The 144,179-nt window shown below is 35.7% G+C and overlaps 1 protein-coding gene and 1 non-coding gene across 2 annotated transcripts; both read right to left on the bottom strand.

Moving 5' to 3' along the window:
• Positions 1 to 35,119: 35,119 nt before the first annotated feature.
• Positions 35,120 to 109,368, bottom strand: EMB1873 (porphyromonas-type peptidyl-arginine deiminase family protein). The gene is made up of 11 exons (XM_089832135.1): positions 109,206 to 109,368; positions 91,043 to 91,159; positions 65,406 to 65,519; positions 65,134 to 65,223; positions 64,931 to 65,009; positions 64,661 to 64,716; positions 64,428 to 64,506; positions 63,953 to 64,087; positions 56,692 to 56,921; positions 35,607 to 35,765; positions 35,120 to 35,505 (listed from the first exon to the last, which is right to left on the bottom strand). The coding sequence occupies exons 2-11, from the start codon at positions 91,127 to 91,129 to the stop codon at positions 35,416 to 35,418; spliced, it is 1,119 nt and encodes a 372-aa protein (XP_089688261.1). The 5' UTR covers positions 91,130 to 91,159; positions 109,206 to 109,368; the 3' UTR covers positions 35,120 to 35,415.
• Positions 109,369 to 140,396: 31,028 nt separating this feature from the next.
• On the bottom strand, positions 140,397 to 140,484 carry LOC149557482 (small nucleolar RNA snoR126). The gene has a single exon (XR_016352523.1). It is a non-coding gene; the product is annotated as a small nucleolar RNA snoR126 (small nucleolar RNA).
• Between the last annotated feature and the right edge of the window lie 3,695 nt (positions 140,485 to 144,179).

The raw sequence follows: 144,179 nt of genomic DNA, 5'->3' as shown, positions 1-144,179 counted from the left end.
AGTGAATGGGTCTTTTTGATCCAATCTATGCTTTTTATACATTTTTTAGCCTTTTGGGGCGAAGTAACAGACAACCACCCTCGTAGTAATCTGATTCTCTGTTATTTTAATCCAAATATACTGCTTGTTTACATCTTCTTTCTCTAAGTTTACAAATCTGCTCCAAGTTTCTTTTATTAGAATGGTGATACCTCCATGCCCCTTACCATTATCTATCTTCTCATTCCACAGTGATACCTTCTTATACCCTTCAAAATTTGGAACCCTGCATCCATCATGCTCATGTGTCTTGGTAAGCATAATGATGTCATTATCTTTAGCTATCAGCCCTAACCCAGGTCCTCTTCTCCAAGGATAACCTCTACAGTTCCAACTAACTATAGTTAAATGTTCATGGGTGGGCCCGAGTTCCTATTTATTGCGTGTGATTTTGTCGCTAATTTGGGCTTTGCCATTTTGTAGCCACGCCCACTTGTCATTTTCTCTCGCTGTTTTCACTTTTTTCCATTCCTTCCTCCTTTCTTCTTGCTGAGTTACGGTGAGGTCATCATCAAGATATATGTGTGTGCCTCTAAGAAACTTCCTCTTCTTAAAAATGCTATTTTTATCTCCTGTATTCTTCATTGTCACTCTAACATGTCTGTCTTTGCCTCCTCTAATCCATTTTCAGATTCTTTGTGCTTGTATGGTTGTTCCATGCCAGTCTAATTGGTCTTTAAAGAAGTCTTTAACTAAATCCGTTGTTTTCTCCTGTTCTCCATAGTCTCGTAGTCCTTTGATGATAATATTTGCTGCTTTCTTTTTCCTCTCTAATCTGTCTCCGAACTTGCTTTTCTATGTTGTCAATAGGAGTATTTGCTAGTCCCTTTACTATGTTAACCCATGATCTAACTTCTTCAATTTGTTCTCTAAGTTGATTCTCTTTTATTTCCATATTGGCCATGGCATCTTGTATATTTTTCATTTGCGGAGTTTTATCTCTTTCCGTAGCCTCTCCTTCTCTCGTAGTACTTGTTGTTGTCCTCTTTTCTCCTACTTCTTTCTTTAACAACATTAATTCATACTCTCCTTTTTCCATATTAAATTGCAATTTTTGAATTTGTTCTCTAAGTGACTTGACCTCCGCTGTCAATTTCCAGTTATCCTCAGTAACTCTTTTCATTGTGATACTTTCTATCTGGCTCCTCTCTTCAAGTGCCCACACCCTCTCCTTCATAGCTACCAAATCGTTTACAAAGATGTCTGGATACCACATCATAGGTGTCCTTGTGGGGCTGTAATTATTTGGCAACCCATCTTCCACTGTGTCTATCACCGGAGAATTATTTGTCTTCTCTTTACCGTTAATATCTCTGATATTATCAAACCGCTTAATTGTTTCAGAGATTTCAGTCAGCCTCAGATTTATTTCTGCCTCCCTTGAGTTGTCTGAGGTATGTGGAATCGGTTTCGGAAGTAAAGCTACTAACTTCTCTCTTTTTGCATTTTTAAACTTCTGTATCTTTCTCCGCCTAATTATTCTTTTATATTGCTTGGCATTCACATAGGTGTAGTTTCCTCCTGTGGGTGGTCCACTGGCTTGTGAGAAGCTCAAAGTGTTTATGGGTAAATTACCATTTGTCCCTTCAAGATTGAATGAACTCGCGTGTCCGGCTGAGGGTCCTGGAAGAATGAGGAAGCTCCCTTGATTCCACTTGATGATGCTGCTGTGCATTAAACTATCCCCGTATGTCAGGACCAAGCCATTGTTACCAGAGATATCATTGTGTTTCGTAGCTTCTCCCAGATTAGTTTGTTGTTCTATTGTTACAGGTGCCCTGACTATCAGATTCTCTGCCACCCTGTTACTGACAGATCCTGTGTTTTGCAAGGTGGACCCACCAAGTTCTAGTTGTGTCTCTATTATCTTTGGTTGATCAATCAATGATACTTGTACAAGTATCTTCTCTGCAGGTGTTTCTATGATTTCCTCATTTGTTCCTTCCATGAGGGCACACTGGTGTCTTGATATAGATTCTTTATGTTGTTTTACCGTTGTAAATTTACCAAAGCCAGGAGCAATAATAAAGGAAGCCCAAACAGGTGTACACTGAAATGCAAGAGGTAAGAATAAGGGAAAAGGCGCACCTGGGATCTACCTGTGGAAGCCCGCAAATATAGACCCACTAGTAATAACAAAGCCTTTAGCACTGGATGAATGGGCCCACTGGTTGGCAAGACTGCCGACCAAACCAAATCTGCCCCTGCATCGATTGCCGTTGTCATCGGCCTTACCTTGAGAGAAGAAACCTTTGATACATGCGCTAACTATGTAATGTGATCCTGCCTACGTAATGTGCCTGTTTTATCCGCTTCAAATGGCACACAATATGATATATCCTCTCAGAACATTTATTTGGGTGTTCGCTAAATATACCTCCGGTCTCCGTTCATCTCCATTATATATTAAACAAAAAAAAATTCCAATAGATTCAAGTGCCTTAAGGACACTTTTCAAGAATATTGAAACTAAGCAATTTTAATGGAACTGATACCTTAGTTAATCGCTCTTAAAATGGTCCACCAAAACTTTGAAGTTCGCTATAATAAAACTGATTAGGGTTTGAGCTTACAAGGGAATATTTGAAAGTCTAGTATCAAATCAAGAAAATCAATCAAAGATATCAAGAAAATGAAGAAATTTTTAGTTTTTCTCTTCCTCGTTGCTTATAAAATGAGAAGATCGAATAAAGCTAGCAAATAGTTTCAATAGATTGGTTCATTTGGGTACAGGCTAGAGAAGAAAATGGAGAAAATAGTTGAAGAAATCATTCTCAGAAATTTGACAGGAGCAGAGAAAATTGAGAGTAATATGAATGGTGATTGGAAGATTGTTCTACCACGCCCTGTTAAAGAGATGGAATCATGTGATGCATTGAAAAAAGCGTTGAGAGAGTCCCCTGCAAGACCCACCTTGTTTAAAATGTCACTCTCAGAATACAATGTTCAGATATTTTAATAACATCTCATCCCAATCTTTGCAGGCGAGGTATTCAATCTTTGAATGCCATTCGCTGAATATGCTTGTGTGGACATTAAACGCCTGGAGATGTTCAACAATGGATAACTAAATATTCTCAGGTACTAATATTCACTCATTAAACTAAATATCCAAATTTTGCGTGGAATAGAATTAATTCCCCGAAATAATTGAACCTGGTGTCTATGCTCCGGAACTGCTCCAAGCAATATTCCCGGCCCTGGATTCAACCCAGATTCCCCGGATTCAATTCAATTTTTTATTGCTATTCACACGTTCCTCTTGTTCGTCGCAGGTGTGAAAGTAAATTTGAAAACCATGTGTACTACTGTTTACTAATCACTTTTTCCCGCTTTAATTGCTCTAGGATTGCACCTTCAAACGATGAGAATTCAAACCAAATAGCTTGTATTCGTAACAAAGATTAGAATGATCTAATTCGTTTTCCTTTTCGATTTATTCAGGCCAAGCACTAAGAAGGAAAACCACTGGTGTGACATGAACTCTGATACAGAGGCTCTGTTTTTACTCCTTGTGTCAAGTGAATCCCTGGATCTCCCATTTCTGAAGTCCATGAAGAATGGAAACTTTCTCATGTTATTTGATTGCTAAATTAAGAGGGCAACAGTAATAGGCCTAGATATATTGTCTTCTCTCATTCAAACCAAGAGAATGTAAGGTTATCAGCATTACCAAGCATAGAATAAATTCCCCCACTGGGATGCTTGACCTATCACCTTCAGCTAAACAGCATAAATACAAACAGCAGTGACACAGTTTAGTTAGTATAGCAGTCTACATCAATACTTGTTGACAGTTCTCGAAAACTTATACTTTGCAGGATCGAACTGATTTCTAATACGTTGCTTTATTTCGTCCTTTTTTAACAATTGAGTTTAATAGCAACTTATGTGTTTTTTCTCTACTCATCGCTATGCACTTTCAGCGTTATTTCATTTCGTCTAATCGATCATATTTCCATCCACAATAGATACTGGCTAAGAAATTCTCTTAATTATGTGTATTTTATGTTTGAAGGTGTCCGTAGTTAAAATGTTTTGCTTCCCCTTGGTAATGATACAGACCCAACAGTGGATCAAAACCTCTACATAGCTTTTTTAAGTTGGCTACATTCTCAGGTAAAACTTAATTTAAAGTAAAATAAGTCATTTTTTTACTTCATAATAATAAAAACACATTTCAAATGCTCTTACTGGTACAGTTTTCCCCTTCAACCTTTTGTTTTAGATTTTAGATATATTCTGACTGACAAATTTAATAAGAGACTCAATGCGCCAATAGTATGCTACATTTAAAATTCAGAATTCACGGAACTATTATGATTGAATTGTATAAATACTATATTTTATTTGACACAAATAATATTATCTTAATAATTCTCAATTACAATTTATTTAAACTAAAGTTTACAATATTGCTAAATTCATTGCATCACATGTGTTAATGCAAGGTTCATTTGTTATCAATCTACTTTCAATTTGTTAATCTATTGTTCATTCTACTTTATTTCTCTATTTATACTATTCAATTTGGTATTAGTTTTGCATGTATATAGTAAATAATTTTTTTATAAATAAATCTTTGTTAAGTTTATATATTGAATTATTTATATATGTGCATTTAAATGTGTAAGAGTAGACAACTATATAGATGATATATAAATGTAATCTAAATAAATGCACTATATTTCTCTATTTATACTATTCAATTTGGTATTAGTTTTGCATGTATATAGTAAATAATTTTTTTATAAATAAATCTTTGTTAAGTTTATATATTGAATTATTTATATATGTGCATTTAAATGTGTAAGAGTAGACAACTATATAGATGATATATAAATGTAATCTAAATAAATGCACTACTCAAATTTTATGAGATATCCTACAAGTAATAGCCATACAAATACATTGTACTGTCACATTTATCACACTTACTTTTACTTACAAACAATGCTTCTATCAAATATCATGCATGTTTCAAATGGCAGTTTGCAATTATATTATTAACTACTATTTAGGTCCACACATACATTTCTTAGTAAACATTTGTATCAAACATTATGCATGTTTCAAATAACAATTTTCAATTTTATTGTATACTACTCTTCTGCTTCTAAAATACCATTGTTGTTATGCACTATTGGACCACACTAAACATCATACTTTCTTGATTAATAATATTATATATCATTAGGAAAGTTATGTTTAACCCTTACTATACTATGCAAATTCATACAATGATAATTTTCTATAATTACGCTATCGGCTTATCCCATGAACCTCTCACAAGTACAAGTGCTAGTAATATATAATGTATAATTAGTCGATAGGGTATTTTGTATTGACTTTTCACGAATACATGTCTCACACCCGAAATTAACTGGAAATCTAAGTGGTGGTAAGTTGGTCGGTGGTTTTCAATTGTCAAAAAGTATTTTAAGTTACCAAGAAAATAAATCAAATCAAATCAAATCTTCCTGCAGTCAAATAATATTTTACCATCAAATTAAGCAAGGTGATCAGATCACGGCAAAAGAAGCTAAGAGAAATAGAGTAGAATGTCTACACAACCAAATGCAAAGATTCGAACTTGAGCCACTCTAATCGTATGCCATTCTCCATCTAGCATTGTATGCTCTAAATACATGGCTCGATATGATGGGAATTGTCTCAATCTCGTGGTTTCCTTCTATGATCATCCATGGCATGCAGCTCGCCAAAGGCTCAACCAAGTCATCGAAAGAGTCCCACAGAGGCTGGTGTGTATCTGCATACGAAAGGTCTCCTAGCATGTGGAAAACATCATGCTTTGTATTTCTAACATGGCCCAAGGTGGACTTTGTATAATCTTTTTTCCCCGGATCACCTAAGTACAAATTCTCCCAAGCAAATCATGGAATGTTTAGAAAAGGAAAATCAAAGTTGCTTAGGGCCCTGGCTCGTGGATATGAGCTGGAATTAGAATACAAAATTTTGAAGAATCTCATATCCATCATTTGGGTCTGCCGAATGGGAATGAGAATTGCAAAAAAGTGGGATCTTGTATGCTTATTTACCCCCAAAACAAGGATTTGGGCTTCCACCAAAATAGGTGGAATTGCCCAAAATCTCATTTTAATTCCCATTTTATAAAAGCATGCTTACAAATTATTGCATCGACTATAATATGTCGGGTCCATTGCATTGAGTATTTGGCGCTTGTTTTGGTGGCTTGGCTCATTGTCGCCTCTGCATCTCCACAAGCATCTGCTGGTTCTGCTAGTTCATGCCTTGCTCCTTCCTGCCTTGCTTGTCTCAGCCTCTACTTGTTCTCCGGAGGTATGGCCCTTTTGTTTGTTTGTATGCAATTTTTTGGGTCGTATGGAAAACCCTAGTGTGGTCGACATTGCATCAATTCCAAGCAGATTGCACACAACCTTCGGGTATGCTGTCGTTTAAAACGTCGATGAGATTGTTCATGGGTTTTTCAATGAAGATTGTTCAATGGGATTGTTCATGGGTTTTTCAATGAACAATCTTCGTGGGTTTTTTAAAGAGCAGCACACCCAGAAGCATCCTCCAGGAGCAACTGTTTTAATGAACAATCTCCACGATGGTTTAAAAATTGTTATGAGCCAGAAGCATCCTACAATAATTCATAACCCTTGTTGAGAAAAATGAGTTATGCAGTTACCTGCTCTCTTGCAGTTTCTGATATGCCCTATCATGTGTTTTTCTCTTGAAGATTGTTCAATGGGATTGTTCATTGAAAAACCCATGTTCAACCCATTGAAGATTGTTGATGGGTTTTTCAATCCCATGGGTTTTTCTCCACGATGCTTTTGGGTTTTTCTCCACGATGCTTCTGGAGCATAAATTTGCTGCTCTTTAAAACATCGTGCAAATTGTTCATTGAAACAGTTGCTCTTCATTTTGTTTGATTCCATTTATGAAAAAATTCCCTCTATAAAACATCATGCAGATTGTTCATTGAAACAGTTGCTCTTCATTTTGTTTGATTCCATTTGTGAAAGAATGCCCTCTAGAGCACACATGACCACGACCTATAGGTCCTCTACACCAACTAAAGCTGTGTATGCCATTTTCCCCCGTCCCTATGGGCTCTGAAGATGCATGACACCTTTCAAAGGTTTAATATAACATATCCCTTACCTTCAGTTCCTTCACGGAAACTGAAATAAAAAAGACATTATATTTTTAAAAAATAGATATACACAGTGAGTATCTTCAAGAAAACCTACAATATAAATTTTAAATATCTTGTTAATGGAGCAAATAGGCAGTGTCTTCACAGAAACTAAAATACCGAAGACATTATATAAATTCTTTGAGTATCTACATTGGCATATATACAGATAATAAATATCTTTACAGAAATTGAAATACCTAAAACATTATATATAACTTTTTAATATCTGCATCAACCTCTACACACATAATGAAATATCTTCACAGAAACTGAAATACATGAGAAGCATTAATATACACAAAATTTAAATTATGAATACGCTGTCATTAACATATATACACGGTGAATATCTTCACTAAAGCCGATGATTTCCCTTTCTATCTATTGTTTAGTTTGGCAACTGATTAACTAGACAGTATTATTATAGTTCGCTTCACCAATGAGATGAACCGCCATTATCTACATAACATGTCTTATTCCTTATCCTACCACCTACCCCCTGCATGCATACCCCTACGAGGCCAGGGCAACGGGTGGGAACTATATAGGTTGAGGTCATTTATGTGGTCATTTAATGCGATAGTGTAGTCTCAAGTCGAATTCTTCACAAGATGATCAAAAGTGGAAAGTGAAAATTTTAAGTTGTGCTTCTTAATCTTGATTTCTACCTTGTTTGATCTTAAAAAGGTTGTATTGATCTAATGATCCAATTCTTAAGAGGGGCATCTAATTTAGCATTCTATTTTGTGACTTTTGATATTGATTTCTAATGTGTGTACTCCTAAGAAACTTCATTGATCTCATATGGGATCTAATTTATCATTCTATTGTGTGACTTTTGATTCTAATTTCTAATTTGTGTACTCCTAAGAAACTTCTTTGGTCTCCCATCTCTTGTAACTTTCAATTCTAAAATAAAGCTTCACAGGTAAATATCTCACATTTTTGGACTGCAGATGCAAATGTTATGCATTACAACCTGACCCACCATGTTATATTGTGATATTTTGTTATTGTATTACAAATTTCTTGTTTAGTTATAACTGGATTTTAGATTGCAATGCAGTTGACTTACATTGATGAAGACATTTTTCTTTACATTTTTGCTAATGTCGTTCTTTTTGCAGATTCTTGCTGAAAGTTGTGACTCTACCAAAACCATAAAATTAAAAAAAATTCTACTGTAAGAAAGGCAAGTGTAACTTCTTATTCTTGTTTCTCCATTTATTTAATTTTATCTAGCTTTACTATTTTTTAAAATAATTGCTATGAGCAAAAAGTCTCTGAAAAGAAAAATATGTGCTTATTTTGTCCTTCACAATTTCAAAACAAGGTTCTGAATTTTCTACCCTCCTAAATTCAATATGCTTTGCCCACGATTTTCAATGTTTAAGCTTCTTTTATATGTGAAGCTTCAATCTCTTTGTTTCTTTAAAATGCTCTTATTTCTAAGGTATAGTTAAGGTAATATTTAAAATATTTAATATTATATGGTAATATTAAGGAATCATATTTCTTCATATTTCCTTAAAGAACTTTATTCATACATTCAAATTAACCTTTGCTTTGTTATTCTCTACATAAGACAGGGACTTAGCCAACAACTTCATAAATATTGATAAAATAAGTAAGGATGGTGATCTAACCCTCTATCTGGTTGTATTGATTTTAAAGGATGGTGATCTAGCCCTCTCTCTATTTGTATTGATTTTTTACCTTTCTATGTTTATATTTGTTCCTATTTTCGTACTTTTTATAATCAAATTTTTCTTTCCAAACAAGCTTTATTTTGTTACTATTGCTACTTTATTTTATTACTAATGCTAATAGAGGAATCTCATATATACACTCCTAAAACACAAACAATTAAGAGCAATTTAGAAGATTAAAATGTTTTTATGTGGTCACATATTAATATGTGATCTTTGTATTATTTAATGTTTCTCATTGAAGCCTTATGACACTTTATTATAATTATAATATATATAGTTTTCTTTTGGTTTTTATATTAACCCTCATTCAACATTTGTGCCAATGACTTATTTTCTATGTGCATTTATCTAAGTCAATGATCTCCATAGTGTTTCAAATAGATGTACTTAATAAAGTTAACAAAATGTTTGAAGCATTAAAACCCAATACTTAAATAAAGAAATTTTCCATGGACATGTGATTTTGATTAACCAAATATTGTTAAGCATTCTTCTATTGCTTAAGTTCCAATTTGAAAAGAAAACTATCAACAAAAAATATTTTGACCAAACTATCCTTCTATATTTTATTTATAAATTTGAATGGACCTCTCAAAGAGGCATGCAATCTTGATAAGTTTTAATCCTTCAATTGTGAGATCTTGCATAGGTATTAGGTATAACCCAGTATTTGTGGTAGATTGAATCTTCTATTCACAAACATCATGTTCTCATTGTTTGCATGATGTAATTTTTAAGATGAGCTCTTGGGTTTCAACTAAGGGTTTCAACTCTTCTTCTTTTTTCATGTTCTTGTCATATGTTTTTTTCCCTTTATGTGTATGACATGCATCATCTCTTTTATATCATTGAAGAATCCTTCCTGTGCATTGTTGTTTGTATATTTCTACATCCACCAGATGGTTTAAATTTTATCCTATTTAGGTTCAGGCTCTCTAGTTATGGTTGGATGTTAGAGTTTAGTTACCTCTCAGTACCCAGGGCTCCTCTCATTATTGTATTTTATTTTTTCTAAAGTTGTGGATTTCGATAGCAATGACCTAGAGTTGTTTGGGTATATTGAGATTCAAATGTCAATAGCTATCTGCTCCAATAGCTATCAATTTTTGAGATTCAAATATCTATTGACAATTAAACTAGAATGATGATATGACTAATTTCTTTGGTCCTATAAATATGAATAGTCAGTCCTTACTCATGACAACACTAGTCTAATAGGAAAGCGACACTTTTCATTATTATTAGTCTAATAGTCCTATAAATATGTTTAAATTTTGTCAACCAAAGATTGGGTGGTTAATTATTTCCACTTTGGTTATGGTACAATTTTCTCCCACCATTAATCATTTCTTAACATAGGATTAGTTGTATTTTAGTAATTCCATGGATCTAATAAAAAGTTTCTCTACATTGGTTTTAGGGTGTTGATGGATGTACTCAAAGACAAACATATTCTAGGGCACGTTGCCAAGAAGAGACGAGTCATTTGTGCTCTTGTAGTTAGTCTTGCAGCCTTTGCCACATCAATAGCAGCAGTTGCAGAAGAAGGTAGAAGATCAATATGCAAGCGCAAAAGAGGCGAGATTCCTTTTTATAAACATATTGTCTATTCAAATGAGACTAATTGTCATGATCAAATTCGAATGAGTAGACGAGCCTTCTTTCGTCTACCAGATATTCTCAGGCAAAAAGGAAGCATCACAAATACCATGCACTTAACTCTAGAAAAACAACTAGTGATGTTTCTCCATACTCTTGGCCATAATCTAAGGAATCGTAAGATTGCTCACAACTTTGGTCACTCAGGAGAGACAATCAACTGATATTTCCACAAGGTTTTGATGGCAGTGTTGGCACTCCATGAAAATTATCTTTTGCCACCTGGTCCACACACTCCTCCAGAAATTAGCAGGAAAGACAGTTTTAATCCGTACTTCAAGGTACATACCCTATTGGTACATTATTTTTTCCTTGACTCTAAATTCTATTATTGCATGTCCTTTTGATTATAAATTTTCCTAATGTAGGATTGTGTGGGAGCGATCAATGGAACTCATATTCTAGTCATTGTTGATGTCAACATGCAAGCTCCATATCGCGACAGAAAAGGAAACTTGTCACAAAATGTTATGGGTGTGTCTTCATTCAATTATAAGTTTCAATACGTCCTTGTTGCATGGGAAGGGTTAGCTGTAGATAGTCGTGTTCTAGCTTCGGCCTTGTCAAGATCCGATCCATTGGTAGTCCCCCCTGGTATGTCAAATATATTTATATACTGATGCATATGACATTTTTTAATAAAATATATTAATATACCTCATTTTATGTAGGAAAATATTATTTAGTGGATGTTGTATATCCCAATGTACCTGTATTTTTGGCACCTTATCATTGTACACGTTACTACCTAAAAGAGTTCTCAAGGGCAAACCCAATAAACACTCCACTAGAGTTGTTTAACCATCGAAACTCATCTCTCAGGAATGAAATAGAGTGCACATTTGGCATTTTGAAGCAGCACTTTCCTATCCTAATACATGTGACGTCATATCAAATCAGGACCCAAACAAAGATTATTTTGGCATGTTGCATACTGCACAACTTTATCACCATAGAAGATGGCATTAATTTTGAAGTTGACATTGAAGAGGAAGATGATCGTGAGGGGATAGATGTACCAATACTTGAGACATATGGGATGACTCAACGTGATAGAGATGATTGGGGGAGGTTTCAAGATGAAATAGCAAAAAGGATGTGGGATGATTACAGAGCTCCATCTTAGTTGTGAAAGCGTAGTATTTAGTACTAGTTGTAAACTCCATTTTTTGTTCGTGCATCTTGTTACAACTATCAAGACAATCTTATTGTAGCTCTAAATTTGAAAAATCATTTTGAACCATTCCTTCTTTTTTCACAAATTACATTTGCTAGTAATTAGCAAATAGAACTTAGAGAAATTCTTGTGTTGAGGATTTTGATAATTTCTCATCAAATTAAAACATGATAAAATTGCACTACATTTATCTTTAGATCTCCAAATCAGGTGAACTAAACCCAAGGATTTGATATAACCAAGATGACAGGGTGTGCACAACTGGTTTGCACCATTTCCTTATTTGACTGTACTTGATGCATTAAACTCAAGCATGTCAAAGTCCAACTTTTTTTTTTGGGGTGCAACCAATGGTTTAGAGGAGCTTTAGGAGGAACTTTAGCATGAAGAAAAAATGTAAAATGTTTTATAGATTTTAATTTTTCTCAATATGGATAAAATCTTAGGATATTAATAATAAGTTATTCTAATTATAATATCATAATTCATACGCTTCTCTCAATCAGTTTGACTTCAAAAGTTGATTAGTAACCCTAATATTAATAGTATATTCTAATACAGTGGAAATACTGCTGATACAGTGGATATGGATCATTAAATTAAAAATGGCGTCCCTAATGTCGCCTTATGCCATATATCCTTCATGTTGCCTTATGGATTGCATGGATGAAAGAAGAGACACTAATGATGCTCAATTTTTTATTGATATTCTCTTTTTTTTTTATGTTGGTCTAATGTATTAAGATGATTAAATCTCAACATGCCCAAATCCAAGTTGAACCTGCTTTTTATTTTTTATTCAATAATATTGTGATGTTAAATGTTCATTTCTCTATATCGCTGCCCTTTGCAAATTAATAAATGTTATAGTTATTAATGACTACTTTATACTTAATCCCTGCCATAAGTAATATTTAACTGATATTTCTTTGTTGTCTTGGTTTTATATCGAATCAGTGTAAATTGTATGCATTACACAATAGTTGATGTCATATACAGCACTTCAAATGAGCGTGGATAACAATGACGTTCAAGTTGCTGAAACACCACCTTCTACAAAAAAAGGTATTTTGGAAACCTTGTATGAAACGTAAGCTTTTGAACTTGCTACATGAACAAGTTACGCTTGGAAGGAAAGGAGAGGGAGGCTTCAACAAAGAAGCTTGGACAGCTATTGAAAGAAATTTTAATGCAGATATGAACATGAGCTTGTCTAAGGACAATTTCAAAAATAAACTAAAAACTTGGAAACAAGGTTACAGAATAATGAAGGAGCTGAAAAATACTAGTGGTTTTGCATGGAATGAGTCTACGCTGATGAAACTGTTTGGGATGAGTTGCTTAAGGTAACATGTCCATTTGAATATTTTAATGTTATTTAATGATTGATTAAGTTATTATTGATAATCAAATGAATAATTCAATATCTTTGACAACATGCAGAGGAAGGAATTTAAAAGTGTGAAAGTGTTTAAAATGAAATCTTTCCAATACTATAATGACCTTGCCTTGATTGTGGGCAATGATATCGCTGAGGGTGTCATTTTCAGCACTGCACAAGAAGCAGAAGAAGGACACAATATGGATGAGACAATATATCTTAATGATGATTACGAAAAAATTCATACACCTATTGGGGCTACTGTTGATCTGGATGCAGAAGATACAAGTACTCCAACATCCAATCAGTTTAGTACAGCAACTGGGAAACATACTCGTTCAACATCATCCTTAAGGAGGCTGAAGAGGATGAAGGCTAGTATGGCTAATTCTATGGATGGGATGTCTCATTCAATCGATAAACTAAATGAGACCCTCCTCAAGTCCCCAGTTATTGAATTGAGTAAAGAACGTAAGACAAAAGATTTGGAAAGGGTCTATGCTACACTAAAAGCCACTAGTGAACTTAGTATGGGTACTTTGATTACAACGTTTAACACCTTTGTGGTTGATTCTGATAGAGCCAAAGAGTTCTTGATTATGAATGATGATGAGAGAGCAGAATATGTTCGAATGAAGTTTTGAGGGCTTTAGTTACTATGTTTGACATAGTTATGACAATCGTTTTATAATAGTTGGATGTTGCTTTATTTTGGTGGTTCACATCACATTCGATGGATGTGACCAAGGGTTTACAGATTTTTGGCAAAATTTTTCAATGCAAATCTTGTTTCCCTATCCTTTCATTTTTTATGGATGAAATATCATTTCCTGCTTAAATTTTTCATAAGGTTGAATACAATGATTGTTATTGTCTCTTACCATGTACTTTTCAATTAACTTAATCTGATGTCTTTTGATTTTCTACAATGTTTAATATCTTTCCAAATTGAGTCCAGAAATAACATTCTCTTTTTATCATAGATTGTGGAACTTGATTAAGGGATTATGACTTGAATTAACTTCAGATTGGGAAAGACAGTGACACTGATTAGGTATATTGAAATTGAACTTATCAGAATGAATGCATTCATCACTGTTAAATAGCTTGTAGTTTTGTGGAACAAATCCAGAGCTTTCATGAAAAATCCCCTGTTTGTGGGGTTTGTGAAGGTGGCTCAACTGCTGGACACTCTGCTGGCAAAGAGCTTCAGACTTGTAAAATGGTATTTTTACTTTTTCAGTTCTCTCTTCCTTAACCAATTTTTTTTCCCACTTTTCAGTAGGCTAGTCAAGTTGGAAGACATCATTCTACAAATGAGAATGTATGCCATTACTTATGGCTAGGACCAAGGTGTTAGATTAACTGTTTCGTTATTTGGGAGTTACTCCTATAGAGTGTCATTCTGGGTCTAAGTGAATATGTGACATTTGCAATAGAAAATGTAGAAAGAATACTAAATAGTAAACTTTCTGGTTTTTTTGTCTACTATGGGGATTTCTACTCAAAGTTGTTGGCAGGGCTTTAGATCTTTGTGTGAAGAAATTTGTACGCCAGATCACAATGTGTAGTTTGATATAAGTTGTTAGAGAGTAATGCTTCATCTTTGGTGAAAGATTTTATCGGTCAAGGAAGCTTCTTCATTATTATCATTGTTTTTATTTGTATAAAAAGGCACAAAAACCATTTTTTTCATTCACTTTTTTGTACTTGATTGAAATTTTATAGTAACTATTGTTGAGCATGCTTAAAAGATAAGTATTTTTTGAAGTATATATTATTTAATTGAAATTATTTTGGTATAATCAGTTGCAACCTTTTTGTAGATGGGCAAACAAACAATGGGAATATATTCTATATATTAATTTGAAAGCTATGCTCATTATCTGGGTCTGATTTAGCAGCATTTTATGATATTGTTATCAAAATTCAATTGAAGAGTTTCCTAATTAAATTTAGTGATTCATATTGTATTGATAGTAGTTCACACAAACTTATGTCTCATGAAAATGAATTGTGCACTTAGCACCCATGGCATCTACAAATGTTCATAAGAGTGAAGCATCAAGATTAGCATATGTGGCACCTCAACATGTTGTTGCATATATAACTGGTCCACTTGCATCTCCAAGTCTTAAAAGGTGTGGGATTTTCTTACCGCATCACTGATATGTATTATGGACCTGGTAGCTATAATTGAATGGTACAGAGTTTCTTCTCAAAGGTGAGTAATTGTCATATATTCCTCTGTCTTCTCTACTCTTACTATAGGCAGTACCTTTTTTACCCCAAGAAGTTCATATATTCTCTTGGAAGTTATCATGTTCAAATCTTATCCTGGTCTATTTAGGTTAACATGGAGTATCAGTATGGTGTGCATTGTTCATCTATAGTTTAGTTAGTGGAATGTGTTATATTAGCAATCATAGTGTGTCTCTGCTGTTGAGTTTTACTATGGCAGTTTTTGCGGCTAGCTTGTAACAATGATGTTGAAAATCAAATATTAATGTGTTTCTATCTATTCTCCAAACCTGCTTATTGATTATCCAGTTAATGTTGGCTGTTGGCATTGACGTGCATATCAAATATCGAGCTTTCAATTTTGACTCATTTCAAAGGCTTATGTTCATTTTGCACATCCATGTTGGAATTTTAATCCTTTTGTGCATAATGATTTGTGAAAGTGTGACATGTACATATGTAACTCTCTATAGACTTGATGCATATGGAGTTGTCTTGTTTACAGGGGGCATGAAAGCCCAAAAGTTGCGAGTTAACATTTAATATTAGGAAATGTAGAATGTACATGTGTTATTGAATTGAGATTAAATTGCTTGATTCAATTTTAAAATGTTGGTTTTAATATCATATTTCTAGCTATCATGTTGATGTATCCTAGAAATGCTGGAGTTGTTGAACTTCTACACCTACATACAGTTTGGGACCCATATATACAACAGCAAATCTATATTCATAATTTAGCATTTGTTATTGGAAATTTTTGCTAATCAAGGAGGACATTTGTAATGTTGGAAGCCTGCAAATTAAATGCACTTGGCTATACAAATTTCCCACAATAAAACCCACTTAAGAATAGGCTTGAAAAAAATGGTACTCCCGCTGAGACTTGTTCCATTTGCCTCTATGACTTTATGTGAACAGTCCAAACCATGAATTTATCTTTGGCATTTGTTTTCAGTAGCTTGTAATCAACAAGTCATTAAACCAGATATTCTAATTACCCAACTTTTTTGTATTGATTATACCCATTTAATTATTAAGTATACAAATTGGCGACTAATGCTCCTACCAGTATCATACTTTGCAATTCTTAGTCTTACTCCCTACGTGAGTAGAAATTATTCTATGTTTAGGTAATATTTGAAGGCTGGTTACGTGTTACTTTTTAATTTTGGCGCTAACAATGGCCTCTGTCATTCACTTCCATTTCTCTTGCAACAGCAAGATGGTAAGAGCTTTTTATTGTCATTATATCATGATTTATTAGGATTCAACTAAGGAACTTTGATAAATCTCGCAGGTTGATTCCACTAAATCATCATGAGTCAATGATACCTTCTAATTCTCTTTACATAGAGTTTTGAGAAATCTTTTTGTTGTTGCTGTGTTGTGACTAGCATTGCTATCTGGAGCGCCTGACTGCGTAATGTAATCTGCTTACTGTTTTAATTTTTTCTTAAGTTTTAACTAGTTGGAATTATTTATGGCTAAACTGTGAAATTTTATAGCATATATCTGAACTATTTATGATTAAATTGTGAGATTTCATTGCATATTTCTTACTTTCAACAGGCCAATGCAGCTTTTTCCAAAGAGGACATACCAACCCAGAAACATTTAGACAGAAGAGAAATCACAGTTTCCTTGCAAGGTAATACTAATATCCACATTTGAAAACAAGTAGAGGATTTTGATGTGTATTCTTGCGACATGTAATTTCTTCAAATAGTTATCTAAGAACCTACCATAGATCAAATTGTTTTTTGATACAGAATTCATGGATTCAAAAGTTGTGCCCATTTATAATTGCCCATGTGGTGCTGGGGCATGCATATTAAAAGTGTCGCGCACAAGCAAAAATCCTGGGCGCGAATTTTGGTGCTGTCTTGAGAGTAAAAAGGTTATTAATTATGACATGTTATGTATTGTATGTTTCAAATTATGTTATTAATTATGACATGTTATGTATTGTATGTTTCAAATTATGTTATTAATTATGACTTGTTATGTATTGTAAGGGAGCGGAGGTTGTGGACATTTCAAGTGGTTCAACTCTACAACTACTGTTAATGAAAAAAACCAAGGGAAAATGTGTAAGGCACGAGAGGTGGCCAGGGCTAACATTGGTTCAATGAAAAAAGATGAAATGTGTAAAAATTTTAAAGCACGAGAGGCTGAAATAGTCTTTTTACGCTACCTTCTATATGTAATTATTGGCCTCTTATGTGTAATTATTGGCCTCTTATTTGGCCTTGTATTTTGGGCCCTTTTTTGACAATGAGCTTAATAGAGATAGAACTTTATTACATGTTTTGCGTTGCCTTTTGGCCTCTTACTCGGCCTTATATTGAAACTTGGCCTTATATTGAAACCTTATGCAAGAACAATTAAATAAAGATAGAACTTTGTTATATGTTTTATAAGTTTGTAAATTTAATTTAGTTCCTAGTTTTAATTTTGAAATTATTAGACTTTCTTTTCCGAAATTAACAATCTCAAGACAATTATATGAAAATTTGAAATATGAGAAATTATAAATAATGTTGTGTCAAAAATATTTGAAAAATATAGATAATATAAAATGTTCAGCAATTCTTATATATTCTAACTCATTTTAAATATTATTTTGTTTAAATATTGCACAATATTTTTTATATTTGTTTCTTACTACTTAAATTGTTCTAGTTAAATTAAAGGATATTTTATATTTCACAAATGTTATATTATATTTATATCTATTTTTTTGAACCTTACATTTTATATATTTGTATTATTAGAAGCATAGTTGCGTTTTCTACTTTATATTAAATTTTACAATACAAAATTTAGATAAAGTCTAAGATTTCATTGGTTTTAGATTGTACAATTTTCTTCAAAATAATTAGTTATAATTATTAAAAATTAGTAGTATTATTTATATTTAGCACTAAATTCACATATTATATAAACTAAGAAAAATTTTACTTTTGCATTTTACATATAAGTTAAAATTATCCATTTTAAATTAAATATTATCAATGCAAATTACATTATTTACACTTGGCAATATTTGTTGTGCAATGACAAGAACTACTTTTTTTGAGACGTGAATTGTTAACACCTTTTGGTGGACTAAGTATTTTTCACAATTTTGATGACAATAAATATATTAAATGACTTTAAAATCATATAATGTGTAATCACGTTAAAATGATGTATTAAAAATATATTTCATTCATCTTTAAAAAAATAACTTGTTCATGTCGGTATTCCAATTCCAATTCCTAAATGTGCAACCAATTGGAGGAAATGCGTATTCTCATATTGAACTCTTGGTGAACCAAACGGGCCCAAATCGAATTTCCAAAACCGAAATCTGGATTTCAAGTTCCCGAATCCCAAATCAAAGATTCCGGATACCAATTCTGGAATCATATTCCTCCAACCACACGGGCCCTTATTGTAATTATTATTCCTCTCGTGAATCTGGGCAAAAACTACTCACCCACAATTGCAAAAGTAAAGGGAGTGTTTGATGGAGGGGTTATGAAATTATACTGTCACAATTCCACCGCAACAGTAATAGTAGACTGTATTTTCTTCCAAAGGCCCAATTACAGTATAACGAATTGTACTTGATCAATATAATAAAAAGGAGTAGGAAGTGCTTTCCCCTATTTCAAAGGATGTATATTGTCTTGAAGATGTTCGGTACTTAACCAGAAAAAGGCACATCAAAATCATTTGTAATCCATGAAATTGTCATACGATCACTTCCTACCAGAGAAGTAGAAGGGATAATGTCTTCACAAATCATGTAAGTGCATTACAATTTTTGCTACAGGATATGCCCGCATTTGTTGTTGCCCCTGTGTGATTCTAAATCTACGTATTCTCGCGTTTCTAAGAATCCCCTGTGCGGTTACCACAATTATTCCTCAAAAAATATAGGTAGTGGGAACATTGTTGTTTTCCCAGAAATAGGATTCACAGAAATCATTGATAGAAATCATATCTTTGCGAAATCAAATCTCCCCCTGATATTTGCAAAATCAAATCTTGTAGCGATGAAAATCAAATGTAGATCAGATTAAAAAATTACAAAAGGAAGAGCTGGCAATGGCGTTTCCATTCCCAAAGGCTGGGTAATTTACAACTTCACATTTGGGAACCCGGATTTGATTTTCATAGAGGCAAACATTGTCATGAATCATCACCAGCAGAATTTGGTTACCATTACAGAGTTCTAGGCTTTGCTCTTTTTTCGCAATTGTATACTAGAGAAGGGGGAAGGGGCTTTGCAGGATAATTTATCCATTTTCATCATGAAAATCATGGTGGTTACAGAGAAGAAGAGAAAACTCATTAGAGTCACATTCAAACCCAATTTCCCTGCTGCCAAGGCATTGGTAGAACAGATGTTGAGAAGCTCCTAATGGAACGTATCAAGGCGACTGGGTGTTGGGTGCCTTAAATGGACCTTTCTTTCTTAAGAAATCAGTTATGGCGCCCCTGGTGAAGCAGTTGGATGAAAGATAACCCTCTGTGTGTAATTGCTCTAACAAAATTTGGGTGAAAAGAGAATTGTGTGTATGGAACGTTGTAATTCAGTCATAGAGGTTGTCGTAGCTCCATTCTTGATCCATCTCTAGTGTTTCAGTTTCTTAGATTCTTTCATTCTTCTCTATTACTTGGCTCTCCATGTTGGAGATAGTGAGGGAGGCCATCTCTTCCCTTCAATGAACATCTAACCAGGCCTATTTAGTGCAAGATCCTAGACTAAATAGACTTCCTTCAGAAGCTAAAGGTCGCCTACAGCTTTATCAGTCACTAAAAACTGCTTCTTTCTTCATCTTTATACAGTGCAAAAAAATGTAATTACTAGAGCCTTTCATCATAGAGTATATTATAGATTTCTACTTCTTCCCTATCTTTTTTTGAAGAGACAAAAATATCCGCAAGCCTTGTGCTACTTAATTTTTCCCCAACTGCAGGATAGATTGATAGCTTGTCTAGTTGATAGTAATGAACGATTAAAAGATTTGCCTTCTGAAATTCCAAAGAAAGAGAAAGAGAAAGACAATAGAATCCAAAAAAACATACAATTTTAATGGTTGTTTTACAATTTTCTAATAAAATTTTTAAACTATATGATGTTTCATAAGAAATATTTCATTTCAATTCAATCAATTTTAACTCTCAGATTTTGGCATCCATAGTACATCAAGATTTTCTATACTACATATTCGTTCATCTCAATTCAATAAATTTTAGGACTTGGATTTTGTCATCCTTAGCACAGCAAGCATTCTTAGAAGTATGCAATAATTCTTAGGGTTTCTAGTTTCTTACATTCTTGAATTTGAGTGGCATAATATTTGAAGTAAAATAGTGATGGTTTTACTAAAGTTAAAAAAATCTTAAAGGGAGTTAATCATGGTAGTTTATAAATTATACTAGAGTTGGATTATGAGTTTGACACGAATCACTGGGCTCTAATTAGGAAGTGTTCAAAGATACAAATGCATCAAACCTTCAACATGAGAGGCTCACAAATTACCATTGTGTTGTACTCTCTTGTTTGTGTTTGAATATGCATAATTATGTAAAGTTGTGTCTCTTCTTAATAACGTGAAAAAGTTATAACTTAAGTTATGAAAAATATTGTATTCATTGTTCAAATGAGAGGAAGTAGAAGTGGAATGAACCTACTAGGGTTAAGTCTTTGTGAGTGGCAAATTTGAGAGAGACTCTCAATTGCCAAGAACTTTTTAATAGGTATATTGAGCTATTTAATGAATTTATTTACAAGTAATTCTAATCTTGTCAAAAAAAATTAAAATTATATATATAAGTATTTGAAAAATAAAAATTATATTTTTATTCTATTTGTTATATATCTGTTATTTGAAAATCTATGTAAGAAATTCTAAGAGTTTACCTTGCGTAGGTTACCATTTTAAGTTTATTTAGAATAATAACTACATTTAAGTTTGGATTTGAGTAATTATATGAAAAGAAAAAATTAATAGTTGAGATTTATTTTTTTAATAATTAATCATTTGTGTTTCAATATTCCAATTATCCTAGTCCTATTTTATTCATAACTTCAAGCATTATCATGATAGGATTGTAATCCTTAATTAATTCTAATAGGTTGTTTTGTATGTCTAATATTTTTATAAGCCTTCATAGAATATTATTTAACATGCATTCAAATAGATTTAAATCATTAGATCTAGCTAGTTAAGAAATTCAAAATGAAAGCGTTAATAGTAGTCTATTATGGATCTCTAATTGCAAAGGTTTGAGGTATGCTCTGAGTTTTTTCTTTCTTATGCTCAATCAATTTTACAATCATATACTCCTAAGAAAATCATCGTTTTCATTTGATATTGTTATTACTTACCAACCCAATGCCATTAAACTAGTGTTTTTATTCTTGTTTGACATTAATACTTCTTTAGGCTACCTTCGTATCATTGGAGGCTCCACCAATTATCTTTTTACTTCGTTGAATTGTAAATCATTTAAATTTATCTATTTTTGAAACTTTTTAGGATTATTTAAATTAATGAAAAAAAAATATGAAGAACAAAAAATTATCTAAATAACCTCATAAAATTGACCAAATAAGGGGTACACATACAAGCATCCCACTGGGTAGACCACCCTATGTTGGATGTCCAAGATGCTTACCACTTGTGGCCATGACGACAAGTCTCCATGATTAGAGAGTCATAGAATACTATAGTCATTCAAAAAAAGGACTGGCTAGGGTTAGGAAAGATAAACAATAATTTATTCTTACGACCAACTAAAATATAAGAATTTTATTATCAACATTACTTCTAAAAGTAGGGAGTTGACTAGAATTAGAGGAGATTAATCAAAATCCATTTATGGGCTGACTTAGTTTGTTTCAATTTATTTACAAGTTTATTAAATTTAATGGAAGGTCAAGAGGTAGGCAATGAAGAGTTGTATAGGGTCACTCCAACTCATTACATTAAGAAGAGAAAAGGATGGTAAGGAGAAATTCATTGACCTCAAGAATTAATGGCCATAGAATGATCATAAAAATAAGACGACTTCACCATTGAGTCTCTATCGGTGTAACTCTTGCATCTTCTTTGGATGCAAGTGCTAGTATATATAATATACATTATATTATATATAAGATATTTATCTTAAAGATGATTTACCATCAACAAGGTACCTCATGATAAAATCAATCCGATAGAAGCAACAACCTTAACAAGGCAAACAGTTGGATACAAGAATAATGCCCTTTTTTTATAAAGTTATATTTCCTCTCCTAAAATTACAAACCATTATCCCTCAAAAACTGAATCATCCTCTCATAAGGATGTTTTCTAACACTACTCATTAGTGGTTACCAATTGATTGACAGATACCAATCAAATTCCATCTCAAGATCACATAAAAAAATTGTGTCAGAACATGTCTAAGATTGCTTCTACTAATAGTTGTAATAGGAAATTTAATAAAGAGTCATCGAAACTATAAGGCACCATGGTCATGATCATTGCACGTGTATTATGATGTCATTGAACTAATAACTAGCAATTGCACATTGGTTTGCAATGGGTCCGTCAAAATGTATGTAAGGATAAGAGGGTAAATTTTCCTCTTTTTTTATACATTTGTGTGGTATGGTGAAAATATAAACATTTAGTAAATATTATTGTTTATTCAATAAAAGATTTAATAGAGAAGAGGTATTTTTAAATCAACTATTCATCTATTTACCTAGATCCAAACATGTGTGGAACATAAACTTTGAATGAAAGACATAGTCCTAAACCATTATCAATAAGGATAGAGTGAGATAGGGGACATATAGGAAAGCAAGTGGGACAAATAGAGAGGGAAGAAGTAAGAGAGAGGGCTAAGGAGATAGAAGTAGAGGTAGAGGTGGAGAAGAAGAAGTATAGAAATTGTTAAAGTTGTAGCTTCAATTGGATTGATTTGATCTGATATACATTATTGTTATTGGTAAATCATCATTTTCTATATATACTTATCCATGTTAAATAACATATATGTATATGTATATGTATATGTATATGTATATGTATATGTATATGTATATGTATATGTATGTAGGTATGTATGTATGTATTATTATGTTAATATAATATTATTAAGTGATGATTACGCCATAGAGACATGTCTCCTCCTCTCATATTTATATGAGATTCAAGTTTGCATTTGGAACATATCAATCACAATGGCCATGTTAGTACATTTTCAAAATATATCCATGTTACTCAACATGGTATCAAAGCCAACTACAAATGTATAAACAAAGATAATATAGAATGCATAGACTTATTTGTGGAGAAATCAATAAGATACATTATGATCCATGACAGAACGTCATGCTAGCAAAATAAAGATTTCAATACTACGATGAATATGAATAGAATGCTAAAGTAATATATTTACTGATTCAATCTAAAACATTAACATTGATCACTCCATCTTCTTGATGTTTTGTGGGTTCCATACGTTCCAGACTAGGCTTTGGTGTTTTCTGAAACAAAATGAAAAGAAATTGCCAACTAGAGAAGATGAAACAATATTATGGCACGTACCTTCAGAAAGGAAGTAATTTCTAGCACATCATCTCAAGTTAGGAATTTTGGAGGACATATCAAGGCTACATAATTTGAATGAAAATCCATTGGAAGGTTAAGCCTAATAGAAAGCCACATTAGCAAATAGTTACAATGAACAAAGTATATGGATGAAATTCTTAGAAAGGTGATAGAGCAATATATGAACTTTGAAGTGTTTAAAAGGAGTTTTTTATCAAGTGAAATATCTTGTAAAGCATGAGGTGATTGGATGCAGAGCATTATCGATATTTCTTATGATCTGAATATCAATTCGGACTCTTATAGCTTTCAAACATGCAAATAAAGGGATGTGTTTCTATTTCTTGAGGCATGAATTCTATATCATGGTATGGATCTTAAAATCTGAAGGAAGATAATCACATTGAAATCAAGATAAGGTGAGAGACGAGTATTTTCAAATTATTATATTTTGCAAACTACCGTATTTATTTGTGTAGTATCTCTTTTATTCATATTTCTATATGTACTATAAGAGTTATTTTCCTTGATCTTTTCTTCTTAGAATGTTACTGTAGTAGGAGGGAGATTGAGAGGGAGAGTTACATGTTATTAGAGGCAACCTTGAAAGAGAGGGAGAAGACTGAGGATGTTATTCAATTAACCTTCAGTGATCTCAGTCTTATTGATTGAGAAGGAGTAATTGATAGCATAATTTTAGTGATAAGAAAGGAAGTATGAAATGGGAATGTTGATTCAACGAATAAGAATGTACATTTATTGTCAAAATAAGATATTCATATTAACTACCAGCTTAAACAAATCAAGAGCAAAAACTTTATTTCATTTAATACAAAAGGTGCTAGGCATCGTGGGCCTACCTTTTGAGAGAAAACTTACTAAGGAGAGGGTCATCATAGTGGTAGCTGAGATAGGAAATATGTGATTCAGTGGAGCAATGTTTTGTCAATAGGGTGTATATACATTGAGATCACAAATAGATTACAAGCTTACTCCTAAAGAAAATTGGTAGAAATTTTTCCAACTCCATAAAATGAAAAGAATGGAGATTATACATTGTAGGGGGAATAATAATAATAATCAATGTTTCATTCCCAAAGTGAATACTTTTTATGATGATTACGAGGGAGTCTGACACTTCTTCAAAGGCAATATAAGAGTTTAGAAGATTGATATTCAAAGGGAGTCTAAAAATACATGGTGTGATTGCATGATTTTAAAATGGGCCTACCCATGTATACATCATGAGGAAGTAACAACTTTTCACCAGAAAGTCGAAAGATTGATATCAGATTTAGAGGGAGTTCGACATACATCCTTAGGCAAAGAGAGCTCTAAGGGAGTAACTAGAGGACGTGACTTTCCAGGATCATTGTTCAGAGGGAGAATTTTGAGGTGCAATCCTTTGTAAATGATATCTTCTATATGAGAAGTTCTTGAAATTCCTTATAATGCATTCTTCTCTGTGAGAGAGAATTGAGGTGAAAGCTTTTGTACCACCCTCTAACTTGGTTCATGGTGGTTACTATTTCGCATATGATATGTAATGAAAGGTGACGATCTTTCATGTGTGTAAGGTCACTATTGTAAGGTGACAACCTTATCAATAGTTTGACCTATCTCCTAGATACGCTACATTAACTTGTAGCACCTAAATGTGTTGGATGTCTAGGAGCAAGTATTATCATGGTTCTTTGGGCTGGATTTCGTCGAACACCATGATAACCAACTCATCATGGTTCTTTGGGCCGAATTTTGCTAGACACCATGATAACCAACTTGTTATGGTTCTTTGGGTTGGATCTTGCTAGACACCATGACATAGTTACTATTATAGACCACAGTTAAGGTGGTGTTTAAGCTTATATTAAAACTATGGAAATTGCTTCAATTGTTATGAAAGGTGAGAAATTTAGCCTCATAGATATCATACTGAGATGATATCTCTTCATATACTTGAGAGCATAATGTGTTCTATAAATCCTCCCTAGCTAAGAGAGAGTGTTAAAGTTGTAGCTTCAGTCAAATTGATTCAATATGATATACATTATTGTTATTGGTAAATCATCATTTTCTATATATACTTATCCATGTTAAATAATATATATTATTGTATATAATACATACATACATACATATATGTTAATATAGTATTATTAAGTGATGATTTCATCATAGAGACATGTCTCTTCATGAGACATGTTTCCTCCTCTCATATTTATATGAGATACAAATCTACATTTGGAACATATCAATCACAATGGAAATGTTAGTACATTTGCAGAAAATATCCATGTTACTCAACAAAAACATTTGTTTACTAGTCATTACACAAAAGCATTTTAAACACAAGAGTTTGTTTAATTATAATTTCTTTACATGGTGGATACCCATGCTTCATTCCAATGTTCTCAAGCATTTTTACCAATGTATTTTCTATCGAAATTATTGACATATACCTTATTCTAAAGATCCCATTTTTCACAGAGACCTAGAGTATGTGCAATAAATGTGTGTTGAAAACCTATTTGATGTGTATGGGGGTAATAGATGTACACACAAAAGAAAATGGTTATGAAATATTTAAAATTGAAATGGGATTGATAGTTGATAAGAACAATGTGTGAAAAACAACGAATGGGATGGAGCGAAGGGACACACACCGACAACCGAAGTGATCAACAATTCAGATTTTTTTGGTTAATCCAAGGCTCTTTTTGTTGCCTTTCCTTTCTTCTACTCTTACAATGCATGAGACAGAGATTGATAATCTATTTGACAAAATGATAACATTTTTTAAAGGAAAAGAGATTTTTAGAAAGATACGACTATGAAAGTTATTAAATTATTCACAAAATATCAATGACCAATTTTTCAACGATTCACTCTCTCTTTTTTTCTTTTTTTCATACATATGTCCCAATAGGTGCCATTACCTTTGACAAAACTCCCAGGCTAGGAGGATGTTGGCATTTGGTCAGAAGTTTATAAAGCCTTTGCAACAAACCTTTTTTTTTGTTAATATCCTAAAATCAAGTCAATCATTAGAAGACATTTATTTGAGGCACTTTGTTTCACAATTCAGGTGCCATCCAATCATCGCACTCTATCTGAAAATTCTTGAAGGCATTCTGGAAAGTTCACACCCCTTGCCTATGTTTCCATATTTTGCATACATTTACAAGGGCAATTGTAGCTAAAACACCTCACAAGAGTCATATTTCCCTCGTCTCAGATGTCAAAACCCCCATTTGAATGCTCCCATATTGGCCCAAGTATGAAGGATGCCAAAGATTGTCAAAGTTGGATTTACACCTGATAATTACATATTGATAATTACATAGAATAGAGTTTTTTAAAATCCTTCCCAAATCCATAGTTATACATCGAACACAAGAAAAATTATTACTATTTCCGTTAAGACTATAGTAATTATTGCTTTCAACAGCCCATCTAAGATCCCAAGCAAAAATAATAGCGGAACCTTTTGTAGGGCTCCTCTGAGCTCCCTGAGCTTCTGCTCAATCTCCTCCCTTCTCAGCATACTATGGACAAAAGACAAAATTGAGGATCCAAAAGTTGCACCCCTTGAGTGAATAAGGAATATTTCCTCTCTCTACCTAACGCCTAGTGTCCCTGACTAATTTTTTTTCTCACAGAACAGTCTCCTACAATTACACTATTCATCATCCTACGTTTCTTCCCCACCAAAAACTCAAAAATGCATTCTGCGTCCTCATTTCTCAAACTTGTATGACTAAAACACATGGGTTTTTTAATCCTTGAACTACTACTAAAACTAAGAATACTAGTGTAAAGCATATTACACCCCATTTCAAACACCATGGGCATCAAACTCCTAGATCTCAACATTCATGGAAAGAATCTTGCAAGGCTTAGGAGATTGCTTTATCGACTGTTTTAGAGAACTTCTCTCTAAATTAAATATGGTGTTAACTGCAGCATTTGACGCGACTTCATCGTCTCCCATTGGAGTTTCGACTTTGTATCCTCCCAAATATGTCGGAAGGCTATCGTTTCAATATTTGAGTATCAAGATCAATTTTGAAACCCCGCAGGCATTAGTGTCTCCATTGAATTCTACTTCTCCTTAAGGGAAAATTGAAAACATTTTTCTCACAGACCGAGAATTAGAAACAATTCCTTTGCATTTCAAGAGAGTTTGGGAACACCCATTAACACAATAGCCATCGAGCAATTTCGATTGGCTTCTCCCCGAAGACCCACTTTATTGCTTCAAACAAGAATTGTCATGTTTTTTCATAAAGAAGCAATCTTTCAAGACCTCTGACAAATGTTAATGTCGAATCTTCTATCACAACTCATGAAAAAAATTGGATTTGATGGCACAAATATTAATGGTGCAAGTGGATTTATGGAAGCAAATGGGTTGAAATCAAATCGGCCTCGAACACTACAAATATCACGCTTGCACATCTCTTTAATGCCTTTTTTGAAAGGGAAAACTCGACAGAGGAGTTGGAAAAGGAAAAGAATGTTCAAGGTTGTAACTACCATGTTGCCTACAAAAAGAGCCTCTAAGAGGTATTGGAAGACACAAGGCAATTCTTAACATTTCCAAGGAATCCAGGTAGGTCAGTAATTATTTAATTCAGCATATCATCTCTATCATCTCTAATGACGATAGGGTATGAAGAAACATCAACATACCCAAATCTAGTAATAAGAAGAAAAAAAATCAAATTTTCATTTTTTTCTGAAATGCATCTTGAAGCAACTGTTGCATCAAAAGCTTGTGAAGAACCCATGAGACCTTTGTTTCGATTTGAAATAGCATATGCCTGAATATGTATTTTCAGGCTTTCTTCGATGTGCTTGAGATGGGCATGGCAGCCGCATGGTTTTGAATTTTGTAGCAGAGAGATTGGGCCAAAACATTGCAGATGCAATCATGGGAAGGGGAAAAGATGAGTGCCACTTTCACATGGAAGAGAACATGAAATACAGTCGATGATATGTCACTTCTCCCTCCTCCACAAACAACAGTAAATACTTGTTTAACATTATATAATAGTACATATATATTAATTTTTTAAAACTAAAATAACTTTTTTAGGCTCTATGACAAGATTTTGTGAGTTTGAATTATATCTATTAATTTATTTTGTATTTTTTATTTATTTTTAAATTATATTTTTTTATTTATTTTTAAATTATATTTTTTATTTATTTTTAAATTATAGTTTAGATTTCATAAAGATGTTAATAAAATTAAGGATAATAATAAACGAGATGAGGATAAGAATAAGGAAAAGTAGGAAGAGGGGGAGAAGAAAAAGGAAAAAAAGGAGGAAGAGAACGAGAAGAAGAGAGAGGGATGCAAAAGAAGGAGAAGATTGCGAAGGAGAACGCAAAAGAGGGGAGGAGGAAAACACGAAGAAGAAAGAGAAGTGCAAGACAAAGTGGAAGAAAAGAAGAACCAAAATTATAAGGAGGAGAAGGGGAAGAAGAAAATGGAGAAGTGGAGGAAGAAGGACAAGGAGAAAGAGGAGGATGAGAAGAAGAAATAGGAGGAAGAGAAAAAGAAGAAAGAGGATGTAATGTCCCTACTTTTCGATTAGGTTCGAATGTTGTAACCTACAACCATTTGTCAGTACAATATCGGAAATTGTATGTAAAACATATTAGCAATATTGGATTGAGTAAATACTAATATAAATACTACCCAAGCTACCTTTCCTAATCCTTCACAAGAGGTTCTTTCTCCAATCACCTAATCCTCTTGTGAGAATTTTATTTCGATTAGATAATTATCATAGAAAGAGCTTCTCCTTAAGGCCTCTTTGGGATCTCTAGTAACACTACTTGATAGAGATCCCACCTCTAATCAAGTCTCTTATCTCATCTCTTACATATGCATATGTTTGACCACTACAATATATATTGTCTCTAAGAGATTCTCTACAAATCTCTCTCTAGCACTCTAATCCCGACATTCATTTCTAAATGTCCTCTAATCTTTGAGTTCCCCCTAAAGAAACTCGACATCACACGATGGGATGTCCTCTACCAAGATCACTGGGTCTCTTACAAACTATAAAACTCTTGGTCCACTATGATTTATAACATAAACATTATAAAATAAATGTATCCCTCTATAGTGCTCCTAATATTTCCTTTGATCTTACTTCGATTTTTGACTCATCTTATATGTCTCTATATTGTCTTCTTAATTATGGAATTCAACAGAATACTGAACTATCGTATATAATGACCAATCATCTTTGTTCACTATTTTGGTGCTTGTATTGTAACTCTGCTCATAAGTGTTGAGAATGATTCTTATTCCTATCCCTATTGACTTTCCTTTATATGTGGTCGTTGCTTGCCTAGTGGTCATTGTTTGTTCTACATGGCTCTCAAATATATTCCTACATGTGGTTTCTGGGTAGGCTTGTATTATCGTCCTGTTGGCTCTCGTTTATCTTTGAATGGAATGCTTGTTTCCTTCATTGTCACGAAGGATATTAAATGCCTTTCTTGTTTTTATATGTGTCCTCACTCACGACACTCAAGTTACTCGAACATATGTATGCGGCTAAGAGATGGACTTTGTTGTATGTAGGGAGCAATTTGTAGTTTTCATATGTCTCTGACTCTTCTTACTTCCATGTCAATAGTGGGGAATGTTTCTAACTCTAATTCCCAAGGCCTCGATGATAATGAATTGTATTTTATATGCTTTTAATTCTCTCCTCTATAAAGATCGGAATGCCTATCGTTGTCTTCGATTGTAATCTTCTACTATAATTTTATTTTGTTTCTATCCTTATATTATGTATCTCTCTTCTTACTTACTTATGAAAGACCCTTAGTCCTTACCTTGTCTTTCTTTCTTCTTGTTGCTTGTTCCTTTTCAGTCACCGTTTGGTGCCTTTGCTTGGCTGGCTCTTCTGTTTGTATGCTCAGTCCCATAAACCGTTTTGGTTTTTCGTGAACATTAATAATTTTATCTTATCTTATCTTATCTCCTCGAATACAAGTTATCATCGATGCTAGCAGGAATTATATTGTTCTTATCCTATTGTTTACATTTGTGCCAAAGGGTTTCTTTTGTTGGTCAATATCTAATGTATCTAGAATGGAGTCTCTTGAAAGAGATGTGACCCATGCTCCTTAACTCTTGTCTAATTATGGTAAATAGTTTTTGGCTCCTTATAGTTATTATTTCTCTTCTCAATGTTAGAGAGATGAGCTATTGTGAGTGACATCATCTTTATCACATATGCAATCCTCTATTATCAATGACATTATTTGAGTGCTACTATTTTATACTAAGCAAAATAGGTTTTGAAGGGTGCCTAAAACCCTTTACACAACAAAAAAATTCAATGGAGCCCGAAACCAAAAGATACAACAGGCTAAAAGTGAAACAGGTCACCAACCAAAAAAAGGTGACCAGGGTAGCCTCACAGATAACACAATACACTTATGCCACCAAATACAACTCAAAAAAATTCAATTAAGACTCTCTACTCCCAAAAGAGTGAGATCTAAGAAGACGATCAGAGGATTGTTGGGAACATTTGTATTTTTTACCTTTAACCTTTGTCCAACCTTCCTCCACCCGAGAAGCCTCCTTCTCCCAAACCAAAGCTTCACCATCTAACCCAACAGAAGAACCAGGCAAGAACACACCTGAAACGTTGTCCACCGGAACCCAACCTGTAGAGGGAGAGGCAACCGTAGCAGCCATATGCAACAACGGAACAAAATATGGATCAAATGGTGCAAAGCTATTGGCACCATCAGCAGTCACAGACAGGGGGGAATCCTTAAGAGCGATGTCTTTAAGGACAGAGTAATGCTGAACCAAAGCCCCAGACCACCAAGAAGGTCTTTTCTTTGATTTGTGTACTTCCGCAGGATAGCTCGCAGCAATATGTCCAATCTCATAGCAGACCCTACAACAGAAAGGAATTCCTTCATAGTCTAAAGTATGAATCTAGGAACCATTAGGGACCTCAAGTTTGATCTTCTCATGAAGGCCCTTCAACGTATCAATCACCACTAGGATGCGAGCATTAGTATGCAAGATATCAGATGGCTTAGAATCCACCATTTGGAAGTCACCAATGGCATCTCCCACAGCTTCAAGGACCGAATCCAACCACAAGTGAAGGGGAAGATTTGGGAGCCTAACCCAAAGAGGCATATGAGAAAAAGATTATGATGCAGGATTGAAGCCCTCATGCCAGGGTTTGGCCAACAGAGGGTATTTGAGTGCTACTGTTACTCATAATTAAAATTGATTATTGTAATTTGCATGTGTCTATATATGATCAATGGTTATAATTAGTATACTTACTAATTGTTTCCCAATTGTCATCATATAATTATTGACATATACTTTTACTTAATATTTTGTATGTTGATTAAAGATTCTAATATGACTTCATAATGATGAGAAATATAAGCCTCGGCTTCATTGTCTCTTTCTCTCTATGAGATGATATAGATCAATGATCACAGCTTCACAATATTATATGATTCCACAATGGATTGATTGCCCATCTATTACATTTGATATAAGTTGATTGTATCTGCCACTTCTATTTTATCATATGATTAGGAATCAATATAACTAAGAATTGATTTTATTCTATTTTTATTGGTACTTACAATATCATCTTATTATTACTAAATACTATAATCAGGGTTTCATATAGGGGATATGATAGGAGAGGAGAAAAAGGAGGGGGATGAGGATCAAGAGAAGTAAGAGGGAGGAGGAGGAGAAACAAGAAGAAGAAGAAAGGAGAAGACAAAGAAGAAAGGGAAGAAGAAGGCGATGAAGGAGGAGAAGAAGGTTAATGAGAAGATCAAGAATTAGAACAAGGGTAAGAAGAAGAAAACACAAAACAAAGATTAAAAAATAAGGAAAATAAGGAGGCAAAGAAGAAGATGAAGAAGATGAAGAAGGAGAAGGGGTAGAAGAAGGGGATTGCACTTGGTTTTCCCTCCAAAACCTTACTATATTAAATATAAATCTTATATACCTTCTCTAAACTTTAACAAAATTTTGGTTATTAAAGAACCTTTTGTTTTTTATTAAGAAAAACAAGTTTTGAAGGGTACCTGAAACCCTGTACAAAGTTAAAGATATTCAATAAGCACTATCTCAAAAGAAACAACGGACCTAGGTGAAACAGATCACCAACCTAGCAGAGGGGCAACCCCAGTGACAAAAAAGACAATCACCAACCAACTCAAAACTTTAAAAAGCCTATCACAACAAGGGAGCATACGATTTACTCTTTGATTTAGAGCCTCCCTTGCAGGACCTGAGATTCATATCTAGAGAAGGAATAGAGGACTTAGATTTCTTTCTTTTTACAGCAGTCCATTCATCCTCCACCTTTGCGGCCTGTAGTTGCCAAAGCCCTGAAGACACTGAAGAGACAGAAGGAGCAGAAGCAACCATCACAGCTTTCTCATTTGGAGAAACCGAATTAAGTAGGCCCACAACAAGAGCAGAAGGAACAGTAGAGTCACGGACAGGAGAAAGGACAAGATCCTGACTGGCAATGAGGACAAGATCCATACCAACAGTCCGGACATCCACAGCAGCCTCAAGCAACAAAGCAGCAAAAATGATAGAATCCTAACAAGCAAAAAGGACATGATCTTGACCAGAAGACTAGACATCCTCAGCAGCCACAAAAGTGGCCGCAAGAGAAGAGCCCCCCACTGGCCCCTAAACCACATCCTGAGACTTATGCATCGTGTAGTGCTCAAAAGAGGCCCCTAACCACCAAGAAGGTGATCGCTTCGAAACATGATCATGTAGTGCTCGGAAGAGGCCCCTAACCACCAAGAAGGTGATCGCTTCAAAACATTCTTAATAGAGCATTGAGCTACCAAGTGACTTGAAATGTGACATTCCCTGCAGCGGAAGGGGATTCCTTCATAATCCAAAATTTGTGTCCAAGAGCCCCACGAAGAAGACAAGCAAATCTTCTCAAGAAGACCCTTTGAGACATCCAACTCCACAAGGATCCACGCATAAGTCGAATGGAGAATATCAAAAGTAGCTAAGTCCACAAACAGAAAATCTCCAATATTAAAGAACCTCTTGTAACAACATTGCAAAGTAAGAGTGTATATATATATATATATATGAGGAGAAAAAGTATTAAAAAACATAAAAGATGTATGATAAAACCAAAAAAAACTATGTCAAGCATCAAATCACTAAAAGAATCCTTGCATTCAACCAATGCTCCCCTTTACTCCAAAATGTAAGGGAAATAATGAGAATGGCCAACACTATTTGTGGTGTGTGTTTTGTAAAAATAATATAATAGCACTAATATATTTTGCTATCGGCATAAACATTACACCTCTTATTAGGTGCAACTGCTAGTTTAAATCAAAGTAGACATCATATCCCATCAAAATGAGAAGCACAGCAAAATGAAAACATGAAGGTGCATTACATGAAATCGACATTAACATGATTTAAAATACAATTGTATTATATTAATTTAACATAGATAATTAGGCAAGAGCCTACAACGCATTGGTAAATTGCGAGCCTCTCATCGGGGAGGTCTTGGGTTCGAAACAACTCGCGATTAACACATAATAATAATTAATCTTAATAATAATAATAAATAACCTAGGCTTCGGCCATTTACCTATCAAAAAAAAAAAATTTAACATAGATAATTGCACCTTACTATAAACTCTTGGCATAAAATAACTAAATAAATAATGATATATATTTCCATTAAATGTGTAAGTCATATTATTATATCCCAAAAAAAAAAAACAATTATTTAAATCAAAATAGACATCATATCCCATCAGAGTGAGAAGCAGCACACCAAAACAAAAACATGAAGGTGCAAATCCATGAAATCAACATAGAAATGATTTAAAATATAATCAAGTTACAATTATATTATATTAATTTAACATATATAATTGCACCTTACTATAAACTCTTGGCAGGTGAATAAATAAATAATTATATATAACACTTATCAATCTGGGTCAGAATTGAATTTGGTAAACAAGCCCCATGACAAGACAGCAAGATGCACAAGAAGACAAAGCATCAAAACATGGTAGACAAAAATTAGATATTTAATTAGAGCCCAAAATCATAACACAATACACAAAAACTGACAAGGGATTAATGGTGGGCACTACCTTCCAGTTGATGGAAATCCAAGTAAAAGGTTCAATCTTCTACTGCTTAGATGACCTGATATACAGGTGCTGTTCTAAGAAAAAATTATAGCTCAAGAAAACCCAATCATCATAAAGGCTTCTTTCTCAACATATGGAGGCACATTTCTGAGAAAGATACTACAGCATAAATAAGTCTTAGCCTTCCCATATGCCCCTTTCATGTGTTTGTGTTAAACCAAGCCAACTGGGTGTTGTTGTGTTATACAATGTATATTACCACCGGAAAGAGCAATTTCCCTTGCACCTGGTATCATTACAACCTGCACCAAATATTATACAACTATTGACATCAGTAACAATAGTTGTTCAATGCATTCACCTTCCAATCTCATGACATTAAGATTTTAACGTAAGAGCATACTTCGTGATCAGGAAAAGCTTCAGAAAGAACGCAGAAGGCATCCTTATCTCTTTCCTCATCTCCAAATGATGGAGCAACAATCCCTTTGTTTGCAATGTAGAAGTTTATATATGAAGCTGCAAGTCTGGTTCCAGAAATCCTACATTTTCCATCAAGGGCCTGGCAAAGCCACAATAAGTTAACTTTGCATTAAGAACCTGCCGCAGCTGCATTGAACTTCAATCTACCACTACACTAGAACAAAGATCATATTTCCAATTTTGCAGCACAAAATGCAATAGCATTTGAAATTTAATACTTACAGACAATAAAGATTCTATGCTAAACTTTGCATTAAGAACCTGCCACAGCTGCATTGAAATTAAATCTACCACTACACTAGAACAAAGATCATATTTCCAATTTTGCAGCACAAAATGCAATAGCATTTGAAATTAAATACTTACAGACAGTAAAGATTCTATGCTAAAAAGATAACGATACAAATAGAAGAGAGAAAGTATTAAAGTGGAATCAAAATACTTTGTAGGGATATGCCATACGTAGGTCAGTATTTTATAATATTAAATAGTGACATACAGGATCACAAGTTGAGGGAATCAAAATGAAAACTAAGGGTTTGCAAATTATAGCTTGATTATAGAAACAGAAGATTTTTGGTCCGTGAAATGTTTTGTACACTTTCCTTCACTCATATATATTATCAATTTATCAATATAGGATCATAAATGCTACCTTGGCTATGAAAGAGAGGAGATATCAACATGCAGTAAAATTCCACCTTAGGGGCATGGCACATGTAAATCAATATCTTATAAAATATAATATATTGGAATGAAACATTCAGTTAACCATATCAAGAAATCAGAAATTAGTAGATTGTCATGACCACGACCTGATTCAATTACATCTCTGTTAGAAATTGTCTCATGGCAGTAAGACTTCACAATTTCTTTCATATCCCTGCTCAGAAACTTAAGAAAGCATGAGTCAATATCGATTTGATAAGTTTTGATTAAAGATTAAAACTTCTACACGTCCAACAATACCAGCCACGTAGACAATGACCTGGTAGAACCCAATAGTAACTAAAGGCCACATGCAGATCCTAAAAAGTGACTTGTTGAGATTTCATAAGATGACTCATTAGATATCACCATCGGAATATAACATCTACGGAGATTGAGGGAACCAAACATTATCTGAAGGCCCGTCAATATTAACGAAGATAGATAGAATTACAGAAAGGTCAATGAGCAACCATCAATAATAGTTATATACTATCAAATACAATATGTTGTTGATAACATTCGAATGAGTACACAATATTCAAATAGCTCTTTATCCGATTGCTGTCAAGAGTGGATGTTTCTACTAAAGAAGGCAATCGACTCTCACCGGAGAGAGTTGAATCTGATATTACAGTATCAATGGGCCAGTTACACAGTAGAAGTGAATAAAGCATTGACTGGAAGAGTCTGTAATGGGCACCCCTGAATGTCCCAAAAACTAAACCAAATTGCTGAAAGGAATTATGTCAAACAGTTTGCATTCAACTTCTTAAAACCCTTTATAACTCTGGAAATCAAATATTTATTTGTTTGTTGTGTTTCGTGCATGGAATTGGTATCATACAACATAAACAAGAAAGAAACTACAACAATATGCAAAGTGGAAATGAACTGCTGCTAATAAAATGTTATTTTCAGAATTCATAAAACCAAATACATGGCAGATTTATCAACTCACTAATTACTTCAGCAATATTGTCATAATACTCCAGCCCATGCTTACGAACTTGCTGCTACAATACTTTGTCCTCCAATCAGTCCACTACCTTCATAATACCATTCCCTCCAAGCGGCATAAGCGTCGGACAAGTAGTGAAGAAGATATGAGCAAAATATCAAATCTACTTGTAGCCGGAAATGCAACTAAACTACCTAATAATGAAGCCAATAAGAAAGAATTCCAAAGGCCAAACCCCAAGGGAATGACGTCTAGAATGTTACAAGAGAGGATAAACGTCCTCAAATGCCAAGAACAAAGCTGCAACTCACACACCAATTTCTTCTCATATTCAACCTGTCTAATGAAGCTACAAATGCTTCCTTTTATTCTATTCCCACGGGTCCGTTCAACTCATACGGGCAATGTGGGATAAAGATGTGTAATATAAAACATATATTAAAATACCCCTTATGTCTCCTTTGGGTACACATCACCATAAAATAAATATTAAAGTAACACTTTAATATTTTACAATTAAATTAGACGTTACTTTAATAAAACTTCAGGCATTAAAATGTATTAGCAATCGGACTCCGAATAATGCGAGTGATAGCTCATCGGAAAGCTCTCACCGAGGAGTATCGAATCCAATCACCAAAATTGACCTGCACTGTGTCCTGTCGACTTACTAAAAATAGTAAGTATGCCTGAAACTGAGTAAATCAACTTCGTTTTGGCCCAAACTGGAAATGACTAGGCCAAAACACTCCAAGATCCCATTAAACCCTTCGTTAGCCCTCGGGACCATGTAAAACAAGGCTAACGCACACACACTTGGTCAACTGCTAAAATGGGGACATTACAGTCCGCCCCCCTTGAAATTGCTTGTCCTCAAGCAATCTCAGTCCAGCCTACTGAATAACCTGCTCACTCTCCCATGTAGAATCTTCCTCCGGCAGATCTTTCCATCTGACCAAATACTCCTTCACTATCCTATTTCTAAGCTTCCTCTCTCTGGTATCCAAAATAGCCTTAGGTACTAACACAAGCTTCCCCTCCTCATCCAAAGGGGGTAAAACTGCAGAAGGCACTACACTCTGACCAATGGCTTTCTTAAGCCTAGACACATGAAACACATTGTGCACTCGATTGCCCTCTGGAAGCTCAAGCTCATAGGCGACTTTGCCCACTTTGCGAATCACCCTGTAGGGACCATAGAATCTAGGTTTCAAATTTTCAGCTCCGCTCTTCTTGAGCGATGACTGTCTATATGGTTGTAGCCTCAAGTAAACCATATCCCCTACCTCGAAACTGCGCTCTATTCGGTGCTGATCAGCATACAATTTCTGTTGATTCTGGGCCTGTTGTATATTCTCTTTGAGCACTTTCAGGATGTCTTGACTATCCTGCAATAAGTTTTTGGCTTTGGGCACTCTACTGTCCCCCAAAACTAAATCCATGAAGCTAGGTGCTTCATAACCATAGAGTGCCATGAAAGGAGTCATCTTGATGGACATATGATAAGTGGTGTTATAACAATACTCTCCCATATGCAACCATCTGATCCAAGCCTTTTGTTGTGTAGTTACATAGTTCCTCAAATATCCTTCCACCCATTTATTCACAATCTCTGTTTGCCCATCTGTTTGCGGATGATAACTAGTGCTAGATGTAAGATCTGTACCACACAACCTAAACAACTCTTGCCAAAAAACACTCATAAACTTACTATCCCGGTCGCTGACAATGAATCTGGGCAACCCATGTAACCTGAATATCTCTTTAAAGAAAACATCTGCCACCTGTGTTGCTGTGTAAGTGGACGGAATAGCAATGAAGTGAGCAAACTTCGTCAAGCGGTCCACCACCACATAGATGCAATCCCTTCCCTGCACTCATGGTAAACCAGTGATGAAGTCCATCGAAATACTTTCCCATTTCCTATCAGGAATGGGCAAGGGCTGTAATAAACCTGCAGGAAATGTGTGTTCTCCCTTATTCTGTTGACAAACCACACACTCCTTGACATACCTCTGAACATCATCCTTGAGCCCTTTCCATGAAAACCGCTCTCGGATCTGCCTGTAGGTCTTGAAGACCCCCGGATGTCCAGCTGTGGGTGCATCATGAAATGCCTTCAGTATCGCCTCTCTCAAATGTGATGACGGAATCAAATAAACCCTGTCCTGAACTCTGATCAATCCATCTATCACCTCATAGCGATCATCCTGTATGGTACTTGAAATCAATCCAGAAGCCCAAGCATCTCCGACATACTCTTCTATAATCCGATCTCTCCAATCTCCTGAAATCTCTGCCAAAGCACATAAGTGAGGTCTCCGAGATAAGGCATCAGCCACCACATTTTTCTTACCTTTGACAAACTCTATGTCAAAGTCATAAGCCTGCAATTTAGTCACCCATTTTTGTTGCCGGTCATTAAGATCACGCTGGCTCATGAAGTATTTAATACTGTTGTGATCAGTCTTGATCACAAAACGTCCACCTACCAAATATGATCGAAATTTGGCCAATGCATGCATTATGGCCAACATCTCCCGGTCATAGACAGAATAACTTTTCTCAACTCCTCGGAGCTTCCTACTCTCAAATGCAATGGGATGCTTCTCCTGCATCAATACTGCTCCAATCCCATCACTTGATGCATCACAATGAAGCTCAAAAGGCTTCGTGAAATCCGGTAGAGCTAGAACTGGACATGAAGACATTACCTGCTTGAAATGCTCAAAACACCTCTGTGCTGCCCCTGTCCACACGAAGGCTCCTTTCTTGGTAAGATCTGTCAAGGGTGTAGCAATCTGTGAGAATCACATAAACCAAAGAATCCCTTAAGCTGTGTAAGGTTTGTGGGAGTAGGCCATTCTACAATAGCTCTAATCTTTTCGGGATCAACCCGAACGCCATCTGCACTAATGATATGCCCCAGGTAAAGGAGCTCAGTCATGCCAAACTCACATTTAGATCCCTTGGCATACAATGACTCTCTCTCCAGAATAGATAACACCTCCTCTAGATGATGTAAGTGCTCCTCCCAGGTCTTACTGAAGACCAAGATGTCATCAAAGAAGATCAACACAAATCTCCTCAGCTGCTTCCTGAATACCTGGTTCATACAACTTTGAAATGTAGCAGGTGCATTGGTTAGACCAAATGGCATAACCATGAACTCAAAGTGGCCATAGTGACATCGGAAGGCTATTTTCTCAATGTCCTTTGCTCTCATCCTGATCTGATGGTATCCGGATCGCAAATCAATTTTGGTGAAGAAGCATGCCCCATGCAACTCATCAATCAGCTCATCAATCCTAGGAATGGGATACCTGTTTTTAATTGTTTTCTTATTCAGTGCCCTATAATCGATGCACATGCGCATCGTCCCATCCTTCTTCTTTACCAATACTACTGCTGAAGCAAAAGGGCTCTTACTGGGCCTGATATGCCCCATCTCCAACAAATCCTTAATTGCCTTCTCTATCTCATCCTTGTGTTTCTTAGGATGACGATAGGGAGTAATCATAACTGGATTGGCTCCCTCCTCGAGCTCAATAACATGTTCCATCCCTCTGTCAGGAGGAACCCCATGAGGAATATCGCCAAATACTTTAGCGTGTCTATCAAGTATCTTCTGGACATCTAGTGGATGACTCTTTTCTTGTGGCTCTGGTGAAGTTGGCATAATGTGGCACTCTGCCGCCCACTCTATGTCATCATGACGAAAAAGTCTCTGCATTCTCCTCAAGGACACTACTCTGCAACCTCCATCTGAAAGCCCTCTAAGTACCACAGTTCTGCCCTCATGCTGGAATCTCATCTCCAATTTCGCTAGATTGAGTGTGAACTCAACTAGTGAAGCCATCCATGTCATGCCGAGGATGACATCATAATCTCCCATGTCCACAACATAGAACTCATCCTCCAACTCGTAGCCATCTCCAAACCTGATGCGAAGATTAGATATCTTCTGAGTGCATAATAACTTATCACCGTTAGCCACCATGACTCTAAACCCATCATGCTCCTCTGTCTGTAACCCTCTCCTGGCTACCAACTGTGCATCTATGAAGTTATGTGTAGCCCCAGTGTCAATAAGAGATATCACTTTCTACCCCTGGATAGTACCCCTGGCCTTAAATGTGATTGCCTTTTGGGCCCCTGTCAAGCGTGCCAACGATCTATCATCCTTTGGAATGTTGCTCTCCTCTATAGTGTTACCCTCATCTGAATCGGAGTGTTGATCCTCCCCTTCTGACTCTGACTCTTCTGCTGAAAAATACTCCGTTTGATTTGCCTTAGCCTTGAGAGAACATTTATGAGATAAGTCCCAAGGCTCTCTACAATGGAAGCACAGCTTCTTCTTTCGAAGTTCATTCAAGGTTCATTATCTAGTCCTTTTGATCCTTCTTTGGGTTTGCTATACTCTTTCTGAAATGATTTCTTGTCTTTGTCCTTGCGGTAGGAAGAATCTGTTGAATGGTTTTTTCCTTTGTATACCGAAGGGGCTAAATCTCGTGCCTTTTTAGTTGCTTCAGCTAACGTGAGTGGATCATGTCCCTTCACCCAACCTCGTAATGGATCAGCAAGACCATCACAAAATAACACCACCAATCTCTTAGGAGAGATATCAGTAACAAGTACAGACAAGCGCTGAAACTCGGCAATGTAAGCATCCACAGAACCTGACTGTTTTAACTGTGCTAGCTCCTTGAAATGTAACTCGGGATCCTTAGTGTCAAATCTCCCAATCAATGTTTCGGTGAATTCCTCATAGGATGTAATCTGATTATGCCCCAAAGTCACCATGCCATGATGCCACCATTCATGTGCAACGCCATCCAAGTGCATAGCCGCATACTTGATAGCCTCCTCCTCAGGCATAGGATTTAGCTGCAAGTATGTATCTACCTTCTGCACCCAAGCTCGTGCAGTCATCTTCCCTGAAGCATCATAATAAGGTAAAGAAAGTTTTCCAACTTTCTTCCTCAGCTCAAAGTTTTGATTCCTCCCTCCTGCTTTAGGCATGTGTCTCATCCTCAAGTCCATATAATCTCTAAGAGAAATATCCGCCTGAAACTCTGGTCCACTAGCCTCCCAGTCCCTCCTGAACTGATCCTGTAACTCGGTAATCTGCGGTTCGTTTACTGGTTGAACCGGATCTCTGGGTGGAAACGTGGGTAGAAGAGGTCTTGAGCTCGTAGTCCGTGCTGGGCGTGCAACGTGCCTAAAGTTATTTGCCTCATTCCCATTGTTGCCATGTCCATTATTACCATTAATGTTATTCTCAGGACCATTGTTGTTGCCTTGGCCTTCATGGTTATTGTTTCCCCCGTTGTTATTGTTTCTCTCGTTGTTATTGTTTCTATTGTTGGCATCATCTGGATTAATATTGACACCCATCTGTCTAGCCATGAGCTGCAACATCATGTCCATTCGCCTATTCTGCTCCTGCTGCATACGCTGCCCCTGCTCTAATGTATCCAGTAACTGTCGGAACAGTACCTCCCCCTGATCTGGACCAGCATTTCTGCCTCCGCCTAATCCTGTATTCCTGTCATCTCGATCACCCATATTATTGTCCTGATCACAGAATATCTCCTCTGTGTCTATATGGTTGAATTCAATGTCCCCCTGCACGGATGTACTAGACTGTTTGCTTTGCAAGTCTGAAATCCTATTTTGTCTTGCTCTGGTATCGCGGAAATTATAAGACCCCTGTCGCATGCTCAAACATAAATGCTTAGCCTGTGTTTTTTACTTACTTTTTCCCTCTATCCGGCTGTTCCAAATTCCCTATAAGACCTCCACAGGATGGCAGGACTTATAGCTCTGATACCACTGTAATGGGCACCCCTGAATGTCCCAAAAACTAAACCAAATTGCTGAAAGGAATTATGTCAAACAGTTTGCATTCAACTTCTTAAAACCCCTTATAACTCTGGAAATCAAACGTTTATTTGTTTGTTGTGTTTCGTGCATGGAATTGGTATCATACAACATAAACAAGAAAGAAACTACAACAATATGCAAAGTGGAAATGAACTGCTGCTAATAAAATGTTATTTTCAGAAATCATAAAACCAAATACATGGCAGATTTATCAACTCACTAATTACTTCAGCAATATTGTCATAATACTCCAGCCCATGCTTACAAACTTGCTGCTACAATACTTTGTCCTCCAATCAGTCCACTACCTTCATAATACCATTCCCTCCAAGCGGCATAAGCGTCGGACAAGTAGTGAAGAAGATATGAGCAAAATATCAAATCTGCCTGTAGCCGAAAATGCAACTAAACTGCCTGATAATGAAGCCAATAAGAAAGAATTCCAAAGGCCAAACCCCAAGGGAATGACGTCTAGAATGTTACAAGAGAGGATAGACGTCCTCAAATGCCAAGAACAAAGCTGCAACTCACACACCAATTTCTTCTCATATTCAACCTGTCTAATGAAGCTACAAATGCTTCCTTTTATTCTATTCCCACGGGTCCGTTCAACTCATATGGGCAATGTGGGATAAAGATGTGTAATATAAAACATATATTAAAATACTCCTTATGTCTCCCTTGGGTACACATCACCATAAAATAAATATTAAAGTAACACTTTAATATTTTACAATTAAATTAGACGTTACTTTAATAAAACTTCAGGCATTAAAATGTATTAGCAATCGGACTCCGAATAATGCGAGTGATAGCTCATCAGAAAGCTCTCACCGAGGAGTATCGAATCCAATCACCAAAATTGACCTGCACTGTGTCCTGCCGACTTACTAAAAATAGTATGCCTGAAACTGAGTAAATCAACTTCGTTTTGGCCCAAACTGGAAATGACTAGGCCAAAACACTCCAAGATCCCATTAAACCCTTCGTTAGCCCTCGGGACCATGTAGAACAAGGCTAACGCACACACACTTGGTCAACTGCTAAAATGGGGACATTACAGAGTCGACAGGGATAGGCTACAAGAGGAATCAATAGAAGGCTAAACCAAATTGGTTATTAAGTGTTACAATGTTATTTAAACAAATACCAAGGTTATAAAATAGTCATTAATTATGGAAGGATCTAAACCACTTTCTGTTAGTTTTGAATAAGAGCGACTAGAGACAGATACATCTCTTAACATCAAGAGGTAACCATTCAGTTCTCCAAGATATATATTGATCAATACCATTCTCTCAAACAGCACTAAATAAGGAATATTGACAAGTGTCGATAGGACGAAGACTTACTTCAGAACATTCATATATCCCAAAATCTATATTAGTACATTTATATATATAAATATACTCAGCAGTATCTGGTACTGAGCAACTTACTAGTATTTACAACACACTGAGTCTCCATGTCTTCTTAATACTGAAATATATTTGTGCAGTTTAATTGCAAATAACTGCTCATGTTACATACAGCAATATGTTTCAGAGGTTAAATATGTCACTGTTAATTGTTTTAGCATTGACGATGCATACCCAACCAAAATAGGTTTTTCACCAATCAAAAATATCTCAGGGATATAAGGACGGGCCGAAAACATCCCTGAAAATCCCTAAACAACCAAAAATTTGAAATATATCATATTTTGCTGGAAATTAGTAATACTTGAAAATTCTTCAATTGTCCTAGGGGGCGTGCCCTAGACACCACCATTTTAAAGTTGCATTTCTTCAAGAAAAACAGTAATAAAAATAAATGCAGCTGCCCACACCCCTTGGAGAAAACCTAAACCTAAAAACAATATTAAGATATTCAAAATGACAAAAACAGCTCGTTCATGTCAACATGCAAATTGTGAATAGTTGGAGCTGGGGGTCTGGCTCCACTAGTGAGAGCATCCTGTGGTAAAGCATGAGGTCACAATGTCCAATCTCTCACCAGCCTACGAGGTGCCAAAGGGAGTGTTGCATCAGCATCATCGGTTATGTCAAAAGGTTTACCCAATGCATTGCAGTTTATAAGGAGACTACCCGATTCCTGCAGTCTAAAAAGATTGTGAACAGGTGAAGGAAGACCACAACTAAATGAAAACCAAGTTAAAGAAGGAAAGAGAAGTGAGCAAAGAGTAAATGAAGACCAAGTCTCTATCAGTTGAGGTTATGTTAGTTCATTATTTTTAACAAATTCTTTTGTATTGTTTTTTGTTTTGTCAAAATTTCAAACATGTAAGGGAGTTGTTTTGTTTGTTTGTGTTCTATGTTTTCACTTGAAACAATCATTTACATCCCAACCATAAAAAAAACATTTGCAATTGTCACTTACAATTCAACAAAGTAGACACAAAGAGCAGTAGTAGGAATGAAGGTAGTGAGGGTGAAGAAATTGAATTTAAACAAACATGGTATGGAAGTTCTTCAAGGAGTGTGGGTGTTTCAGGGACAAATAGTTCAGAAAATTCATTTAAATGCCCAATTGAACTCTTGAAAAAAATGCAAAGGAGCCATTTAACCCAAAAAACCCCACTTTTATAGTATGCAACAGCCATAGACACTAGAGGAAAAAAATCAAGCAGGCTCTAGAGTATGTTGTGTCATATTTGTGAGGAATAGAGGGGCAGCTACACAAGAGATTACTCCCATCTTATAGGCATAACTTGCGAAGGAGTAAAAATATGCAAAACCATAACATTAAATGAGACGGCCAAGGTGACTAGTTTACACATGGAGTGTGACACTCAAAAAAAGGAATGCCAAGGAGTCTATGCAGTCATTGTCTAGTGTGAATGCTACTACTATTGAATCTAGAAATGTTGAGCCTAGAAGTCAACGAGGGAAAAAAGGACCATCATTGTTGCAGGCATGTTTAACGTGTATTGCCATTTTTTCTATGTTAATGCTATACTATTTCATGTGGCACACTTTCCTTTTTTAAAACATATGTTCAGAGATGAACTTGTTATTGGTCCTTCATATGTTCTTGAAATATCCCTAACCGGATATTTACTAGATTTCACATTTTAACAGTATATTCAGGACTGAATATTTCAGATATATTTCGAACACAATCGAAACTAATAGAAATCGCCACAAATATTTGACTAGCTTCTTCTTGAATATTACATTCAAACTCAAATATAGGCAAATGTAATACAATAAAACCAGAAGATTCTCCACAAGATAATAACCCGTTATTTCCAAAATAACATTCAAGATTCAAGCATATAACAATGCATTACAAACCAGTAATATAAAAACCAGCAAGCTCTTATAACTTGTAAAAACCCTCAATAGGCTATATCCTTAACAAACATCAATTTGCTTTTGCTAATTAACAGTTTGATATATTGTCAAACATTTGGCAGGCAAATTATTATCACTCAATAAATAATGCTTTAAATTCACAGCCAAGCTGCTCACAATTTTAATAAATTAAGTTTTTAGCAATTTGAACAAATGAACACAACTAAACAATTCAGAAGTAATTCTATAATTGATGGCAATGTTACTAATATCCAATTTAAAATTTGACTTCTGGAAATTTACAAGAATGCACTAATGAACCTGGAAATTGACCTCTAACAAATGAAATATGGATTGCAGCTCTCAAGAAATAATCCAATTTACTCGCAAGTTCAGAAATACATGCTCCTTGCTTATAATCACAGGTGCTCTAAAACTTGATTGCTACCCTCCAATAATTGATTGCAACCTTCCACAAAGTCTGAAATTGCTGCCAAATACAAAGATGACAGCCACAGTACATTCCTCTTTAACCACGCCAAACAGTAGACAATAATGGCATTCCAAATCATAAATTCTCCAGCCACAATGAAATTCCCAGGTATAGTACGTAACAGTCAAGAAATACTATAATTTAATTAAGACAATTCTCATAATTAATTCACAATACCTCAATTGTGAATTACCAGGCACTTCTTAATTCCAAACCCTTATACTTCAGCAAGGGCAAAGAAATCGACAAACTAAAAAACTCTTCACAGGCAACAAAAAAAAATAATCAATTAGATGCTTTACTCATCAAATGTGCTCATATTTATAATCTTCAAATGGCACAAAGTTTCCCAAATGAACTTCACTTAAGAAGTTTTCCACACACAACATTAAAACATAATAAAGTGCCATTATAAACTAATTTATTAATTGCTTTTGGCTCCGACAATGACCTTTTCCACCATAGCTTCAAATCCTGACATGTAAGGCCATTGTTTCTTCTTCCCATGATTTAAAACTTTTCGTCCTAGTGCCAACAAGCTATGATACTGAGGTGACCAACCAACAACACTAACAAAAATAGCAACCTCAGCATATTTAGATGAATAATAATAATAATTCACCCGTCTAGCAAAAACAATTGAAGAAGCATCAGAATCAAAATCTAACAACATCAAAGTGATCCTGATGATGAAAGACGATGAATGAACCTAACGAGGTGACTTACTATAAATAGACACTCCCTCCAAGATTCTTGGAGCCCAAACCAAAAGCCCGAAATAAAAACTGAGAGCATCCTCCAACTCCTCTGACTCAACTCAGCTCATCGGAACCAACAAATTGACTTACTATAAATAGTAAGTCCCTCAAACGAAGCCAAAACACACCATAGGTTGTTGGCAAGCCTATAACCACACAACTAATACCCTCAAATCCTACTGTCAGCTCACGAGGGTCGCAATGGTGAACTGACCTGGCCAACTACAGGAACCTGCTAAAAATGGGGACATTACATAACTCCTAAAAATGTGTTATTGCATTATACAACAGCAATACAATAACCAGCAATAATAAATCAAATCTTAAATACAGTTTAACAGTCAGATCGGAATACTAGAATAAGAACCTGTAAGCACATATGAAACACCTGAACCGGTGTCTCCCCGGACAATGGGTTTGCGTCCACTGTCTACTGGCACGAAGGGCTATGTCCTCAAACTGGCTGAAAGATGAAGCTTTCTAAAAAACTCTCACAATAGAGAAAACTGAACTGAATCGTAAAATGAAGCATACCCAGCAATGAGCCTCTTTCTCTTTTTAATACACAAATTAAGACTCTTCGACTCCCCTCTGGCTTTCGTCCTATTCCCTTGTGACTCTTCAACTTCCCTTTGGCATTTCGTCTTATTCCTCCTTGACCTTTTGCCCTCTTTATAACATTAATTGACCTTTTAATAATTTGAGTCTACACTCTCATAGTCAATTTTAACATTATATAAAATAAGACTTCAATATTTCTAATGTCCCAAAAAGGGGACATTACAGTTCTCCTTGGAAACCATAAGCTATATACCTCCCTCCTTGATATGGAGTATTCCAAGTATAATGTTGGAAAAGTTGATACAAGTTTGGACAAGGTATGATTTCTCTATCGTGATGAATGGATGGATCAATATTAGACATTGGTCACTGTAATTTTCTTGAAGTTGCTGATTTTTGGGGAAGAGGAAGGATGCAAGCTTCCAATTCCAGACTTTGAAGGATGTCATATAAGAGGTTCGACCCTCTAATGTTGTATATGTAGTGATTGATTCAGCCCATGTATACAAATTAGTTGGCTTAATGGTATAGGATGCTTCCAAGCACCTTTTTTGGACTCCCAATTGTGTTCATCCATTGAAAGACATAGGAAAAATGGATTGGGTGAAGGAAGTGGTGTCAAAAGTTATAAGCGTTGATATTGTCATTTGTAATCATCATAAATCACTTGTTTTGTTAGGACTCTTTCAAGGGAGGAATTTCTCAAACCAATGGATATTGGATATGCCAGCTACTTTAGTTTGTTGGAGAGGATGATTGAGGCACAAAAGCCTCTACAATTAATGGTGGTTAATTCAAAGTGGGGTAGATGAGCTCGGGCAAACACAGTAGGAAAAAATGTGAAATAAAAAAATTTCAACAATGATTGGTGGTCCATAATAAGATAAAATTGTTGCTTTTTGTTTTAATGAATTGCTTATTTTTAGTATTAAATTTCTGATTTTATGAATAAGTAATACATTGCTGATTTTAGTATTGATATTAAGTTAATAAATTGTTGATTTTATTACTAATTTCTGGTTTTTATAATTTTTATTGTTTCTAAGTTTCTATCGTGTGAACTTTCTAAATTATTTTCATTCTTTGTAGATATATTTGTCCCATTATCTCACCTATTGTGCAGGTGATAAGATATGTTGATACAGACTCTCCTGCCTTGGAGAAATTTATGAGACATCTGACAACATTCTTGGACAAATGAGGCAAGCAAAATCATGGTAGAGACACTAATTTAGTAGTTTTTAAGCACATTATGATTAGGCCCATTGTGACATGCATGTGACACACAATGAACACCCCACTCAATATGAGAACCTGCACTCCAAATCCCAAATAGCATGGCTACAAGACCTGGGATATTATTACAAGGTAATTGGTAAATACTTGCTTATTAATAACAGAGACCGAAAGGTCAATTTATACAAAAGGAAGAGACGATGTTTCCTTAGGAAACGATCGTAAAGAATAGAAACATTCTATTCCAGAGAAAGCAAAAAACGAAAGCAAACTAAAGCTAAAGATATATACAAGATAACCATTAACTAATAATAGACGTCTTATCTATTATTGTAATACCCTCCCTTAATGGTTAATCTATCTAACACACCAAGCTGTCCTCTGAATTTGACAAACTTATCAGGACCAAGAGGCTTGGTGAGAATGTCTGCAGTCTGATCTGAGGTAGGAACATACTGCAGATCTATAGTCCCGTCTTCAACCAGCTGTCGTATGTAATGACAATGAACATCCACATGCTTGGTTCGTTCATGGAAGACTGGATTCCGTGCTAACTTGATAACGCCTTCGTTATCAACAAATAGAGTAGTCGGTCCTGCTGGTGACATCTGCATATCCCCAAGCATCCGACGAAGCCAGACAGCTTCACATCCTGCCTTAACAGTCCCTCTGTATTCAGCCTCTGTAGAAGAGAGAGAAGCTGCCTGCTGCTTCTTGCTGGTCCATGTGACTGCACCGGATCCCAAACTGAACACATATCCAGATGTTGACTTTTTATCATCAACAGAGCCTGCCCAATCTGAATCTGTGAACCCACTGAGTTTAGGATTAGAACTCCGAGAATATAGAAGTCCATATTCAGAAGTGCCCTTCACATAACAAAGCACACGCTTTGCTGCCATCCAATGATCAGCCTTAGGAGCTGTCATAAAGCGTGAAATATAGCTAACTGCGAAGCTGATATCAGGCCTAATAGCAGATAGGTAGATGAGGCTGCCTACTAGTTGCCTATACGTAGTATCATCAACGGAAGGAGAATCAGACTTGGCTGATAACTTGAGACCTTTCTCCATAGGTGTAGATGCAGGTTTGCAATCCTGCATTCGGAATTTGTCTAACAAGGCTCTGGCATATTTGGACTGAGAGATGAATATACCAAAAGACTGTTGCCAAACTTCAACACCTAAGCAATAATGCATGAGCCCAAGGTCAGTCATATCAAAAGACTGGCATAAGTGTTGTTTGATTCCCTGAATCAAAGATGCCGAACTGCCAGTGATGATCAGATCATCCACATAGATAACCAGAAGGATGATGTCACTGTCAGTAGTCTTGATGTACAGATTTGAGTCTGAAGAACTCCTCTTGAAGCCTTGATCATTGAGGTACGTATCAATCTTGATGTACCATGCCCGAGGGGCCTGCTTCAAACCATAGAGAGCTTTTACCAATCTGAGAACCTGATGGTCTTTACCAGCAACCTTGAAACCAGGAGGCTGCGTCATGTAGACCTCTTCATGGAGATCACCATTCAGGAAAGCACTCTTTACGTCCATCTGATGGACCTTCCAGCCAAATTGTGCTACCATGGCTAAGACTAATCTGATGGTGCTCATCTTTGCAGTAGGAGCAAAGGTCTCCTCATAATCAATGCCCTGACGCTGAGAAGAGCCCTTTGCCACTAAACGAGCTTTGTACTTATCCAAAGTACCATCTGATTTGTATTTGATTTTGTAGACCCATTTGCAGCTAATGGGTTTCTTCCCTGGGGGAAGATCAGAAAGGACCCAAGTGTTGTTCTTCAGCAGGCTCTGGTGTTCAGATTGCATGGCCTGTTCCCACTCTGGAATTCCTTTAGCCTCGGAATATGTTTGAGGTTCAAACACACTGTGAATGTTGGCCATAAGAGAAAAGTTAACAGAATCTATAGTTTTGCTCTTTTTTCGAGTAGTTCTCCCATCAATGAGCTCATCATCATAAAGATCAGCAAGTGTCTTAGCCCACCACTTAGGCCGGAGAGGAGAATGACCAACAGTAGTACTAGGAGATGCTTGATCAGCAGGATCCTGATCAGAAGAATCTGGATCAAACTTAGGTGAAGCATCTTCAAAACGAGGTGATCCTGCAAGAGAAGCCGGAGGTGGCTATACAGGTATCACTGGCAGGACTGGAGCTGTAGGAGCTACTGGAGCCCTCTCATCAGGTGGACCTAATGGAAGCCGAACTCCCAAATCATGAACCTGCATAGGCTAGTCTGCTGGATCAGGAACAGGAGAAACAGGCATGAATGGTCCTCGCTGCTCATCAAAGACTACATCACGGCTGTATATGAGACGAGATGTCTCAACATCAATAAGGCGGTAGGCTTTGTGAAGACTGCTATATCCAGCAAGCATCAGTTTCTGACTCTTGGCATCCAACTTGGTGCGTGAAGCACCAGGGATCCAAACAAAAGCAAGAGAGCCAAAAACCTTCATGTGACTGATTCTGGGCTTGCGACCTGACCAGGCCTCTTCCGGAGTTTTACCTTTGACCGCCACTGTGGGTGACCGGTTCAACAGATAAACTGCAGTGTTAACTGCTTCTGCCCAAAAACGCTTCGGAACATGTCTGTGTTCGAGCATGGAACGAGCCATCTCGGTGATTGTCCTGTTCCGACGTTCAACTACACTGTTCTGTTGTGGCGTGTGGGGTGTGGTGAACTGGCGTTGGATGCCATGTGTATCCAAGAAGCTGGAGAAAACATTAGAACAAAATTCCCCCCCATTGTCTGATCTAAGAGTAATAATAGATTTCCCAGACTCTTTTTCAACTAAGGGTTTAAACTTCTGAAATACAATAAATGCATCGGATTTCTTTTTAAGGAAATACACCCACATTTTTCTACTGAAATCATCTACAAACAACAGAAAATACTTGTACCCAAGAACAGAAGGAGTGGCCATAGGGCCGCAAATATCAGCATGAACAAGCTGAAGTACTTGAGAAGCTCGCCAAGAATCGCCACTGGGGAAAGGTGTGCGATGTTGCTTCCCAGCCTGACATGCGTCACAAACTCCAAGGTGTTGGGTTTGAATCTCTGGCAAACCAAGAACAAGCTCATCCCGAGCAAGTTGTGAGAGATAATGCACATTTAAGTGCCCATATCACTGATGCCAAAGTGTGCTGATGGAAGATCGCCGAGCAGCCATAGCTAAGTCCTGAGAATCACCAGAATCAGTAAGTCTGAAAAGACCATGATCCTCAAGACCAACTGCAATAGTAGACTTAGTCGCCCGATCAGTGATGGTGCACTGATGTGAACTGAAGGTGACTGCCAAGTGTGGAGAATGTCGCAGCAACTGACTGACCGAGAGTAGATTTAGTTCCATCCCTGGAACGTAGTACACATCAAGGAATATGAGCTTCCTCCCAACAGACTGAATTTGAATGTTGCCTTTACCAACAACCGTGTACTCTTCTCCACCACCAAAGATAACAGAATCTGAATAAGGCTGGTAGTCAGTAAACCAGTCTCTGCGGTGAGTGAAATGTCGAGAGGCACCTGAATCAATGTACCAGGCAGATGACTGTACATGATCTGCGGGTCTTTTAGCCATGAAGGCATAAAAGGCAAATTCCACCTGCTCAGTGTGCTCTGCACTGTTCGCTTTGGGTTGCGAACCTAATTGCTTAGACTGGGCAGCTAAGCGTTTCTGACATGCAACCTTCATGTGACCATACTTGTGGCAATAGTTGCATTGAATGTTCTTCTTTTTGGTACCATCGGATGCTGGAGCAGAAGACTTCTGCTGAGATGGTTGCTGAAACTTGCCCTTATCGTTCTGAAAGGATTTCGCAGCAAAGGCTTGCTCAGTGGAGGTGGAACTGGAGCTGCTACCGAACTATTGTTTCCACCGATCTTGCTGAAGTAGCAGGGTGCAGAGATCAGTGAACTTTAGATCAACACCAGTAGATGTGATGTTGAGAGTCTCGATAAAATGCTCATAGGAATTTGGTAAACTCCGAAGAATGATTACCACAATATCCTCTTCCTCCATCTTGCGACCAATGGCAAGTAACTGATCACGGATTTCCTGAATCCGATTCAGGTGTGCCTGGAGCGAGGTGCGCTCATCCATGACAATAGAAAACAGAGTGTTTTTCAGAAAGAAGGCTCTGCTCTTGTCGGAAATCTCATGAAGACCTTTTAGATGTGTCCAGATTTCGGCCGCTGTCTTGCCGGATGGAATCTGAGAAAGCTGGTCATCAGCTACGGAGAGTTTGAGAAGCATTACTGCCTCTCGATTGTTCAGATCCCATGTATCTTGATCAGGACCCGGAGAAGTCGGACGCTGCTTAACACCCAGAACAAGTTGATCGGTGTTTCGATATTCGAAGATTGCGATGATGCGCTGCTTCCAGGTTCCATAATTGCGACCATTGAATTTGGAATTATGCTCAAGCAGAATATTTGTCAAAGATTCCATGGCATGTTTTTCAATGAAAAACTGTGAAAATCTGTGAAGGCACGTTCTTCGAGGCAAAAATACGGAAGACCCAGAAGAATCAGAGAATGACCCAAAAGAGAGCTCGAAAAACCCAGAAGGAATCTACTGTCGTTTTTTGAATCCGCTGGCTCGAAAATCGAGGCACCCAGAAAAAACGGACGACAACCCAGTTGAGCTCTTGAAAAACCCACCAAGAATCTGCAAACAAAATAAAATTTTGACCCCAAAAATTAGGGTTTTGAAAAAAAAGGCCCTAGCTGAAAAAAGCTTGAAAAAACTTCAGATTTCTTGATGAAAAATGGTCGAATCTGCTTCCCATAGCACGATGACAGACTGAGACGGCTAAGAGCATGAAGATTTGATACAGAAACATGCAGATTTTCACCCCAAAAAAGCGAGTCTTCAAAAAATGGCCACGATTTCCACGCGATTTGCAGACCCGTAATTCGGGAATTTCTCCAAGCAGAAAAACCCTAGGTGGGTTTTGGAGAAATTAGCTGAAATAATTTTGGAAAAATTTAAACAAATAATTTCAAGAAGAAATTATAAATTTTTCCGAAAAAATTTAAGTATTTAGCTCTGATACCATATTACAAGGTAATTGGTAAATACTTGTTTATTAATAACAGAGACCGAAAGGTCAATTTATACAAAAGGAAGAGACGATGTTTCCTTAGGAAACGATCATAAAGAATAGAAACATTCTATTCCAGAGAAAGCAAAAAACGAAAGCAAACTAAAGCTAAAGATATTTACAAGATAACCATTAACTAATAATAGACGTCTTATCTATTATTGTAATAGATGTTGCCTGCATCTAATGGTGAGGAGGTTAAAATAGACTTGGTAAAGGCCCTTGAGAAATACTGAGAAGAAATATAGAAAACTTAGAGAGCAGTAACTAGAGTTTGCGAGCCTTCATGGCCCCACATTCAGTAAACTAGAGGCAAGGATGGATAGACTGGATGGTGGACATGACATGGCAAAGATGTAATAGAGTTGAGGATACCTGCTACATGTCTCCTTCCATAGGTTGCTAGTTCCTTGACAATAGAGAGGAATTGGTCTACATATAACTTTACGCAATTGATAAAGAGGATTAGACATACCTCAAAACAATTGGAGAAATTGGCAAATGTGCATTATGTCTTGCAGATTCAAGACTGACAAATACCTGAGTATCATCAAACTCTAGCTACATGTTGGGATGTTGACCCCAAAGATGCTAGTTCCATTGGATGAGACAGCCTGTTGTAGTGGCAGTGACTCAAATAGGCTAATTAGGGACAATTGCATATTTATATATTCTTATCATATGTAATTGAAACTTGCAGTCTTTGAAAATTTCAATGTAATTTTAATATAACATATATGCACATTTTCAAAGAATTTGATTAAATTTTGTTAAAACTTGATTCATCCATCACTTTCTATGAAATGGGAAATATCAATTGAGCTCTATTATTATGTGTTAAGGTATAAAGAAGTATATGATGATATCCTTATTAATGGCTATCATATGAATACTTGAAATTTTCTATTGTTTCTGAACTTTTGCTCTTTTTTTGTTATAGCTGTCCCCTACAGTCCCCTATTAAATGGCCTCACTCTGTCCCAGTCCCCAAAATGTGTCCCCAAGTCCCTTGCCATCCCAGTCCCAAAAACTTGGTGTAACATAGGCTTCCAATGAATAAATTGTAATAAGTAAAATATGACTTTTTGAATATTTTATTTCTGCTTTAAAATAGAAGAAATAATTACAAGTACAGAAGGCATGAAATGAAATTATTCCTCTGGTTAAACCCATGCTTTGAGATTTCAAGTTTGAAACATTGGATGTTACTGACATTATGTAAAATCTGACCACAGCCTGTGTTGAAGACAATAATAAATGTTGGCTTATTAAAAGTTGAACATTGTTTTAGTCAAACTTATTGTCTTATTGAAGCAACTGCTGAAAATCCTAATCCATCACCAATTTAAGAAGCCAGCTTCAGCTTCTTTTAACAACTTCCAAGTTATTCTCCAAAATTCAAAATTATTTGAATTTTAAAAGTTAATACTGTTTTTTAATAATACTTTAATAGACACTTCGTTGCCCCCATGTCATCCATCCCAAAAATTCATTTAAACCTTTCTCAATCTTCTAATAAATTTGAAATGTCTATTAGATTATTTTATTGAGTTTGAATGCTTTTGACAGATCCAAGTCCCTCAAAACCTTGCACAGCCCAAAATTATTTGAAAAACTATGAAATGATTTTTTCTGTAAATATGGACGATGAAACTTTATGTGGATTAGTTTCAAATGTTATTTCCATATCCATCCCTTAAGAACTAATCCTTGCAAGATGTAATGCCCCTGAAACATGCCTTGAATATCTAAATATCTAATACAGAAACTAATTAATTAATTAATTAATCAAATTAAATTAAATTAAAGAATCTCAAAAAAAAAATCCGCCAAAAATCTAAAACTTCTGTCTACAGTTGCAAAAACATTTCAATCATTTTCAGTACTTCTGTAAGCATGTAAATGCTTGAGCCATGGACGTATAGAGACATCCAAACAAACTTTATTTTACATATAAGAAGGAATATGAGCAATGGACTCACTTTGAGACCTGCTGCCTCTTCTTCTGTCATGAAGAGAGGCCTTGGTATACACAACTTGATGATCTGCAGCATTCGTCCTTGTGCATCTGTGGCCTTGGAAAGAATAGAATAATCTTCAACTGAGCGTTCATATTGCGGATCGTGTTCATCATCAGTCCATGCTAGCATAACCACCCCAGGCTTCACAAAGCAACACATATTGTCCACATGTCCATTGGTGTCATCATCTCCTGAAAATATATATGATGGAAAAGGACACAATTTATATAGCAATCCAATAAGCACATATAGGAAATGCCAATACCACTACTCAAAAAAGTTCTCAAAAGTTTAAAATTGGAAAGAAAAGCAATGTGAGTCATCAAACTCCGTAGAAATTAATATTAGAATAATTTAGCATCTTTTAATATTTTAGAATCTTTTGCTATTTTTAGAATTTTTTTAGATTCTTCTGTTAATGATAATTAAGAGTTTTATTTACTAATTTATTTTAGTCTACTATTTTTTTTAGAAGACTTTAGCTTTAGTTCGAAGCTCTTGTAAAACTGCTATATGTCCCCATTAAATCCATTAGTTCATGTGTACAATTTTTTAGTTTCATGGCATCAAAGTGGAAATTATTTTGGGCATTTTCTTTTGTGGTGAAAAATCAACAGTTTTTGTTCATCATCTACATGTCTCAGAATCATTCAACTTCTTCCAACGCACAAAAATCATGGCATCCACAGACGAAAGAAAAATTGTAGGTCTTTTTCCATGATTTTCATCGCATTTATTTCCCTATTGCTTCCATTTTTGCAAACTAATGCAATTTTTTATGTTTTTGACTCTATTCGAGTTGTATTTTAGACACATGACAACCCTTTGCACACAATTTTGTCTTGTTTTCCAGCCATGCACTAGGTCCATTTTTTTTCTATTTTGTTAAGCCCACAACCTTTGCTTGAAAATACTTTTTTTGCTTGCAATTGTCAACTTGACAGCTATATTTCTAGGTGTTTTTGAAGCTTTTTCAAACTCAACTAGGTTTCTGCCGACTTCTGTCCTCTTAAAACTTGGCCAGGATTTCTAAGTGTGAATTCACGGGATCTATATTTTGTAGGCACCTTCAGGGACACTTACAAATCTTGTGTCTAGGGTTTTTTAATTTTTAGACAAAACAATGCCCAAGGGTTTCATGTCATTGCTTCTACATTTTGAGATTTGAGCCTTGGGGGAATTTTTGGGAGTCATGTCAGTTGATATTAACTTCTGCCTCAGTTTTCATGCCTTCCACAAGGTTGAACAACAACCTCAATATCTATGATGGCATCTTTGACCAACATTATGTTGGAGGGCAATCAGAGATTCAACATCTGCAAGGAGGGCATGATCACAATATTTGAACATCAGTGTCTTGACAAAATTGTATTAGGTATAAAAAACACATCCTACAAGTTGGAGTAGACCAAGACAAGTTGAATGAGCATAATCAGGAAGTTGTTGTGCTTATCGAATTTTTGTATCGATGATCAACTCCCTTAGATGCCTTATATGGTGAAATAGCTAAAGAGATTTGGGAACTAAAGGATCTTTATGAGACAACCAATAAGAGACAAGCTTTCTTTCTGAAGAATATGTTGCTTTCTATCATGATGATGAGAAGATGTCTCTCTAGGCAGATCTTATGAAGATCAAGAACATTCGTGACGAGTAGATATGGCAGTGATCACACTAAAAAGCTTGCCCCAATCTTATGAGCAATTCATTGAGATGCCCATTATTACTTCCACTAGAGTTGATCTGAAGTTTCTTGATCTCTGCAACAAGCTTTTGCAGCAGAATAGAATAGATGGAAGCAACAGTTTAGAAGCAGTGTTAGTTCATCCTCCACAAAACAGGTGGCCTTCACAGCCCAAGCCTTAAAAAAAACAAAGGTAAACCTCAATCCTGCCAATATAAAGCAACCACCTAAACCTTCGACATCTTCAAAAGAAGTGTTCAATGAAATTATTGTCACAAGTTTGGTCACATGAAGACAGATTGCAAGAAACAATTGGCAGTTGTATAATCTATAGAGGGAGGATCTAAAGAAAAGGCCCAAGCTGCCGCACATACCAATCAGGAGGTCACCTCTTATCTGTTCATGGTCGCATGGCCATCCGATCAAGAGAAATCATCTGCTTCATACATTAACTCTGGTGCCTCAACATTTCACACATTGTCAAGAATTATTCACAAACTTCATGACTTTCATAGATTCAGTGGTCTTTGGAGGTGGTGAGGAGTACACTGTTGTTGGAAAAGGCGGTGTTGGAAAAGGCAACATTCAGATTTCACTTTGTGGCAGAGACTTGATATTGCTCAATGTATACTTTGTCCAAGGTATAAAGCTCAATTTGTTTACAACTAATCAGATTATGCTTCATTCTCCACTATTGGATGTCCTCTCCAATTTGCACGAGTGCAACATTGTTGACAGGGAGTATCACACTACAATTGCAGTTGGTCCTGAGGATCATGGATTTTAGACTCATCAATATAGGTGATTCTCAGTTGTAGGCCATGGCAGCCAAAAGTACTTCCGTCAGCAATCTTTGGCATAGAGAGTATCGACACTTGAATATTACTCTCTCCCAGTTGGTTTGAAAGTGTCTAGTTGATGGATTACTAGAGATTCAGACACACATTCATGGGGTTTATGAAGCTTGTCAGGATAGGAAGCAGCATTGGACTCTGTTTTCAAATGGTGATGCTTGAAGGGCATCTGAGGTCTTGCAGTTGGTTCATGCAGATATCTGTGGAGTCATGAATACTCTATCAGTACTGGATGCAAATATTCTTATTATTTGTTGATGGTTTCAGCCAAAAACTGTGGGTGTATTTCCTTCACCATAAATCAAAGGTGTTCAACATGTTTTAGAAGTTTAAGACCTTAGTGGAAAAAGAGTCATGCTTGCAAACACTCTTCGGTCTGACAATGGTGAAGAATTTTGTTCATCTGGTTTCTTCAACTTCTATTCATCATATCGCATAAAGCATCAACTTACCACACCTTACACCCCACAACAAAAGAATGTTGTTGAGCACAAAAAACGTAATCATTGAGTTTGATCTATGTTTCGAGTATAGAAATGTTTCAAAGAAGTTTTGGGCAAAAGCAGTCTATACTGCAGTTATCTTTTGAATCTGTTTCCCACAAATATTGTTATGAAGATGACCCTAAAGGAAGTTTTGTTTGGACCGAAGCCCAAAATTAGTTATCTAAAGGTTTTTGGTTCTACAACTTATGTTTGGATTCTAGATGCCAAGCACACCAAACTGGATTCCAAGACTCAGAAATTGATGTTCACAGGGTACAGTGATGAGAATAAGGTTTATTAATTGATGGATGTTGATACCGATCCTCTCATATTCTGTCGAGATGTCTCATATTCAGTGATAAAGACTTGGAATGGGTTGATCAGGTGGATCAAGAGGCAGAGGCAGTAGTAATGGCAGAGGAAGCTAGAGCACAAAGAGACCAAATATGAGACAATCAATATCAACCTCAGTGTTCCAACCTGCATGTGGATCAACCTCCTTTAAAGTGATAGGAGATGTGTCAATGTCCAATATCTATCTATGATGCAAGCAAAGATTGTAATGAACAAACACAAGATCATTCTACCTCCTCAAATTTGCTCCAAAAATGAAAAATAGCACTTCAAATTTGTAGAGGCCTCCTCCAAACCCTTCTTTTAACTCCTCTAAATGCATAAATGGAAGCTATTAACTTGCACAAACAATCAACAATCAATACCTTAGAGCCAATCGATCTACTAGGTTGCTCTTCAATACCTCAACATATTTTATCTTATACCACATTTCCTCGTCCTTGTGTTTGCAAATGAAAGAATTCTTTTTAGGGTTGAGTGACAACTATAAACCAAAATAGAAAGAGCCTTTTCATATAAAAAATGTGTTTCTTTTTCTAATTTTATAACTAGCGACAAGGTCGAGTCTCAGGCTCAAGACTCAACAAATCAGCCCAAACTCAGTCCAACTTCATTAAGTATGATTCATAGGACTCAAAATGGGTGCCTCAACTCCAATAACTATGCTAGGACTTGGTAGGATGTGACCCACCTCAGGTAGTGCCAATAAGGTGTGGTGATCATGGGTTTCACTACTTCTAATTCGATGGTGTGTTCAAATCCTCTATTTGGGGTTAGTCCCGAGGGAATATCACCAAATACCTTCCTATGTTTATTCAAAATGGATTGGATATCAATGTGAATTGTCTTGTCTTGGTTGAATATTTCATCAAGAATCATACATTGTGCAACCCACTCTCATTGCTCCCATCTGAATATCCTCCCCATCCTTTTGGATGAGACTACCTTTGGGGATCCAAGCCTTATTATCAAAGTCAACCATTTTTGCATTTCAAATATACCCCGACCATGTTCATATTGTATTGGTATAGTATAAAAACCAATACCCACCTATAGGAATCACTTGTCTTAATGGTGCTCATAAAAGGAGGAGCAAGTTGATGGATAAACACCTACAAGTAGGTGGACAAGTTAATGTCCTCAATACCTCTACATTTGGCACTCACGATTTTTGAAAATCTTATAAAACAATATTTGCGCCTTGTCTTTTCTTGTCATAAGCTTGCCCTTTGCATCTTGGTTTCCTCTAATGTTGATTAAAAAACAAGTTATGACAACCCCTTTTAACCTCCACAAGTGGTTTTGAAAACCATCCCAAAACTTCAACAAGGACAAAACATGCACTTTCCTTCAATTCCTTCGCAATCAACAACAAATGGCAACAAAAGAGCCACCAGTGGAAGCCTTCTATGGTTATGAAACCATCAAAAACATTTGCCAAAGCATAGGAACATGTTAATTTCCTTTCCTTTCTCAATAGTTCCCAAAGGTCAGTTGTGCTCCAACGAGGTTGTGGAGGCATCATCAAGAGCCAACATAGATTTTGAAACCTCTAAGAAACATCAACACAAACTTTTCTTCATCTTCCTTTTCATTTCTTATTCAAGCAAGTAGGTTCTCATAACCCTATTGGGCCATGACAGGGATGTGAGAACGTTGTTGAGAGCTTACAATAGTTTCAAATCCCTCAAAATATGCCAAATAGCACATGAACCATCTCCAAAACTTGTCTTTAGAAACTTAGCCTCTGCTTGAAGATCAAACGAGTAAAAAGGATTTTGGGAGCCAACATAGTTTCCCGAACCTCCATCATTTCTTGATGAATCACATGAAATGAGTTTTCATCAAAAGTTCTTAGAACCATTGTCGAGCTTTGACAAAGTTGTAAAAACCTTGTTGGCTTCCAACAAAGTTTCCAAAACCTCAATGAAAGGCCAACACAACAAAAGCTTAGACTTTTTATGGTTAGATCAATGTCGGGTGCAAAGAAGATTGTGAAAACATTGTCAGCTCCCAATAGAAGTTTTAGGACCCTTACAATAAGCCAATGAAACAACATAGGCAATTTTAAAATTTCAAACTTAAAGAATTGACATAAAAGAAAAGGCCAAAAGCAACAAAGGAGAAAATGGTTCATCTGAATAATATCTCATACTGATATTAATAATTGACCATCAAGGGAAAACTGCAGAATTCTAGAGCAACATAGCAAAATGAGACAACAAAATAGGTAACAACACATCTTATCAAGGGCACCCGCTTTTTGGTTGTTGTGTGCAATTTCAAAGTGACATTAGAGGCATGACAATTGACTATGGAGTTGTGCAATTAGAGAAATTTGAGATGTCAAGGATATTCAGAACAAATATGCTCAATGAATCTAAACATTCAGAAGACAAAACAAGAGTGCAAAAGAGACAACACACATGGCACATGCTAATTGCAGCAAAGACGCCTCCTATTAGCAGATAGTTGCAACTTTCCCTGGCTCTTCACTCGCAGGGTCTTCTATACTATCAATTGGAAAGCCCAAAAAATTACACGTCATTGATTGCTTCTATAATATGTAATACTTTGCACAGTGGGGCCCAAAGGTTCCAAAGTTCTTAAGTGAAACAATCTTATAAGGAACTATTTATGAGCTATGCTTGCACATCTTCGGAATATAAATATTAAGCAAAGAATCTGCAAATATTAAAATAAAATGAACCTAGTTTCACAAAATGAGTGAAGTTTTGGAGATTGTATGTTTTTAGGGAGGAAGTGTATGATGAAAATTTTGTTCTTTCACAAAAAGGTAGACAGTGAGTTTCAAATGAAATTTTCAATCAACAATAGAGACATTTTCATTGCAGGAATTTTATGTAGAAAGAGGCAAATTTCTCATTTGCCATAAGATAAAAATCATTAAACCGTCGAACAGGTAATGCCAATTTATTTGCTGGAGCAGAAAGATTTGCGCAAAATGGCATTTCTTTTGCACAGTTGATCAAGGTGGGGAAGCATAAAGATTCATTCAGCATCTTCTTTATTCTACTCTGCAAAGGCAAGGTTGGGGTAAAATTTTTGGATGTGTAAATCTAGTATGCAATCTACAGATTCTTCAGACTTTTGTGTTTTATATATATTGCAAATTATTTTTAATTCTAGAGAAAAGACCCAAACATTTGTCTAATCTGTCTTTGAGGCATCTGATCCAAATGTGGGTCAATTCAGGTGGAATGGTATACTGAGTTCCAAGCAGACTGTTCTTTGAGGTGTCTTCAGGCAGAATCCTTTCCAGGTCCAAATGTCTCCAAGGTAACTAGTAATTTGTTATATTTTGTCCTTTCTTTCAGTTCCTTTGCAATTGACAGAAAATGGCGGCAAAACTACTAGTCAAAACCTTAGAACAAAGGCAAAGCAGGCCATCATATTACCGCACTCCGATAATAAGTTTGTCACAATTTCTAGATCAGAATGTTCCTGCATCTAGGTCTTGAAGTCCATCCCTTAGGATTTGTGGAATTTACAATTTTGGTTACCAACACTGCCATTGTCCAATGCAACCAGAAACAGAATTTTGGTTTTTCCAACTCAATGAGACCTTGCACAATATTTCATGTTTCTCATCTTTTAGTATTTTGAACTTATTTATATTACAAATTGGCTTAACTAATGTAACTGCTTGACATTATTTGATGGTTTTACCTATGAATTACGCAAGCATAGTTATCTGTTATTATAATGTGCCCAACAAAAAGAATCATGTCTATACAGGAAAAAAAAAATCTAAAAATGAAATAATTTGATTTTGATTAGAGATTTTAAGAAAAAGTTCAATGTAAATGATGCATAGTACCTACCATACAAACCCCAAGGCAGCCAAATAATTTTTTTAATTCCAAGGTACAACTTTAGTTGATGCTCTATTTCTTCTCTGGTAAGGTCAGGATTGCGATTAGGATTAAGTAAACACTCTTCTGTTGTGATGCAAGTACCTGAAGAAATGACAAGGCAATAAACATGTTTCAAGACAGAGTTTGACATGATAAAAATAAGAACTAAGCATAGAATGGAAACTGGAGAATAGCTAGGATTGTATTAAGAAACTCAATGAACTTCACTAAGCCAGGGAAAACTCTTGATGAGTAAAGGATATACTATTTTTAGAAAAGTAACTTCAATTCCATTTACTTAAACAACAACATGTTGAGAAAGAATCATGATAAATTCTGTCGGCCACACTCTAAGCCAGCCTATGCATCCAGGAACCTATAAATGGAAGTCCCTCCAAAACACAGCCACAATAGAAGGCAGTCATTATTTGATAAAACTTACCTTGTCCATCCACATGAATACTGCCTCCTTCCAAAATCATGGAATGTGGAAATCTTACAAGCCTCTCCACATCAAGGATCTGCATTATAAAATGGCAATCTTACAGTTCAGAAGATAGTATGATCTGCTATTTCATTGGCACCACCTGAGTGCCTTAATACTTGTACTTCCAAAAATGTTATCTGTCATTCATGTTTCAACAGTCTAAAGCATATGTATGTTCTTTCCCTTACCTTTCTAGCAACAAGACTGTCAAGATCCCAGTCTCTATAACATCCCTCTATTGCTCCTGTAAACAAAAGGATCTTCAATTAAGTTTGAAACTTACAGAAATCAATATGAGTGGTGCTACTGCTGACAATACAGAAAATAAAATGTACTTGCAATAAGACGTCGTAATAATCACCTCTCCCAACAAGGGGAAAAACAATAATCAGGCATAACATGAGTACCAAACGAAACAACAATGGAAAAGATTATGACCAATGGAAATAAATATGTACCGCCCCAAGAATTGAAATTCCAATCAATGCCTGCTACATTTTGAGTTTTATTTTCTAAAGGCCTGTCAGACACAACAAACTTCAAATGGAAATGTCAGACCATCAAAATAAATTCTATTTAAAGGTATAAATTAACTACATGCAAAACCACTACTAGCTCAAGAGTAAGTTTCCATCAGAATAAAGAGGATCTCAAGACTTACAGTTGGACCAATATCCCGAAACCAAGCATCATTCATGCTCATCTCCAATACCCTAATATTGTGTGGTAACTGATCACGTGCATTAGCCCACTTCATTCCAATAAAAAAGTATAAAACAAAGTTAAAATTAACAAATCACTATTTTGACAATCAAGATCATATTAAAATAGAAAAGAAGATACATAACCTCTATGGAGAACAGGCAATAAGCTATCTAAGCAAGCATAAACTCTTTACACTGCAAAAATTAAGAATTGAAGAATTTGAGCGACCTGTGATGCACTTGCACAGACTGTAACACTCTCAAACTTTGAGATAGCTGAAGCCACCTTGGCAAAGACATGTTGACCATGCACTGCATCTTCACGCCAATTATCAGGGCGCTCCTGCATGATTCCCATAACAGTGATTAGTTAAGGATTCTGCATATAACAAGATTTCAATGCTTCAAGCATCAATGAGTTTCTTCATGTCATAGAAGCAATTTTCAGTCTTATTAGAAAGAGATATTGCTCAGGCTGATTTACGCTATAATCAACATTCAGTTTATTTTGCAAGTATTGTGTCTTTCTTGGAAACCAAATTTTTAGTGAAGATTTCTAAATCAAATACTGAAAAAATGATAGTCTCTTCAAATTTGTCCTCAGCCCATAAGAGCACAAGAAATTTGATCCATGCCTTCATTGTCTATAAAATTATGTTGCATGTGACATCTATGCTTACCCCAGAATGCCAAATAAAATTCACAATGCACAATCTAGTTGCAAAACTTATTGCATGTTTCAGAAAGACAAAAACGGGGAACTTCCTGGATAAGCTGTCCATTTATGACTAAGGTCTTTATCAGAATGCATGAAAGTGTGCTGTCAGGCCAAGTTGCATTGAATCCAATGTAGTGCTACTGTATGATTCATTAAGGCAAGATTCTAGGAGGCAGCAAATTTTATGCATGTAGACCTAACATATTTTGTGCCAGCTTAGTTATGTGTTATCATTGTCACCATAGGTAGCGCAACTTATGCAGTGCTATGAACAGTTAAACCAATGGTTATGTATTAACTGTCAAACATGGATCCTGCAAGTTCAAACAGCACTTCAGCTGTTGGTAAAGACTCTTAAGAGTGTCAATTTTATGACAGGCCCTCTCTGTGTTGCTAGTATTTATCAATCACTGCCTGCAAAATAAAAGCATTGTTTTCTCTCTATTGTGCAATTATTATCTGTGATATGAATCCTTTGCCTGTACTATAACTTGGGGTTTTGGATTAGATGGTGACACAGCAAAACCCATATTTGGCCATGTAGGTGCACAAATGTTGATCATTAACCATGCCAAAGAATACAAAGATAGAGATGCCTGGGAATCACAAGATACATGTCAGTTTGTATGCAAGACAGGCTACTTATTTAGTTGAGCTTCTTGAGACTTCCACGGATGATTCTATCAATACATAGACTCATTTGCCCCATTTTGACAGTGATTCTATGGCCTACTATCCGACTGGCCCCTTACAGACAGATGAATAGTTGTATTATGATTAGATTTGTTTGTTTAGAGCAAAAAGTCATTTTCTCCTATGGCAAGCCAAAGAACTCATAATGTATACTTTAATTATGTTTAGTAGCTTAGTTAATACGCAGGTCTATTTTTCGTTTGTGTATATGGAGCTAAGTTTATTCTGTGTTATATTATACATGTTATTTCATTTATGTTTCCGTCAACAATGCATAGGAATACATGTTAGACCTAGGGCTGATATGCAAGTTTCAACCATCCCTACTTTCTGCCTTATGTCATTGCACCTCTGATGTGATCTGGGGGAACAACATGCAAAGGATGATATACCAGCGTATCTGAATATTTAATTTTGGCTATTTAGTGAAGTGCACCTCATCTATATAAAAACCAGCATAGGGAGGAACAAATATGTTCATGGACTGTGGAACACATGATCATGAAGAGCATGTTCTTTAAGAAGAACGCTTGACTTTTATCAGAGGTTTCATGCAAACCTTTTAGATGGTTCCAAATTTTTGCAGTTGTTTTGCTAGAAAGGAACCTGTGGTAGTTGATCATCAATGATGGAAAGTTTGATGAGCATAACGGCTTCCTGATTTTGCTCATCAAATTTATCTTGCTCCTTGTCCTCATCCGCAAGACAATCAGTCTTGCCTAAATCACTTTTATGAAGACATTTGTATCCAAAGATCGTCATCATACACTGTTTCCAAGTATTGCATCTTTCATCATTGAATTTTTGACTCCCCTCAAGCAAAATATTTGTGAGAGATTCCATTACAGAAAACTAAGGTCAAAGGTGATTGACCAAATAGTGGCACGAATATTGCGGCAGAATAAGATCAATATGACAAAATTGTATTTTTAACAAGTCGGATATAAAACAGGTATTGATATCGAGGCCCAAAAGCAAATATCTAGGCATGGATCCCAAGGCAATAATTGTGGAAGACCAATAAAATTTTGCGAAAACCCCAGAAAAGCTCTCGAAAAACCTGTCAATAGTCTGCAATGAAATTTAGAAGCCAACAAAAAAAGCTAAGGGTTTTGAAGAAACCCTAGTCGATTGTCTGAAACATCTCCAGATATTGAGAAATAATGGTGGAAATTTAAAAGCTTGGCCACAGAAGAGATACTGAAGATTGAAAAACTCTGCAGTAATGAGTAGAGATCTCAGATCCACCTGCATTAAATCATCACAGGTGGAACAAAAACCCATTGCAAGTGGAAGATAAACACCACAATGGTCACGCAGGTGCAAAATTATTGATAAAAAATGAGGTTGCAACCCCAGGAATGTCACCTACAAACCCACATTCAGGCAGAAACACAGAGTAACCCATGCACGAACAAAAAGATGCAGGGAACGGGCCAAAAAAGACAAAAAAATGCAATTTATAAATCACGTGTTACAGATTAGAGGGTGTGAGCCATCGGCATGTAGAAAAAATGCCATGGGCAGAACAAATGCGAGCAGAGATGGGTGTAGATGTAAATAAATGACCAAATAGCTGGTCACATGAACAACGAAAAAAGAAGCCACAAAGAACTGCAAAAAATAAGCTTTGTGAATCACGGACAAGAAGCCAAGAAGGGCTTGCGAATCACAAACAAAAAAGCACGAAAACCCTAGATGCCAAGAAAATAATGTCGGAAAAGTTAATAATGAATTATTTCAAAAGGAAATTATAAATTTAATTAAAAAAAAATTTAGCATGGATCTAACATGTAATGTCCCCATTTTTCCCAGCATTGGAGTTTCAGGGATTAGCCTATTATTGTGATCCTCGTAGGCTAATTATTGTGGAGAACGGGTCCTCTGTGGCAGAGGCTTGGCTTGGGAGGGTCTTATCTTCTCCACATTTTGGTAAGCTACAGGTTGGCCTTCGTTTGGCTCAAATCAGACTTCATTTGGGCTTAATTTTGTGTACGTACTATTTGTGGTAAGTTGGTGTCGATCGAGATGGACCCTTTCTATTTTTGGAAAGTGCATTTGGTCACATGGAGAAATAATAGCTATGACTCCTATTTCAGACAACATATTTAAATGATGAGTATTTTGGGAGTTATTATATTTTTAGTGGCCAAATTATTATTATTTATTTAATGGCTTATTATAAAGTTATTATTTAACTTTATAATTTCACTTAAGTTGGGAGTTGAGTTATCATTGGAAAGTGTCATTTATTAATTAGTTAAGCCAAGTCAAGTGAGAGAATTTAGAGGAAGCTTCTAATTAATATTGTGTGGTGAAGCTTCTTGAGTGAGTTACATTTTGGCAACAAAAGAGAATTTGGAAGTTATAAATACAAGCCCATCTGTTGAGAAAAGCATGCTTGGATATTTATTTGCTTTTGTTGCTTTTGTGGCTTTTTCTGAGGTTCTGAATTTGTTGCCCTTGCTGAAGTAAAAGGGTTGTCTGAGAAGTGCTTGGCTATCTACAGCTGTGGTATTGTGGCTGAGCCATTTGAAAATACAATTCAGTCAAAGAAACAGGTTCCTCGTATGCCATTTGAATTTGTTTGTATTTACTTTCAGCAACTAATTTACATTAATCAATCCAATTTGCAAGTATTAGCTGTTTTGGACAGAGAATTAGAAATTTAGAACTGTCATTATTAAATATTTGCAAATAAATTCAGAGATTGTTTGTGATCAGAAATTCAGTATTTGTTGTTGGGTGGTGTAGTAAATAATTTGCAAATCCTACCTTGAAAATTGGTCATCAGAATTATTCAGAAGAATCGCTTGACTTTTTGATAATTTCTAAGTGTGGAAATTAGGAATCGCGGAAATCAACACTTTGTGAATAATGTTCCTTGTCAAGTGTTTGATAAAATGCCAGATCTCTGATTTATAAAGGAAGTTGATGACTGTTAAAGCCATAACCAGCAGGGGTTATTACATAACACCATATACACAGCTAATTGGTAAAAATATTTGATTATAACATGAATGAGCAAGACACCCATTACAAGTTTACAAAGATGACGTTTGTATTTTGAAATAATCATTATTATTAAGCACCTTCTAATAGTTACAAGATTTACAATATTGACCATTAAAAGAATAATAAATAGGATTTTACGGAAATATTATTCTAATAGTAAAAGTCGATGCGTAAGCTGAAGTCAGAGAGAGGAAAGGAAACCATTTGGTGAAGAAGACACTAATTTTACATAGAGTGGAAGGATATTGTACGATACTAATCACTTTTGGATGAAACATATCCCGACCTTGCTGACCACGTAGACAACTCATCTGTACAATCAATATCGAACAAGGAGTATGAATGAAATCTTGAGCTAACAAACATCCCACCACATTGAGAATCTATCCATCTCAGAAGAACTCAGAATTGGAGGATCGTAATGGGGGAAGTAGAAGAACAAGTCAGATCTTGAAAGTACTCGAGGTGTTGAGGGCACTAGAGGTAGGCATGTAATGGATGTGCACATGGAAGAGAGTGTGACGGAAACCACCAAAATATAGCAATCAAAACAGTCCACTCAAGTCCAACACACAAGGGAGCAAGCAAGCAAGAAAGATGGTGACTCTGTTTACCATATGGGGTAAAAGGATTAATGCACACAGACAATAGACAAGAGCAACAGTACTCTTTTTATCATTCGCATATGCCAAAGACATTATATTATGCTTATCATGATGCTTACAATGATCCCGAAGGGTGTATATATACTTTTTGAAGAACCTTCTTGAAGGGGTCCGTCGGCTACATGACAAGAACCTTCCCGAAGGGACCCGTCAACTACATAACAATAACCTTCCCAAAGGGACCCATCGGCTACACAATATCTATTGACGACATCATCCCCCCAAAACAAAAAAGTCATCTCTGGACAACAATTACAAAATATCCGAGACAGATTAACAAAAAAAAGTACATTAACTGACTACTACAACAAAATAGATCTGTTTCTGTCACACCACTTTCACATTAGTCCCATACCTGCACCAAACTGGTCTCCAAACACCGTTGCATCTGTAGCCTCTGCTAACACAATACTGTTTCCTTAATCAAGCTAACCTTGATAGCCACCCATGCTGCTTTCTTTGCTTCCAACTTCTGAGTACCCTGAGCCAAGTGTCGTTGTACTGCTTTCAACTGGATGATCAGCTCCTCCCGATCTCTCTATGCATCCACCAAGACAGCCTCACATCCAACACCTACTCCAAGTGCCTCAGAGCGTATCACCCCTCTCGAAAGGCTTGCTCTGTTGCTCTCTCTACCTCTGGTACATAGACACTCTATGCCTACAGCAACTCCAAGTCTCATCAACTGGTCACACTTCCCACGACTGCTAACCGCACCAACTGGGGGTCTAGGGGGCATCACCCCCAGCAAGGTCGAGGGGCAGCGCCCTTGCCGCCAACACCAAATTAGCACTCTCAAACCCACACAAAACTCCATGGAACACACCATTTTTGTCATTTTCTTTCGATTACACACTCTTTCTGGCAACTGCTTATGTTTTCCCTTCCTTTTGGCATTATTCGTTACTCATTCCGAACTGTTTCAATCTGTCACCTTTTTTTTTTTTGCTCCTCTTCTAACTACTTCCTTTTGCCTTCTCTTCTTTACCCTTTCTCTAGACTTATTTTGTCAGCCATACAAGCTTTTGGTGGACTGTAACTTATTATCTCCTATGCCGTACAGGAAAAATAGAAGTGCAGTATGGTGTATAGTCAACGTGCAAACCTTTAGAAGACCGTACTGATCACAACACTAGAGTGGTTGAATGCCGTACTTGAATTGGAGGAAGACCGTACGGTGCCTACCAAATGCGACAGTAACAGGGCCATACGGTGATGGTACTACGCACTGAATAAGATACTTCTTCAAGGCCGCATGACATCGAATAGAAAACCCAACCTACAAATCTATACGATGTCAACAAAGAATCCAATCTTAAGACAGCATCTGAATCCGTACAATGTCCAACAAGTGATTCAATCTCAAGAACCATACGGTATCCAACAAGGAATACAATCTCAAAATCCATACTGTATCCAACAGAGAATGCAGGGAAGAAGGAAATTAGAAGTGCCTGTTCATACAGCTATGAGTCTTATATAAAGACTGTACAACTACAAGACTTCCGTACGGCGCATATCAGGTGCACTATAGTCACTGTACGGTGCCCAGCCACAAAGTTTAATCCTTTAAAATCCGTACACTCCCAAATCCGTACGAGTATGGGGGGTCTTATGCAAAGACCGTATGGCTACTGAAACTTCCGTACAGGCCTCTTAGGTGCAGACTAGTGACCGTACGGTGCCTAGATGAGTGTTTCCACTGGTTGAGAACACCTTAAAAATACCATTCCACTTCCAAGGTTATAACAAGAATATTCTTCTCGCCTCCTTTTATACACAATTGCTGCAATTGCTGGCCATACGGTAATAGGAGAGCCGTACGGTGACTTCCTCCTCTCTTTTTTTCCTTTTTTTCTTTTTCTTTTTTTTTTTTTTCTTTTTTCTTTTTTTTTAGACAATCAATTCTCCCTCTAAGATTCCTCCTTCTCCGACGAGGAGGAGGTCGTTCTGGCATGATACATCTTTAGCTTTGAGTCGTTGACTACCTCCGGTATTTCTTGCCCGTCTAATGTCCACAACTTTATTGCTCTGTTGTTGCCCACTTCCCGAATCTGGAATGGCCCGACCCATTTGACTTTAAACTTGTCTGGTTTGATTTCGTTCCGTCCATCATACTTCAACACCAACTATCCTGGTTGGAACTTGTTCAATTTCAGGTGTTTATCATGCCATGCCTTGCGCCTATTCTACGTTACCTTCGTGGCCCATTGTGCCTGCAATCGTCACTCATCCAGTTTATTTAAGTTACACGATCTCTCCCTCAGGTTTTCCATATCGCGCAGTTTGTTCTCGAAACTCGGTACCATGAATTTCGTCTTGCCATCAATAACTATACTCTTGATTTTAAAACCTTCACTCCATACAACTGAAGCTTTTATTAAACCCTTCCTCTTTGTTTCCTGTGCAGACCGTATGATGTGTTTTCCTTGCTACTGGCACCTTTCTACTATATCCGTGGTTCGACATAACATTTTCTTTCCGCACGATTTGTTCTTTGTATTTCGTACGATGGAATCTTTCCTTTTCTGAGTTCGTACTGTATGTTCTTCCCTTCAGCTTTAGCTGTAACCGCCTTTCCTTCTTCCACTTTTCTGTATTCCTTCAGGAATTCATTGTATTCCTTCGGACATTCATTTCCCTCTTCTTTCTCACCTTCGTCGACCCTTAACATATTACAACTAGGAAAGAGCTCGTAATCCTCCACCTGCCAATGAAAAAGGCTGTTCACCGAATCCAAATCATCGTCTGTCGATCGACCCTCCAACCGTAGGACTCCTTCCTCATTGGGTTCCAATCGTTGCTTTCCTTCATCCTCTTCTTCGGAATCAAAGGATACGGCTTCTTCGCCCACCATTTGTGTGTTTAAATCAATAGTGAATCGTCGTCCCCTACTTTCCATTGATAGTGTATTCTTCTTCCAGTCATGCTTAACCTTTGCTTGTACGAGCCATCCCCAACCCAAAATGGCATCATATCTCTCCTCTTCAGCAGGATGATGATGAAATTGAGTAAGAATGGCTGTGTTCCGATAGTTACTGGTTGTGCCATCGGGACTCCCAATGGTTTGATCCATAGTTCCAAGAATCACGGCGATTCATGCGATTCACGCGATTCGGCGATTCGATTCAAGTCAACCGATTTTCTGTGAATCGGTGAATCGAATCAGCGATAAAGGGTTTATGAAATAAGTTACTCACTAAATTTCAAGGGTTTTTTAAATTTTCCGATTCATGGCCGATTCGATTCCGATTCATGGCCAATTCACGATTTGATTCGGCCTTGCCGATTTCGATCTGATTCCGATTCTTGTTACTTTGGTTTGATCCCATGTTGGTCTGTCGTGAGCAACTAGAAGGTAGGTGGCCACAACGTTGACTGTCCCAACTTCTTCCAAGTATCTTCTGGTAGGACGTTTATCCCTGAACCTCCGTCCACAATTGTGTCTGTCAGAACAATTCCCAGAATTCCCATCTCGAGGACCGCCGGATGCCGTCCGGATGTGAGGGCTAGCAGCATTGGATCCTCTGCACTTGCGCCACTTTCTTTCTCCCTTCCCTGTTCCGCTGGTAATTTAGCAGTTGGAGCGATGTTTGTGAGTGTCGATCGGAGTTGAGGCATTGTGAGCAGCAGATCGTTTATTTTGATGGGTACCTCAATTTGTAATATCTGTCGTACGATGTTCTATTCTGCGCAGTTCCTTGCTGAGGTATCAATAGTGTCCAAGTGTGTTTTCTCTGCCTGCGTTGCTTTCTCAACTTCTGCCCGCACTTCCTCCAATCTCTTCTTTTCTTCTGTCGGGTCAGGGTACAGTCTTGCTTGCTTCCGTGTGATTGCCAGGACCTCTTCTTCGTCTGTCCCAATGGTGATCAAATTTACTCCTGATTTCGAACACTTGGCATCTTCATGATCTCCCGGACTGCACCATCTGCATAAAACTTTGGTGCGTTGGCCGTTGTACAGTCTTGAGCAAAGTGGCCCCACAAATTGTATGCTCGGCATTGAACCACTGGCCGTCCATTCGCATCGTACTGAATTCGACTGTGGCTCCCATTATTATTATTGGCATTGTTGTTATTATGCCCTCATCTATTATTTTTGTAGCCTCATGAGGTGTCACCCCCCGTACTAGTGTTGCCGCTCCCTCCTAACGCGGAAGCCTCCTGTGTTAGGAACACTTGTTGAGATCCTCTTGTTTTCATATTGAAGAGGCATTCTTTTGTAGAATGTCCCATGATCTAGCAAATCTTGCAAAACTGATTCTTCGGACAGGATCCCTTCGTATGACCTTCTGTCTTGCAATCTATGCACATAGCTCATTTCCCTTGGTCTCCTTCTGCATGTTCTTCAATTCTTTTCATCATTCGGATTATATCCTTTTGGAGGGCTCGAACCTTCTTGCTGCCCTGTTTGTCATCGCTGCTATCTTCTTCCGAAGACACATCGTCATCTGAATCAGATGAGCTACTCTTCTTCTTCTTTGTTGTTTTCTGCTCACTTTCTCAGTTCATCGCCCAATTGTATGCTTCAGTGTATGACAATGGCGGCACAATCTTCATTTTCTTCCGTAACTTCGATCATAGTCCTTCAATGAACCATCTTTTTGGCAACCCACCTACCGGCTTACTTTCCATTTTATTTATGAAGTCTTTTAATTTCCTAGCATATACTCGGATTGTTTCATTTTTCCCCTGCTTTGTGTTGTATATTTCTGCTACGATATCATTGTCGTCGTGCAGCAATTGAAATTCGGCGGTAAATTCCTTTTTAACATCTGCTCAATTGGTTAATTTTTGGGGATCCATATCGGCAAACCAATCAATTGCTACACCCCTTAGGGTTGCCGAAAATTGTCGCACCCATTCATTTGTGTCTGTTATGCCATTCGCTATCCAAATCGTTTCACATGTCTTACAGTGTTTGATTGGATCGGGCACTCCATCACCATCAAACTTTGGCAATTTTTCCTTTGGTCCAGCCATTATTGTTCGAGGTTGAGAGATTTGTTGTGTACCTGCATTGTTTTGCACACCCGCGCTATTCTGCACACCCGCGTTGTTCTGCACAGTCGTTTTATTTCCGACAATTGTGCTATTTGGTGAAAAAGGGTTTTCGTCAAATAAAGTTCGTTCCAAAAGTGTATCTCAGACGAAGAGTTCACTCCACGCTCGTGCTCCCTCGGCACTTTGAGCCATGCGAGTTAATCCCCTTCTGTCTGGATTCTCTTCTCTCGGCGTATGCAGGTTAAGAAATTCCTCCCTTGCTTCTTCCACCAAATCCAACTGCTCTCGAGTCTCTTCTAGCAATTCCTTAGTGCTTCGGTGTCCGTCGGCAATCTACTGAAACCTTCGTCTACGTTCGGTCTGTTGTGCCAAAATTAAATTCCCTTATGCTATGCATATTTCATCTTTTTCCTTCAGCTTATTCTTATTTTTGTTCAGCTGATTCGGCATAAGTCTTCATTCCTCTGCCTTTGTTCCAGGTCCATCGGGCAACGATGCCAAATGTTTACCGTATGGGGTAAACGGATTAATGCACACAGACAATAGACAAGAGCAGCAGTACTCCTTCAGGGGATGACTCACTCCTTGCAAAAGAAGATGAAAATGGCGCCTTTGTCCTCATACATCGATGCCTACAATCAAGCAATGGACATCAAGAATGAAAACAAGACATCCTCCCAAGGGAATAGGAAGATAGACAATGAGGGCAACACTGAGTGTAGTAACAATGATGAATTGACAACAATCTAGGTCCTAAGGCGGGATATAATGAGAATGAAGAAAGAATTGAAGGCTGAGAAAGGAACCAATGAAGAAAGTAATGAACAATGGTGTACTAAGTGAAATTGAGGGCCACACAAAAGGTAATAGTCCAAAATGAAGTTTTGTGAGATTTACGAGGTGGTGGGCATTCAATGAAGAATACTCCATATAATTTGAAGCCTAGAAGTGTGCAAGTACTCTTTGCACAGGGAAAGTCCACTCCATCAAAGTCACAAAATGTATTGTCAAGAGGTTATGGAAATCAAGAAGTATGGCAAAATCAAGCATAGTACAACTCCAAATAATGTTGAATCATACAATGTAGTGAATAGAGACACTTTGCAAGAGACTACCAAAATCAAATAGACAGTGTACAATTATTGTGAAAATGGCGCAATGGAGGTGACCATGAAGACACCAATTGTCCAAAGCAAAAGAGTATTACTATGTTGGCCATAGACGAACAAGACAAAGTAGTTTTGGCAATCATGAGAGCATAGATGAAGAAGTCGGTGAACCCAAAACCTCGTACGGAGAAGGAAAGACTCCAAGAAGCCAAAACAGAAGTAGAAGTGATGACGAAGGAACAAATAATCTCCAACAGAACTGCAAGTACATCAATATGATTAGAGCTAGAGAACATAGTTCAAAAGGTGATATAGATAACCATGCCCATTAGGGTGGCATACCTTCAAACTATGCAACAATTAAGAGTGACAATCACCAACATGGTTAATAACAACACACTAAACTGACATCAATATAAGTCACAAGGGGAACCAATGACAAAATCACCACCCAAAGACAACTAGGCCATTGACACTATGTTGCTAACAATGAGCATTAGAAGGAAGCCAATTGTTGTTAAGATGGAAATAACAAGGAAAAAACTAACAAACACCATTTCTTGCAAAGGCTAGGGAGTCAATATGTTGTCGAAGAAAACTTGAATGTGCCTTGAGAAGCCAACACTCTAGCAACCAACCTTCCACATGGTAGGTGTTCACCAACATGGAATTAAGCTATTGAGAACATTGATAACAAAAAGGTAATAATTGGCACACAATGTTTTTTCTTAGATTTCATATTTATCCAATTCGAAAAGAAAAAGAATGACATGCTTCTTGGGAGATTTGTTGATCACCGCCAAGGCAAAGCACAATTGGAAGAAAAATACAATAACCATTGAGAGTAAAGGGATGAAGTACATCATCGACTTGAGGAATTAGGCGGTGAGCAAAGAATTGGCATCCTCAGAGTCAAAATCTAAAGATGGAAATTTTGCGATTAATGAATGGAAGAAAGCAATGGAACCTAACAATGAAGGGGTTGCAGAGCTAGAATATTGTTCTGAAGATTATATGAGAGCCCTAAATAGACTATTTCACTAGCAAATGAAGGACTAAGAGGTATCCCACTCAACATGTAATTTCGTTGAAGCCACAATTCTCTGTGAAGAGCAATTGATGAAAGTGCATAAAGTTATGGAAGATACATCTAATAGTACAAAGACCAAAATATGTAATATGGAGTGTATAAGGGATTGTCAAAGGAAATCCACATCACCAAAAATTCTTTCAATCCTCTCTATGTAATTATTAGCAGCATAAATAGAACAAATTCCTATGTCCTCCTCATTGAGTTTAAGGATAACCCAAACTACCTTATTGCAGGGTGACCATCCCCATTGTTAAGTTTTTAGGATCACTACAAATGTAATGGCACTATATATAGGAGTATAGGAGACATGTCTCTATGATAATCAATATTGGTTATTGTGAGTTAATTACGTTAGACATTATTAGCTACTATATATATATATATATATATATATATATATATATTGTGTTAAACCAATAACCATAGGGGATTAACTCTAGATCAATTCAATTCAACCGAAGCTACAACATTAACACTCCCTCTTAGCTAGGGAGGATTGTTGTAGAACACATTATGCTCTCAAGCATATTAAGAGATCATCTCAATATGATATTCTTGAAAAAAACATATTTACGGATATCAACATATATCCATCAAAATAGATGTTATCATTCGATATCATCTGAAGTATGATTCAACGAGGAATATCAACCATGTGATATGCATCATACTTAAATTCTCTTGGTATGTGCATTGGCATCATGTCCATGATGTCTACCAAGAGAATATGTCATATCCTACAAGGATATGGGTTATCTAATCTCCGGCACACTCTGGGACACAAACTAAATGTAGTCTATCAAATAACAGCCATGATCTCAAGGATAGCAACATAATGTAGTCCATCATGACAAGTATCATGATCTTCGGCACATTCTAGGACAGCAACTTAATGTAGTCTATCATGTTGTGTTCATTATCATGATCTCCGAACATTTTGGGACAACTAAATGTAGTCCATCATGATAACAGGTCAAGCCATTATTAAGATCATCACAAACAAATCAATTAAAGATCGTCACCTTTCATGACATTTTCCACATATGCACAATAGTAACTCACATGATATCCAACATGAACCATGTCAAAGGGTGGATCCACCATAGCTGCTTCTAGTGGGTGGAACAAACTCTTTCACCTTGAACTTCTCTCACAAAGAAGAATGCATTACAAGGGATTTCACCTCTAACTTCTTCCTCGTTAAGCAGATCTCAATCAGCCAAGGTTGCTTGTTGGAGTCCCTCTAAAACAAAATGTCCAAGATCCTCTAATGTCAACTGAAGTAGATCCTTTAATTACTCACTCTTGAACTACTAACCTAAGATCATCTGAATAACCAATCTTGATCTTAGAATAAAATTCCATCTCAGTCTGCTCCCTCTCGATGAAAGAGCCCCTTGTCTTGTCTTTATTTCATAGTCCCATAATGTTATCCCTCAACATTCCTAATGCATCATTCTTCTTTTCCTAGAAGAATATTCCTATAGACCAAGGAATGGAACAAGAGTACATCAAGGCAAATGGCTCTTATTATTCATATAAACAAGAGAGTACAATAAGCAAGTAATTATAATACTCAAAAATAATAAATACTTATCTGGACATCAACATCATTAATACAAGTTGCTCCAATGAAGGCCCATATGTATCAATCAAAAGATGATTCAGATTTGAAAATGTGATAATATCCCTTCCCTTACATCTCCCTTCTAAAGATGGTTCAAGTGAGAATGGAACATTAGTTATTATTCCCCCCTACAATGTAAAATTCTCACTCTTATATCATTGAACAATTTTGCATCAATTATCAAAAACTTCTTTTTGTTTAGTAGCTCTCAGAACCTTAGTCTATTTGTACTACAGAATGACGTTATAGGAGTAATCAAGCTAAGCTTTCAGCTCAGAGTCTTACGAGAAGCTCGTGTCTTTTGGTAATGTTCAACTTCAACATGAAGTAGTCACACTTTATAATGCTTAGAATCTTTAGGATGATCTTGTACCATCTCTGATGTATGCATACAGGCCATTATATAAATGATTGTTATGCATTTCTTGACATTTCAATCACTCCAATTCACAGCTTCTATTACAGATCTTCTTTGAACTTAATCATCTTTCTGTAGGTAAAGGCAGAATGTCCACTTTGTCGAATCTCTTGTATTCCAATACTCTAGCATGGTGACGAGGAGACTAAAGGAATGAACCGAGTTGTGTCTCTTCTAAACTACATCAATGCCAACCACATTAGCAACAAAGATCACAGGCTCTTGCCAGAGAGTCAGAATGCCCAAAACATCAGCTAGGATCTGCAGACTTTCAAGTAGACATATTCTGACTCAAATATAAGTTGAAATGTATTGGAATTTTGTTCAGTTATTTCCAAACCAAGAAATTTAGAAACTCCACGCATAACAAGGAAAGTCTTCACGCAAAGTATCTACTCAACAGTTGTCACCAATACATTTATCATCTTGATCTCAGTTCAATTTACAATTCACCTTATACAGCTATGCCAAAACTTGGGATCCTTATCAACATAGAATTCACGCAACAACAAAAACTTCAAATCTAATTGCTCAATCTCTAGCTATAGAAGCATCAAAAAAACCTTCCTTCAAATCCATGCACCAAGCTTTCTTGTCACTGTTCCCTTAATAAATTGCCATTGACAAAAACAATTGCTTTCAAGCAATTGCCAATACTAAGGATGAGTAACCAATATATATTTAGGGGAGGATGTTGAATATAAAGTCAATATTCAGGAATACGAAGTGAACATTTCTCAATAACTTCTACAATTGCAAGTGATAATCATTTGGAAGTCGTCACTTCCTCATGATGAACACAAGGGGGTAGGCTCACCAAAATCATGTAGTCACCCACATGGATTTTTCAAACTCCCTCTGAATATCAATCTTCAGAGCTCCTCAGCCAATGTTGCTTCTGATGAAGTGTTGAACTCCCTTTGAATCTAATATCAGTCATCCTTTTCCTGCAAGACCATCCTCGGAGAGAAAGGAAAAATCGAGGCAAATAGCTCTTATAGTACGTATAGAAATACAAATAAGAGAGAGATTAATATAATACTCATGGATAATGAATAATTCTACATAATAATAAAAGATCATTCCAATATAATATAGATAATTGTCTAATTTAAACATATAAGCCTATATTTCATCTTCTATTTATATAATATAATCTATATTTTCAACATTTTATTTCCTTATTAATGCCAGATATAATAATCTAAGGTGACCAATTTCACTTATATTCATAACAAATTGTTTAAAAAATAAGTTTTACTTATATAAATATATGATCACCATATATGATATGTTCATATATATAAACATATAAAATAACATGAAAAGAAAATTGTATAATAAACTTCTTTAACAATTAAAAACAACTTTTTTATTTAATAAAACACATTACCTTTACAGCACATACCTCAAATGTTTTACCCCCCTAAATTTCGGGTTTCAATTCTCCTTCCTATTTGTGATCCTTATAATATATATATTATGTCTTCTCCTTATGACTTTAGATTCCCCACGTTTTTTTCTTATCGTGAGTGGTAGATTAAATACTTCCAAATTTGTTTCAAATGATGAGTGAATCATATAACATGGCCTCTAAACCAAATTCCTTTTCTCACACTGTGAACCACTTCTGTAATTCAATGTACACATATATGGTAGGTTATGTATTCCCTTATATTATAAATGATTTTATACTCCTTGCCAAATAATGGTTTGATTTAGGTATCGTCCTCTTTGTATTGTCGGTTTATTTTGTCCCTTCTTATATGTCTCTAAATCGGTGTACACAACAGTCCATGTAGTACAGTTTGCAGAGAACAACACACAATTGGATATATTTATAGATAGTAGCGTGACCGGAACAATCACCACAGATGTATTTAAATGGTAACGTGACCAAATCAACATAGATGTTTTCCTAAGCCTTGCAAAGCCAATACTTCTAATTAATTATTTTCTTTTATGATGTAGTACGTAATAAGTACGTAATAAAGTAATGTTGTAATTAGAACTAGTTAAGCTTTGTCGAGAGAGGGTAGTTAAGAAGCAAGGGGATGCGTTTGTTGGTTTTCCCAACCGACTGATCATTATATAATAACTTTGGAATATGGATGATGTACTCATGTTTTTGGTACTCAGTAAAGTAATAATATTTCCTCACCATTTGGTATTCTGGTAATGAATGTATTACTGGTACTATTAAAGTCGTGTTATATTATTCTGTATATTGTGCATTGATAACCATTCTACATTTTGGCGTTGTTGCCTAAGTTCGAACCTTAAGGTCGTCGACTAGGCAAATTAGGTGATGCAACGAATGGAGGCATTTTTCTCGGGACTACCAGAATGGTGGAGGACAGAACAAAGGAACGTTGTGTAAATGGTGTAGACCAGGTAATCATGAGGATGCCAATCACCCCAAACAAAAAGGGGTGAACATGTTGGACATTGCAGAACCAAGAAGCGAAGTATTGATCATCACCAGAATGCAAGCCAGGAAACTTACATATCAGGATGTAACTATGGAAAATGAAAGATTTGAAGAAGCTAGACAGGACATTTGAGGTAACATGGCAGAGGAAGGGAAAGCAAATACAACCAAACTTCCACCCACTCGGCATGTACCAAACATCATAAAACAAGTACTGGAACCACCATTCCCGTGAAAATTACGGATAACACAAGGAGCAAGTATCAAAGGAGTGTCCTCCGAGGAGGAGAAGAAAGAGGAAGCACTAGCAAGAAAAGAGACTAACAACCTATTCACCATAGGAATGGGGAGGACACCTGCAGTGGTGGAAATGGAGATAATGGAATGTAAACTATCAAATACTATCGTCGACGGATGTTCAAGCGTAAATGTCCTACCTAAAGAGACTTGGAACATACTAGGGAAACCTACACTCTGACCACCCACATTCCAACTGGTGGGTGCAAACCAACATGGAATCAAGCTGATAGGAACTTTGATGGGACAAAAGTAGTAATTGGAACACAAAATTTCTTGGACTTTGTGGTAATTGTCCTGGAGAAGAAGGGGTACGATGCATTATTGGGGAGAGGATGGCTAACCTCATCATAAGCTAATCACAAATGGCAAAATAAAAACCCTTTCCATTGAAGTGGATCGTAGGAAGTACACAATTGACCTAAGGAACTAGTTAGTAAGTCAAGAACTCGCCTCTAATTCAGAAGCCAAGGGAGACGTTGGTAATGGAATTGAGCCAAATGAAGAAGGCATTCTACGACTGGGAGAATGTTCACAAGATAAAACGAGTTCCCTTAATGGTTTGTTTCACTAGCAAATGGGGGATTCTAAAGTGTTGCAACCAGAGTGCAATATGTTGCAGATTCAAGAGATGGACCTTACTGAAGGTTATTCAGAGTGTTACAAGGATCACATAGAAGGCACGACCTCAATTGATGATACCCCAACACATACATTCCATAAGGATAAAAAAATAGAACATGAGGAGGCTAAGCTGGAGGAATTGAAAAGGGAGTTGTCTTCTACTATTTATTCCATAGATAAAAAAGAAAAAGGCCAGTTGGAGGAAAGAAAGGAGGAAATATAGAGAAGGTAAAGGAGAGGAAGATAAAAACGAAGAACTAAAGGGAAAATAATAAAATCAAAATACAACCCTAAATACAAAAGATGGAGAAATAAAACAATGGTATCGGCAAAAGAAAATCGCGTACCAAGAAACATCATACGCAGCTTTGGAATACAAGTACGAAGATTAGGAGTGCACAAGGGAATTGCAGTACGAAGGGCATTCCTCATACGTGAGATCGGAGTATAGAGGCATGCTGGAGTACAAAGGACAACCGTACGACCAGCAATAGGAGGGCATATTAGTGCATGAGTATTAGAGGGAGAATTCTCGTACAACAAAGGGAAGACACAACAAGGCCAGTCCGCATACGCATATGGATGATAGGGCAGCCATATACGGTTGGTCATACTGGAGAAGTTAGCACGAAGGAATGCTAGTATGGAGGAATGGTGGTACTGAGGATGTTAGTACGAAGGATTTTAGTACAGAGGATGTTGGTACAAAGGATGTTAGAAAGGAGGATGTTGGTACAGAGGATGTTGGTATAGAGGATGTGGGTATGGAAGATGCTGGTACAAAGAATGCTACGAAGGATATTGGTACAAAGATGTTAGTACGGAGGATGTTAATACGAAGAATGTTGGTACAGAGGATGTTGGTACAGAGGATGCTGGTATGGAGAATGTTGGTACGAAGGATGTTGGTACGAAGAATATTGGTATGGAGGATGCTAGTACGAAGGGTATTAAAGATGCCTATTCGTTCCCAAAATCGCAAATTGGAAATCCAAGAGCCTGCCACTTCTCCAATAGGATTCCGCAATCAGTTTTGGCCAACAAACAAGAATCACCTTGATTCCCCTACACTTTAGGCTCCGCTACACCTAGGCGGGTAGACCTTCTCCTCAAACCTAATCACTTAGTTAAGAGCTTGTCTATAGCGAATTTAAGCTTTGGAGAGTTCTTCAATTGGCAAAGTCCTCGAACTCGATCAAAATGAAACTGAATGCTAAGTATTTGAAATAATTGAATGAATTGTATAAGGTTTTTTATTTAACAATGGTTTTGAGGTTGTAAGAAGGAAGTTATAGATTTTCTGACTTCAAATATAAATCCAATAGACTAGTGCTTTTACTTATTCAGGCAAAAAAGTCAACTACAATGAAGATTATAACATACAACTTTATAATGTTCTATGCACACAAACTATAAATAGTTTAATGATCAAGACACAACGGATCAAATATATATATACGCAATTCTAAACTAGTCCAGATTACGCTTTAACTCCTAAGGTCGAGGAGACAGACTCGACACAGATTCGCAAATAATTAAATATTTCACAATATCTACATTGATCGAGTTTAAAATGTCATAGATGACCACGTCCACTTATCTGACATAAATTGTTTATGGAATTTCTAAAATAATGATAAAGGACGAATCAACTGAAGTTTAAATCTCCATGCCTTCAATAAAAATAAACAAAAAGGCCTTTTATTTTATTACTAAAATAAAATATTTGAATTTACATTATAAAGTCATATTAAGACTCATTATTCCTCCATCCATATAAATATAAAATACATTCTCTTCAGAATATGTGAATGTCGAATGTGTCTTGTTTTCAAATAAACTAGTTAATATTTATATCCTATTTGTTTGAGGCGTGACTTTTCAAAGTCAAGGGCACATTATTTAGAAATAAATCACACCTTTCTTAATTATAATTCAATACTTATGATTCCAAAAGAAGATTATAATCACCGCTCCTTAAACATATAATTATTTTATTTGCAGATCGTATGGATCATCGAGCAACAACTTCATTGTGTTGTGACACTATAGGAAGCACCATTTGGAAATTTCAACACCTCAAATGATCTTCATTCCACCCTAACCACGGCATCTTGCAATCATCTTATCTTAGTCTCATGGCATGAGTTGTTCTCCAATAAGCTATGCCAAGTTATAATCTAATCCACGATCATGAAAGGAGATTTGCCAAGCTTTTTCATCGCACGATCTTAATGGCTTTGTTTTTGCTCTCTGTGTGTATTATCAATATTTGTACTGATTTTCTTTTGAGCTTCCACGATGGATGAAATTTTTGTCTATTCATAATCTTACTTTGAAAACAGTACGCCACTATAGACCCAATCTTCATTGTTGTTGTCACCAAAGGTATATGATGTGTCGTGTGAAATATTTATGTTCAAACATTGGTTCTTTTATTGACCATGGTTGTAGGGAGTGTCATCAGTGCAAAGTGAACATGAATATTATCTCTGGAGTAGCTATTGCCAACATGGATATCTACTGTCATATATGCTCCAATGGCTAGTGCATATACATAGGATTTTGAGGATCTTATTTTCTTCCACACCTCTATGTATCGCTATATCCAATTTCAACCAAACCAAGGTCATCACTACTATATATTTGCGTATGCGGACACCATTACTAACGTGGATGCCTTCTACACTAGCTCAACATGAGTTCAAAGGTCATATACTCCTCAAGTTGATCGTGTTTACTGTTCAATGAGTCCATTATTTCATTTTATTCCATTCCTAGAAGAAAAATGTTTTCCTCTTCATTGTAGATGCTCACACATCTTTGGTTGATGTTCTTGGTGATGTCACAAGTTACAACAGACGAACTATCTGATAATGAATTCTCTTCACATAGGGAACAAGATGCATGAACTATGCCTAAGGGGCCTCTTGCATCCATAGCTAACACACCTGGAGTATATGTTGGTGCTACCTGATATGTCTCACCCACTCAATTAAAGCATATACATATTTAAGCTTGTATCTATAAAGATGGAATCTCGATGTTCATCCTCTACACGGCCAAGTAATTTATGCAACCTGAGTCTCTACATTACTATAGCAAACATATGCAGGAATATATGACCCTCGTTCTCCTATAGATGCTATCTGTATTTCAAGCTTCCTATCAATAAGCAGATGATCAACGTAATATTAAAATGGTTTTGATATATATCAGCTTTTTCGTTACAATAAGGATCACACTTCAAAGTAATCTTAGTTTACACCTGTCCCCTTGGCTTATACCCTTTTCCTATCAAATGAGGTGTATTGAACATTTTCTAAATTCATCACCGTTGTTTCTCTTCAGATTCTTTCACTGATGATTCAAGAGATACGGTAGGAAGTACCCTTCATATACTTGTAAGCAATGCAATAACTACTTCATCACTGAAAAGAATTTTGTTCTCAAGTTCTTTTATGCATTCAAATTGATTTGTTTTTTATCTGTTTACATAAACTCTAAACATAGCTCATACAACAAAGCTTGTAATGGCAGTGGTTGATTCCTCAAAAAGAGTCAATCCTCAGCCAACCTTTTGTCTTGAATGCATAATTTTCATAATGGATTTTAGCATTATGGTATTTATATGATAGAAAGACTCAAGAGAGAGCACAAATGGAGGCTTTAATTTGCAAAAATCATGCTCCATCAATGCCATAGATGGAGTCCGTACAGGCAGGAAGGAAGTACGATGCAAATAAATGGATTCAAGCTATAGGCAACAAGGAAGTACAAGGGGGCAATCTCATGGAGGGAACAAGTATAGGGATGAAAGTAGCACAAGATGAGGACACACTGTTGGCAAAAGCAGATAAATTGTTGGAATTTTTTTAAATGATACCTCCCCCATCACCAGTACCCTTGGAGATGGAGACAAAAGACCAAATGGAAACTCGGGAGCACTTGGAACCATTAGAAGCAGCACTAGCAACACTCTAAATTGAGGAAAAAGCCAAAAAAATCCTTAACAAATTATAGGGAATGGAACGGGCTACTAAGGAGATCATAACACAGGCTCACGGACAAAACTTGGATGCCACCATCAGAGCAACAAAGTCACTAGTAGCAATTATGAGGACCAATTGCTATACAGATTGGAGTTTACTTAAACAGAGTAGGGTCGTACATGAAGAGGCAGCAAAAATATGGAAGGCCGGACATATAGTACCCTTGACACTTGAGCAGCCACCTCTCATGCACACACTTGCAGAAATGGAGGTGGCATTTAGAAAGACATACTTGGAACTTCAGCAGGGAAATGAATTGACAAGACGAATGGAAAGAAGAAAAAGTTGTTCTAAAAGAAAAATGGAAGATGGAAAAAGCTGACCTAGAAGAGAAATTAGCAGCAGCAAAAGAGAAGAAGAAGAAGAGAAGAAGATGGATTTGTTGCATGTACTCCAAGGCGTTTGTGCCAAGCACAAGGCTACTGAATGGGATCTCCTACGCCTTCGTGGAGCCTCAAGTCCAAGGATGTCGTCACAACCTACACCATGAAGTTTGATTTTCTTTTTAGTTTTGTTGGGTAGTCGTATGGAAGACAACCTCTTTTTTGGGAGGGATAAATATAGTAGGTAATAAAGTAATGTTGTAATTAGAACTAGTTAAGCTTTGTCGGGAGAGGGTAGTTAGGAAGCGGGGGGATGCACCTATTGGTCTTCCCAACCAACCGACCATTATATAAGAACTTTGGAATATGGATGATGTACTAATGTTTTTGGTAATCAATAAAGTAATAATATTTCCTCGCCATTTGATATTCTGGTAATGAATGTTTTGCTAGTACTGTTGAATCCATGTTATATTATTCTGTATATTATGCAATGATAACCATTCTACATATGACATCGGTGGTCTTGTGTTTATACTGTCCATCATGGCTTGTCATTACACTTGTTTGTTGTCCCAATACAAGAACCTATGTGAGCGTTTGGTGAAAGCATTTAAGCCATTTTTCACAAGAAATACATTCTGTGATAGCCTGATATGCCGAACTTTAATATATTTTTCACGGTCTATGGTAAAATCTCCTTTACTTAAATACTTAATGATATCAACAGGTTAAGTCAACAGAAATAAATAAATAGACTTAAACTTGAAGTTGTTGCTTCAAGATATTGCTAACATCTTTGAAGCTTCCCATGCCACTGTGAAGAATGAGACTGTTGCTGCAAGACCATGAATTGCCCAACCAAGAGGTATTCATTTTATTGTAAGGTTGGAGTATTTCTTCTCTGATTTTGAAAGATGTTTGTTTTTTCTCATTTGCAGTCTGGCTCTAATACCATGTTAAGTTTTTAGGATCACTGCAAATGTAATGGCACTATATATAGGAGTATAAGAGACATGTCTCTTCGATAATCAATATTGGTTATTGTACGTTAATTACATTAGACGTTATTAACAACAATATATGTGTGTGTGTGTGTCTAATTGATGATTAATCAAATGCAATAGTGTTAAATCAATAACCATAGGGGTTTAACCCTAGATCAATTCAATCCTACTGAGGCTACAACATAAACACCCATCTCATAATCTGATTGTTCCACCTGCAACTAATAAGAATAGTTGTTCCTCCCTTACCTTCATTATGATTACTACTAAAATAGATAGCATCCTTCTAGATGTACTGAGCGTTAATATCAAGTGTAAATTGTACATCTTTGAGCTCTTGTAATTGTATTTCCTATCTGAGGATTCCAACCCCCTAATATTCCATGAGATACAGTTCAACACCACCGGCAACAGTTTAGGTTCAACATCCATGCAAGCCCTAACATATTGTAACACTTGGGCAATTGACCTTTAGAATTTCTTCTCCCAACTTTGTTGGCAATAGACCCACTAAGCTTGCCTCTTTTCCTTCTGAATTCAAAAGTTTGCTCAGCTCCTTTTTGCCTCTTTTTTTCTTTATATTACCATTCTTTTCCTTGGCTTTCCTAGGTTCGAAACCCCTCATAGTTTCTAAGGACTCCTTTTTATTAAGATTTCTTTTGTAAGGCACAATAGCCCACTTATAATCACAATCATCATCCACTATGTCCCCATTCTCAAATTGCCCTCCCAAGATAGGGATCTCACAAATATGGATAGGGAGAAGCTCTTCTTCTTTATCTACATGGTCATGACCAATTGAGAGGAGCACCCAAGGTAAACTTGCTCAAAGGTTATATTAGCATTAATGATCCCACTGGAAGGAACCAAATCATCACTAAATTAAACACTAGGAGCATGAGTCATGTCACAAGATTGAGACTTAGGATGCCCCTCTCTACTACCCACCACCAAATTGGTAGTAAGGACTGTGTCCTCTTTACGGAAGTATCGGACCCCATCCCCTACTGGGGGAGTAAAACCACTAAGGCTATCAGGCTTGTTATCATGCTTCCTCTTTCTTAGCCCTATGTAAAGATGAGCTTCAATCCTTCTAGTGTCAAAAACCTTTTTATTTTATCCGATACAAGTTGCTGTGCATTTTGTATCCTAAGCTTAAGTAGAATGGGATAGGCCTAGGTTGTGGGGTGATGTCCAGGATAAAGGGTGGGAGCAAGGTGAGAGAAGCATCTCTAATGGTTTGATGAAGACTATCCAATTCTATCAATATGGGGGCATGGGAAGGGGAATCAAGGAGAGCCAGCCCATAGGTGTTTGGAGGAGTGGCAGTTTTTGGGGGGATAGAAATAAGGAGTAAGGAGTTTTGGGCAGGTTTGGGGCTACAACACTAAAGTTACTCAAACCCGTAGGGTTATTCTTCCCCAAGGATATGTCCATAGGATATGTCCCAAAGACAAGGTTTTTAAGGATTCATTTCCAAAGAATATTCGAGATATTTTTTAACTGTGACCCACCTAGGGCACAACAAGGTTGCAACTTCCTCAAAGTTGGCATCAAGGGACCAACCAATGGCTCTAAAGTAGCCATTCCAACTGACCAAGACTTTTTTTAGGACTTCCTTCTGGCTACGTGCAACTTTAAAGAAAATGATACACAAACCCTATTGAATCATTCGACAAGAAGATTTATTAAACCCTAGCTTTAAATGCATATAGATTGCAGATAGTTGTTCATAAAATTCCTAAAAGGAAGTTTGTTATGGTCAAGCATCACAAGAAAGATAGCCTCATCTCTTACTCTAGACTTCTCATGGTCCAATGCTATAATCATTTCAAAAAAATAGGCATAATAGTGAGAATAGTGTCAAATGAATGCTTACCAAGTCATCCTCCATTCCTAGAAGGGGCCTTACCCTGAGAAGAGATGAATTTGGTGCCTCCCACACCTTGTTGAGCATTTTCCACCACCACCGTGCAAGATGTCTCCCTCAAATTAGTAGAGTCGACCCCGTTTTAGGGATGCATCTACAGGAGTTATTATACATATAAGGACAGCAATAAATGCATACCTGGGCATGAGACTATGAGGATCGCCTTCGCACGTGTGATGACCTTCATGGATAGTTAAAAACCAGCCCCAAGTTGTGGACCCCAAACTCTCTTTCTAAATCTAACTATTTACCATTCTCCATACTTTCACAAAGACTACATACATATATGCATGTGTTTGTGTGCATACAAATATATAGACATGTATATGTATAAATACATACATACATACATACATACATACATACATATACATATATATATATATATATATGATATTGAAATTTTAAACTATCAATCAACATTATCTTTATTACTATGATTTGATCAATGATGTCAATGATGAAGTACTGCACAATCAAAGATTAAAATGTCAATATTATTTTATTTAATATATATGTGTGTAAAATGATCTTTATCACTATCATTAATCAATGATGAAGTACCATACTATCAAAGATTCAAATAAAATATTGTATATACAGCTGTGTTCAGCTATACCGTGCCCAAGGAAAAAGGAAGTGTTATTCCAGCATACTAAAACCCCATACAAGATCCCGCAACTTATGAATAATTAAAACATGTGATTTTTACCCTCATTTTAAAATTAAAAAAATTGTGACAATAAACTATACGATTTCCAAAGGGAAAATTTTCTGAAAACTGTACTAGAAAATTTATTAGAACTTTCATTTTGAAATTAGACAATGCCATATAGTTAATCAATTTGTAACCCAACTTACAGGCCATCCCATCCAACATTGAGAATGATTCTCCCATTCTGCAGGCATATGGTATCCACACTCTGCTGGGCTAGCTTTATTTTCCATACCTCTGAGGTATTTGTCCCAGAAATACTCCTGTTCAAGTCATTTTACTTATCCACTTTAATACAACATAAATGATAAAGTATGAACAATTACATGGCCTCGGCTAATATTAAATATACATTTGTAAATGTGAAATGTCCAATCCATATTGCATAAGGGAAAACCAAAATAATTGAGGAAAATAAATTTAAATTTACATGCACAATAGCAGCAAACAACCAATTTATATACTAAGTCAAATGCAAGTGATGAGCATACATTCAATTTAAATACAAATAGTCGAAACAAGAGGTGCAAAGCTATCAACCATCTGAAGGCTGGGATGTGTTTGCGAGTAAGGACAACATACAGAATTAAAACACTGTTTGTGGATACATAATATGTTTTTTAAGCGAGTACCATAGATGAGTTTGGTTTAAAAAATGCAGTTCTAAGTTTCAAACGAAAATAAGATGAAAGTTCACCAAGGAACATATATGCATCCAATCTTCACCTGCAGCAAGATTTTAAAAACTTCAGGAGAGAGCACTTCTCCTGTCTAGCTAAAAATTGTATTAAAATAACTGAATCAAACATGGACATAAGGACTGAATATTTATTATGCTAAAGAAACAGACATAGAAAGTTATGGAAGCAGTTACCACAGCAATAAGGGAGTTGGAAATTTAAAAAATTCAAAACCTAATCTTTCAGACAGCATCTTTTCAGCTATAGATGGAACTAGATCAGAAATGCTTGGAAACGCCAGGGACAAAGAGCATTATTTCCATTGATAGTATTATGAGGTGGAAAGGAACCAACAGGGTTACATCCTTGAAGTAAAATAATAATAGGTTGGATCAACTTTGGCAATGCCTAAGACAAATTTATGGGTTTTCTAAACAGAGTATCATATGGATTAAAGTTTTTGACAAAACAACTGAGGGAATGTGTTGTATTGTAGTCACAACATAGTGTTCGGGGTGTGTTATTGCCTTTTTTGTCTTAAGTTCCGGGTCTACAAAGTAGTTAGGATGATACATGATTTACATTGCGTCAATTGGTTTTAGGTAAATGTGAGCATTCAGTTCCCTTCAGTCTCTTTAGGGTTTTCTTCACTATTGGTAATAAATTGAAGGAAAGCCCTAACCGGGAAATCCAATTTTGATCATCCTGAAGTCAATCTAATATCAAGATCCCAATCTGAAATATAAAACCCTCAAATGCATTCCCATGCGTCCAACTATGAATCTGCACATCCCATGCCATGCTTCACAAAACCTTCGCGAGCCCCCCATTAGCCCTCTTTGTGTTAAAAATTGGATTGTTCACCTTTGCATGAGCAACTGCACCTATTTTACTTTTTACTTTGCATTGAAGTCTCTTCTTTCCCATAGATCATTTTGTAATCTGTACTATTTGACTCGTAGTAAGTGGTGTCAGAGTTTCAGTTGATCTACTATCACCATTGCAAAAACAACCAAGGCAGTTTATCGAAGAAAAAACTCAAATTTCATGACGAAGGATGAGCTGAAGAGTCAATTCACCAAGTCCACCAGTGAGATTCAAAGAGAAGTTCAAACCTTAAGGAAATGCTCGGAAGATCCAAATCTGAATGTTCAAACCACAAGGGCATTATTGTTGAGATTGAAGAGGAAAGTGTCAATTCTTGGGCGATCCCAATGGGAAGGAAGAAGAGACAGAAAGCCACTGCACTCCTCTTTTAATGTACAAATAAATATTGCATCATATGGCTATGGCTTTGGAAGTCCACTGAGGGTTTGTACATGGCTGTGCAAGGTCAAATTGGTCTTTGAATTGCAAACAATTAAAAAGCAAATGATAAGCTAAATTGGGTCCTGCTCCATTTGGACAATGGTGCACATACATGGGAAGGAGAAGAATTTTACAAACCTCAATTTGAGTTTGTCATTTTTGTTCATGCTTTGACTCAAATGGAAACTTGTAACTAGGGCTTACACATCTGTTTCAAAAAGATATGTCTATGGAAAATACACAGAAAAATTATAAGTTTGAGCTCCAAGGCCAAGCTTTCTTTGAAAATGGTGCAAAAGATCCTTATTATGAATCTAAAAGTAAACCTCCAAACAAAACTAAAACTATTTGGTCCTAACTCAGCAAAAAGAGCTAATTGTAGGCAAAGCTGTAGAAAAACATTTTGAAACCCTAGAGAATGATTTATTAAAAGAGGGAACTACTATGAAGCCTTTTTCATTTGATAAGATGAGTAGGGAAGGGCAATATGGCTCTTGCCGTTTTAACTACCCTAACCCTCAATTGAACATTATTCTTATTGCCTTGGCCCCTTTTCTGCAAACCCTTGTTATAAATGTCCTAAAATATTTAGTCGTTCCCACGATACATAAGATCTTTACATGGCTGAACCCCAAATGTTCCACATAGAATAAATGGGCAAATTATGTAAAGTGAAATAATCCCCAACAAAATATTTGCAACCACCATCAAATCTAGAAATGCCACTTTTCATTAGCTCCAAAAACATCCATTTTTTCACTACATATCAGCACCCAAAACTGAGAAATTGATAACCAAATCAAATCAAAAACCTCACCAAACTAAATATTCAAGTAAATACAGTAGTTAACAGTATATATGTATGCCCTATAGCTGCTGTATATACAATAAAATAATCATCTTTTATGACCAATAAAAATCTGCATACAAATCTATCAATATTACTACACCCAAATTCACCAAAAAGCTCCAAATGATTAAAAATGATGCCTAGACCATATTATTCAGTTTTTCAAGTGAAAGTATACTTAAAAAAATACTGTTCTATGGCCTCAACCTGATATGTAAATTAAAATTTTGAGATTTTATTAAGAACAGAAAATTGCATACAAAACTATCATTTGATTTCCTCAGGAGGCATAAAAATGACCAAATGAGGAAACTAGCTTGTATTATTTGACTTTCCTATCAAGTATAGCAGAATGATAGAGCCTACGTGGCAGAAAGAACAGCTAGAACAAATTTGGAAATTATATAATGGAATCTGATCATGAAACACACATTTAGATCCTGCATACATACCCCAAATAAAAGGAACCACACCAACCAACACACAACCATCTGAATCAGATGTATATTCTTTGGAGCCCTATTAAACGTCAATAAATGTTGCTTTAACAGAAACTAGAAGGATGAACAACTCAAATAACAAAATGCTACACAAATTGCTCTAAATTCAAAAAATAGACAACCTAGTCATGCTAAAATCTTGCAGCTACATGAAGCTTCAACGTAGTCCTTGTATGAGATCATCCTCATGTACCCAAAAGGTTCGATCCTAAGATACCTGTAACGGATGGGTTATCATTGAAATGTCCCCACTAGCTAGGACAAAGAATACCTGCAAAACAAACGTAAGAATTTATACTAACTTCACTATTCTACCCTCTATCCTATAACCCCAACCTTAAAGACATCTCCACATCAAGATTACTAACCCTCCTGAGGACCTCCAGGTCTTGAATGATATAATATCAATTCTAGCACCATTCTCAGTTACTTCTCCGTCTTCTATGGAGTGCTCCCTCTAAGGTCGTTCCTGGTAGAGATATCCTCTATCCAAGGCCCTTATCACATATGCATATGTTACCTTCAATGCAATATCCCGGCCTTAACAATTATATCACCCTCACTCGTGTGGGTCCAATGGAGACTTAAACTCACATACCAACTTACATGAGGTGATGCCATATTAAGATCACTCTCTTCCCTCAAAAGGGACTCTCTTGATCTCCTTTAGCCATTAAGCCATGTAGACTATTCATTTAGAATTTCACCTTTATATATACATGAATACATTTCCATAAGCATAATTTATGAAAAATAAATAAATTCATAATTACATATAATTCATAAATTCCCTACATACCTTTCTTACCTTCCTTGTGCTTGCCCCATGCAGGTCTATCCTTGATAGATCTCGCAAAGAACTCTTCTATATCAATTCATACCTTAATCTCTAGATACATCTTAGTCTTTACTACTAGCCACCAAAGTGAGAATTTGAATTATTTGTTTTCCTTATCACTTAGTTGATTCCTTCATTCTTATACTTGGCTATCGGATGAAGTAATTTTGTGCCTCTGTACTTTTTAAAGCAACGAACTTTTTTGGTACTTTATTTGCTTATGGGAAGTAAGTCTCTTATTATTTAATGAATTTATTCTCGCCATTGTATCTCCTCCTTTTTACGTAGGATGGCACTTATATCTATATTCGTATTTATATCATCATGAAGCAAGTTACTGTTCAATCTCTATTACCTTACACTCCTTCCATGATTTGTATCGAATCTGAAAAGTATTTGGTTTTTACCATATGTTATACATAGTTGATGGAAATCTGCATGAACTCCTTCATAATGCCCAATGGCTTTGTAACAATTTCAGTATGACCCACTTAGGTTGGTCAAACTCCATGTCAAATTGCTCGTTAATAATATTTTTTTGTTTTTATCTATCCTTAGTCTACCTTCCTCATCTTCTTTGCCCGTTCCACATGTTTTACTGGTCCCATAATGAATCTGTCTTAACATATTAATTTCACTTTATATTCCAGTCCCCCTCTCCTATCTCCATGTCAACCTTTTAAGTACCCTCCATGGCCCATTGAGCGGCATGTCTTACCATGCCCACTCGTGGTGGCTTTTTCCATATTTCACATGCCTTTCTATTATGGTTGCATGGATTTGCTTAAGCACTTAATATATCAAGTTTCTGACAATAACATGATGATGATAATAAAATAATTATCAATGTATATTATGGACCTTAGAAATTGAATTAGTCCTAAGTTAATTACAGTATGTGCTCCAATTACAATTCGGTGGTGTTTGATTTAACACATGTTTAGATCATTATGGGGATCAACTTCCTAGTCGATTTAATCACCAAATTTATGACCTTAACCAAAATATAGTATTAATATTGAATGCTTATTATTTATCATTTAACATTATTCAAGTAATAATCTTAAAATTGAATAACATTGATATTAAAATATATTGGTCTAATGTTGCTAACACTGATATGGAATAACATTAATGTATCATCCTAATGTTTTAATATTGTTTGTCTTTGTAAGGTTTTCATCTTAACCTTTCTTTGTCTCAGTATCTTAATTATGCTTATATCATAGCATATTGTTTGAGATTAATTTATAGATGGATTATATATAGGATGTTTTGAAGAAGGTTGAAATGCTCAATCCTTAGCAATATGGCCTTATATGGTCTACGCTTAGTTGGTAAGGGTGGATATTCTTTGGATAGGTCCCTCTCGGTTTCATTGTACATGTTTATCGGTTTCATTGTACATGTTTATTAATGTTGGTGTTTACCTTTTCATGTACTTTTCTTTGTATAAGTAAATTTGTCTCATGATCGCCAACCTTGTAGAGATTGTTGTTATAATGTAAATCTTGTGTTACATAGAAGCATTTCTCATATAGATTCCTTATGTTTATTTTAAGGATAACAGATTTGATATAGTTCTATTGTACACCTATAATCTACTCATCATATATACATTTATCAATGTTTAATTGTCATCATAATTAATTACCCTTGTTATCATCCAATCTCTTTTACTTTAGTATTGGATTGAGAATTAATATAATATTAAAAATTAATTTTTACAAAGAATGCTTTGATATCATTTTTTACCATAATAATAATTTAATATTTAAATTTAGATATTAAAATATTTTTATCTTTTATTATTATTCATTATTAAATAATTATCTGGATAGAGACCTTTATCTTTATGTTTTTTTTATAGGGATCTGATTGTCGTCAGTAAATATTGAGTAGCCGATGGGTTGATGTCATCGGTAATTGTTATGTAGCTGATGGGCCCCTTCAAGAAAGTTCTTGTTATCACCAATCTGCAATGCATTTTCTTCCACAGAAGAGTATCGGTTGAACACAAGTGCCCAAACAAATTAAGCTTTTTGTGTGATAAAATGGGATGCCTAAATTGAGTAACTACCTCCAACAAATAAAGGCCCAATTCAAATGCCTCCCTTTGGTGGGAAATGAACAAAATAATACTGTGATACCGAGTTTGCATCTTGAGGCCTCGAACTAGTTTGGATATGCACTAGGTTCAAGTGCGTCTATGAATGTGTGCTGGGTGCACACCCAGTACTATAGGTGTGTCTAGATTTCCACACTTGCAAACCCAAGCGCACTCGATGCAGACTTGGATGCACCTGACTGGACTCATGGCCCAAACTAAATAAAGTGGGTTCAAACTTTATTAAAATATATATATATATATATATATATATATATATATATATATATATATATATATATATATATATATATATATATATTGTATTCATAACCTAAAATGCCCTAATTCACAGGCCTTGAAACACACTTCCATTTTATTTTTACCTCTCATTTTTTTTTCCAACTTGGCAGTTTGAAGTGAAATGATTGTATTTGAAGGATATTGACTATGGAGTGTCAAATAGCTTCCACAAAGCAAATTTAAGTGTTATAGATTTCTACAAGTTTTTGATGGATTTTTTCAAGTTTGTGAAAAAAAAATTCAAGTATCTTTTTTTTATAGATTGCAACAATGAGTAGTCAAAGCTCAATGGGTGGGGAGGGAAGTCAGAAATTCAAAATTGATAAAAGGACTCCTTTATAGAGACATATAACAAGAATTTAACAACTTCCTAGAGGTGGGGGGTTTATTTGGAAGTGCAATTTTTGCAATGCACAATATAATAGCTCCTATTACCGAGTGAAACTTCATATTTTGGGCCCTAGGGATAAAGGGATTAATATATATGAGGGCCTAGGTTGAATAAGAAGGGGTTTTCTATAGGACAAATGGTAGCACTATCAAGAAGATGTTGACAAATTGGTTGCAAAAGGAAAACAAAGTGGTTACAGCTCCACAATGACATCACCCTCTCGACCAATTACAACCTCCATTCATCCCTTCTTGCCTATGCCGTCTACGGGGGATGGAGATGAAGCACCATGAATCTCCACTAGCAACAGAGGTTCATTATAGAGGACATTTTTAAATGAGACAAGAAATATTGCTGATGAAAAAACTACGCATTCCCTCTATGCGAATGGTCTTCTATTCAACTTGGTGAGATTGCCATATTGGAGGGAGATGGTGTCAAAAATAAATAATGCACCTCCAGGTTTCACAGGTCCTTGATATGAAAAGGTGTATAATACCTTATTTCAAAAAGAGAGAAAATTTGTAGAGGGTCGACTAAAACCAATTAAGAAACTTTGTCAATACCATTCATTGATCAATGTTATTGTAGTGTCCCCCAAGGAGGCAATGTTTTCTAGGGAAGCTAACTTGAAGAGGGAGTGAAAGATGCAAAGTTTGTTTCTAGGGTTCTCATTGAATCCATAGAGACTATGGGTCATGATAATGTTATCCAAGACTCAAATAAATACGAACAATGCAATGCATACTGACATTCGTGTGTAGAGGTTTATACTGTCGCATATGACTTAATGTAAAAAGACATTGAAGTTGTTTTGTTTTGGGAAAAGGTAACCAAAGTAGTGCTAAAGCATGGAAGCAACTATCAGTCTATTTACACTCTGCCAAAACAAGGCTTTTTTGGCCCTATTAAATTGCAGAGCTTCAAAAGAATGCAGAAATGTAAACGTGAGGATGTGGTTGTAGTTGTATGGGATTTGTTGGGTCAACATTTCATGGAAGCGAAACATTGCTTCCAACTGAATATGGATATTGTCTCTCTTGTTTTGGCATGGGATCTAGAGCTTGTAGAGAATATGAACAACACTAAATGGGTGATGAGGTTACTAGTAGAGGAAGATATGTTGATTAGGCTCAACTTGGCCTTTATATGGGCAATACCCAGTGTAGGATTCGATCTCTGAGGGAATTGAAGACCTAGAAGTAACGAGAGAGGAGGGTATTGTGCCTTTTGTGTGCTGGCCCAGGCAACTAGATAAGGATGAATACCATTGCATGGGAGAAGTTGAAGCTATCCCTTCGTCAAGCAGAGTTTGAGGCAAATTTGGATGAGGTAGTGGTGCACAACCAACCAAGAGCTCCAAAATAGCACCAATCAAAGCGAGCTACTCGTATAAAGAAGACGAATACTACAGAGGTTGATGGTTAAAGTGGCTTTTTTTTTGTCTTTTGATGGCCTTGGCAATATCATTTGAATTTGCAAGGCAAAGTAATGTCTGGTGTAATGGTTTTTTGTAGTATGTTAACGGACACATAGTGCAGTATAATGCCTTCAAAACTTTGCTTTTTGTAATCTTGTGGTTATGGGAATGGGGCTCTCTATATGGATATATAATGGCTATGTAATGAAGCGCTTATGGGCAGTAGGAGTCTTTCAGTTTTTTGCTTAGGTGGAGTAGGAATAGCAACGTAAGGGTCTTATGTAATTTATGGATATATTCATGTGGAGACAGCAAAAACAGCATGTATTTTAATTTTATCTTTAATATCAATAAAAATTAGGGGGAGTAGGAATAACAATGTAAGGGTTTTATGTAATTGATGGATATACTCATATGGAGACAGCAGAAACAGCATGTATTTATCTTTAATATCAATAAAAATCAATATAATCACCAACCAAAAAAAAAACATGTCCTTAGGTTACTGAGCCCCGGTTTGCATCTCACACAATTGTTCTGAAATGACTTGTGAAGGTAAAAGAAGCATTGGGTCAGATGGTTATTAGCAACCAATAGGGTATCTAGAAGCAATCAAATTCAAAGAGAGCCCAAAAGGTGAAGGCATTGATCTTGGATGATGATTGGTGGTTTGTGTGGAATATGTATTAGAATTCACCGAGCCTATCCTATATACACTTCGATTTGTTGATACAAATGAACCATGCTTGGGGGATGTCTATGGTAGCATGGGCACAATGTTTGAGAAAATAAAATTGGTAATAAGAAGGGGAGAGAATGTTCTTGAAGACACCTTTTACAAAAGGGTGGAAACCATTGTTCTACATCGTGGAAACAAGATGACCACACCATTGCACCTCCTTGCATATGCTCTAACTCTCGGGTACTATAGCTCACAAGTACTTGTTATCCTAGGCAGTGTGCCACCATATAGAGATTCTGAAGTTGCTTATGGGTACAAGAGGGCATTTAGTAGACTCTTTCATGATCCAAAGGTGGAGTCAAGTGCTAGGAAAGAATTTGGATTGGTTGTCTCAAGAAAAAACGTTTCCTCTTGTGTTATCAATAACCAATGCAAAATGGATGCTATTACATGGTGGTACCTCCATGGTCAAGATTATATGTTGTAGCTCCAACCTATTGCAATCAAGAACCTCTCACAAGTGCCACTTGTATTGTAGAACTTAACACCTAACATTCTTGAATTTATCTTGTATTTTTTTATTTTGTTGGTCTCTCTCCATGTTGCAAGCTCTTCTACTACTAAGCGGAATCGAAGTACATACTCTTTTATCCACCCAATAAAGTGTATCCAGTTGGCTGCAAAAAAGATGAAGACTTGGTGTATATTCATACCAATTTATGCCTTTTGTCATGTAATGATCCCCAATACAAGAAGGGGGCAAAAAAGCTTTGAGTGATAGCACCCGAGTCTGCTGACTTGGATGCAACCATTCATGATCTCGCTAGAGCCACTATGGTTGATTTGGATGATAGTGATGACAAACCACAAGGTACATCTAGTGCTAGTGGAAACACTCTGAGTTCTAATGCTGATGATGATCTACTTGCAGCCGTTGAAAATCCCATAAATGATTTTTTTAATAATGCCTATGATGATTAATGAACATTGAACATTGAATCATATTTCATGAACTACATTGTCATTTTGTAATTCACTAATTCAATGTGATGATTTTCATTAGAATTTTAATGTTTATCTTTGGCATTTGGCATTGACTAATGATCAAGCATCATACCATGAAATGATTCAGTTCTACAATTTTGTATGTTTCTCTTATTATTTTGTATATATAATGCATATATATAGACCATCATACCCAACCCCCTAAAAAGAATCGCGTACCCATATATCGGGTTCTCATAGTTGCACCTGTCCCCTAACCCAAATTGGTAACTTAAATTAGATTAAATTAAATAGAATTCAATGCCACAACTACTAGCTACAAATACTCCATAACTCCCAACTACAACCTGTCATATATGTATAGAATTTGCTAGATTTAAGTCTCAATGATAACCTACCATGAAATAGAATCTTGATTATTATAAATGTAGAAGATAATAATACCTTGAAAACTACTGAAAGATCTCTTCTGCTGATCTGCTGTAATTTTATTATTTTTAATTTTGTTTTTCCTATTTATTAAAATTTTCTTGCAGAGCTAGACAGAAGTTGCAGAAGGGTTCGATTGTTTTATATTTTTTATGATTTTTCAATAAGTTATAATAGAAGTACAATAACATGAACTAGTTCTGAGAATGTATTCCAAATACATTTAAAGCAAAGTCGCTTCAAGCAGATTTTTTTGAATATGCACCTAATATGTAACCAGATGAAGATTTACAATAATATCTAGATGATTACAACCAAGAATAAAGCCAACCTGAAGGCATGAAAGTGAAATATGAGCCCAGAAGGAAGCTACGGCCAAAATCTAGCTCTCAAATGCTATATGTGGAAAAGTAGATGGCTGTCAGGCGCGGCCGTACAGCTGCAAAGTACCCACACGTGGGTAAAATACCCGAACCCTAGTTAAAACTCTGACTCAGTATTGTGTTCCCCAAAAGAAACAATGCACAATCTCCAAGATGCTTCTGACTACAAGAATCCAGACCACTGTTTTAGGGGCTACGTCCCAAACAGGCAAAGCAAGTGGGTTTGGCGTCCCAAATGCTGAAAGCTCAATTAGAACCCAAAACACAAATCCAAGATGTAATATATCAATAATGCCTCTGAACTTTGTCTTTTACCTCCTTATAACCCACCAAACTTAGCTCGAACCCTAAAAGTGTCTCCATGTGGCATTGGGTTATAAAATAATATATTTCTCATTTTTAAAGTGGTCAAGTATCCAGAAAATAACCTTTTTCCCAATAGAAAGAAATCTGTTCACCGAATTGCTCTGAGTCAAAAGAAAAATATTTAGAAAAGTTCAAGACCTTTCCAACGAGCTATTACACCAAGGGATATTCACCCAGATGGGGCCAAAAAACCCCTTATTACTCCAAAATGGCTATAACTTAGCCTTATTTAAATTATTAAAATGCTAACTTAGGAGAATATTTAAATATATTAAATATTTCCCAAATAGCGAACTGATAGCCAAAACACCTCTATAAGGTGAAACTGAACTCGTCACCACCTGTGACTAATGCCGGATAATATGAAATAACTGACAGTCTCATCCCTCAAAATTAGGGATACTCCTAAAAAATAGGAATGTCTCTGAATCTCCTGAAACTGAAACCATAGAATGATCTCGTAGAGACTCAAGACTATAACCCATCTCCACCTCCTAAAATGTAGGAAACTCCTACAATTAAGGAACTGCTCTCAACTGCCCTCCTACTGTCTGAAACTACAAATCCTAACACTGTATACCCTAACTGAGTCTCTAAACACCACTGCCAACCTACGAGACTCTAATGATAGGCCAACTCTATCGTCTCTAATGTCCACTCTAGAAAGGGGACATAACAATCCTCCCTTCCCGGAGATTGCTTGTCCACAAGCAATGAACAAACTCCTATTGCGCCACTCTGATATACACTCTTGGGTGTGTGATATGAAGCAACACATCAAGGATCGCCCAATCAAATGCACTGCATAGGAAAATACCAGGATCCCACACTGGATGAGAGTGTTCCCACAACCAAGGTGGTAACATACTAGAATCCCTGTGAGACAAGGCGTCAAACAAAACAACACCCAGATTCCAACACCATCTGAACTAGCACCCATCCATCAGGTATAAACAGGGATAACTGGAAACCTCTATCATGCCATATCTCTCTGCAACCACTGTGATACCACCACGAAAGTAATAATCGTCCAAAGCATCATGTCTGCTAATACCCACATCATCCTGTAACCATGATCCCGGATGAAGCTTTTGTGATATAGATGTGATAGCCCATGTCGAAAACTACTTGACATAATGCTGGATCGTTTGCTGGTCCCACCAACCAATCCTCCCAAACTGCTGAGTCAAGTGCCTACAGTCAACAACTCTATCCTCTGAAGATGGGAGCGCACTATCGCAACACTGATAGTATAAGTCCTGCTTCAATATCCCCATAGCCTTATGAAGAGCATGGAAATCTGCCATGGAAAATCCTCCACTATCCTTCTCATCAGTCATGAGAGCACTCCAACTGAGTGTAGGTAACATCTATCGAGTGACATCAAACTGCTCAACCACTATATCTACCCTCTTGTCATCAACCCTGAGTTGTCTAATCAAGCGATGAGGAGTTTGAAAATGATAGTTCTCAGGCATGTATACTACCTCTAAATCTGCGCTATGGTAGAATACTGTGTCGGAGTCATGTACATCGCTGTAAGGAGTATCCAGTATGCATTCACTAATGCATGTATCCTCATTTATAATACTGCAACTTTGTACCTCTGAGACCACCTCCTCTGTTAATGATGAAACTACTGTCACCACACTATGCTCGCCATGTGTCTGCACATACAACCGAATCACGATCTTGGGATTCAGTGTCACTATGAGTACACACTACTCTGATTTCTAGAGTATGGTCTAAGAAATCAGACTCATCATGTCATGAAGTCTCATCACCCAATGCCTCTGAAATACCTATGTCCGGATTACTCTCTTGTGCAAACTCACCAAAATAATCCTGACCCTCTGTATTACTTGTTCCATCCAAATCAATGCTGGCCTATTCTTTCGTTGGAAGAAATAAAGATATAACGGATGATTCCCTTTGTTTCCTTGCATCATCTATCTGATTATGGCATTCTTTGACTCTTTGGAGACGTCTTGCTTGGGCAGCAAGTATCTTTGCTTGCATAGCTCTATCTAACCAATATTTATTCAACCTTTGACAATGTTTTATATCATCTACCCCAAAGTACACAAAATCAGGCTTATGATGACTTGTACCATTCCCATCATCATGTCCCATGCTTGCACCATGTGTACCCTCAAATATAGAATACAAATCATTGTTCTCTTCTTGACCACAGGATGCCACATCTTGAGGTAACGAAGTTGTGTCACTGCTGTTATGAACTTCATAATAATTATGATGTGTTCTAGTTATATTTTTGACCCCTTTAAGTGTATTATCATAGAAAGCCTCATGGCCACCACTTGCATACGGGCCTTCATGACTATTCCCAAGTGAAAGAGTTACCATATTACAAAAAGGAAGGTGTAAGCTATTGCTGCCCCAAATTAGAGTTGTGGGAACCTCCTCCATACTTCAATTCCAATCATCAAACAACACCCTGTCTTGATTCTTCACATGCTTAGATAGAAGCGGCTCAAAGAAGTCTTCAACTTGGCTTCTATGAGATTCAAAATCAGACTACCTACATGCTAAACTTGTCATCCCATTCTTAAGTTGAATACCATCATCAACATCATTACCTCCATTTGAAATAAATGTCACCTCATGATTTGAACTGCTGTTGCAAATTTCAAAATAGGCCTCACACCTTGGTATCACATTTCCAACATCTCTAATGGTTTGTCCCCTGATTGTTTAATCTCTTCCAATTTGTGACCAATGGCTTCTTTATTATCATTTAATATTTCTTTCTCTTTTTTCTGCTGAAAGGAGCTTGTAGATACCTAGTTATCATCTGCTTCAGGTACACCCATAAATTCTGTAAAGGAAAAGAGGTTGCATATCTTCTTAGGAAGAGAACAATACTGATGGTAGCTGCTCATAACTGCAACATTGAATGTCTTGGCAAGAGGCATCTTACTTGTGCTTGTTAACTAAGATGAAACCTTAGAGCACCCATTTTTATTTTTAGCCATGGTATTGGCCTGTAACTGAACTAATTTCTTTTCCAACAGGCTAGCAGGTTCTAGGCTCTGATACCACTAAAAGATCCCTGATGGATCTCTACTGCTAATCTGCTGTAATTTTATTATTTTTAATTTTGTTTTCCCTGTTTATTAAAATTTTCTTGGAGAGTTAGACAGAAGTTGTAAAAGGGTTCAATTGTTTTATATTTTTGATGATTTTTCAATAAGTAATAACAAAAAGAAGGGTTTGATTGTTTTATATTTTTGATGATTTTTCAATAAGTAATAACAAAAGTACAATAACATGAACCAGTTCTAAGAATGTATTCCAAATACATTTAAAGCAAAGTCGCTTCAAGCAGATTTTTTTGAATATACACCTAATATGTAACCAGATGAAGATTTACAATACTATCTAGATGATTACAACCAAGAATAAAGCCAACCTGAAGGCGTGAAAGTGAAATATGAGCCCAGAAGGAAGCTATGGCCAAAATCCAGCTCTTAAATGTTGTACATGGAAAAGTAGATGGCTGCTAGGCGCGGTTGTACAGCTGCAAAGTGCCCACACGTGGGTAAAATACCCAAACCCCAGTTAAAACTCTGACTCAGTACTGCGTTCCCCAGAAGAAACAATGCACAATCTCCAAGATGCCTCTAACTACAAGAATCTAGACCACAGTATTGGCGGCTACGTCCCAAACAGGCAAAGCAAGTGGGTTTGGCGTCCCAAATGCTGAAAGCTTAATCAGAGCCCAAAACTCAAATCCAAGATGTAATATATCCATAATGCCTCTGAACTTTGTCTTTTACCTCCTTATAACCCACCAAACTTAGCTCGAACCCTAAAAGTGTCTCCATGTGGCGTTGGGTTATAAAATAATATATTTCTCATTTTTAAAGTGGTCAAGTATCCAGAAAATGACCTTTTTCCCAATAGAAAGAAATCTGTTCACCGAATTGCTCTGAGTCAAAAGAGAAATATTTAGAAAAGTTCAAGACTTTTCCAACAAGCTATTACACCAAGGGATATTCACCCAAATGAGGCCAAAAAACCCCTTATTACTCCAAAATGGCTATAACTTAGACTTATTTAAATTATTAAAATGCTAACTTAGGAGAATATTTAAATATATTAAAATATTTCCCAAATAGCGAACTGATAGCCAAAACACCTCTACAAGGTGAAACTGAACTCGTCACCTCCTGTGACTGATGCTTGATAATCTGAAATAACTGACAGTCTCATCACTCTAAATTAGGGATACTCCTAAAAAATAGGAATGTCTCTGAATCTCCCAAAACTGAAACCATAGAATGATCTTGTAGAGACTCGAAACTATAACCCATCTCCACCTCCAAAAATGTAGGAAACTCCTCCTACAATTAAGGAACTGCTGTCAACTGCCCTCCTACTGTCTGAAACTCCAGATCCGAACACTGTATACCCTGACTGAGTCTCTAAACACCACTGCCAGCCTACAAGACTCTAATGATAGGCCAACTCTATCGTCTCTTATGTCCACTCTAGAAAGGGGACATGACAAATACTAACACTTCAAATATTAGAGCTATAATAATAGATTAAATATTTAAAAATGAATTGACCCTCTATGTCAACACCTCTTAAAATTTTCCAATAGGAAAGGAAAGGTCCTACAACATGTGCGTTGATTGCATAGCACCCGACCAAATCACTATTAGAAACAAATTTACAATGCTCAAAGGCAACGAAACTTTATATTTCTCAAAGATTGACCGTCACTCTGATTATTGTGAAATCCCAATCTGACTCCAAGTTCAAGAGAAGATTTTGAGACTCAAGAGGGTTGCAACCATTTCAAAATCATGCCTTTTGGCATTTGTATTGTTCTTTCTACAATCCAAGCAGTGATGAACAAGGTCCCTAGATGATTCATTCAAGTTTGTATACTTGTAATTTTGTACTAGAATTTTCTATTATATTCTCCTTCACAATTCACAAGCTTTATTCTAAAGAAAGGCTTTGTGAAATAGAAAGAAAAGAATGTTATAAGAATAATTACAATCTTTTTCTGAATAATAACAGTTCTTAGTTTTTTGTTAGAAGATTTGAGCCGGTGCATATGGTTCCCATCAATAAAAAAATTAATTTTATATTTATACAAAATTATAAAATGAAATAATCAGTTTCTATATACAAAATTGAGAACTGCGCTACAAAATTTACAAGACTTCCCACTTCAAAATATTCCTATAAAATTTCAACAGCATACACTAAATTTTAAAAAATACTAAGAGAGCTAACCCTAACCTGAAAGCCCAAATTATGAGCATGTACCCAAGAACCTCGCAACATCCAAGCTTTTTTGGGATTGGCAAGCTTCTAGAAAAGGTGCAGAACTTCCCTTCAATGGCATGCCCTTTGAGTTAATCACCCCTGATTTTTTAGAACCCTTCATCATTGATTCTGATCTTTGAATTAGAGTTTGGTGAAGTGCTTCAACCAGATAGACAATTCATTGTTTCCCAAAGCAAGAAGTTGAATGACACAAAGATATTCGAGTTTGCTAACAGTAAGAGATGATATTGACTATCTTACATCTATAGATAACTGTCAAAAGTTTCTCCTGGAATAAGTTTTTCATCACAACAAACCAAAATAATTTGTCGTGCTAAACTTGGAGAGGAACAACAAAAGTGGATGGACTGGATACTAGCATATTACTTAGATAGGAAGGACAATGTTTTAGGTGATGCTTCGTTCTGTCGAGATGAGAGCTGTATCTATAAAGCCATCTGCCTTACCCAAACTGCTTGGTTGACAAAACTTCTTCATATCCACGCCAACGCCACTACTAGAGCTTAGATCAAACTTCACTCAAGACACTACAAACCAACAGGAGAAGGTTGGTTTGTTCAGCAGAACCTTATATTCTTCAGAGATAGTTTAAAATACACCTGAGAGCTGAATCGCCTCTTATTGAGAACGTAAGTGAGCATAGGCATGTGATTTTCAGAAAACCTACAGGAGTATAACTATTAAATTCTGCTAGCAGTATATGAAGTTGGACATTCTCCAATTTGTATATGATTACGATGCATGTTACCACAATAAAGTGGAAAGCATGCGATCTCATAGACTGCTTAAGCCAAATCCTGTCACCAATTAAATATGGGATAGTGTCTCAATGGATTTAATCTCAGGTCTATCACAATTGAAAATACAGGTGAAATATGTATTGTCGCAGATCAATTGACAAAGTACATTGATTTCATTTTTGTGAATAAATATGTCTTCACTGAGTTGAAATTTTCCAAAGTATATTTTGAGCGTATTCTAAATTGCTTGTAATCCCATTAAGCGCCATTTCTCACACCGTGGTTGAATCGTTAAGAACAGTTTTAGCGATAAGTCTTCTGGTTTCTACAGATAACATTCAATGTAACACGTACCCTGCCATCCCCAAACAGAAATGTGCAACAACGAAAGTCACCAAATATTCGGAGGAATACCTCGGGATGTACTCAAGAGACAAACAGAAGAAATGGGTAGAATGCTAGTAGCAAAGTTAAGGTGAAATAATGCAATGACCGATTATGGAGCTACTAATAGGAAAAACTTCATAAGCAATCACAGAATTAAAGTAAAATCAAGTATAGCGAATTAATTAAATGAATCAAAGGTAACACACATAAATGCCATGGTGGTAATTATTCTGACTGGAGGAACAAAGACCATATTGGCTGGAATCCGGATTTTAGGCCCCTTCCATAGAGATCCATGTAACTAAAGAGAGCCAAAAGGATATGGGAGTGCATGTAAAAACAACTAGCCACGAAATAAAAGAAAGCACCATTCTTACACGCACAAATACAGTTTGAAAGTATAAAATGTATGGGAGTGCATCTAAAAAATAACTAGCCAAGAAATAAAAGGAAGTAACATAAATACATACATAAATATTGAAAGTATAATGTGTATGAGAGCGCATCTAAAAACAACTAATCGGGAAACAAATAAACTTACTCCATTCGTACATACACAAATACAGACTGAAAGAATAGACCAACTGCATACCTATGTTAGGAAGAAAAATTGAAAAGGGCACCCAAATTATTCGAATGCTACTCCCAGTTCGACGAAGCAAACATAGATCGTTTCACTCTCAATCCACTGCCCCCGGCCCTCAGTGAATTCCAAGAGGGCAGCAGTGTGAATATTCTTTCTGACTGGTTATTTTAATCTAATCATTTGCCGGTGATATTATATATGCAAAAGCCAATGGTTACTTTCTCGCGTTCGCATCCAAATCGATATAGTAAAAAAAATTTCCAATTCGAGAGGATAGACACTAAGGCACTGACTATGCAGGAATCAAAATGTACTTTTATTATTATTATTAGTTAATTATAAATTTATATATGAATGTTAATTTGTTCTTTTCCAATTCGAGAGGATATACAAGTAAGGCACTTTTATGCAGAATCAAAATGTACTTTTATTAATTAATGATAAATTTATAAATGAATGTTAATTTGTTAAAAAATATAAATAAATTGGTTATTCAAGTGCATTTTGGCCTCTCCATAGCCAAAACCTCTTGGGTAATCCGAAGACTTGAGTGTCTCTTTTCAATATTCTTTCGCAAGGCAAATGGCAATCCAAACAATGAATGGGACATTAAAGGCCCTTATTTGTTGGCAGGAAGAGGAATCAAGGGTCATGAATGTCAGAGTGTAGCATTTTCCCGTGGCCACTTTTCTAATCACTCTCAGAGTGCTTTAGACTGAAGCACTCTACTATAGATCAGTGCATCACTCTCAAATATTTGATAGAGAAAATTTGGGACACTCAAGGGGTCGAGGCTTTCTGTTGTTTCGTGGACTTTAAAAAAGCATTCAACACAGTGTCACATAACAAACTTTGGGACAAAATGGAAGAGCTAGAAATTCCTAAAGAACTTAGGTCTGTTGTTCACAGATTATATGAGCAGGTCAAAGCTAAAATCAAAACGATGGAAGGGCTATTTGAAGATTTTGGCAACAACATTGAGGTTAAACAAGGGTGCCCACTATCTCCAACATTATTCGAGCTCTATATCGACAAGTTAGAAGAATGGATAAGCAAGACAAATGGTGAGGGGGTATAGCTGGCTCACTTCGTGAGAAGATTACTCTTATATTTAGATGATCTCATCATACTTGCTAGAATGGCTAAAGGTTTGAAAGAACGCCTGAAAGCTCTAGAAAATTTTTGCCATGAGGTGGGAATGCAAGTGAACACTAAAAAAACCAAAGTTATGATCTTCTCGCTGAAAAAGAATAGGGGTATACAGGACGAGTTCTTGTTTGAGGGTAAACCTCTTGAGATTATGGAGGAGTATAAATACTTGGGCATAGATTTTCATAACAAACTCAATTGGGATACATGTAGATCAAAAAGGATTCAAGGGGGTTGGAAGGCATTATATTATCTACAAAACAGGTGTAGGAACACGGATTTATGGGACTAAACAACCATGAAAACTCTTTTTGGTCTACTAGTCACTCTGGTTATCCTATACAAATGTGAAATACGGATGTGAAGTTTGGGGTGGCAGTATGTCCGAGCAGAAATGGTGTCAAGTAGAAAGATTTAAAAAACACTTCATCACATGCAATCTTAAAGTCAAGACCACGGTATTGTATGAGATCTTATTGGTTGAGGCGGGTTCCGTTATATTAGAAGTCATCGCATTAGTCCAAATGCTAAGCTATCTAAAGAAAATCCAAGGCCTAGAAACACAACGTTGGCCCAAGCTAGTCGTAGAGGAAAAACTGGTTAGGCAGAAAAGCACATGGATGAACCAAAATGACAAATGGATGCAAAAATGGGATATCAACATTCATACCTGCAGGGATAGTATTAAAGAAATAAAGAAGTTTGTCATGGAAAAATTTTGAATATTCTATGGACAAGGCGCATGGGGTAGAAAAAATCTTATTACATTAAACAATTTAAACCCACTTCCAGTCATGAGGAAAAAGCCTACATAAGAGCACCTATTAATTACAAAGCAAAAATGTTGATAGCACAACTTCACATCAGCCGCAATGTGAAACTGGTAGATGGCAAGTCCCAGAGGAAGAGTGTGCAGACAGAACGTGTCTATTATGTAATATGGGAGCAATAGAGATGGAGCAACACTTTATCAAAGATTGTGTGGCATACAGTGACATTAGATCTAGTTATACAGTGATACTTCATAACAGGGACTTGAACTGCTTATTCGAGGAGGATCAAGTGAAGAGAACAATGACTCTAATTATCAAACTTAGCGAAGGAGAGACAAGTTAACCAAAACTCTGCAACTAGATTAGTTATGCTCCTACCTTGGAGGGGTGATTGTGTGGGTTCCATAGGCTACTTTAGCCTCGTGGATGTCATTAAAATCTATCACATCATATCAATCAATTGCTTGTTTCTTATGCCAACATACGAGATTGCTTAAAGGTGGGCATGCATGTTCTTGAGATCATCAAGTTTAACCTTGACACACAGCAAGTGGTAGGTGGGGAGGACTCGAGAAGGTGGTGTAGACAAAGAAGTTTAGGACGTGGGCCCTTGAGATTTTAAATATCTATATATTTTTAAAATAAATAATTTCACTTTTTTTATTTGAGAGAACATGGTTGGAATAAATAATGAGTCTCTTATAAATGGAAATTTACATAAATCTTTTGTACATAAAAAGGGGTGGAACACTTAGCACTCATTGTATTTAGGTGATGTTTATAGGGGTGGGACAACTATATAGTTTGACTCAAACTCACTAATCTATGTTGTGTCAGTAATGATTCACAAGAACTCATCTTTCATGAGAACAAGTAAAAACTTAACACAAATTGCATGAATGGCAATCCATGCAACATTTAATAAAAGCAAACTTAGATGTGATTACCCCAAAAATATCAAATGTTGGAACACAATCCTTGCAACAAGCAAGTGCTTAGGGGATAGAGGAAAAAGGAATTAATAGGTAAATCAAATCGAAGGATATCAAATCCTAGACTTATGTAATTAAAAGCCCAATTAAAAAGATAGAGAAGACAATGAAGAATAAAAAAGTACAAACAAGATGGTGAATATTGAAGACACCAAAAAGGGACAAGGAAGATAAGGGGAAGCAAACAAAATAATTATTAGAGAGCTAAGAGATCACAACAAATTTTAAGGTGCCTATAACCTTGCAAGTGCTTTTTAGCAAGGCAAAATGCATTGAAGGGGACAATCTACCAAGAAAAATGGTTCGAAAATTAAGTGTTAGACTAGTAAAAATTGTCTTAATGAGTATAAAAAATGAATTCCAAACTTCTAAGCATGAAGGACCTTTTGTAAGGTTCTCATACCATCTTGGATTGAGATTTGAACTTATCTTTGGCTTGGCCAAAGCAAGACCAACAAGGGATGAGGGTAAAAGGGAATGGTAGCAAAATGGAAAAGTAGTCATCGTCATTTTTTCCCAGGGTCACAATAAAAGAATATGAAAGTGAAAGTAAAAGTAATGATAATAATAGTAGTGACATAAGTAACAAAGTGGGGATGGGTTATAAAAAGAAAAAGAAGAAACTTACTTTAGCCTTTTGCTTCGATCCAAATTGTAACTAGGGACCCCAAGATAACTTTAAATTAGTGCATTGAAAGTGTAGATTTTACACATTGAAAGGATGTGTTAATGCTTCTCACAAACGTTAGAAATATAATATATCTCATAGAAACTCATAACATTGATAGGCATAAGGCACCCACTTTTGAAGGTTATGTAAATCTTAAGTAAATTAGAATGACCTAGCTAGTAATGGCAAGAAATCCATTTGCATAATAATCTTAATAAAGGAAGCACAAGGAAGAAACATTAAGCTAAAAAAAATTATCCAAATAAGCAATGCACTTGGTTTTAAGAATTGTAGGTGTATTAAAATTGTAACATGTTATTTTGCCCCTCATATGTCAAAAAACTACAAGAAAAGATGAGTTGATTTTAAGGACCCCTTTGCAACTCTAAAGATTAAAAAACTTTACATTAAGGAAAATAACAATTCTATACATGGCCTAGAAAATAGGAAAATAAGTAATGCTCAAGGTATTAAATGGATAAAAACGATACCAACCATTTTCATTAAGAACAACTTGCTTTATGTGGCATTTTTGTAAAGTTATGCGCAATGGTAATGGAATATAAAATAAACCTTACAATTATCCATGAAAGACATATAACTAAGTGTGTTGATTATGCTATTTATTTGCAATGTTTGATTGTCATGATAAAATTTAAGATTCAATACCAATGATAGATATAATAGACTTTTTTCCATTGTTACCATTTTTTGAAACTCCCAAAAATGACGTTAAGAAATGCTTCCCACAATCATATTAGAGTAATGGGGAAATATTTATAATTTTTACAAAAATATAAATAGGTATTATGCAGTACCAACAAATGTCACGCACTATAATGAAGCAATTATACCTCATCCAAGAGTACTACAAACATTTAACGATGTACAAATCCCAACACCATAATAATTCCTCCAAATTAGCTATTAAATATCAAATATAGAGTGATTTCCATGGGCCCAAAAGTTGCACACAAAATAGCATAGATTCCAACATCAAAGTTAGACATAAGCATTCAACTTCATTTTGCAAGATTTTCTCACAACTATTATAGCATGATATATGTAACTCCTTTGTTTGGACACTAATCTTGATATATTAAAACCAATTCCAATATATCATATGATTTAACATCCAAGTCGGCCATAGCATTCCACATCATTGATAAGTAAGAGATTCTTTCCACAACAAGTTTGCTTTCATGATTCAATTATTTGATTTTTGAGTCAATCTCATTGATCCATGTTTCATGAGTAGTAGTTCACTAGAAACCTTTTCTCATGACCATCCATTCTCATGAGAGATGAATTCCTATGAACTACTATTCATGAAACAAAGCTCAATGAGTTTGACTTAAAAGGTCAAAAATTGAATCCTAATAGCAATATTGCAATACCACGTCATTTTAGAAAATGTTCTTGAAACTATCATAAAATTTCCTATTTACTCTTCATTTTGGGAACTCATTTTTATAATATAAAGATACCTTATAATCTAGTAGGGTTCCAAAAGGCATTTGCATTAAATATTCTAGGAAATACCACCATTGACTAAGCTTCTTAATATCTCTAATCTTCTAAAATTATGTTCTATTCAAGAACTTGAATATTTTATTATCAAGATAAAAGTCATGGGCGTCCCATGTTTGGACATAAAAAGTAAATGTTAATGTTATTTCTGGGGAAACCCCAGATCCACATGCAAGACTTCAATTAGTACCAAAATTTCCAAAGACGCATCACAAAAAATATCTAGGAAACAAAGAATATAATGATAAGGGATTATATAGATAAGTAAATAGTTGATAAGGGATAAAACCCATTGTATTAATTTTAAAAAAAGATTTATATATTCAAAAAAGGTTTGTAATGACATTGTCATGTCTACAACTCCTAGACACATATAATAACAATAAAATCTACAACATCTATTGCCCTATATTTTTTATTATCTACACAATAGGATAACGAGACCCACTAATACTAGACAGTACTCTAGTTGGGTATGTACTAGTATAAATTCATCCATATTACAAAAATATATATTGAAGTTTCAACATTTACTTATAGCCCTATTCTCTATCGTGTTTGTTTTGGGCCACATCTTCTTAACCTCTACTATCTTCAACTTTGTGCTCCCTCATTTGACATGTAGTCAGGGCTCTATCAACTATAGGGATTTCCTTTCCAAAGATAATATGGGATTGACTTTCTGCAATTTCCTCTACATTCCTTACATAAAATGGTATCCATTCTTTTTAATTCCCCAACCCCCAATTTATTTCTTCATCTAGCATATCCTCTCTTGCATCCTTACTTTCCTCTCCCTATGTATCTAGTGTTCTTTCCTCAATCATGTAGCCCTTGACCCTTCCATCCATGTACTCCAATATTATGTTTTCCAACCTTTGTAGGAATTTTATACTTCAATCTTTTCTTTTCAACTCTCTTCTAGCTCCTTTGATGCAGGAACATCTTGGGTGTAAGGGTGATCTTTCATCACCAAAAAATATTTCTATTTCCATTTTTCCAGTTTTGTATTTTCAATAAGGGCTATTCTTGTCCAGAGTTACTATTTGAGGGAGCTTGCTATTTTAGTAAGTTAATATTATGTGCTCAGATTGTCCTAGTCTTATATATGGAGGTTCATCTTAGACATATCAGCCTGCCAGATGCGTTTTATTGTCATATCATATGTATTAGTGTAGTTATTGCAAATTTTTGGTATGAGTTTTGGCTATCCAAACTTTAGGTCCAATGATGAAGACCTAAATGACTCCAAAACTAGGTGAAACCTTCACTAATGAACACTTTCACAATTCATTGTTGTAGATCGCTAGCCAAGGATTCTGGAATAGGGTTATAATAGCCTACCAGGTCAATGGTTTGCTAGTTATGATTTCCAAAAGTGCATCCATTTGAAAATGTAATTTGTAAATTGTCTTGAGTCAATCCTATACAATAAAGTGTAATGAAATGATAAAATATGAGGTTGGTTAGCCTTAAGCATTCCAACTTAGTGTCTAGAACCTTCTTGGGTGATAGTTGTAGCTCTATCTTGTAGACTATTGTAAAGAATGTGCTCATGTTAGTTTACATATTGTAATTCTATAATTATGTATTTGGGCGATAATAAGAAACCCATATTTTGTTCTTTCAATTTGTATTGCTTTGTTTTTGTTGTGTTTTGTGGTATTAAGGGGAGCACCCTTCATCAAGTGGTATTATAGGAGTTCCTAAGTGTGTAAACAGATTGCCGACTAGGAGGCAATTTGAACCAGGACCATGGTTTGGGCTAAGCATGTGGACAGATTGTTGATTTTGAGGCAGTTTGTACTAGAGTTTTAGTAGAGGTGTGAAAATGCCTTCACGACAAGAGCATTGTGTCAAAGGAGTTACACTTAAGGTTCAAGCCCTCCAAAGGCAAATACAAGTATTGCAAGAACACATGCATAGAGGGATGAATCTCACCATGAAAGATGAGAGTGAGGATGAAAGAGAAGGAGAAGGCCAAATTGATCAGGGAGATGGGGAATTTTTTAACCCAAAAGAAGAAAAGCTTTTTAGGGTCATTTCTAGACTTGGGAATAGACCTAAATTTGAGGTTCCTGCATTTTTGGGAAATCTTAAGCTGGAGGAATTGATCAATTAGATCAATTAATTAGAAGAATACTTTGAGTATGAAGAGATTGAAGATCTAGATAGGGTCAAATTTATGAAGGTCAAATTAATGAGTCACGCAAAGATCGAGCGGCGAGATATTCAATTGGAACGAAATTGGAGAGGGGAAGATAAAATAACTAGATGGGGTTAGATGATAGATAAATTGAAGTGACAATTCATTCTCATGGATTGTGGACTTGATCTACTGAAGAAAATGCAAGGGTTGAAGCAAGTGGAAAGATTTGTTTAAGAGTATACCGAAGAGTTCTACCAAGTTGTCATTAGAACCGGCCATGTAGAAGCTGATAAGGAGAAAGTTGCTTGTTATCTTAATGGGTTGAGGCCAAGCATCTAGGAGGAGCTGAGTCTGGTTCGAATGGCCAGTATTGAGGAGGCATATCAATTTTCCCTCAGAGTTGAGGAAAAGATGAACAAAAAGTTTGATAACGTGGTGGAAGATCTAGCAAGCGTTCTTATGGAGGCCAAAATGATGATCAAAATAAGAAGGATGATGCTAGTAGTAGCAATTAGAATTGGAGGGGAAACAATCATTTCCATGATCAAAATAATAGAGATCGAAGAGGAAGAGGAAGAGGGAAAGGATCTTCTAGAGGAGGTTTTTGTGGAACCTGTTTTCACTATGAAGAAGAAGGGCATAGACCATTTGAGTGTCCTTACCACACTAGAGTCATGCATGGTCATGAAGATGCCAAATCCTCACATTTTGAAGATGTTGAAAGAGGAGACATCCGCTTAACAAAAAAGTCTAGTTGACTGGTGAGAATGAACCTAATCAAAGGAGGAGTTTGTTTTGCACAAGGTGCAAATGTGAAGATAAGTGATGTGATGTGATCATTAATAGTGGAAGTACTAAGAATCTTGTATTAGAAAAAGATGGTCACAAAGTTAAAGCTCAAGAGGCAGAAACACTTGCGTCCATATCGTATTACCTAGTTGTAGGATGACCATAAGGTCATGGTTAATGACCAGTGCCTAGTGAAGTTCAAGATTGGAAGTTACTAGGATGAGGTGCTTTGTGATATCATACCTATGGACATGTGTCATATGTTGCAAGGTAGGTCATGGCAATTTTACAAGCATGTTGTACATGATGGGTGTGCAAATACTTGCACTCTAACAAATGAGGAGTGAAACATAAGCTAAAGCCATTGAAAGATATAGATGAAAAGGTATGAAGTGTTGCTAGGGTATGTTTTGTTGATGGAAAGAAATTCCTAGAAGGTACAAGGAGTGAGCATATGTGTTTTGTTGTAATTCCAAAAGATGGTAGAGAAGAAGTTGAAGAGGTACCTGCAAAAGTTACAAATTTGTTGGAGGAGTTTCTAGATATTATATCAAATAATGTCCTCGATGGATTACCACTAGTGCAAAAGATGGGTATGCAATTACTTACACTCTGACAAACCAAGAGTGAAACATAAGTTGAAGTCATTGAAAGATATAGATGAAAATGTATGTAATGCTCCTAGGGTATGTTTTGTTGATGGAAAGACGTTCCTAGAAGGTATGAGGCATGAGCATGTGTGTTTTGTTGTAATTCCAAAATATTGTAGAGAAGAAGTTGAAGAGGTGTTTGCAAAAGTTGCAAATTTGTTGGAGGAATTTCTAGATTTATATAAGATAATGTACCTAATGGATTACCACCAATGTGGAAGATTAGTCACCAGATCAACTTGATTCTAGGAGCCAATTTTTCAAAGAAGGTAGCGCACAAAATGACACCAACAAAAAGTGAAGAGTTGAACTGACAAGTTCATGAGTCATTGCAAGAGGGGTTGATTTGAGAAATCTCGAGTCCATGTGTTGTACCAACAATATTAGTACCTAATAAAAATGGAGAATGGAGGATGTGTATGGATTCTAGAGCTATCAACAAGATCACAATCAAGTACATATTACATTGCCATAGGTGGATGATATTATGGACTATTTGAGTAGAGTTGTCTATTTCACAAAGATAGATCTGAAGCGTGGGTACCATCAGATGCACATCAGAGAAGGAGATTAGTAGAAGATTGCCTTCACAACAAGGGAAGGATTGTATGAATGGTTATCCATGTCTTTTGGGCTAACCAATGCACCAAGTACTTTCATGAGGCTCATGAATGAGGTACTAAAAGAGTTTCTAGGTAAGTTTGTCATTGTTTGCCTAGATGATACTTTGATCTTTAGTAAGACATTGGAGGAGCATTTGATGTGCATTTATAAGGTGTTTGATAAGTTGAGGAAGGAAAAGTTGTTCATAAATTTGAAGAAGTGTAGTTTCATGAAGAAGGAGTTAGTGTACTTAGGATTTGTAGTATTAGTAGAAGGTCTAAAAATGGACCCTAAGAAAGTGAAGGCTATCCTCGAATGGCCTATTCCAAGGAGTACAACAAAGGTAATATTTTTCATGGATTAGTTAGTTTTGACAAAAAAAAAATAGAGGTTTTAGTAGTATTCATGGACCTTTGACTCAAATAATGAGAGGAGATAGGAAAGAATTTTTGTGGACAGTAGGAGAAGATAAGAGCTTTAATCTATTGAAACAGAAAGTTATAGAGCGACCTATTTTAGCACTTCTAGATTTTACAAGGTGTTTCAAGTAGACTATGGTACTAGTAGTACTACAATAGGAGTTGTTTTGAGCCAAGAAGGTAGACTTGTTGCTTATTTTAGTGAGAAATTGAATGATGTTGAAAGAAAGTATTATGTTTATGATTGGGAATTTTATGCTACAGTTCAGGCATTGAAGAAGTGGAGACACTATATTCTTCCTAAGAGTTTATTATGTATACTAATTATCCAGCTTTGCAATATTTGAATAGTCAAAGAAAATTGAATCAAAGGCATTTGAAGTGGGTTGAGTTTTTGCATAGTTATACATTTATTTTGAAACACAAGAGTGGGAAGTCTAACATAGTTGTAGATGCTCTATAATGCCCACCCATAGGTTGCTTTATATTATATATATTGAACAATTTTAGGCCTATTTCATGCATGTGTTAGTTTCAGAGATATATGGTATGATATTATTTCATGAGTTCAAAATATCATTTATGATTACATAGTTGATTATGTTTCATGTGTGGTCTAATGATCATGATTACTTACATGTTAATGTTGCTTCATTGATTCTTAGTTAATAAATATAATTGCTTTCATAATGATGTCAGATGGTATGTCGTTAATGATGATTTGTTTACATGCATAGTAATGCATTGTTATATTTGAGCATTTGATAAGTTGACTCATGATTCATTATGGTACTTACCCCATACTTGCATGTGTATAGTGTGCATGTCTATTTTACTTTTTTGTCTGACGTGTCTGATGTGGTTAAGGGAGAGAGTCATAGTCACCTATTAGTCAGGATCTACACAATGTACTACTCCCTACCATTTCCTTTCTAGTTTACTTGTGTGTGTGTGTGTGTGTGTGTGTGTGTGTGTGTGTGTGTGTGTGTGTGTACATGCTCATCTTTTATGCAGGTTGCAGGTACAGGGCATCGACTTCCTTGAATTGTCAAGATGAGTGTGCCCTATCACAATAACTCAATGATAAGAATGGGAAGATAATGATTAGGTCCAATCCTAGCCATAGCCTAAACACTTGTCCTGCAAGAAGGACTCGTATTTGACTCTCTACCCCTTTTTAAACATGCAAGTTTGTTTTTGTGTGTGTTGTTTGAGCTTGGATTTTGAATGGTTTTACTTATGTGGATTTGATTATGTTATTTATTTGGTAAAAGGTTTAATTGTGATATTTAGATCAATCACATAATATTAGAATTATTAATATTATTAAATAAAATGAAGAACTATAATATCAAGATATTTAATTAATTAGGAAATTAAATTAATTAAATATTTATTTTTATTTATTTAAAAGACTTGATTTAAAAAGTGTAAATGTGAAAGTTGGAAAAAAAGATAAATTAAAATATTAAAGACTAAATATTGATTTATCATGAATATCGAATCGCTGATGATAAAATTAGAGTTGCACATAATTAGTGGACTTTAATTATTATTAATGTTTAAACTAATTATATGCAATTTAACTACACATGAATTAATAAAATTAAAATAAGACTTTTGAGTGAGAAATAAGATATTTAATTTAAAAGAAATTATATTTATTTGTTTTATTATAAAAGATAAATCTATTTTGTGAAAAGAAAGTAATAAATAAAGAATTTTTTTATTTTTATTTTTATTTTTTATTGATAAACAATAAAGAATATTTATTTATTTAATATTAAAAGAAGGGAAAAAAGTAGAAATTATGTATTTCTTTTCTTAATAAATAAATAAAGTGATTTTATTTATTTTTTTAAATATAAGAAAACAAAGAAAAACTATTATTTTATTTTAGTTGAGTTACCTTCTTTTGTAAGTTTACTTATTTTGGAAACTTTAGTTTTATTAGTTTTAATAATTTATCTATTATTTATTAAGAGGTCATTCTGGTCTTTTTGAGAAAAAAATTTTTTTGGGAGAACAATAAGATAATTTAGAACAAAGATTTTAAAAGACAAGATACAAGTTATGCATTCAAATTTTGAAGTAAAAGATTTTTTTTCAAAGCTGAGGAGTAAAGTCTAGAATTGGATTTTTTTTCCTTATTAACAAATCAACTTGGTGTTTGAAGGTAGGAGTTTTAAAATCTCTTTGCAATTTCTGTGTTTTCCTAATTATGAATAAATTTGTTTGCAGTTACTTGTGTGTCAATTTGAGGGTTTGAAACATGTGATTTTTCTACAACTTTTATTTAATATATTTTCTGAAAATTGTAAAGATACTTATAGCCACCCATTTTGATTTTATTTAATATATATATAAGTCATATATGATTTTTTTGTATAGACATGGTCAAATATTGGTTGTCATGCTAAAACTAGGCCTATTTGAGCTTATTTTTCAATTAGAGGCACATGAACAATCACTTAAAAATTTTGCAAAATATATAGTTAGGCAAATATCTTCTTTATGAATACTTTTCTTTATTTTCTTGAAGATCCAATAGTTCAAACAAAAGTTACGTTCTTTCTTCTAAACAAGTAACCTTCAAATCTAAATAGTGTTGCTAGAAAGATTCATATTTTACACCATTCAAATGAACTTTTATTTAGGACTTGTAATAATGAAAGATGTGTGAAATTAAATTATCTTTCCATCAATATAGGTTGCAGATCTGTATCATTCAATATGAGCTCATAACATTTAAATTACCATATGATTTACATAGAAAAAATGCATAGAAACTCACTGTTATGAACTTTGAAAATGTTTTATCTTTATTGTCAAATCTTATTGATTTAAATAATAATAATTAATTATAAACTTATTAGATAATTTAACATACTAAATTAATCTACACTTATATACCATTTATATAATCAAACAAAACTTTTGAAAACAGTCTAATCCAAATCATTTGATGGAACCTTGTATTATTTGATGTGTGTTTATTTGAGCTTTTGTGCTATTTGTTTTGTGATGAGTTTTGGAAATTTTAATGTGATGTTTTATTTTTTGATGGCTTTTATGTGAACTATTTAGCTAGCCAAAGTGGGATGTGCACCAGAGGTGTCTTTTAAGATTTCTTTTATGATGGTTATTTGACTAGATGTCAGGATGTACATTATGATTCAAAATTGACGCTTATATTTATGAGATTTATTTGGTGAGCATATATGATGACTTGGGTTGATAACCAAATTATTTTTGAAGTGCCTGTTAAGGAATCAATTTCTATCATTATGGGTGTTGTGGTATGGGACACAATTGTCGTTTATGTGCTTGGGGGAGGTTGTCTAGGTATGTGTCTTTGGGAGTGGCTTGTAATAGGGGTCTGGGACTCAAAGTAGTCATTACCAGAGTAACCTATTGTAAGTTGTGTAATAAGTGATAACATAGTAATTTAAATATCTTTCCTATCCCTTTTCTTTCAGATACATTAAAAAGATAAGTTAGAGATGTGCCTTGCCCATGCTTTGAGTGCTTGTACAAACTAAGGATGGGAATTGGATGATACCTAGTGAGAGGTGTGATTGGTTTTCCTCATCTTCATGAGAGGGTATTCTGGTTTCACATGTGTCACGTTGAGAGTCTGAGGTCTAGAGTGACCAGTTTAGGGTAATTGAATGCTTGAGGATCTGGGGTCTAATGAGAGACTAGTCTAGGGTAACTCAAGTAGTTTGACCATGTGATGACACTCCCTAGTATGTGGCCTGAGTCTCCTCCGTAAATTTTTTATTTTCTTTTAGTGGTGCAATTATTCATGGTGTACTTAATGTTGGATGTGTTCATTGTTGATGTTTACTTTCATTGATGGCGATTGGATGTATTTATTGTTGGTGTTTACTTTCAGTGATGGTGATTGGTGATTTATCATGGTTGTAATTTTGACATGTTTCTTTTGACTTAAGATTGATATCTTTTGTGCACTTTATCTCGTAATTTTAGTACTTGATATATACTTGGTATATGTATGTTGACTTGGTATGTGGTGTTGGTATTGGATGAGTGTTCTTTCAACTTTGGTTCTCTTTTCTTCTTGAGTAGTTTGTGTTACCCTTGAGGTAGATTTGGCTATTAGGATTCCTTTCCTAGGAATGTTTTATGGTTTGATTAGTTGTATGTGGATCATTCAGTATCTTCTCTGCACAATGGGAGTGGAAGCTTGACTAGGTAACCATACGACTGGGGGGTAGTGACTTCTTACCATTTGGGCCCCCTTTAGATTTACAAATCTTGGAAGGTTGATGATGCAATTGTATCTTTATCATTCTTATCCCTATCTTGGAGACTTCTATTCAGTTGATCTATTTATATGTTATCATGTATCTTGTATTTTGATGTACTTGTATCTATTCTCACATACCCTGTGACATGTGTAGTTGATGCTATCCATTAGATGTATTTCATTGTATTAGTTGTATTCATGCATTTTATTGTGAGATCAATATGTTATATTTTATTGATTATGGACATTATATCTTAAAATGTAACTCAATGTAAAGGAACCCTTGAAGAAGAAAATCTATATTGTAATTGCATGTGTAAATGTTGTGTTTGTGTATATTGCTTCCACATTGTTACTTTGATGTTGTATAAACTTTAGAAAAAAATTAGTTCAGCAAAATTTGTAACATATTAGGTATATTTATTTTTGGTTCTCGAGCAGGGCATTACATGCTCTTAGTAGAAGACAACTTTTGTTGATTGAAATGCAGATTGAGGTGGTTGGAATCAAGGAACTCAAGAATTTGTATTTGGGGGATCCTGATTTTGGTGAGGTTTGAAAAGATTGTGTAGAAACTGTTACACTAGTTAGCTTTCATAATCCAAGATGTTATTTTGTTTAAGAGAAGTCAGTTGTGCATTCCCATATATTCTACGAGAGAAAATCTCATTAAGGAGAAGCATAGTGGATGATTGGCTAGAAAATTTGGTAGAGATTAAACTATTGCTTTAGTTGCTAAGAATTATTCTTGGCCACAGTTACAACAAGATGTGAAGAATTTCGTGTAGAGTATGTTAGATGGTGAAAGGAGTGAAGAAAAATACGAGATTATATCAGTCATTATTTGTACCTAAGAAGCCATGGGAAGATGTCAAGATGGATTTTGCTCTTAGTTTACTAAGGACACAACGAGGGGATGATTCGGTAATTTTGGTGGTTGAAAATTTTCCAAAGATGACACATTTCATACCCTGCAAGAAGACTAGTGGTGTTGTTTATGTGGTGGAATTGTTTTTCAGAGAAGTGGTGAGACTATGTGGTCTTTCAAAGAGCATGGTTTATGATCAAGATACCAAGTTTGTTGGGTATTCTTAGTGTACATTGTGGAAGAAATTGAAGACAAATTTAAAGTTTAGTTCGTCACATTATCCATAGACTGACGGACAAATAGAAGTGGGGAATTTGCTAAGATGTTTGGTTGGAGATAAGATAAAAGGTTGGGATTTGATCTTACCACAGGCAAAATTTGCATACAATATTTCTATCAACATGAGTACTAGTAAATCACCATTCCAAATTGTATATGTGAGAAGTCCTAGAAATGCTTTTGAATTAAGGCAATTGCATAAAGGAGAAATAAGTAGTGTTGAAGCTAAAAATTTTGCTAAACATTTGAAGAGCATCCATGAGGAGGTGGGGAAGCACGTCACATAGATGAATACATAGTATAAGGCTAAGGCAGATGTGAAAAGGAGGTAATAAGGTATTTTATATTGGAGAGGAAGTCATGGTTCATTTAAGGAAGGAGTGATTTCTAGTGGGTACATATCATAAGCTGGAAATAAAGAAGTTTGGACCATGCAAGATAGTGAAAAGATGTGATTCTGAAAATGCCTATGAAGTGGAGCTTCCTGCTGAACTAAATATTTCACCAGTATTTAACATTTCATGTTTGATAAAATATTATGAATGAGGTGATGATGAAGTAGCAGAAGTGTAGTGGAGTATTCCAGCATCTGCTTTAGGTTAGAAAGGAGATTGAGAAGATATTGGAAAGTTGTGTGGGAAGAAGCATGAGTAACAGAACATATGAAGAGTATTTGGTCAATGGAAAGGGAGACCAGTGGAGGATTTATCATGGCTAGCATGGGAGGAGGTTGATCATCTTGGTTTTCCTCTGACTACCTAAGATGTGACAAGGTTACTTCTCAAACTACCCCAGGTGTCTAATGCATGAGCATCTTGGGTGTAAGGGCAATCTTGCATCACCCAAAAATATTTATATTTCCAATTTTCTAGTTTTGTGTTTTCAATAAGGGTTATTCATGTGCACAGTTTCTAATTGATGGAGCTTGTTAATTTTAGTAGGTTAATATTATGTGCTTAGATTGTTCTAATCTCATATATGGAAGTTCATCTTAGACATATAAGCCTACCAGATGTATTTTGTTATCATTTCATATGTATTAGTGCAGTTATTGTAGATTTTCAATATGAATTTTGGCTATCCAAACTTTAGGTCTAGCAATGAAATCCTAAATGGCTCTGAAACAAGCTAAAGCCTCAACTAATAAATGCTTGTGCAATTAGTAGTTGTAGATCACTAGTCAAGGATTCTAGAATGTAGTTATAATAGCTCATCGGGTCAACGGTTTGCTAGTTATAGTCTCAAAAAGTGGATCCATCTGAAAATATAATTTCTAAATTATCTTAAGTTGGTCCTATACAATATAGTGTAATGAAATGATATAATATGAGGTTGGTCAGCCACAAGGATTAGGGCTTAGTGTCTAGAACCTTCTCGGGTGGTAAAGAGTGCCTTTATGAGGAAGGCTAGCAAGTTGTCTAAGGCAGTTCTAGTTGATAGTCACACCTCTATCTTGTAGACCGTTAAGGAAGGCGCTCATGTGGGTTTGCATGTTGTAATTTTGTAATTTCGTATTTGCAACAATAACAAGAAGCCCATATTTTGTTCTCTCAATTTGTATTGTGTCTTTGTTTCTATTGTGTGTTTTGGTATTGAGGGGAGCACCCTTCATCATCTTTAATCTTTGAATTTTTTTTATTTATTGACCTCCACCCTATGACCGAGTGATATGCAATAGTTTATTTTAGTGGACCAGGGAAGTTTCCATCAATGTTGTCAAGGGATGCATAAATCTACCTAAGGAAGTCATGGTAGAACAAAATTTGGCATAAATTTGGTAGGAATTTATATTCTTCCATTCTCTCATCCCGATGATGAATTATAGAGTGTGATCTAAAACATTGATGCTTACAAATATTACACAATCAAATCCATAAATAAATTCACTCATTTCAAATGGATTGTGGAAATTTGATAATGTTAAATAATTTATTTTCTTTGTCCATGCTAAACCCCATGTATAACAACATTACTAATAACATCACAATGATGTCTTGTTGACCTTGTAGCTATGATATGCCTAGAGGAATTCCTTTCCCAAAACTTTTTTAGTATCATGTAGAATCAACGGGTGCCCCAGTACCAACATAGCTAACATCCAATTGTCTATGATTTCACCAAAGAATGTCATCTACCTCTTTGTAGACTCCAAAAAAAATGATGTGTTTGTGGTTCTATGAGATGGATAGGGATATTTGGAAAGGAAGATAATGACTTTGTAGTCTTTATTTCTTTCTACAAATATGTGGGATCCTTACCTTTTCATGATTTACTTCCAGTTTTGCCATAAAAACATCCTGTCCTTCTCGTGTTATTTTATTTATTACATATCCTTCTCAATATTTTGCATGCTTATATTCCCTAGCTATTATATATTTGGCATGCCATCCCATATGTGTAGCATCTTTAATCCTTTCATCATCATCATACTACACATATCTAGATAATAGATTGTGTTGTATTTTTTGATAGAGTTTTGGGCCTTAGCTTTGCGGAGGCGTAAACATCACACACTAAGGCTTCATTCCCAAGTTAGAATTTTTCAATAGCAAAAGTTGACTTACATTTTCTAATCTTACTTTTTTCTTTTGTTTGTGATGTTTAAGGCTTGCCTTACCTTTGTATTAAGCCATTTGAGCCTACCATTTCATTCAATAATCCACACAATCTTAAGTGCATCATTATTCTTATTGTCCTTTTTGCTCATCTATTTTCCCACTCATGCACTTATCATATATATTTTTCTACCCTTGTGACTGTGCTATGGCATTTCATATACCTATCCCACTCATCCAAGAACCCCCATTTTTATCATGTTTCTCATAGTAATTGGATGTTCTCTGCATTACCTCCTTGACCAACTTGTCTATCAACTCATTTACCTCACTATACATATGACTTATTTTGAATTCCTCAAAACTACATTAAAACTCTATTATATTAGTAATACCCATTGACACAACTTGCAGTTTTGAGTGTCATGTTTTTTAATGGAATTTATGGTAATGAGATATTTCCCTTCCATGTGAATTTATTTGTCATCCACCTCCATGCATAGTTGTAATCCACTCCTAGCCACATGAAACTTTTCTATTTTATTTGTTTCCTTCCCTAATCAGATGGATCTCTTTGGTAATATTTTCCCTTGTTTATCCCTCACTATAATTACCACTCCACTTGGAAATGGATACCCAATGAGGCTCCATCAAAGTTTATCTCGATCCATCTAGGGTTAGGAGTAAACCATTTTATTTTCCTTCTACTTATGTATGTATCATCTCCATTAGTAGATAGAAATATAAATGGAACTTTCCTCACTATGAATACCCCGCTAACTTTTTCATCCTAGTTCATTAATGTGTTTTTTTTCCACTGCCTTCTTTTTGGTCACATCATTACCAATTCCACCAATTTCCTCTCTATTTTTTTGCATAGTCTTTCCACCCTCATTTATTTTTCTTTAAAAATTATTCTATTGCGTTCTTTTCACATCTCTAAATGATTGGGGATGGAAGATTACTCCATGTGCATTCAAATACTAGTCTCCTTCCTTTTTTAGGCCACATGTTGAAGAAGGCCTCTATACCCTATTGTAATAGACACTGCTAATTTATTTTAGTCATGAATAACTTTTAACGTGGTCAACACTAACAAATCTCATTTGGATATGGTCAATTGATTCCACATTTTCTTTTCATAGCACACATCTCCCAAGTCCTCGCACCCCAAAAATGGCAATTCAATGGCCAATTAAGATCTTATTTTATATTGTTATCCATGCAAAGAATCACACTTTTGGTAGATGTTTGATAAGTTTGATTGACCAATATATGTTTTCTATCATTGATCTCTAAGCCTATGTTGTCTATTAGTGTCCAAACACTTAGTCATTTACTAGGAAATATACAAGGTCATCATTGTGACTAAGTTATCTAGTAAAGGCTGAGCATACAATACTTATACCGAGCAGGATAGTGATTGATGAGTATTCAATAAAGACTGAGCATATGAACAAGCTGAGAAATATAATGAAGATCGAGCATATTGACAGGTTATCAAGTGTCGAGCAAATAGATATACAAAATCTAAGTAACAACATAAAGGTTTATACATGACTGAGCGCCAGAGCATTCGAGTGTCAAATAGTTCAATTTCAATATGTAAGTTTGTAATTGCACAAACTCATATATAAACTATTGTTGCTAACTTTTACATGATATTATATTTATAGAGCCAGATAAGAAGTTGATTATGCATCATTACAAAAGGTAATGATCCCAAGGCATACAATTCAACCAATCAGAAAATGGGATACAAACGACAAAAGATGATGAAATGTAAGTCGTTGATCAAGATCTAGAAACTTCACAAAATGTCTACTTAAGGTGGATTCTAACCCTAGAATCAAGTGCGAATGTATGAAGAAGGAAGAAGAGATAAGGACAAGTATCCTTATGCACATGTGAAGGAGTGCAGGCAAAATGTGAAAGCATAGCACACACAGAGCAATAAAAGTAGTAAAGGACTAAATAGAGTTATCAGATTAGGAGAATCAGATTAGTGATATAGGAAAGAGGCGACCCAAAATCAACTTGCAAAGCAAACCAAGGGTTAGGTATTGAATCAATTATTGTTAATTGAGATAGGGTAAATCTCCTGACATAATGGTCTTAACATATCTATGTAAACCTCCTAACATAGTCCTTACTTAACTGTGAGTATCAAATATTCAAGACACAATGTAGGGGTATCAAATATTCAACAAAGGATTCCTTGTCTTCAAAACCTTAAATCTTCATCCCAAAACATTAGCAAATAGATCTCCAAGCTCTCCCCAAAGGATTCTACCGAGCTCTGATACCACTTGATGCAGAGCCTTCCAATATCCCCTTAAGGAACCCTATTCAGCTCGAGGAATCAACAACGTCTTGGAATCCACTCAAGGAATTAGAGTTCAACTCAAGGATCAACTAGAAGTCTCTGACTTTAGGAAACCAACAAAACACTCCTCTTGAACAGGTTCACTCCCCTGAATCATTTCAACCAACTTATCAACTCACCTTGCCTTTGTCTTCCACTAAAGGACAATGTTCATTTTGTCTTGGAATCCACTCAAGGAATTAGAGTTCAACTCAAGGGTCAACTAGAAGTCTCTAACTTTAGGAAACCAAAAAAGCACTCCTCTTGAATAGGTTCACTCCCATGAATTATTTCAACCAACTTATCAACTCACCTTGCCTTTGTTTCAACTTCCCTCTCCTTGGGAACACTCCTAATTCACCCCTCATGCAACCAACTCTTGATCTCTGTACTCAAGGATTCCCCTAATCCTTACAATGCTTCAATACCCTTCAAATAACATAACCAAGGAGTTCCAACTCCTATCAAATATCAGTTTTGTCTCAAACTTCAAAACTGCCTTCAATAGGCCTGTCCTATTAGCCCTACCTTGCAAGTAATCTACACTTTACTTCCAAACTTCTCAAACAACCTAGTAACCTCTTCACCTTTTCAAATACCCTTTATTGAGTTCTTCAAACCCTATGAATCTTATCCCTTCAACCTGTGATTTATGAACCTTTCTATGACTTCTCCTACATGCAACTAGGCTTAATTAGCCTCCATTTACAAAGCAACTCCTTTTTGCTCTCACTCCCAACATTCCAAACCTTGACACAGTCTTAAGGAATCTATTAAATAGAAAGATTTCTAAATTTGTTTGCACATCTATTCATATCTAATCACTCTTTCACCAACCTTCATTTTAAGGGTTTCTAACCTAGGGCTCTCAAGAAAAGACCCTTCCCAAACTTTCAAAACCATTCAAATGGTTTAAACACCTTACAATATTCTCCCTCAAATGTTTCCAATCAGTATTTAGCCAATCCAACCCTCAATTCCTCTTATCCAACCTATGGTGCTCTCTAAGTGCACCTTCACTGTTTTGCCCACCAGTCACAGTTCTGCCAGTCTATTCTTCTCTGTCTTCTCAGAGACCTGCACTCACTTCACAGTAAAATACATATTAAAGACATTGTAATCCTCTCCCACAAGTTATAGTGATAAACAAATAGTGGGAGATGTATTATTCCATTTGCTCACAAACTACTAAGTGACTATCACGTGTTTGTGATAGACAGTGTATTATTCAGCACTGTTACAATAAAACTTTTACAATATATTTAACTCTAATGCTAAAGAGACTCTTAAGAAATCATTGATATCCTCTTATGAACCTTAAATCTTACAAAACACCAAACTTTTCATGCAAAGAAACTTGGAAATGTAACAACAATTATGGACAACAACTAATAGTCACAATGCGAAAGTAAAAATAGAGATTTCATTGATTTTTTTCTTCTAAACTTTCTTTCTCTTTGACCACCATTGTCTCATACATTTCAAAATACATTCTTTTAAAGACCCGTTGCCCTCTAACTATCTTCCAAACCTCTTGGATCGAACCAACTCCCTTATAACTGTCATAGGACAGTCATCAAATAGTTTTTTATAACATTTTAATGACAGTCATTACTTTTTGTTATCCTTTGTGACTTTTTAGGACCAAGGACTTATGAAATCTTGTATTTCATCCCTAAGGACTTCTAAAAGACCTTTATACACTTATAACCTCAACTAATCTAATTCAAGCCTTATTTGGCTTATGTTGCCAACATTGGCAATTTACAAGATATTGCACTTTTAGTGCCTTTTAACCCTTTAGAGGCTTTGATAGCCTTATTACATTATTTTGGACATTAATATAAACTTGTTACACCTAAATGACCCTCTATATCTCTCACGTTACATTGAATGACTCTTAACTCCTCACTCATGCCATTTGGCCTAAATTTGCCCATTCTTGGCAATACATTACAATTTTGACAATTTCATGCTTCCCTTACATTTGATGGCTTCAATAGCCATAACTCATCATCAAATGAATTGACATGTCTTCATTAGGCATTGATTTCCCTTGGTACCTTCATTGTCTCCTTCATAGCTCCTGGTATACCTTGTAGCTTCATGTGTCCATTGGGTGCCCCTGCACCAAACTCCCTGATTTCAAATGTTTTCTTGTCCCTGGGAAATTGTGTACCTGCAAAATAAACATTAGGAAAAACATTTTCATGTGCTTGAAAAGCTCTCAACTTCATCCCTACTGCATACTTGTTTTCTTGACACCCCATGCCTTCTAAGTTCCTTGAACTCCATGCTTTTTATACCCTTGCATAATGCTGTTGTGTGACCCTTCTTTTCCATCTGCCTAGTAGCCTCTCTGAACTTCAAAACCCCTACCTTATTCCTGTACCTTCTCCTTGTCTTTTGAGGTGTAGTACTCATCAACCAAATAAGTAGAATCAAGAAGCAATAACAAGCTCCTTCTAGAACATGACTCTTGTCAATCATTGCCATCTTCCCCACACTAGAACTCTCCATCATACTCTCATATGCCTGCAACAAAATTAGAATAACAAACCAAAAATAACTTATTCCTTTCGCATTTACATATTTCTCCATGCTTGGAATATAATCACCTTGTTTAACCTTCCCTTGGCTCTTCATCTCCATTGTCTTCTCATCCTTAGTCTCTTTGCACCCCTAGACCACTACTATTGTCTATAACACATCTTCATACCCTTGCCATTTGCCTTGGCATTCCAACTCCATGTCAGTGGTTGTTCTATCAGATTCAGTCATCATTGTCTTTGTGAATTTTCTTTGTCCAACTTTCAATGGACATAATATAGCACCAATCAATATTATATTTGATTCTCCAAGCCTCGTCTCTTTGCTATTTACATCAACAATTGTATTCTTCATCTTTGTTCCAATCATCTCCTTTCCTTGAAGCCCTTCAAGACTTGATCTTTGTCTATCTTCATCAGCATCCCTTCTCCTTAACTCTGCTACAACCTTTTGAACCTTTTTGGTGTTAGGTTCTCCTTGCCCTTCAACACTTGACTACTTCTCATTTGTTATTTGTCCTCCAAATGGACAACTTGTCTTCATATCATCCTTTTCTAGGATCTTTTCCTCAACCTTATACCCATCTACATCCTCATTAGCTACTTGTTTCAAAGCATCATCCTTCTTTATCAAAACATTTTCCATTGCTTCACCATGTTCCTCTTTTCTTAGGAACCTTTCCTTCTCAAAGATGCCAATGCTCACTGACACCTTCCAAGTTGTCTTGTGCTCCTCCAATGGTGTTAATAACATCTTCTTTCGATCATGTGTGAAACTGTAGGTGTTCTTTTTGCCATCATGTAGGGATCTCTTCTCAACCTGCCAAGCCCTTCCTAAAATCATATGACAACCACTCAAAGGTACAATGTCACATAGTACAACATCATTATATGACCCAGTGGTGAAGGGAATATAAGTCTGCTCCTTCACATCAACATAACATCCAACATCCAATCCTTGTTCTTTGTAAGGCCTAACATGTGCTATTCTTGGTAGATTCAATTTGTTAACCATCTCAAATGAAACAAGATTTGTAAATGAACCACTTGAAATAACAACCTTACAAGTTTTACCTTTACATCTACATTGTGTCTTGAATGTTTGATACCCCTGATTGTGCTTTGTATCCTCAGCCATGATGACCACCATACCTGCTATCAACCTTCTTCAAATAGCAACTTCAGAAACCACCTTCAATCCAAGATCTATCCGACTTGGAATCACCACTTTGGAACACTCAAGGAGGATAATTCAACTCCAAGGCCTCAACAAAGGATTACTTGTCTTCAAAACCTCAGATCTTCATCCCAAACTATCAGCAACTAGATCTCCAAGCTCTCCCCAAAGGATTCTACTGAGCTCTGATACCACTTGATGTAGAGCCTTCCAATATCCCCTTAAGGAACCCTATTCAACTCGAGGACTCAACAACGTCTTGGAATCCACTCAAGGAATTACAGTTCAACTCAAGGATAAACTAGAAGTCTCTGACTTTAGGAAACCAACAAAACATTCCTCTTGAATAGGTTCACTCCCTTGAATCATTTCAACCAACTTATCAACTCACCTTGCCTTTGTCTTCCACCAAAGTACAAGGTTCATATTTGTCTTGGAATCCACTCAAGGAATTAGAGTTCAACTCAAACCCTCCTATTTGAGGGGAAAAACCTAGCCACACCAAAAATATATCTCTTTTCTTAAATAATAGAGGTCTGAGTACAATGATTCTAATGTATACAACGCACATCACACAAACAAATCATATATATCTAAAATTGAGAGACTCTTTATATCATAACTGAAAGTTTGTTCATTTTTCGAATCCAAGTCTTTTTATATTTCCAAACGCATGTCTCTTCACAAGTTGCATGCCTTTTCATATTTCCAAATGTGTGTCTCTTTGCATGTCACATGTCTCTTCATATAAAGAAAAAAAAATGAATCTCAAGAAACCACAACATATCATCTCAAGTAGATATTCTCTCTCACAAATATAAATGTTCAACGCTCCCTCTTAGCAAGAGAGAGATTATTCATATGTCTCTCCATCTCTAACATGACAAACATAAGAAGATGCAACAAAAATCAGTAACAAACCTCCCTAGAATGTTTTCTAAACATAAAATTATAGTCTTAGGATGACATTTACCATGGCTTCCAAAGGGTGAAATAAAAGAAAGCTAAGTCATGGAGTCTCACCTATGAATCCAACCATGCCTACTCATAGAGGCTAGATCCACCATACCTAATTAAAGAGGGTGGATCAATGGATTCTACCTTGAACTTCACTTTCAAAGAAGAACTCCTTAACTCTTGGCATAACTATTCAAGGGAGTGAAGTTATGAGACCGATGGAGCTTACTAATTAGACAGGTTATAGAAAGTGTTGTCATTAATGTCAATTCATAATCAAAGTATCAACCAGTGTACGAATGGTAATCGTTGAAATAAGGGAAGAACATGAGCTCATCCCAATCACAGTGGACATAACTAGATTAAGGTACAAGAAAGATTGGTGAAGACAAGTGGTCTTTACAATCTACTTAGTCAACCTTGGCTAAGTACATCCGACCTTGAACAAGGAACCAAGACATGCAGACAGAAAGATGAGACTAGTAGTCGCAAAACTGGTTAAAGGAAAGTTCTCACGATTAGAGATAGTGGCAAAAAACTCATCACTAGACACGTCACTGAGTGGGAAAAGTTGTTCTAACACCTCAAGGGATGATGGAGAAGTTATCATGTCAAGTTTCAATGGGAAAATGGGTGGGAGAATTCAAATTGGAATTCTTCCTGACAAGCAAATATGAATCACAAAGAACTTGTGACTTTTTATGCTAGGAAAGTACACTGACACGTTACCTATGAAAGAGGCGCAAGACATAGAAAGAAGAGCATGCATAACAGAGACATATAAATTCAAAATTTGAATTCATGTATTAGTGTTTGAGGATGAGAAAATATAGAATGTATATAGTCATTTATTTTCTATATGAACAAGTGTCGATTGCATATTGTGAAGCTAGAGAGCTAGGTTGAGTGCAAACACCAATGAATAGGTAAGAGGAAAAGGTGAAGACTGAACATAGGAGTTAAGTGTGTTGAGTAAGTGCCAATGAGCCAAAAACGCATAATGAAAGAGTGTTGGCCAAGAAGAGCTAAGCATAGAAGCAACTAAGTCTGAGTTGTAGAGCCAAGGAATTGTGGAGCAAGTTATAGATAGGTCTAGGTGCATACAAGTAATCTAAATCAAGCTAAGTTAGTAGGAAATTTTTATAGGTCAACCACTCTATTGTTTTCTTATAACTAAAACAAAAAATCCCATCAAGGATGGACTCTAACAAGTCTATTATATCAAATCCCCTAAAAGGGTAACACATTTAATTGTGCCCAGAGTCCTTTAATCAAGCTACCTTTAACCATGTAAATAATCTAATAGGTATATCTTAGATCCCTTAATCGGGTGGAATTTGATAGTGTCTTTGTAATCTTTTAATAGGGATAATCTCTTGACTAAGACCACTCTAGAAGAGTGCAAGCTTTGTGAGCATCGCCTCACCAATGTGTTTTCACCCTAATTGGGTTTCCATGAGATAAATCTATGTTATGAAATGTTATGTTTCTGTCGTAATTGCTTTGTTTATTATTCACTAATTGGTAAGACAATAATCATATGTATCAACATACTAGTTAAGTATCAAAGTTTGAAGTTATTAGTATTATAAAGATTCACCCTCCTCTCAGTATAATTGTTAGATTGTGAACCAACATTAATGGGGGATTTCATCTCCAACTTCTCTCAAAAGAACTCATTAGCAATGGATTGCATTTTGAACTTCTCCCTCTCAAATAAAGACTCATTAATAAGGGATTGCACCTCGAACTTATCCTTCACATAGAAGAAGTCATTAACAAGGGATTGCACCTTGAACTTCTCCCTTCCAGAGAAGAAATCATCTAGTATGTAATAAGAACAACTAAATGTGGGGACTCCCTCTCAGCAAGGGGTTGCATGCTAATAGATTAATTATCACAATAAATTAGAAAAGACTTCAATGCTTCACCAAACAATAATCTTTTGCAGTTACATTGCTACACAAACTTGACGATCCTTTGCAAAGGACTTGCACTCTTCATCTACCACAGAAGCTCCCTTTAAATCTTAAAGAGCCTAAAGAAGTCCTTCCTCTTCAGCTCATCAAGGTTTCCCTTTATGTAACACATATTTTTCAGTCTTAAGTTCATCTTCAGTACATTATCCCTTTGATAGGTTGCCTTGAATTCCCTGAAATTAACTCATTGTGAATGCAACCTCTCATCATCATTTTTGATTCATCTTGGAAGCTTTTTAGAGAGATTGTGAAATACTATAAGCATGTATGGTTCACTATTCTCCATGTTATTGTTTGAATTAACAACATAAAATTCATGATAAATATTCAAACCTATATAATCATAAAATATTGATCTCCTTATTGTACTCAAAGAATAATACCTTCCGGAAGATACTTGAACCCCTTGAGCAACAAAGTCTTCAATTGAGTCACCTCACCCTCTAGCTCCGCAGTGAATGCCACACAAATGACCCACAATAATGATGAAGAAGCCAATACAAAATCTTTAAATCAATAAATCTCTACACACGCTCTGTGTAACTAAGATGTTCACCAATATCATAATACAAGCAACCATAGAATGTCAAAATCTGATCATGCATCTTCGCATGTGCTCATAATACCAGCAAAGAAACTTCATCAAAGAAGGACAAACAAATAAATATACAAAACTAACCAGTGTTGACGATTAAAGAACAAATATAGAGATGTCACTACACAACCATAGTGTTGACAGAGAGAAAGACATAACAGGAACAAGAAACAATAACCCAACTTGATTATTACCGTCCAACAAAGTAGAAGAATGTTAGAGAACTCTCAACAATTATTTCAGGTAAATATGATCTCTATCAAAGCTACAATTTCAACACATGCATATTGCCTATTAAATAGTCATTGTAATATGCAATAAATACATGAAATAATGAACAAGAGGAATTCCCTTATTTCTTGTTATCTAACACCCTCTAATACCATGTTAAAAAATTTCCTAGAAATAAAGATAAACAACAATAAACAAAATAAAGAACACTATGACACAAAAAAGGCAAAACAATTTATCGTGGGAAAACCCTGCAACTTGTGGGGGAAAACCCAACCACGCCAAAAATCTCTCTTTTATTAAATAATAGAGGTCTAATACAATGCTTCTAATTTAATACAATGCTCATCACACAAAATAATCATATATATCTTGAATTGAGACTCTTCATATCATAACCAAAAGCCTCTTCATTTTTCAAATGCGAGTCTCTTCATATTTCTAAATGTATGTCTCTTCACATTTTGCATATCTTTTCATAGTTCCAAATGTGCATCTCTATACACATCACATGTCTCTTCATATAAAGAAAAATAGATGAATCTCAAGAAACCACACCATATCATCTCGTGTAGATATTCTCTCTCGCATCTATAAAACTTCAACACCTAATACCTATGTCGTAATAATGAAACAAAAAGGGGATAGAAGGTCTCCCTGCCTAATACACATTGTCAAGGAGAAGAAACCATGGGCTTCTCCATTCACAAGAATTGATAATTTAGGTGTAGAAATAAACCTTTTGATCTAATCTAAAACTCCTACTAGGAATTCTCTATCAACCAAGCCATGGGCCTCAAGTATATCTGGCTCTAGGATCATGCGTGAGTATTTGGCCTTTATCCCGAAATGAATAATTTTCATGAGCTATTATTATCCCCTCCACTATTGATTTGTTTGATGCAAACCCACTTTTCTCATCTCATATGATATATGAGTAGTTTATTTATTTTGTTTTCTATGATCTTGGTTACAATTTTTGTACCATCTTGCATAAAGTTATTGGTCTTATGTCACTCATTTCTTGAGTGAGGATGCTTCTTCTCAGGGATGAGGGCTAAAAGGGTATGATTTATAGCACCTTGCATAATTGTTAGAGTAATTAGATATTTCCTAATTAACTCTAGTTTGCTTAAGCTAAACTTTAGGCATCTAATAATTAATTATTTTATTAATTATTATGATGTAAGCTAGTTAGACTTTTTTAGGGTTTTGATCTCCTTTATAAGCACAATCTCTCTTTTTAATTATTAGGCAATTGACTTTTGATAATAGCAATCTCTTTTTTGCTCATCAAGAATGTCTCATCCGTGGATCTGGGAATTCCAACCTCTGTAGCTTTTTGCTTCTCTCTTTTTGTGGTAGGTGTTTGCATGCAAATGATTCTTGGGAGTTGTGGGGTTGATCATTCATCAACTTCAACAATAATAATTTTCCTCCTTGATTCTTCTGTTGCTAGAGTCAAATCATCCTTAACTATGTCCCAAAGTTTCTGAAAGAAACTAGTCAAAAATCCATTTGGTCCAAGGGCTTTGCTTGGGTTTAGCTCAAATTCATCCATATTGACGACTTCTTTTTCTATTGTTCTTATATACAACCTCATTTTGTTTTGTATTAATTATTGCAGGGACTGCATTCAAGATTGTCTCTATTTTTTTTTTCTATTTTCTTGCACCTCTCTACTTAGTATAGTAGGTTTGAAGTATCCCACCCCTATCCCATCTTTGATAAATGTTTCATTTAAATATACCATTTCTTTTTCTACTCTTTTTTGTTCCCATTACTATGTTTTTGATGTGTCTTGTTTCACTTTTTCAATTTTAATTTGGCAAAGCTTAATTTCTTACTAATCCTGTATAAATTGGACTTGTTATCAAGCTTAATTGCATTCCATCATCCTTCCACAAGGTCTCATATCTTATCATATCTTAGCCACATGTTCTCAAATTTGAAGGGATTCCCTTTTGAGGGATCATCTGGCACGATGCTGAGTTGCATAGTGTAGTGATCAAAACCCATAAATGGTAATATTGTGGTTCTGTGTATGATTTCCCAAAGAATTAGTGGGCATCTATATGATTGTGGTAATATTGTAGTTTCATTTAGAAAGAATTAGTGGGCATCTACCCTTGGTATTTTTTTCTCTAGCTCCTTACAAATATGTTCAAATGGTATATCCTCTATTTCCTGAGTGAGGGGAGTGCTCTTATTCTCCCTTTCCCCCTATATATGTTAATATTCATTAGCCCTATTTACAATTACCTCAAATTCACATATAATTTGACCATCTTCTTTAGATTTGTTTTTGTTGCACAATCTTATATTATCTTCTCTTTCTATCTTTTTCACCCAAACACCTTTGTCCCATCTAATGTCAATCTCTTGTGGTAGGGCTTATTGTAGAGAGATTCCTATGCATATTATGAAGTATGTTCGCAACCTTTCATCCTCAAGATTTTTGTTTATTGAGATGCATTTGCCAAGACTTCCCCTCATTTCAGCCAATGGATTTTCTTCCCAAAATTCCTCTAGAGAGTTGTATAGTGTAATCCATAATTGTCTCTCAAAAGTTTTGCACTTACATGGACTTAAACCTCAATACAAATCAAACAATTGCCTACTTATTGCCCAACTAATCTTCCCCTTGTTTCAGCCAATGGCTTTTCTTCCCAAAATTCCTATAGAATTTTATATAGTCTAAAAGGTTGTATAGTGTCATCCATAATGGTCTCTCAAAAGTTTTACACTTCGTGGACTTAAACTTGGATAGAAATCAAACAACTACCTACTTATTGCTCAATCAATAAGGACTACTATTTAGAACTTTCCATGGGTTGTAATTTGATCCAAAAGTACAATGAGGACTACTATTTAGGACTACCCATAGTTTATAAATTGATCAAAAAATATTCTTTAGATAAAGTCGTGAAAAGAATTTGATCTTCCCATTTCTTGTGACACCAATTTTACTTTCATTAAAAACATATTACCTATCAAAAGAAAAAACATAAAAACATGTTGATTTCAATTTTAGACAAACAAATACCACATGAAAAAAATTAAATTAAATGTACATTATTATTTTTCAATACATCTATTTAATATTTTCCATTAAATATATTTAATTATCTTTAAATCATTTTGAATGAATAAGAATCTCTAAAATGAATCTAATAAACTTATCACTGATCTGATGCGAGTAAAACAAATCACACCAAATCTTGTCGTTTGAAAAGATAATAGATTACTATGGCTCTGTTGCAAAAGCCATTCGTTGCTGAACTAGAAAAGAGATTAGTATTGCCAATAAAGAAATAAACCATTAATACCCAAAAAAAAAATTTAAAAATATTTGAACCGTAAATACGAAATATCTCAAGATCTCCCTTAAATTTTTTTAAAAAGGTCGAAGAACAAACAACAATCTAAACCTCTTTACAATATTAAGAATGATCCGGGGCAAAAGGGAGAGCAGAGAACACGCAAGTAAATCATCTATCTAATTGGAACAAGAAAACACTGATCAGCACGATATCTTTACAGCTTTCAAAATAATTGTTTTAGTAGAGAAAGAAAACCCTTCCAAAGCGTTTAGATCTAACACAAAAATGCACAGACAAATAATCAGAATTTCTCACTCAGCCGGGGGCTCAGACACGCATAAATCACAGTCATCACGGAAGCATTTTAATGAATCCTCGGTATCGAGAAATGTGTTTCATCATCATCGCCCCCAAATTTACAGCAGATTAAATAAAGGCACACAAAATCATTCCGGCGAAAAACAGCATTCGGAGTTTCACTAAGAACAAATATTCAGCTTTTAAGAACAAGGCTAAATGCAGATTACGAACAACAAACCTTGCGCCGACATTTATGTCATCAATCGCTCAAAACCCTAAAGAACACGACGAACTCTGAAAATCCTATGCATTTTCCACAAATAAAGCCTACCTATATCCAATATGTATCAAACCCTAGGCAAATCGTACAACCTGTAATATTACTTGAAGCAAATGAAACCCTAACTTCTGCACTTCAAACCTTCTTGGTAATAGAGTGCGCGAGCAATAAAAGAAATGCAATCCCATAAATAGAAGTTTTATAAACAAGAGCTCTCGAGAGCTTTAGTCCCGCCTTCTAAAAATGGTAGAACAATTTTATGTTTTATAATAATTTTAAGTATTATATAGCCAAAATTTTGTAGTAAATTTAGAGCTAAATTAAGAATGAAGAGAAACTAAACATATCTTATACAACATCTATAAGAATAGTAATTTAATATCGAAACAAAATACTTTGAAAGTTTGTGAAATTTTAAAATCTAATAGTACTATGCATGATATGATATGTATATATGTGTGTGCGTGTGTACTTTTTTTTGATTTATTTAGATATTTTTAAAACCATTATAACTTATTATTATTTTATTATGCTCAAAATGAAAAAAAAAAACCTTCAATTTTGAAATATTAATGATAAAATAATTAAATATGATAAGGTAAGATGTATAGAACTGTATATTTATAATATTTATGCTAAATAGAATTTTTATATAATATAGTATTTTCAAAATCTTTATTTATTATTTATTTTATATAGAAATAATTTAAAAATTCTTCAAAAAAGTCTCCTATTAAAAATCTCTAAATTTAATTTCTAACAACTATTTAGTAACCATTCATCTCTTCAAAATATCATACAATATTATATATAGTCTTTTAAGAAAAATTGAATGAACAAACAATGAATATTATTCTTCCCACTTTAATCTTAACATTTTGTACTCTCTGACTGTTGATCAAATAATAAATTATTAACTTCTGAATAGATTCAAAGGAATGATGCTAAAGCCACTCTAATTCCCCTTATGTAGTTGTTTCTTAACAATACAGGATGACACTTGAAATATTCTTCAATTTTTTAAATATGTGAAAACTTAAGAAATAAATTTTATATTAGGAACTTTGAAGAGATCACCACTTTGATTTTTCTAGTAGCATTTGGCAGGGGTTTCTTTGAACGTGTCAAGTTATGGCAAGCAATCAAATTGGCATCCCTATTAAAGGTGGATTCTCTTTTGATTTGTGTAAAAGAAATGAAATGCTTATTAAGAAAGGTGTTGAAGTGCCAAAGTTTCGCAAAACAGGAACAACGATTGTTGCTCTTGTTTTCAAGGTTAGTTTCGCAAGTGACATGCATGAATGCCCCCATTTTCCAGACTCCAAAGATGGTTGTCATTGCCTAATGTCACAATTAACTTGGAGATCCATAGTCACAATTCCTCATGCACTCCTGGAGAACCACATTTGTTATTTAATTAAAATCTTAAAGTGTTTTTCCAACTGATGCATTTTGGAGCATGTACAGTGTTGTACAAGGAATCCATTTTCTACCTGAATTATATTGAAGTCATTGTATCAATTTGATTGTTGAATAGTGGGGAACAAAGTGTTACAGTATAGAAATAGAGCAACCTTAACGAAATTTGGAAGGTGGTAAATCAAGATGGGTGAGAATGGAGTTGTGGAAGACAACAGCAGTATTGTTTCTTCATCTTTGCCCAGATCTCTGCTAATTGTATTTTGGGACATGAGTTGGGAGACGAGAGGAAGCTTCCAGAATGAAGCTTCTCTATTTTTTCGAGAAAGGTAGAAGCTTCCAAAATAATCAGTACTCTTCGATTCCCATTTCTAAAGTTATTTTTTCTTTCTCCGACGCACATTATTTCTGACGGACGAAGAAATATGCGATTCAAAAAATTCTCAATTTTTGAATGGGGAAATAAAATAAAACCCTAGCAAAAATATGAGTAACCAATCAAAAAATAAAAATAGTCTTCAAATAATTTCAATAAAAAATAAAAACATCGTTAAACATTAGAAATTATATAAATTATTTCATATTGCACAGTTTTCTAGATGAACTAATGCAAAGTATTTCAGCTGAAAACAATAGTTCCCACCTATATATAGGCGGGACTAACAAAAGAGGGACTGATACGATAAGGCTTCGACCAGTAAATACACAAGTTTTCAAATTGTTTCTTCGTTCCTCATTCACAAGAATTAAGCAATTAACTTAGGGTAAATGTCATTACGTGAGCGAAAGAAAAATCTAGTTTTTTATAGGTCATAATAGTGGACCAGCTGTATATAAATCTTATGATGTCTTATACCTAGAGGGGAGGTATGATGAAAAAATAACTAGAATTTGTTTATCTAGAATTTGTTTGAGTATATTTGTTTTGTTACTAATTCTAATTCAATTTTGTAGTTTGAGAAAGTTGATTTATTTAACATTATCTTTTTATTGCTTTTCACACTCAAAATATAAACATTTTGTTTGAAGAGTCATTTGATCTAGGTGATCCTCTTCCTTTTTTTGTATAATTGTATACAGGTTACTTTTCATTTTGGAGCTTCCAAGAGTGAAAGTAGGTCAAATGTGACGCCTATCTATTGATTTTACTCTAGATATAGCTATAAAAGTGAGGGCTTGTCTCTCAACTGCACCAATATCCACCATTGTTTTCTCTAGCGCGAGTCCTTGAGATTTGTGTATTGTGATAGCCCACAACATGGCAATTGGTAGTTGTCTTCGGTTACCTAATGTGATAGGCACTATTGGCACATATTTGGGATCCTCTTGGTTTCATGGTGGTCCATTATACTTTTCGAAATGTATGACAACATACATGAGCATGTTTGGTGGCTTACTACCAGGTCTACAGATGATATCAGTAATATCACCAATAGCTCCATCAACAAATCATGTTTCTATCTAGATGTTTGTTGTAAGCATTACGTATTGTCCTATATAGAGCAGTACATGTTTCTCTAGTTGTTCATCATGCACCTTGCTTGTATCTTTGCTTTTAGAATTTATTGTTTTACTTATTGCGATCAGGTGATTTAATGATTTTAACATCTTTTTATTGTGTTTTTTTACTGCGTCATTTGTAGCAAATAGATGTATAGACTTATCAAATTATTTGTTGTCATATGTGCTTAAGTGAATATTTGTATGACTCGTTAGAAGCTTCCAATCATGTTGTGTAGGGTTTGCATCTCATATATTGTACAAAAGTTGGTGGAATTCAACTTGTGTGTCAGTCTCACCTTGCCAACGAAAAATTAATTGTAATGTAACAACTGTAGTAAGCTACTCCCAAAGTAACTTAGCATTCAAATGTGATGTATAAATTGGCTTGTTCATAATAGGGGGTAGTTGTGCAAGGTCACCACAAAAAAAAAATTGATACTCCACCAAGTATACATGTTGTCGATTAGGAAAGGCCTCTCATAGTTGGATATCAATTTTAAGGAGGAGCTTGGACCTATGAAGCTCATCTCATCAATAAGAATGTACTTGATATATTTTAATTCTTATTGGAATGCTATTAATGCTTGGCATTGTAATGGTTGC

Source organism: Cupressus sempervirens, chromosome 5 (assembly GCF_028749045.1).
Source record: "Cupressus sempervirens isolate cs-2001-9-10 chromosome 5, ASM2874904v1, whole genome shotgun sequence".
NCBI lineage: Eukaryota > Viridiplantae > Streptophyta > Pinopsida > Cupressales > Cupressaceae > Cupressus > Cupressus sempervirens.
This window is presented reverse-complemented; position numbering and strand designations above follow the sequence as displayed.

Coding starts and splice junctions, on each gene's coding strand:
- EMB1873 (XM_089832135.1), bottom strand. CDS start 91,129: ATGGAAAATAAAGCTAGCCCAGCAGAGTGTGGATACCATATGCCTGCA. Junction 65,224..65,405: donor TCTGTGCAAGTGCATCACAG/GTCGCTCAAATT, acceptor ATTGGAATGAAG/TGGGCTAATGCACGTGATCA. Junction 64,717..64,930: donor GAATTTCAATTCTTGGGGCG/GTACATATTTAT, acceptor TTTTGTTTACAG/GAGCAATAGAGGGATGTTAT.